The sequence below is a fragment of the Polyodon spathula genome, chromosome 2 (genome assembly GCF_017654505.1).
Source record: "Polyodon spathula isolate WHYD16114869_AA chromosome 2, ASM1765450v1, whole genome shotgun sequence".
Lineage (NCBI taxonomy): Eukaryota > Metazoa > Chordata > Actinopteri > Acipenseriformes > Polyodontidae > Polyodon > Polyodon spathula.
In genome coordinates this window covers 91,071,705-91,215,883 of record NC_054535.1, presented here as the reverse complement: position 1 = coordinate 91,215,883, position 144,179 = coordinate 91,071,705, and the positions used below count along the sequence as shown (strand labels likewise).

General features: G+C 36.9%; 2 protein-coding genes and 1 long non-coding RNA gene across 4 annotated transcripts; 2 read left to right on the top strand and 1 right to left on the bottom strand.

Moving 5' to 3' along the window:
• The first annotated feature begins 71,314 nt into the window (after window positions 1-71,314).
• LOC121303585 (transcription factor AP-1-like) lies at window positions 71,315-75,246 on the top strand. Its single transcript, XM_041234376.1, has 2 exons — window positions 71,315-71,873; window positions 72,105-75,246. The coding sequence occupies exon 2, from the start codon at window positions 72,269-72,271 to the stop codon at window positions 73,307-73,309; it is 1,041 nt and encodes a 346-aa protein (XP_041090310.1). The 5' UTR covers window positions 71,315-71,873; window positions 72,105-72,268; the 3' UTR covers window positions 73,310-75,246.
• A 9,737-nt stretch (window positions 75,247-84,983) lies between these two features.
• Window positions 84,984-129,786, bottom strand: LOC121303578. The gene is made up of 3 exons (XR_005947817.1): window positions 129,353-129,786; window positions 86,447-86,536; window positions 84,984-85,025 (listed from the first exon to the last, which is right to left on the bottom strand). It is a non-coding gene; the product is annotated as an uncharacterized LOC121303578 (long non-coding RNA).
• A 7-nt stretch (window positions 129,787-129,793) lies between these two features.
• On the top strand, window positions 129,794-140,306 carry LOC121303566 (THAP domain-containing protein 1-like). 2 transcript variants are annotated; one of them, XM_041234364.1, is made up of 3 exons: window positions 129,794-129,992; window positions 132,127-132,322; window positions 137,373-140,306. In XM_041234364.1, exons 1-3 carry the CDS (start codon window positions 129,937-129,939, stop codon window positions 137,787-137,789), a joined length of 669 nt encoding a protein of 222 aa, XP_041090298.1. In that variant the 5' UTR covers window positions 129,794-129,936; the 3' UTR covers window positions 137,790-140,306. The 2 variants fall into 2 exon arrangements, with proteins under 2 accessions (XP_041090298.1, XP_041090290.1); XM_041234356.1 differs by lacking the exon at window positions 129,794-129,992 and adding an exon at window positions 130,978-131,270 and having other exon boundaries at window positions 137,373-140,305.
• The last annotated feature ends 3,873 nt before the right edge of the window (window positions 140,307-144,179 follow it).

Sequence of the window (144,179 nt, the reverse complement as noted above, 5' to 3'; positions counted from 1 at the left end):
ATTGGTTAGCTCTCTATACCCCATTCTATCTCGGAATCCCCTTGAGTCCTTCTGGCTCTATATACTCCCACCTGGCTATCTAGTCTGACAGCCTGTGGCAGGGCAGAAGCCCTGCTGCTGGAAGTAGCGTGTGTGTGTGTGGGGGAATGTAAGCTTGGCAGGGATGGGGTTAAATCTACACCTGCCAGCAATCACAGGTGTGGCCATTCCCCAGTTAGGTAATTGATGCTAACTGGGGAGTGGCCACAATTATATAAGGAAGGAGAAATCCTTTGTTGTATATTGATATCTGTTCAGTGAAGGCGAATGCCCAGCCTGACTGCAGTTTTTGTGTATTTAGTTTCAACCTTTTGTTTTGGTCTGGTGTTTTTGATGTGTGTTATTGACTTTGGAAGGCTATACTTATCAGAATGCAGAGAGACCAGATATTATTATTTTTGTTCAATGTCCTGTCAGTGGTGACGAATCCTGTCCCGGTATGTGTCTTTATTTAAACCCAAACAAGGCTGCTTTACCATCTGGTAAGGCCTGCCTCGAGCCGAAGACTGTTTGTTTTTCTTTTGTGATTTTATGCAGCACTAGTTTTTGTTGCTACTGAATACAAAAGTTTTCCTCGTTATGAGTAATGCGGTTTGCTCAGAACTCCATGTGTGCTCTGGTAGCTTCAGGCTTTAAAACCCTAGCGGTCGCGTTCTGGGTATTTCTAATAGCCTAAATATCTAGTAGTCTATGTGTTAATGCTGTTCACAGTGTGTTCATAAAGTTTTGTTAAAATAAAGTTGCTGAAGGTTATCCAACTGGAAAAATTGTTTGATTTTTTTTTCCTCTCGTCATTCAAACCGAAAACTAGTTGCTATTGTGGTTACTGTATTCACTGACGGCAAGCATTATTCTTGACTTTTTTTGTTTTATTTGCTAAACTAAATTAAAATAAATAGATAGGACAGCGAAGAAGCAGAATTAATTTACATTGACAGACAAAATTTGTGTTAATTTGAACATAATTACCAGAGATTATAAATACACATAAAGAATGTACTGTGAATACAATGTTTAGTTGAACAAATTGAATACAAAAACTAATGCTTTAAGTTTTTTACACAATAAACACCACTGTGTTTAACAAAATCACTACAGGATATCTGATCTTCTAGGCATTCTGAGCTGTTTGTTTATTCAATCCCTTACGAGTTTGTTGTGCTGTGGTTCCACTCTGAACCGCTTGCGCAAGTATCCCCATAGAATGTGCTTCAGGTTCATAGGCAGCCCTTTTTTGCCTCTTGAACCATCGTAATTTATATTGTTTGCAACTCGTGATATCGTTCAGTTGTAATGAGCGCCCTGAACAAACAATGTAGCATATCTTTCCACTCTTCCTCTGCTCAAGACATGGATTTCCACTTCCTTTTCCAGGCTAATGCTGTTGATTACAATGTCTGACAGAACGATGGCACTGCATAGTACCTGATTTGCATGTTGTCTGGTAAAGGGGCAGGTATGGCAGCCACAATGGGATCTTGGGTGAAATGCACTGAGTCCTCTTGCAAGAAAGTACTGCCATGCCCAGGGTACGCAACCCACTCTTCTGGTATTGCTTCACACATCTGTGTACTCACCAGTGGTTCATTCTGATAGTGACTTTGCATGCATTCAAGGAGTTCTCTCACAACTTTGGTAACAGATCCGACTGCTTTGCAGATGCACAATTTACTGCTTCAGTCTGTTAATGTGTCTCCATTGTTTTTCGTTCTGCAGCACAAGCATTCTCAGAATAGAGTTCTTTGCAGGGTGAGCAGGTGCAATGTGGATTCGCTGCGGCATAGGTTAAATGCGGTCGGGCGGTTGCGGCGAAGGGAGCTGTGCGATGACATTTGCCTGTACGAAAATAAAACTTATTTTAGTATAAGCAGTAGCACAAAGGGAATTTAATGTTTGAAATTGAGTTTACTTATTTTGGAGCCCAATACAACCTGAGCACTATATTTAGCCTACATATTTTATTGTTTTTAGTATCTTTTAAAAATGTTGTACCACACAAGTATTAATGTGTTGCTTGTTAGTCTGTGTTCCAGGACCCCCTTGTAAATGAGATCTCATTCTCAACGGGTAAATTTCCTTGGAAAATAAATAAATACAAAATGTGTAGCCTATAACATCATACCTTTGGCTTATTGACAAGCTTCCTCTTTATCTGGATGGCAGCTTTCATTATTACAAAGCTTCATTTTTCTTTTCTTCTGAACATCACTTTTGATCTGCTGTATCTCTCCACTTTTGATTTAGCGAGTTTATCGACATCTGGTAAAATAAAAAGTACCAGATAGATTAATGATTTGCATCAGTACATAACAAAAAATGAGAGCTTCCTGGTATTCAACAATCAAATATAATTTGCAAGCAAAAATTGAAAAAAAGCTTACTACCAAGCTTCCTACGTTTCACGGGAAAAGTTTCCTTCTGTTTTCCCTTCTTTTGGAGAACCACGTGGCTTCAGTGTTAATAGTAACGTGATAAACATTTACAGTGCAAACTGTTTTGGACTATTTATAATAACCTTGTTAAATAGAAAGTGAATACTATGTTTCCGAAGAGATTCCAAAATATTGTTTTTTGATTCTGTAATTAAAAGTTTTAGGATTAGTTTTGTAGCCTGTCCTTAAGTACAGTGAAACTGATAAAGGGGAACTTGAGCTGAAACCTCCAGACAGATGGGATACAGTTTAAACAAAAAGGTTGAAAAACACTGTTTTAGCGCATTCTTTGTCAAAAACATTGGCTTGCCATCATGGTTTACTTTCTATGCCCTGCACTCTCAATTCCTTTGAACTTGATGCAGTCATACATTTCAGGACAATTCTTGGGTATTATCAAGTGAGCTTGCAGTGCTTACACTCAGACTCTTTGCTGGTTCTGTGATATTTAGTGTCCTTGGAGGAATTTACACAAAACAAACAATATCACCATGGTGACAGTAAAAACACATAATGGGTGATGCATCAGGATATGAAGGTCATTGAGAAGCGTCATATTATCTGGAGTCTGAGCGCTCACATTTTTTAAAGGATGTGTTTGAGATGACTCCATGTAAAAAAAAAAAAAAAAAAAAAAAAAACCTTAGAGTAAATACTGAACAGGCTCTAGGGGTTAATACACCACACATTACATTCCCTACCTTTCTGCTTTGTTGTACATATTCCTGCAATATCTTTTTTCAACATAATCACAATTGTTTTCATATCAGATTTGACTAGTTGCACATCGGTTATGCAGAGTCTTCCTATCAAAAAGTTCACAAAATCAAATGAATTCACAACATCAGTGGCTTCAATCCAACCTGTTCAAACATTTCATTGGGTCCCGACTCCTTTCTCAAAGTTCAGCATTTTGATTGGTTCATCTGTCCTATCTGCTTGCTCCGGCACGGGTTCAGAGGGAAGGAAACAGGTTCATAAATATGGATGACAAGCCATCCACTTGTCACAACATCAGCTTTGCAGACCCCTGCCTGGTTAGACTGAAGATGCAAGATGTGCACAGGGGGCGTACCTCCAATCATATGAACTTTTAATCAAAATGTGCATAAGACATTGTCACACAGAACACTTTATCACCAAGGCAGTGAAATCTGCTGTCCGTCTAAACGATGTTGTGGGATATATTCCCTGAATATGATAATACATGAACGTGTATTAAAAATGTAACTGGATTCATTAATGAAACTGTGTGTCTTGAGAAACAGGGCAAACTGCTGTGTTTTGAGAAGGGGGGGCCTCTTGCTTTCAGACATGACCTATTGATTGTGTGACCGGCGCCTGGACTGGATTAGGCTGAGTAGGCAGTTGAATTATGTACAGATAATTCACATGTGCAACAATCGTTTTGACGCAAGGAAGAAATAAACTAGTGATGTCCCAGTGGAAAAGGGCATTAAAACATCAAAGGACTGTGAGTTTAAAAAAAGGCAAGATATACAAATGATCTCATGAAAGTGACTATTTAGCAGAGTAAAAAAGACTATAAATATCTAAGCAAAACTAAACATTTTGAGCTCCACATCGAATGCTAAACAAGGTGCTGTCACTGCTAAGCAAAGCTGCAACTCCTGGCCTACCAATGGACCCAAGATGGGACTCTGCCTGAAACGGACCCAAGACAAGGAAGCAATCTGCAAGTGAGTCAACAACATAAGCAACAAGACTGATGCCCACCTGGAGGACTGCCGTAAAACTTACAGACTGTTATCAGACAAACCAGCCTGGGTCTGTTGTACACCTAAAACCACAGTATCCAAAAGAAACTGCCGTTACCTGCATAGCTAAAAGATTCAGCAAAGAGGACAGAGCAGAATGCCGGTGGTGTGGATCTTATAGCGAGGACTGAAGATTTTGTTGCAGCAGTTTGTTGATTCTATCGAGAATTGAAAGCTTTGTTGCCGAGTTTGATCAAACGTATGATTCAACAGATTGACTTTCCAAACCAGGTCTAGCTTCAAGGAACCATTGAGTATAATTCCAGTTGCATTCTCCTTTCATGGAACTAAATTAATTGTGACACATTTACATAGAATTGCATTGTTAATTATTTAGTTTGCACCCTTTGCTTGTGAAATAACTTTTAGTGAAACTTGATAAAGTAACTATTCTACCTCAAATTGTTGTATGAAGAATTTCTTTAAAAGTAAACTTACCATATCCTTAATCTATATACCATTAATAAGCTTAATGTGATATATTCTAAGATTGTCTGCATCATCTCAGCTGAGGCTGTGCTTGTATGTAGGCGTGTGTATGTGGGCAAGCTACTAGCTACGTCATAGCTTGCTTGAGCTGCTGCTTGTGTGTGAGGAGACAGGCGGTGTCATATTTCAAATGCCTGCTAGCCAGCATGAGTGCAGTGAGAGTTTTGAATTGTGTTTTGTGCTTAGAGACTTAAGAGATTTACTTTCTGACTTTTCTGATTTCTGTTTATCTTTGTGTACTTAATAAAATACTTTAAATGATCAAATATTGAATTGTTCGTTGTGTGTATGTACATATATATATATATATAATATATATATAATATTATATATATATATATATATATATATACATACAGCCACTAACACATGAAAATATTTAGTTGCAGTATGCAAGTTGTAGATGATACTACAACGTTGGTATCTTGTTTAATGTATTTACGTCTTATGTGTACGACAAATCTAAACTTAAATTTCTTATTGTATCCAACACACTGCAGGTAAACCATAAATATACCTCTACTGTTTGAATTCAAACACATGCTCCTTTGAGAGTGTGGCAGAGTGGTTGCAGTGTGCAGATGTGGTGACGTCATGAACCAGGAAGAAGTGCAACAACAATAAAAAGGTACGGGCTGAAACCGAAGCGCTGTGACTGCTCTCAGTGTTTTATTTAAATAATAAAGAAATCGTTTAAACAAAAAAAAAAAAAAAAAAAAAAACACAATGACAAAGAAAATGGCTTGCTGGTCAAACAAACAAACAAAACTGAACAAATTAACAAATATAAATCTAAATATAGCATTTGCTATTCTTTTTATGTTGGTTCTTTCAACGGCAATCAGGCAAATCAGTTCCAGTGACCCCAGGCGAAGCAATTTGAAATGCCCAATTCATAAGCCTGGACGAACATACGCATCCTCCGAAATGTGTGCCGTCAGCCATCTGCTTATTTTCACTCTGCAGGCCCACCATGCAGCTACCTCAGAGCTACAGCGTCGGAGGACCACGCAGCTCTGAGATGCTTTTAAGCAGGCCCACGGACGCCTGGTCAGTCTACAGGGGTCGCTGCTGCGCGCTGAGCCGAGGACATCCTGGCCGACCCAAGTCCTCCCAACCCCAGGCGGCGCTCGACCAATTGTGTGCTGCCCCGTGGGAACTCCTGTCCACAGCCAGCAGTGGAATAGCCTGGACCTGAACCAGCGACCTCCAAGGATATAGGGCGCATCCTGCACTCCACACGGAGTGCCTTTACTGGATGTGCCACTCGGGAGCCCCACTTCACATTCTTAAACAGGTTTTTTATTAAAAAGATAAACTTTTTTAGATGTTGTCCTTAAAATTGTGAAAGCTTGTTCCAGTTTTGAGTTACTTTTGAGTATCCCCACATTTTTATATCCTTCTTGGATTCAGCGGATATGTTTGTCTGAGCCTCCAGGCTTGATGCTATAGAAGAGCGAGTGAGGAGATATGAAATAAAGGTTTTACCCTGGGGGATGATGTGAATTGTGTAATTGAAGTGGCCCAGCAAGGATAGCAGGTCGAGTTTTCTGATAGAGGTTGCGATTTGCAATTGATTGATGAGGTAACGAATACAGTCCAGTTTAGCGAAGGGAGGCAGGCTTCGAATTTAATTGTGTCCAGGGTGATGCCTGAGAACTCCAGAGTGTGTACTGGACCAATGGTTCTCTCCTCTGAGACGGGGACAGTGAGTGCAGAAAATAGCTTTGTGATTGCTTCTGCTGGGGGGTCCGAGGAAGGGGAGATCAGGAGAAAGTCGTCAAGCAAATGAAGCAAAAATAGAACATGGCAGGAGTTGAGTAGTAACCAGCAGAGGTCTTTGAAAAGCGAGTCGGATATCTTAGGGCTGTTGCGGCAGCAGAAAGTGAGTTGAGTGGCCGAAATAGAAGTTTCCATTCCAGCAGCTTCTTCCCTGACATTTTCTGTGTGGCAATGCCGGTGGGGTTAATCCTGAAAGCAGGGAGTGGGGAGTGGGGGGGAGGGGCTTTGAATGGTCTTGCCATGAACCCTTTATGTGTCTCAGATTGAATGAGAGTGCTGATTGATTGAGGGTCTGAGGTTGCTGAGTCTAAGTTACTGCAAATATGCGATGATACTGGGATTCTTGACAGGCTGGTAGAAAAATCGTGCTGCAGACCGTTGATGAGGTAGGTTGTGAAAAGCTGGTCTGGGTGATATTTGAGGAGTTCAGTCAGAGCTGGGATGATTACTGGGGTGGAAACTGTGAGCAATTTTGAACGTCATTTCTTGAGGGCGGCTGGGCAAATTGATTGAGAGTGGGTGTCACCACAGTAGTTACATATATGGAGATTCCTGCCAAACTTGGTTGAGCAAACAGAGGAGTTGAAATTGTTACAGATTTGCTTGGAACCGGCAAATCTGATGTTAGGACAGTATTTATCTGTGTTCCTGGAAGAAGAAGAAGGTGAAGCTTATGTGTGGCCTGTGTGGGGAGCTGCAAATGGAGCAGCTATCCTATCCCTGAAACGGGGCAGAGTGGAAGGAGCCGCTCTGTGGGAGTTTGATGCCGTACGATCGCTTCCGGATGGAATATTAATATTCTTGTCATGCAGGGTTTTTAAGCGGACAATCTGTATAAAATAGCTGCTCCAGAGGTGCCGGGGCAGAAGATCTGGTTGCTCAGTAGAGGTTGGCATGAGAAGTAGAAGGTATGAAGGAGAGATTTTGAAAATAATCCAGCAGGGAGGTTTCCTGGTCTGAATTAGAGTTGTCAGGGAGTTGGTTCATGCCGAAAATCGAATTTTTTTAAATAGAGCAAAGAACACGACGTGGTGTATGCAAAAGCAAAACACTTGACAAGGGAGATAGACGTGAATACGCTTTAAATAGGGAGTAGATGGTAATTGACAGGAGCTGAAAATTAGAAGAGCCCTAGCTCCTGCCCCTGAACTTCACCTAAAGGTTAACATTTAATATGCAACCCCAAAACTAAAGCAGAATAAAAATTACAATACAATTATAATTATAATAATAAGTGGTGATAATTCTCAAATATCTTATCTTTATCATATCTGTACAAAGATGAATTGTCTGTTCTCATTAAAACAAACTCGGGTAACACGCATTTCCACATAATACAAAGTTCCTCTACTTTGGCATGTCTGTTTGGTATGTGATAATACTAATAATACAAATTCCTGATATTTTTTTCTTTTCCTTTGAAATTTGTCCCTTTCTTTGCCAAAAAAATGATCACCTGAAAAATCTTGTCTGTTTCATATTACATACTTACCTAAAAATTGTATATCAACTAAAATAAAAATAAAAAGTATTTTGTTATTAATGTCAGAAAGTTTTTAAATTGTTTTTTCAAAGCATATAGGGGGGAAATAAAGAATGGGCTGACCTTCCTTTCACAAACTTTTGAAATGCTAATGGTACTAACTAGCTGTGAACTCTATTGGAAAGTCTCTACATGTAACTCATTTTCATTTTCTAATGCTAATCGTGTACTGTTTTTAGACACTCAGAGCACTAAAATCTTGCTCTCTTCAGATTACTTTCAGGATAAGTCAGGTACAGCCTGTTCATTTTGTGACGATAGCATAAAACAGTGTAATATAAAGATAGTTTTATTATTATTATTTTTCGCAGTTACTCATGAGTTAGTGTATGAGTCATACCTACATCATTTTAAAATAGTAAATCCAGTCAAAGCAGAGATGAATTATTACTTGGCATGGCTATAGGCTTGCCACCTCCCTGGGAGTGAAGTCTTGGATGGATGGGCGTTGGAATACCCCTGGGATCTTATAACTTTTTACCCATTTACTGTAGTTCACTCCTTTTGATCTGCCAGCAGGTCTTGTTCCTCCAGGGCTTTCCATGTGCTGGGTGATGGGTGTGGTTTTGACCTGGGAACTTGGTGAACACTCTTATTTTATAAATCACAGGGCTTGATTGTTCTACTTAATAGGGATTTGATAGAACAATCTCTTTAGCCTTGTGCATTTACAATGCAACAGTGTTTAAGTCTACATGGGTTGGGTGGGTGTTAATTTCACGTATTTGACAACCTCACCCATCATCTGAGTCACTTTGCATAGAGTTTATGCAGCCACTCTTACTGGGTGAATCCAAATTCCATTAGCAGCTGAAGTCTTCTGTGTCAGGTACCAGCGGAGTGGTGGCAGTGGCAGCTGGGACGTGGTTGTATGTTACTGTCCTGTGTTTTTTTTGTTTTTTTTTATTATCATTTAAATTTAACCCATTTGTTAATTAAATAATTCACCCTTTTTGACTTAACTAAGATTCCTGAAAAGTGTAAACTGGCAAATTCAGAGTTGTTTTTCTTCACTTAACTTTCCAGAGACACTTTACTTTACAAGCATTTTGATTTAATTTCCTATATATAACATTTTTTTTTTAATTCCGAAACCTATGAGGAGGTGGAAAAACAAGAAGATTATTTTTTCAGTTAATTATATTGCAATGAGTATTCATTAAGAAGTATAACAAAACATGCACAGTTAGAAACATGGGTACAAATTCAAGAAGAGATTCCAAAACCTCTGTGAAGCTTTTAAAAACGTGAAAATGTTGTGATTTATGCAAATTTGTTTCATGTATTATAAATGTTACTGAAGTTAAACAATTCGGGTATGTAGAGATTGCACGTGTTTTATGAATAGAGCCTACATTACCGTATTAACAGTACTGCTAACCCAATTGGAACTTGAAAAAGCACTTTTTTGTTTCTATTTGTCTAGTGACCAAATAGCAACAATGGCTATTTGGTGTAGCAAAGGATATTAATATACTGCAGCTTGACATGGCATTTTTACATTCAAACTACAATGCTGAAAGAATATTTGCCTATTTCCACTATTTGCAAAACCTGTGTTGCTTTAGAAAAAGCTAAATAATTGATATTTAAAGGCAGCAAGAGCTAGGAGCTGGTGGCTCAGTGGATTGGAAATGGGATATGATGCCTTTCATCAAGTTCAGTAATATGACCTACAGTCATTTCCCGTGGACAGCTCATTGGCTGGTCAATGTGAAATTAAAATTCTTGTGGTACTGTATTTACCCAGGGGGCAGGTTTTAACACATGGGTGCCAGTGCGCCTACTATTATTGCACTTTAATAAAACCATTGAACCAGTAACTGCACGGTTGAAAGGTAAGCATCTTATAGGGTCAGCTAAACATGAGACCCAGTATAGGCTGAGGCTGAGCTATATATAAAGGTAAACAGTGAGTAAGGGCATGTCTATTGCAAAGTAGTCAGAGGCATATTGTCTTCCAAAGGCAACGATAACAAGTATTTTGTGGTTTGATATGGTCTGGAATTATTTACTAGTGAACTCAAAAAATGTTTAAAATAAATGGAGCTGCGATGTAAACACAGGGGACACGCTGAAAAGCTGGCACCTTTCTGTTGGAATGCAAGGCACTTCATTATATTGGCTTAATGCAGAGTTTCTCAAAAATGAAATGATGTAACTTTATAAACATTTTATAATTGTATAGTGTAAGTCTCAGAGTGCAGGTCTCCATAGAAACAAGTTAAACACAAGGAAACAGTTCTTGGAAAGCTAATTCAAGTCATTCTATTTTTCTTATAATACACACTTTTCTAATTAAAATTATGTTTATATGGCTAAAGGCTCAATGGTCAATGTCAAGGAAAATAAATAATAGGTGCCAAAAAATTTAAATCAAGATTTCCATTACTGTATTTATTGTAATTTTGTTAAGCAACCCCAGGAAAACAAAGTAACATCCACGAGCCCCCCCCCCCCCCCCACACACACACACACACACACACACACACACACACACACACACGCACAATTACGTGCTCCGCAGACCATGTGAAAAACTATAGGGTTAACGTAAATGGTCACCCCTTATATCAGCAGAATATTGTTACAATATCAATCAACCCATAATAAGGCAAAGCATAACTGTACATGAAAAAGTTAAATACTACATGAAAGATATTCTCTATGGTAAAAAAAGTATATTCATTCATCATCACCAGTTTTTGCAAATACTTTGTAATTAAATTCATAAAGATGCTATCACAATCTTGAAGATTTTTATCAGGATATGTGTGCAACATGCTGTTTGGTCTTTGGAAATGTTACAGTGAATATCAGATTTCTCAATTCCTAGAATAGTCCTTCACTCTAGACACATAATTCAGCATGTAAAACTAAAGATTTGAAAATAACAAGAAACGTCAACAACAGGGAATAAAGCATTCTGTATTCTATAAGAGAGCTACAGTTTTTTACAGTTCAGCTGAAAAAGAAATAAAAACAGTCTAGCATTATTTTACTTTCAATATTTCCTGAATGCTGAGGGAGACCTTGAGTCATTTAAAGTGCTGGTACCATCAAAGTCAATGTACAGTAAAAATCCTGATATTGTAGGAAAGTACCTAATTATGTTTGCATACTCTGTGTTTCCAAGTGAGTAGCCATACAGTTATTTCATACGTGCCCTGCTTATTCAGAAGAGGGGATTTCCCAAGGATCCCTCATTCATTTATGGAGATGTAGAACAGACACCTGCTGAAAACAATGATGGAAATGAACTGTTCTTACCAGAAGTGAAAAAACAGTAATCCACACTTGATTTTGGTAACCATCAAAAGAACTGATAAAACACACAACAGATATGTACTTGACCGACAGGCAAAGAGCACACTACACTGTTGTCACAAGAGATTTTTACTTAATAAAAGGCATCGGAATGCATTGAGATGTATAAAAACAAACCTGCCAAACTGTTCCATTGAACTTGAAGTCAACCTATAATGCTCACCTATGTTATATTTAGTACATTATATACTTCAATGTTGGCATGTTTTATCTTTTCAATTGGCTTGTTTGAAAAAAGTAAACACAGAGTCACGTAAATGGATCCCATGACAGGAAAAACAATAGTCTCCCAAGATTCCTTCACTGGATCTGAACACTGATCTTCTGCTACCTGTAACTGTGACTCCCCTGTCCCGTTTGTCTCTTTGGAACTTTCCAGCAGCAGTACAAAGACTACTTTTCTTCAGGATGGATTCTACTTGAGTGGGTAGAAATAGGAAACAAACATTACTTTCATTTTTTCCTCCAGTTTTTCTCGTTGGAACACTGATGGAAATTCCAGCAATGACCAACACTGGTGGTCTGCTGGTTTTAATCTGGTCGTGCTGGTTTATAAGACTTGGTGCTGATTGAAGAGTCGGTTAAGCTGGACCATGAAAAAACAGGTCTATTAAAAATCACTTTACTGTAAAGTTATAAAGAGGATTTATTGACTACACTCTGAAAACCTTATGGATTTTATATACTTCTGGGAATGTGTTCCAATTTTCAGTTGCTGAAAATGTCATTAGGGAACCAGCTTTACAGAGTTTAATATCGGATATTTTACAGTAAGAATAGAGGCAGTACACAGTAGTGCTATTATTCCTGAAAAAAAAAAAAAAAAAAAACCTTTTTATTTTGATGTGGGTTTTTACAACAAATTTCTAAGTGTGCAACCAGTGGGTGTTATTTTATGATAATTAAGAAAGGGTCTATGCCAATAATTATATTATAATGTTGTATCAATAGACTACTCATCTGCTAAATCAATTCATTTGTATTTTTTTTTTTATCTATGTACTATTATTATGTGTTTTATGGTTACCTTCTCACTCAGCAATGTACCCATCAGTATTAATAGCTTAAAAAAAATGTGTCTGGTGAAAAATTTACAATTCTAAACTCTAAAGCAACTTATTGCCGATGAAAGCCTATAACTTCTATAATTATTAAACTGTACTTTTATATTAAAATACTTTCTAACAGTGGGATTTGATGCTATGAGCTTAGAAAAGGCAAGAAAATGCTATATTGATTGAGATACATGGGGAGCTCAGCTTGCAGCTGAGGTTTGGAGGTGTCTATCTCTCGACTATAACATTTTTGTAATTTTTATTTACAAGCAAATGCAAAAACAGATTAAAATATGCTGAGATTCCTCAGGGAAGTATGTTGTAAAATGCCTGAGAGTAACCTTTTGACAGTCATGGAAATGCACTCAACAACTTAAGTAACATACTAAAAAAAAAGATTTAATTTAAGATTTTTTGTAAACGTAGCTTTTTTTTGTTTTGTTTTGTTTTACAAAAAAACAGTCATACAAAAAGACACATACATATACAATTAGACAAATGTTTAAGACTTTCATGTCATCAGAAAAAAACTATTAAAAACCTTTTTAATTTCTGGATGGCCTACTGACATACATCCATACTGCTGTATTGTTGTAAGGGGATAATGAGCTTGCTAAATAGTCTGCTTTCTTAGAACTTGATTTATAGTGCAGGTTAACTATGATTCAGGGAGGCTCAGAGACAACCCCGCCTTCAATGTCACAATGATCAAGTTCCAAGAACAGTACACATAATAAAAGTTAGGTTGTAATTTGTTATATAAGTCCAAAAAAATGTAATCAGGTGTAGTAATTATTAATGCTATGATTTGCATTAAATAACCAAGATGAGAAAAATGTGAATTAAACTAGGAAATTAAAGAGAACATTTCTGTCCAGTGGCACATACTCTGAATGTCGCAATCCAAACTTTTTTTATGGAAGTAAATTCTATTTAATAATCACAGGATAAAATACTGTCACGTTTAACAGAATTACTGCTATGTTAAAGGAGACGGTAAGTAGTATGCACATGTAAATCTGTCTTTTGTTTCATGAGACCTCTACCTCCCCTGCTGTTTAAGCTATACAAAGGCTGATGCCTCCCCATGTAGGCGGTAGATCAACTCTCCCAGGTCAAGAAAAATACCACCAAAAATACAGTATAGGAAAAGTTTTGCTGTATTTTACCATGTTATGCCGATGAAAGATTTGTGATACCTCTGTGGATTAAATAAGTTACAATGTAGAAGGATCTTCCTCTTTTGTTTTCTTGGACGCTCTAATAATCATTGGGTTAAGGAAGCAACTGACACTGTTTCTCTGAAAACAAGATGTTGCTTCTCAGTAGCTGGGAGAGGTTCCTGTATTAATGTTTTTCAAATAAATAATAAAAATAAACAAAACAGCTGACGTTAGCAATTGATTATGCCCAAGCAGTGATAAGGAGGACATCTCTATCTTGCCCCTAACCAATCAGTCCTGGGTGTTTTTTCCTTTGTGGCCTAATGTTAAATTTATTTTCTGAAGTTAGTCACACATTATACACCAGGTGCTTACTCACAGTTCAGTTGTAACCAGGCCCTAAACTTTATTATTCCTCATAATTCAGTTCTTCTAATTTTTTAGCCAATTTTATCAGATGTCTATAAAAGTTAAGATATATGCAATGGGGTTGTTAAGAAATGCTCTAGATATGTAATGCTCTATCTATGTAAAAGAAAGTGATTGCTGCTTGTCCCCTGAGATATGCTATTACAAAACTGCAGCACAAAAAGAAAGAAAAAAGTTATCCGCAATCAATAGGTTGCCATTTAAGAAACAACAACACATAATAATGCCACTTCATACTATACCAGAGCGCCTCAGTTCTTGTAAACAAGGACATATTTATTGTCTTTCCATATCAATGGTTCTAGGTGGTGCCAAGCATAGCATTCACGAGACCTCCCTGCCCTGAGGGATGTTGCCATGGCTACAACAGTGATAACAAAAAACACAGCTGCCAAAATGGTTCAGAATGTTTTTTTTTTAATGTAACACAGATCAATTCTTGTCTTTTTACTTTACTGTGGTCACTTTTAATTGCACAATTATTGTTCTAGCCTGCCACATGGGCTTTGCATTAGCTTGCTGCCATAACTTATTACTGAAAAAAAAAAAAAAATATATAATCTGTAGGTGTTGGCTAAATATTACTAACAACCTTATAAATAAACAGACATAATAACAGGCACGCTTGTCCCTGAAAGTATTGTAAACCCAACTGTGGAAAGCGGGTTCAAAAGTGACTATCACTGAACGATATCAAAAGAATATGCTGTTTTAAACTTCATGTTAAATGTTGACCATTTTCAGATGTGCTGAGGAAAAACAACTTTTGTTAAGATCAAATGGAAATTTTCCATATTTTTGAAAAAGTGACTGGAAAAGGTACTCAATTCAAATGCTTGATTTGGCATTTAGCTTAACTTGATCTTTGACCTCAACCATCTAAAAAACATTACATAATACAATATTGGTTTTCATTATTTTATTTTTTTTCAAGGGTCTCATATTGAAAGACTTGCAAGTATGGTCATTGTGACATGCCATTTTGACTAAGACATGTGTTTACCTAGCCTACTAATTGCATACTGGTATGTCATAAGGCTGGCTGAGTGGTGACGTGAGAACCAGGAAATGAAACCAAAAACAGACAGTACTGTTGATGAAGGCGCTGGTGTGCATTTATTATGAAAACAAAAAATAAAAGGTTGTAACAAAAAAAAAAGTAGCACATGGCACTTGAGGCCAAATTAAACAGACAAACAAAACAAATAGACACTAGCAAACAGGGTGGACGAACGCTGAATACAAAACCGGTACGGTGCTGGTGCTTCCAGCACTCATTATGTTTACTTACCTTGTTTGTTTGTTTATTTGTTTGTAATTCTCTCCTCTCCACACCCGTTCTCCACTCACGAACACACAACCCTGAGATAGTGAAAACGTGCACCTTTTATACATCTGTACAGAGACTCAATTGCTAATGAATCATTCAATTGGAGTCTCGGTATAAAGAAAGCTTTAAACACGTTTTTTAACAAAAGCGCCACAGCAGTCTGTTGACAGCACTGCTCGATTATGCTTTGCTTGTACTTGTTTGACTTCTGCCATAAGATCAACCAATTGAATATCTGATCTATACATATACACCCACATTAAACACACAACATGCAACATATAACACAACATACACACAGGGGCAGGGCACAGTGCACCATGGTACCATAAGACAATACTAGTGTACACTATGTAGTGAGATTATCATAGATTCAAAATTAGAGCTAAGTGTCTACAGCGCACATACAACTTGGGTAGGGGAAATTGAAGGTGATAATTTAAGAAGATTGGCATTGGGCACTGCTCCCATATATCAATTAAAAACTTGACACTGCATTCACTGCACTCCAAGAAAATGAGCCAATAAATATAACAGCCATAAGATTTACTAACTGAATGACAAGTCAGATGTACAAACCTGTGTATAATAGCTGTGAACAGCATTAGTGGAGCTATATCTAAATTGTGGAATGGTGAATCTGACACATGCTGTATGTTAAGTGATACAAACTCTACACAACACTGATTTTGTGCATTATAAATTACAGTAGTTGTGTGTAAATATTGAAGCAATAAGTGGGTTGATAAAATTATTACTGGAGGATGCTCATTAATATAATGTGTTGTATACTGAAGTATAGTGAAACAGGTCAATCTAAAATATAGCCCACTGTTTTTTGGGAGAAAATCGGGGAAAAATAATAATTAGACACACTAAAATAAATCAGTTTTGACACGTTATTTTTGTTTCACATTGGTTATGCATTGGGTCTTCCCATCAAAATGGCTTCCAACAAAGGTGGCTTCAATGCAGTCTGTTCAATCTGATATATTTTATTGGTTCCTGACTCCTTTCCCAAAGTTCATCATTTTGATATTTTCATCTACCCTACCTGCTTGCTCCGAGGTTCAAAGGGGCGGGAAAAGGTTTTGTGTATATTTCCTGTAAATAAATTTTGTGCATCTGAACGGTGTTAACATATTTTTTGGAGTTGGATGATTTCCTGGTGACTTATGAGCCTTTGCTTTCTGAGTGCCATCATCAGTCTACACTGCCTGGTGGGCATATGGCTGAGGTACATTTTTACTAGGTGTATGTTGTTTATTATTTTCTAAAAGTACTTTGTTTATTATAATAAGTACATTATTCTGCTCTTATACCAATTTCACCCTGTCTTCTGCGGATAAAACTTAAAATTTGCAGGCCATTGATGTTTATTTTGGTATTGGCCATGTTTTGTTGTGTTCATTTACTTTTTAAAAAATTAGGCTACCAAGTTTATCATCAACCTTATAATACATGGCTCTCACACCACCACCCTAATCTCACACTACAGTGTATAAGAAGACAGTCCCTCCTGGATGATACAGGCATACAAATCGCATAATTTGATGTCCTGTGCATTATTTACAAAATTGCAATGATTCATAACTTGTATCTGTATGAAGACTCTGGCACTTAAGTATTTTGTCTTCCTTTCCCTAGTGCACCACTCGTGTCCTGTTGCTGTGACTGATATGAAAGCCCGTAACAGTTATTGAAATAGATACATTTTTAGTTAGAAAAAGTGCAGACAAAATCGGTTGTAAATATCGTGCAATAAATTATAAAAAAAAGTTTTATAAAGATGGGGGGTGGGGGGTGGGGTTACCATAGTGCAACTGTGTGGTAGATCACATCAGATAATCGACAATTGACAACTATCTGAAATCAAAAACCACCGGTTTTTGTAAAAAGTCTGATAGTGATGATGGTGATGATGGCAATGATGATCAGTGGTCAGACTAGCATACTGCTGTTGTAACATGTTTGAAAATTGAAATGAGTGACAAAAGAGCATTTCTCACTGAAAAAAAAAAAAAAAAAAAAAAAACTTTTCCTTTTAGATTTGGTGTATGCAGGCTACTTGATAGCATTTTTGCCATATTTGTTGATTTTCCAAAAATAAATATCCTAGACTGGATTCCCTTTAAATGCTTTTTATTTTCTGTATAAAAAAGCTGCTACTACAATAATAAAATAGTTAGATTTAATATTGCATACATCATCAGAATTCGTCACTTTTGACACACTAAACATGTAACAAATATTGCATAATTTAGCTTTTTCTTTCGCATAACCCTGGAGGGACTGAGAAGACACTGAAGTGTATAGGAAAATTATTGTTTACTACGTGTTATAAAATAATAATAATAATAATAATAATAATAATAATAATAATAATAATAAACAAATCTCTATTTACTGTACTGTGTTACTTTTTACAATGTTGTTCAAATCGATAATTTGAATCCCATTACAGAGACAGTCAGTCTCCCTTGGTTTTGAAACCTTTTCACTTCCTGTGCTTGGCTTTCGGTTCAGCCTCATCCCACTCCATCTGAGCAGCGAATAGAACTTCCTTGCAGAGTAGAGAGTTGTTTGTAAAGTACTGTACATCATGTACATTTTAGCCCCATACTGAATGCCCTTTTCTTTTTTTACCACAAAGAGAACTGATACCATCTGTACTGACCACATAACCCCTTGTGAATGGGTCCTACAATAATATGCACGCAGGTCTTGTAGTTTCTATAAAGCTTCATGTTTTGATGAATAATTAAAAAGTTGATTTCTCTATCAGACCAGGAAAAAACAAAAAAACATGAGCAAAATACTTACCTGTCAATCACGTCATGTTCTTCTAATGTCAATCCACTTTTTCATCCAATATGTGGTACCTTCAAAGGTAAGCCAGTTAGAATGGCTGTGCTCCTTCCTTATTTCACAGAAAGTCACGAATATCTTGGGTTTCACTGACTTCTCTGTTGTTGCACTTGCACTAAAAGCTAAAACATCGCCTAAATCGAGGCCTGTTGTTTATTTTGGTGGCATTTTAAAGGCCTTATTTGTTTATGCTCAGTATCAGAATTTTGCCAAATTTGCCCCCCTGTCATATGCTCATTGGCAGTCTTGGAGTTCTCAAGTCCAGTCTTCTGTATTGACGGATGTCTGGTCTTGGATATCCTTGGTCATAGGACTTCAAGTTGCAATACCTTGTACTGATAATTACATGATCCTGGCCTTGACAGTGACCTAACCTATAAAGCTTCAGCTCGCCTGCCTTGGCCTTGAGGATCTTGACCCTAGCCTTGGCCTAAGGGCTTTTATTCTAATAGAAAACAGATATGTATTAATGGTTCCCAACGTTTTTGGGTATGCAGATCCTTTCTGAACCTCCAAAAATTTTGCAGCCCATCATGTACTACTATCATAGTGACACACAGCCACTATAAAAGGAAATTCTGTACAGTTTTTTTTTTTTCCAGTATTGTGTGGAGCAATTGATAATTGATAGTGCAGCAATTGATAATGATGTCATACTGGAAACTAATTAGCTTACCTAATGAGATGGCTGGTGCTGTTTCAGCAATGTCACAGCCTGAATGTCCGGTTGGAGTTATGACACTTTTAGCCTTAATTCTGATTCCACATCCAGCCACTGTGCTACTTTGATTTGAACCCAACAAGCTGGCTACAAACTTTTGTTCGACAACACCTCGTAACGTACAATACAAGCGGTCGCGGCTCCTTTTCACTACCAATCCAAGTAAATCCCATTTCTAAGTATGTACCGCTGTATTTCCGAATTTAGTCTGTCTCTTGCAGAGTTTCATTTGATACTCCACTGCCACTTTAATTTTCACTCGCTTTCCTCTTCAAAGACCCTATTTTTATGCTGAGGGAGCAAAAATTAGAGTTTCTAAAAATTAACCTCAGATTTAAGGAGTTTATTCAGAAGTAGACACGATGGTTAAAATGTGGTATTTCTTAACTTGTCTGTTAGATAACAATCTATGCAGAGACTGTAATAGAGAATTATGCAAAACACGTACACATGAACATCCAACAGGTAAAATGTAGATGGCATAAATTACTCCTTTTCAAACACCCACTGCTGAGCAGAGTCATATTGCAAAATTCCATACGTATATAATGAGTCACAAATTCTAATCCAAATTAGACCAATATCAGAGTTTGCTGAAGTGCTATGATTAATTTGAAACATATACAGGCCAGTTATCCATGGCTCACTGATAGTTTAAAGCTCTTCTAATAATGTTTGGGCTTAAACGGCAGTGAGTTTGGTAGGGTGAGGGATATTCTAAATGTCTCTACACAGGCACATGAATAGAAGGAATTGGAATGATAATGTGACTGACATTTTTGGTAATTGTGAATGTAACTTTCTGCCAAAATTAACCAATATGACATAATTGAATTATTTCAGATTACTAACAGCCTGATGCAAACATGCTGAGTAATGGGTAAGAGTAACTGCAGTACCTGCTCCAGACATCTTTGGCGGATTTACTTCTCCCCCAAAAGAGTGCATTAAATGAACAAAAAAAAATCATTACTTTAAGATTTTAAAAATATATAATATTAAAAGTAAAAAAACCTTTCTTTTTCTATGTTATCATACCGTCATCATACTGTAATGACCCTGGCGATGGCATCGTCCTGTTTGTCTTGTTTGTTTGTTATGTCCTGTTTGGTGTTATGTGTATTGTAAGAGAACGGGACACGCTGTTAGAGTGTGCGTGTTAGAGTAGGGTGTGTGTGCGCATGTGTATGGGGTGCGGGACCCTCCCCAAGGCTATAAGTGGAGGGGGGGGGGGGGACCTCGAGGAGATTGTGCACAGACTTGGAAGTGAGTAAAGGACAGGGAATGTAAAGGAAAGAGGATAGCAGGAGCAAGGGAGAATGAGAAAATGACTGAGAAGTGAGGGAGCAGACCCAAACCAATAATTTATTTTTAACATGAGTTGGACATTAATTTGTGTTTTGCAGGGTACAGAACACATTTGAGAAACATGGCAAAAATGGGTTTGATTTAAAAAAAATAAAGTCTGTGGGGACAGAGACCCAAAGTAACTCAACAGACTTGCCTTTTCAGGAAGCATCTACTATTGTGTGATTCTGCTGAGAAAGACCGCTGGTATGCTTGATCAAGGCCCATGACCATGACAGCTTTAGACAGCACCCATCTTAAAGCATAAAACTTTTAATAACCTTCCAAACATGGCTGATACATGACACCAGTGGACAGATATAGGTGATATACAACAGTAGTGATGCTGAACGTTCTTTCAGCAACATACTGGTGCTTCAGCCAGATTCAGTAATTATAATGACCATGGCATAGATCTGACAGAAAAGTGTTGGGTGGGGCATTGGTTTTGAAGTCAAACTTCCCACACAGTCACTGATTTAGTCATCCTGGCACTAAAAATGAAACTCGTTCTGTCCATGACCATATATCTGAACATAGTCTGCAGATGCTAGTCTGTCCGCTGAAAAGAATATATTGTAAGTAGACCATTCAATGTTTATTCTGTTGCCAATCAATGATTAAAATCAGTTTATTTTGAAGAGCATTTCCTGTCTTTATTTTTCAATTCAAGTAGAAAATGAGTAAAATCTACCTTAGAAATAGTTCCATATACAGTACCTTAAAAAAAATTATTAATTAAAAGAAAAGCGATTTATAAATGTTGAATTGAACATTTCCATTGAAAGTTCAGTTTTTACTTATTCAATTCATTACACTTCTTGTAAATCTTGGTTTGTTCATTACATTTTTAAGTAAATTACTGCCCATTTTCATCACGACACAGAGCAAATGAGCCTGCCTTTAAATCACGCAGACCATTCCTCAGAAGACCTAGCAGTAACAAGTGACATAGCTGGGGTTTTTTTGTGTTTTTTTTTTTTAATCATCCTTTGTTATTCAAGGAAGTGACAGGAGGTATCCACACCAGATTAGTGCCACCGCTTCACATTGGAGAGAAAGATATTTGCATTATGTAATACCTGGTCACTTATGAAACTGACTTTATGGTTTATGGCTGGACAACATTTGAGAACTACTGGGCCAATTTAAAATTTAAAACAATGCAGGGCACAGCATAAGAAATTATACCATCGTACCTGGATGAATTTATGTTGAGAGAAGGCTATGGCAGGTACTGTCGAGATACTTTTCTAGATATTCATTGTAGCAGGGTGATTGCCCTTCACATGGGAAAATTTGTGTTGGTGTAATTTATATGTGAACAGGTTTGTTTTATGTGTTTTTTGGAGTTGTTATGTTTTATTAAATTATTGTTTACAGACAGGCCCTCGATTGAGACTTGCTGCCTGCTAGGTTTGGTTGAGAGGAAGGGCAGTGAGTGATTGGCTGTGCTGGTCCTCAATCAGCAGGTGGGCGGGTCTTGACTGAGTGTCTGTCAATATAAAAACATCCGGTGGGGATCGTTCTGGGTAACTGCAACGCCATGCGACACAAAGGGGTGCTGCGTACACTCAGGAGGAGAGCGCCTTCTCAGCAGGAACTACAGCTACGCAACCCTTAAACTGCAACACGGTGCTTGTGAAGGCAATGCCTAGCCAAGGCCATATGAAGCAGCAGGAGTCGTATGAATACCGGCTCATCAGTAGGTTAGTTTAGGGGATAGTGATCCCATGTAATGTATAGTGAGGGTTACGTAGTGTAGCCGGTTCCTGGAGCGGGTCGCCTCGTTTATAAGACTAGCACTCGTCCTGTGTGGCACCTTTTATTTGTAGTTTTTGTACTGTGCTTTATTTTGCCTTTTGTACTGTCTTCTGTATGTGTCCTCTGTGCATTACTATCGCTGGTAATGTCACATGACCCATTTGTTTACTTTTGTGTTAATAAATCTGAGCTGTGTTTCAACTCCAACTCCCATGTCTCTCTGTCTTGCTTATCAGTGGTTACCCACACACGTGACACGAGCACCCTGTCACACCCATTCACAGATCACACAGCTGTGCAGGCAGGGCAGGAGATGCAACTGACCGAAGTACAGACATACGGTAGACCAGGGGCAGTGGCAACAAAACATCCATTTAACTACACCCAAATCTTTTTTTTTTTTTTTTTTAAAAGCTGAAAGTTTAAGAGATATATATATATATATATATATATATATATATATATATATATATATATTTTTTTTTTTTTTTTTAAATATGTTTTTGTTCAAAATGGGATAGGAAAGCATTAGTTCCTGTAGAGATTAGGAGCTAGGGGGCATAGCGATTCAAAGCTGGCGAAAGTTATGAATTGATTTAAAGTTTCAATTTCAAACTGAATTTGAGTCAGGGGACTACCGATTCAGACTCATTCAAAATCTCAACATTTACATAAATGTTTAAACACGTGTGATTAGTTATTTTTATTGCAACAAAATTGTTGACATTTTAATTTTTTTTTTTTATTCTAGTGGTGTATGGATATCTACCAGTGATTTGCCCTTTTTTGAAAAGTAGTGTTGACCCATGGTGATATGCTATATATAGCAACACCTTCGTGTGACCCGTTTTGACCAATCATGATAGAGTATTTCAAAGATCCATTTTATAAGGAATAAATAAACTAATAATATCAGAAAAAATGAAAACTATACCAGAATGTTTTTTTTTTCTCTTGTCCCATGTTTCTTCATTTTCACCTAAAAATCAGGGTATTCTGCACAATACTCATCAAGTGTCCTCCTCTTGCGCCCATTTTTATATCAAAGCAATTGCAGTGTACACATTAAGTAAAAGCTTTTATTATATGTTACCTACCTAGTAACCTTCTTATTTCACAGTAGGAGCTTTGAATGACTGGTGCCATAACTGCAAATGAAAGAGCACAGTCGGTGCATGTCCTGATGATTGACAGTCATTTAAGTGAATGAGAGAATTCTAGTGCTGGTACCGACAACGAGATCTGTCAGAAATGACTGACAGTGAAATTGCAGTACTGAGCGACCATTCAGATAACTGACAGCTGACAGCGATCACTAGCCATTCACAGCGGAACAGAGACGGAACAGACAATAAAAGTAAAAACTGTACAAACTAGATTGGCTTAATTTAATATATTCATTGACTTGCTTGTATTACTGCTCCTTATCTTGATCATATCACAATCAACATAATGTACAAAGAAAAAGACCAAAAAACTGGTATGAAGTCTTACAAAGGTAACAGTTATTCGAACACCATATTATTTTCAGGTTTCATCTAGCTACCATAGGATGCTGTTACTTTTACATTGTTAGAATGACTGAGCTTAGCTTTGATAAAGGGTGGAATCTTCTCCCAAAAAAAAAACCTTTATCTCAAGTTAGTCTTCGTAGTTATTATTTTCTGATTAATATTGTATAATATCAATGACAGAAACTTGAAGCCAGAACGCCACATCTCTTGTATATTACTTTTTTTGCAACATTAAACACTGGGTGCATTTATCGCAGATCATAACAATTCATTGCTTTATTTGTACACTCCAGAAAGTGTTGTTCGCTTCTACAACTACCACACAAAATATAAAAACAAGAAATATCCGCCAAGACAGAAAACCCTCCCACAGCCAACAGAGTTCTAGCATCTCTGGTGAGGAGGGGCCAGGGAACGTCACCTGCACCTTCAAATATACAAAAGTGAGGGGGTCCTTAAAAGCACTAATTCGAGCACTGATGCAAAGGTATGTTTTCTGCACAAAAGGCTTTGGTTAACTTGAAAAGTTTCTCCTTTAAAGCTGCTCCCTTTGCTTTCATGATATTGTTTGGGATATTGCTCTGCTATACCTGCTTAAAACTTAATTTGGACACTTTTTTGCAGTTCTGTTAAGTATTCACCTTTATTTGACATTTGCTAACCACTTAAATTTTGCACTAGCGCCAATTCAAAGACGTGCACTGCTCACTTCCTATTTTCACAGCGAGTGGAAACAAATGGCAAAATTTATCGGTTTCATAAAAGTTATGATCACCGTGATATAGTCATATCCTTAGTTGTAAGTATACTGTGAAAATAAGTAAAAGTGAAGTATACAGGAAAGTTGTTCTTGCCTGTACCTGTTACAGTTATTTGCATGTTCTGATAAGAAGTGCTGTGTGCTGTATCTTCCTATCACTCTCCAAAACAAGAACAACAGTCGTTGGTCAATCCTTTTGTTACATCTAGCCTACAGTTTTTCACAAATGTTGCTCTTTTTTCTCTCCCACTGAGACCTGCAGTATATTGATTCTGGTGACTTTTTCCATTTCTCATGGCAGTCATTCTTCTTAGTTAATGCTTCACGCACACATTTCATTAAACCATGGATTAGAGCCAATGCTGACACATAACTGCACAGATGGAAGTACAGATTAGCATACCAAAGTTATGGTCACCAATCAAATATGATGCATCTAGGAGTGGTGGTGTTCACTGTGTCAAATGAGCCTGATAAATACATTAAATTCAAAGTGTTTTTTTGTGTTGGTTTTTGGGAAAATAAATAAATAAATAAAAACAAATTAATTAATTAAAAAAAAAAAAGAAATGGAAGGCTGGAGCTGAAGAGATGGCCGCCAGAAACTGGAGGACCTCCTCGGTGGTCTTGCGAACTAAGGCTAATGCCTTGTCTGTGGGGAGTTTGGCCACCAGGTGGTGCGTTGTCTCTACCAAGAGGGAGAGGAGAAACCGGCCCAGGAGAGGAAGGTGAGGAGGAGGCAGCAGAGAGGGGGAAAGGTGAGGAGGAAGCAGAAGGAACCAAGGTGGTGCACCCTGTACATTGCCTATGGGCATGAGGACGGGGACTGCCCAGAGCAGGAGCCAGAGGATGAGGAGCCCGAATGTCCTATGCCTGAGAGGGAGGAGCCAGAGCACCCAGCACCCAGAAGGGGGGAGCACAGGTGTCTACAGCCCACAAAGGAGGAGTCGGTGCGTCCACAGCTCCAGAAGGGGAAGGCAGAGCGTCCACAGCCCAAGTCTACACCAGCAGAGGAAGAATACCTTCTGTTCCCACCACCACCAGTAGAGGGAGAATGCCTGCTGGTTTCTCCTCCACCGCAGTGGGAAGAGTACCTGCCATTGCCTCTCCAGGGTCCCATCCTGCCGTCGGCTCCCAAGTGTCCAGCGTCGGTGGGAGGAACCCTGCGAGAGGGAGAGCAGCACCAGTCCCCTGCAAGTGAGGGAGAGCCACACCAGTCCGCTGCAAGTGAGGGAGAGCTGCACCAGTCCCCTGCAAGTGAGGGAGACCCACACCAGACCCCTGCAACAGGGAGAGACTACACGCCGTTCCCACCTCCGTCGCTAGGAGACAACATGCTGCTCCCACCTCCATCGCCAGGAGACTACACACTGACTCTGCCACCTCCACCGCCAGGAGCAGAGCAGCAGGATCTGCCTCTGCCTCCGCCACCTCCAACGCCAGGAACAGAGCAGCAGGAGCTGCCTCTGCCTCCGCCACCTCCACCGGCAGGATCAGAGCAGCAGGAGCTAACTATGCCTTTGCCACCTCTACCGGCAGGAGCAGAGCACCAGGAGCTGCCTCTGCCTCCGCCACCTCCACCAGCAGAGGGTGAATGCCTGCTGGGTCCCCATCCACCAGCAGAGGGTGAATGCCTGCTGGGTCCCTGTCCACCAGTAGAGAGTGAATGCCTGTTGGGTCCCTTTCCACCAGCAGAGGGTGAATGTCTGCTGGGTCCCTTTCCACCAGCAGAGGATGAATACCTGCTGGTATCACTTCTCCCACCATCATGAGGAGAGGAGCTGGAGCTGCCTCTGCCTACAACACCACCAGGGAGAGATGAGCAGGAGCTGCCTCTCCCTTCACCAGAAGGACCAGGACTAGATGCTGGTTGATGTCAGGTATGCTTTGCACAAGGGGGGGATATATGTGGCAAAGTGTCCTGCTACTTATTTGTGTTGTATGTTACATGTAGTGTGTTAATGTTGGTGTATAGTCATTGGTACACGTGATATAAATGGGTCTGTGTACCATGAGTGGTTTAAAATGTATATTGTATTTAGGCACGAGGATTGCACAGCACTTCACGTGCAGGTAAAATGTAATAATATGCGAGCACAGGGAATTGCACTTTATTAATTCACTTGCAGTTGTACTGAGACTCCAACTAAATGATTGATTAGCAATCGAGTCTTGGTACAGCTGCATAAAAGCAGCATGTTTTCATTCACTCTGGGTTGTGTGTTTGTCCTGTTTTGGTGTGCTGTTTTTCTGTTTAAATCTTTTATTCTGTTTATTAAATGCTGAGCACAGCTCAGCTTCATCAAAAATCCACATCTCTCTGTCTGAACTGTTTTATTTTTCCGGATTTGACGTCACCACTCAATTAGCCTTGTGACAGTTATATATTTATCCAGCGTACTTCACTGTTAACATGTGTTGGATTTGTTATGTATTTATAATACTCTTCAGTGACTTCATGTCTTAAGTTGAATTTTTAAACTAAAAAATATATATGTTATTGTGGCAGAGCAGAGCTCTGCCCTGTATAGATTGGCAGGGATGGGGTTAAATTCCCCTCCTTGCCTGGGCTTATTGTGTTCAGGTGGCTGGGGTTGATTGGAGTAATTAACGATCAATCAGCACCCAGCCACCTGACATAAAAAGAGGCCTCAGCTTCCCATTAGGGAGAGGAGGGAGCTGAGCAAGCAAGCAAGCAAGCAAGCAAGCAAGCAGATAGATAGATAGATAGATAGATAGATAGATAGATAGATAGATAGATAGATAGATAGATAGATAGATAGATAGATGGATGGTTGTGCTTGCTGTTTTTGGTTTGCTGTTTTGTGATTTCTGAATTTTCTGATCCAGTGAAGGCATCGCCCAGCCTGGAAACCTTTATTTTTGTAAGTTTTGCTCTGTGTTTTGGTAGCTGTGTTTAAATACCTTTGTTTTGGCCCTTGTGCCCTTTTATTTTGTGCTTATTTATAATAAAAGTATTATTTTTTTGAACTGCAGTCTGTCTCTGGGCCTCTATCCACTCACCAGCCTGTCAGTTATATTTAGGGCTTCTGAATTTCGGCTTGAACCGATAAAAACTGATACAAAAAAATTAAGTGGTGTATAGTTAACACCAAAAAACCTCCAGCAAAACACTGGAAATGGTTACTCAATTCATGTTAATTTCACTCCTTTCCCATTTAACAAAAAAAAAAAAAAAAAAAAAAACTACTACAAAAAACAAACTACCTTTCCTAGTGCAGTTGGCCAATATCCCTCCTTCCTGACTTATCGTATCTATCATTGATTCATTCTGAATACTTTAAAGCCACCCCAAATACTGATTGCCAGCGAATTCCTACACCTCTATTGAAGGATTGTAACACGCTTGCAAGATTTAAAATGAGAATACAATTAGAAGGCTTGTTCGGTGGATTTAAAGCTATATTACAGAATTGCAAATTGTGGCAAAATTTTGAATAAATGCTGTAACGGGTGATGTGTTACATATGCGGGTCAACACTGAATAATCACCGAGTCAGACACAGAGCCTCGGTGTTGGCATGGCGCACAGGCACGCAGATTTAATAAACACACAGGCTGGCACTAGGGTACCAGCAATGGTAGCCCTAGTGTCCGATTTAATAAAGAAAACAAAACAAAGCTAAAGAAAAATAATAAATTGGCACACATGGTGTGCGCTCGCCTCATTAACAGAAGTCCCGCTCCAGAAACCTACTACACTATGATACTTAAATATTAAAGTTACTTGTTGTTGGTCCTCAAAGGATAGAATGAAAAGCTCACCATTTTTTGTCAGTTATAAAATAAATAAATAAATACTCTAAATGCTCAATCAGAAACTAGATTTTGGCTGATTCCTTTCTTATATAGTCATACCTTAGCTAATCTACTCCCATCAGCAAAATAAATAAATCAAGTTTTAGAACCTAATGATATTAAATAATGTTAAATGGATGATATAAACTCGTGGAGGCATCTCTTGTGCTAATATGAATCATCCCCCAAAGTAACCCACGTTATTTTTTTATTCATGTAAGTATTTCTTAGCAGACACCCTTATCCAGGACGACTTACAATTGTTACAAGTATCACATTCCAGATGAGAACAGTTATAAAGTACAATAAAATCAGTAAAAAATAAGATGAAATTTAAATAAGACCAAAATAAATACAGTAGATAATTATATTTAAGACTAAGCAGTTAAACGTGTAGTAAAAATATTTGCTTCTACGAGTAAATTCCTTTAAGAGCACTAATAGCAATTACAAGAAACGTGAATATGGATACCTTTAAGAGTAAAATCAAGTATAAGACACAGAGAATAGTTATTAACAGCAGTAGTTTAACAGCAGTAGTTGAATGCGGCAAGGTATGGAGCAGTTCTGTGCAGGTACAAGTTGATGCAAGTACTGGTATAATTGGGTGCCATATAGTCCAGTATAGTCAACAGTTGTGAGGTTTACAGATGCTGTTTGAATAGGTGTGTCTTTTGGAGGTACACCTACAGTATTCCTAAAGCAACACTGTGAATCAAATGCATGAAAAAGGTTTAAAGTACTTCTCTTTCTTTGTATTCAAATTCTGTTAGTGAAACAAAAAAAGGTACAAGGAGCAAAAAAAAAATGTGTTGTTTCTATTCTTCACACCCTAAGAAACTAGTTTTCTGAGGATTTTGCTTCAAGAACACTGAATAGAAACACAGTTGGCAATATAGTAAATATACATGTACATAGTGGAATTTGGTGATGTGATAATAAATATCCTTTCACTTTCTAAAAGCTCTGTCACACTTATTTGCCAGCTTTCTGTTCCCTTATTTAAAACCATGGAACCAAGCAGTGGCACTGTGGCCTGAACACAAGCTTGTTATATGCTTTGACATGAGTTAATAATTTACCCAGCACCCCCTTCAGAAACTGTTATAGTTGTATGCAGTTAAAATGGTTTATTCCTTTGCACTTGCTTTAAAAAAGGGCCCAGACTTTTTCTGATCCCTAGTTGAAAGTACAGCAATTTTTTTTTACTGCAGTAACACAGGCTAGCATATTCTATGTTTTTAGTTTTCTTTTTTTCACAAACTCAGCAACAAAGACTAAGATCACCCATAGCTATTAAAAAATATTTTTTGTTGCCGTTGTGGGGACTCAACTGTGTTTTGAAAGTATTACTTCCATTCTCAGAGGGCTTCAATAGCTTTTCTAAACATGCTTCCTCTGAGCAGCGATCGCCAAAGTGGACTAGTGGGTAAAGCTGTGATCGTTTGTTTTTTTATTTACTGACAATTTAAACCTCAAATAATATTGGTGCCTCAGGTGTGATCTCTCCTGTGTGAATTGGGTTTGAGTTATGGTCCTGTAAAAAGGTACAAAACTGTATTTAATAGCATTTTCTTTCTTTTTTTGGCAAATATCTTATTTCTTCTACTTATAAAAAGAAAACACTATTAAATACAGTTTTGTTAAGTGCGATTAGCAGTTTTTCAAAGTTTTGATTTGGTCCCAGCCCTACAGTATTTCAATTGAGACATATTTCAGAAATGTGAGCGGTAAAAGAATGTACATGTGAAACACAAATTGAATGACAACACTTTATGACATTTTAAGTATATATTTCATATAAATTATTTTATCTGAAGATAATTAGAGCTTCTGATTTTCGGTATACAGCCAATAAACACTGGAAACACTCTGGAAATGGTTACTCAATTCATGTTGACGTCACCCCTTTCCCATTTAAAAAAATAAAAACCTGCTACAAAAAAACAAAAGCAAACTACCTTTCCTGGTGCAGTTGGGCAATATCCCTCCTCCCTGACTATCATTGATTCGTTCTGATTCTGAATACTTTAAAGCTTCCAGTTACTGAGGATTTAAAATATAACTGCAAATTGTGGTGAAATGTAAAAAAAAAAAGCCTAAACACACATACCCCAGAAGAAGGATTTTGTTGTGGAAGACAGCAAAGGAAAGTAGATGAAACTTAAATGTGCAAGTACTGTCGAGTTACTGTACATATTTTGACAGAAAAAAAAAAAAAAAAACACCCAAGCATTTTGGAAAGTAACTGAAAACAATAATTTCATACAGTACATAAAACGCAAAAGCCCAGAAAAAAAAAAAAAAAAAAAAACATTTACATAAAACTCAAAAATAGTAAAAAATAAGAAACAAAAAAAATAAATAACAGAAGTGCTACACATAATAAACTGTATGTTGACATTTGATAATTGAGACCACGCGCTTTGAGAAAAAAGCTACAGAACAGTTTATTATCATGTGGATATGAACATCTTCAGATATTTGCAGTTTATTGGGGAATATAGAATTCAAAAGAACTGGTCAAATTTGATAATTCTCTAATAGTTTTCTCTTTTAATTCACAGCTTTCTGAAGTATATCTTGTTTATTCTTAAGCATTTCTGAGAGATGTAGATGGGAAGCACACTTTGTCTCTCAGCTGTGTTGAAAATGACAGTGACGTCTTGCTGGGGTGGAGTGATTGGGAAAATATGGTCTTAGTGTTCATTCATTGCTTGTCTTTTTATGACTATTTCTTAACAAATAATACAAGGATTTGATGAGGGTGCTTCCACTAGGGACTGATGGGGAAAACACCAAAACAATTTCACTTCTGAGATGAAACATATTGGAACTGAAGACCCTGAAGATGAAAGACCTGCAATCCTGTTTACAGCAGCAACCAGATCTTGGAACAATAACAGCAAGGTCAGAGTGTACACTTAGGGGTAGATTATTAAAGTGTTGAGACTGTCACAATATTCACAAACAAGTCGGAAGTTGGTTGAAATGTTCTAAGCAAGCGCAATGCTATTTGTGACGTTTTAGGGAACGCTTTGCGGCAGCATTTCTTCTTTGCGGTTCAAGCTTAATAAATATGTATTTATGGGCGTTCCTTCATTCATTTGCAAAAAGGGGGCGGGGATAGTGCAAATGAGGGTTCTCAAATGTTATAATGAGATGCACGGAAGTCGCCAGCAATTGCGACACTTACAATTGCATCAATTTGTGAAACATGTTTTAAACAGTAATTGTTGCTGGCATTTCCCAGTCTGTTTTTTCTCGTGCATTGCCAGTTGTGTTCAATGTATTTTTGAGGCGAACACCCAAGTACCTAATTTTCATGAAAGGCGGGTTTGAAAACCTTGAAAACAAATTTCTATGACATTTCAAGTTTTCCCAACGTGTTGGGAGAAATAGACTGCACACATGTGCTACTAACCCCTCCAGCTCCTTCTCCACATCTGTATCGGACCATGATCTATTTTGTGTAAATTGTCTAGGCTACTAAGTAGGCCAAGTTAAAAAAATAATAAAAATTAAAATAAATTTTAAAAAACCCGCTAAAATCATTTAGTTTCAATTAAAAATAATATTTTATTTGCATTGTACATCAACATAATGTAATGTGTAGCCTACCCAAAACACATTATGTTATTTCAGCACAATGATGTATTTCAAATACATCGAGAACTGTAATGTGTGTTCAATTTTATTGTATTGTTTTTAAACCCTATATATATATATAAAGGTAGGGGCGTGGATCAGAAAAGCAGTCAGTATCTGGTGTGACCACCATTTGCCTCATGCAGCACGACACGTCTCCTTCGCATAGAGTTGATCAGGCTGTGTACAGATCCTTGCGACATGGGGCCGTGCATTATCATGTTGAAACATGAGGTAATGGCAGAGGATGAATGGCACGACAATGGATGTCAGGATCTCGTCAAGGTATCTTTGTGCATTCAAATTTCCATCAATAAAATACAATTGTGTTCATTGTCTGTAGCTTATGCTTATACCCTGGTAAGGATGACGAGCACGCAGATGAGCTTCCCTGAGACGGTTTCTGACAGTTTGCATAAATTCTTCGGTTGTGCAAACCCACAGTTTCATCAGCTGTGCGAGTGGCTGGTCTCAGAATATCCCGCAGGTGAAGAAGCCAGATGTGGAGGTTCTGGGCTGGTGTGGCAACAGCTCAGGTGGACATTCCTGCAGTCAGCATGCCAATTGCACGCTCCCTCAAAACTTGAGACATCTGTGGCATTGTGTTGTGTGACAGAACTACACATTTTAGAGTGGCCTTTTATTGTCCCTAGCAGAAGGTGCACCTGTATAATGATCATGCTGTTTAATAAGCTTCTTGATATGCCTCACCTGTCAGGTGGATGGATTATCTTGGCAAAGGAGAAATGCTCACTAACGGATGTAAACAAATTTGTGCACAAAATTTGAGAGAATTAAGCTTTTTGTGCGTATGGAAAATTTCTGGGATCTTTTATTTCAGCTCTTGAAACATGGGACCAACACTTTACATGTTGCGTTTATATTGTTGTTCAGTGTATATAAAAAACAGTGTTAAAATGAAGAATGTATTATACAGATGACATTTATATTTAACAAAAACAATGTACTGTATAGACATTATCCTTCGGGCACTCTCTGTTGTAGCAAACCACAACTCAACTGCTGCTATTTATCTGAACAATATCGCATGACGCCATTGTATAATGCTATTGATCTCGCTAGAAAACACACCATTAACATATTTTCTCTTAATAAATACGACAAAATGTTTACTTTGCTAAGTGTCGCAATGAAAATGCAAATTGCAGAATGTTGGCGCTGTGACTGGCCCATCTTGGTATTCCCACCCCAGATTGTTAACTGATGTTTTCATCATTCAGTTAATTGTACCTGTTGAAGAGCTTACATAGCAATTTACTTTGTAATTTTGATTTGTTAAGCCACAAATTGATCCTGAACCATAGCTACATTTTATTAAAATGTCAGCAACCATAAGCAGATGTCAATAATGCTAAGCAGATTATAGTTGGATTGGTGTTACACTAGTTATAAGTTTTTGCTTGCTCAAAGCCCCAGGCAAAGGTTGTGGCAGCCCAGTTTTTTATTGAATTTTTTTTAATTGATGTGTTCAATTATTCCGAAATAATTGGCCCAGGTTACCTGTTACTGTGTTTAATTTATATTAGAAAATGATTCAGTACCGTCCGCTTCCAGTTCTAGTGGGCAGTAACAGACGGTAGATGCCTAGTGGAACGTCTCAGCACCAACTGTGAATCAATATTACCAACTGTGAATTTAAAATCAATCCGCGTAAGTACTGGCTTTCTTTTTGATTCTTTGTGTCTTTTAAGCGTAGTTCACATCTATTGGACAGTAAATACTAAACAAAGACACAATTGGTCCAAATTAATTTATTATTCACCAAAACCAGCAAATAAATACTTTCTATTGACAAAAGCAACTAATCTTGAAGGTTACCTGAAACTGCCGAGAGCCAATCACAGACTGTCAGCTCGACTGGAGTCACAGACACGGCATCTTTCAACAGCAACAAAGCGAGACGCGGACAGTTCAGTAATATTGCTCCATTCATATATATATTCAGGAGAGAAAGGCTTTGGCTGATGGTAGAAACATGATGAGTTAGGAGGCATTTTTGAGTGGTATTTAATGAGAGATTGTATTGGTAGTTCAGACTTTATTTAATGAGAAATTGTCTTTCCTTTATTTAATGAGAGATTGTCTTTTTTAACAGAAAACAATGGTAAAAAATAGTTTTCTAATAGACATAGTGCCCTCTCAGTGCAGGCTCTACCGTGTGACAATTGACCGCAACGGGAGTTATGAGTCCCGAGCCGAAGGCCAAGGGCGCTAACGAAAGTTAAGGCGGGCACTATTGCTTAAATACAATTCCAATTTCCCAAGTGTCAGGACAACTGGTTATTACATTGGTTTTTGGATAGGTTCCAGCTTTTTTTTAACAAGGTTTCCTATGGCTATAATGAGCCATTACCCCAAACCTGCTTTTCCCCTTTATTTCACTTGATTACAACCATATTTTATTTCCCCTTTGTGTTCATTACTGCAATTTGTATTTTCCATTAATTTCTACCACTTCACAGTTCAGAATGTGCACTTCACAATTTGTGAGGAGGCCCTTAAATACAGTTTGACACCTGGCTCACCAGAAGAGTCACTGTGACACACAATAGCTGGAATTTAACTGGTCATTTCATAGAAACATCAGCACCCTTTAACTTTCTTTTAGCATCAAGAGGATATTTGTGATGGAAAACCGAGGTTGATTTGGCTGTATTGTCTTCTCCAAGAGCTTCAGAGTGAGCATGATTTGTTCTTCTAGAAAGGTAATGCAACCAAAAATGAAAACCTTTTTCCTTTTTCAAGGAACGGTTTGCTACCCATAACCCCACCATAAGCCCATTGATTTTCATCAGGTGAAGTACAGAATTGTTTAGTCTAGTCATCTTGATAATTAGAGTAAATGTTAGTTATATACGCTATAGTGCATGGCCCCTTCATGTTTGCCTACAATCTGTGATAATATTGAATTGATGAAGCCTATGAAGGATTAGCTGTTCTATATTACTGTTTCTTCACTATTCAGCACATTTCTAGGGAAGCTGGTTTTAGTAATTGAATTTTTTTTTTTTTTTTTTATATAGGTCTATGCTAGGATATTATAATAAATATAATAAGAAAGCACGAAGAACATATTAGAGGGATAAAACAATAATTAAAATATATAAGATACTGTCAACTTTGCTTAGGGATGTTATTAATTCTTGGGAGGATGTTTTATAGGGGTAAATTGGGCTGGCTTTTTAATTTACTGCTGATGAATGGTGAAGTGCTTTGAGAGCTTCCCTCATATCTGGGAGTTGTTTCAAATAGAAACCAGCCCCCAGACATGTAAAGTCTTTAAAGGCTCATGAATTAGACTACTGTCCAACTTGCCCCCAGCTTCTGCTTTAAATGCATTACTGGTAGCTGCTGTATATTTTTGTTGTGAGCTTTCACCAAATGCTAGCCACAGATTATTATGGATTTGTGGACCATCTTAAGCGAGCTGGCCACATTCTGTTTTTCGTCAGTGAGACAAAATTTTTGAAACTGTGTTCTGTGGTCCTACCCTGAGCAGTCTAGAAGAGGCTTTTTTATATATAACATTAATAATTATACTGAAAGTGTTACATTTTACATGCAAAAATAAAAAGTCTCACCTTTTTTGGAACACTAGTTTGGTTGTATTTTTCCAGCCTGCCTCATTTGGCTATCAAAAAAATGTAATAAAAAAAGTTAAGGAAACAAAACAAAAATGCAGGCATATCATTACATAGATACTCATTTTATTTTAAATACTAACATTCCATAAAGCGCTTTGCACTATCCATAAATCAACAGTACGAAGGTCACTCTTGAAATCAGGATGTGTTGCAGTAAGAATACCTCTGTTAAGAGTGGGGAACAAGATTAAAAGGTTAAAATATGCACAAGAACATAGAAATTGAACTATGGAACAATGGTCAAAGGTGCTTTGGACTTTTGATGGATGAACGACACTTGTGCCTTCTGCCAGTTCTGCTGTCAATTCAACGCTTCCTGCCTTTCTATTCTTTAAGGCTATTATGTTCAAGTATTGCTCATCCTTGTTATACAGCTTTTTGGCGTCTTCCAGTCATGGGTTTGTCAATTACAGATGATGTTTCTCTGTACTTGTTGATTATGCTTCGTATACCGCACCTTGAAGATCGAGTGTTTTTCCTTCTTTATGCAAGTCAAGGCTGTTATAACAGTAGAAAACACTAGTGGATGCTTTGAGTAAATTGTTGGTGCTCATAATGCATCATCAGAAAAATACAACATGTCTAAGACTTTTGCACAGCAGTGTGTATACATCATATACACACATATTATACAGGAGGGTAGATTGAGTATTTCTGAGTATATGAATGGAGCTAAAACAGCACTTTACGTTAATATATATATATATATATATATATATATATATAAAATATATATAAGAAAATCAAGTAGTTCAAGTTTACAAATCATGTAAAAGTTTATGACCATCATTTCTCAGAGTAAAGAGTGACGTCTTCTTATAATATAATAAATAATAATAATAATAATAAATATTGTCGGGGTTGGTAGCCTGCTGCAATAATATAGGAGAATACTGGCACACATTCCAAGGTGCTACTTTAATATATTTTGGGGTGCAAAAGTGACTTTTGTGTTCTTAGTGGGTACCCATGATAGATGGTACATACGACTAGTATAACATGACTGGTATCTTATCTTACTGCTAAAAGACTGAAAAGACTGAGCTAAAGCAATCAGCTACCAGACGTGAAAACAGCAAAAGGACAGAAAAACATCTTTCGATGCTTTGCAAAGGGCTTTATTATTATTATTATTATTATTATTATTATTATTATTATTATTATTATTATTATTATTTTACTTTGTAGTGGGTTTTTTTTTGTTTTATTACTTTGTAGTAGCTTCAGTATTTTTTCAAACTTTGCTTATAAAACAACTAAACACTATTATTTTAAGAGTCACCTGCAAATGGCAGTTATTTGAAAAGTGAATAAATTACTTTAAAAAGAAACATGCTTAATTAAGATGTCTCTAAAGCCCTTGTATAATTATTATCATTATTATAATTTAAGTGCTCAAAGAATCTTGCCAGGGCTACTTTTCGGAAGATCTTGATTGCCGATAAAGAATTGCTTCGGCCTTTAGTTACAGTAGAAAGCTGTGCAAGGTAAAAAATGGGATCTTCACTGCTAAAGTCTCGTGAACATATATAGCAGTATCTTGCTTTTTTAGCGTGAGAAGGTGATTTACCTACCCTTTTTAGTCGTACCGGTACCATGTTTTGGCCATCTAATACATGCAAGCTGCGTCACATTCTCATGACAATGGAGAGAGAATTTGGAGTTTGTAAAGTGCATGTAAACCACACAGTTATCTATCCTTGCTCACACTCAGCCTCCTCTGATCAGCTTGACTTCAAGATAATCTTCTCACTCCAACATTAGATAAAGGCTCTATGATTCTAAGGCAAGGTTTTGAAATACAGTATTGGGTTTTTCACGACTCATTGTTCATGGTAAAGTAACCTGGAAGGTGCAGTTTAAAAACTGATAATTTTTCATTCTGTTTTTTTTAGTAAGTACTAAAGTGAAATACATTAGGGGTATTGGGTCAGGTGGGGTTTTGTATAAACACCATTATTCAGTTTCTTACAAACCATTTTTCTATGTATTTAGTTTTACATTTACTAATTAAACTCATATTGACTGAATGATTAACAGGAATCTTTATAACTGACTGACATAGTTTTGGGGGAAGGTACAGGAGTATGTCAATTTTATGCAAAATATGATCTGTAAGGTCCCAAATTACTGACAACTGTGGTAGTTCCCCATTAATTTAATTAGTGTATTTTTTTTATTATCAAGTTACCTATATTTATCAGATCCTATTTTCTTTGTTTCATTCATTCAAGTCAACGCCTACCTTATAAATGTTTACTGTAGAAAGACAACATCAGGTCGAAGGTTAGTGGTGGCAATCTCAAGTGGGAAAATAAGCCATTGTCCAACATCTGCCCGCATTTTCCTAGCAGCTTCCAGTTGTCCTAGGCAAGTTTTGGTTTTAATACTTTTTCTTGGTGGTTGCTCCCCTGGATGGAGGAATGTTGTTGCTGTGCTTGTCTTCCAATGCTAAGGCCAAACATCACACCACCTGGTCATGACCTGGTCACCACTTGGTGCACTTAACTCCTTGGTTAGAGCTGAGACTGGTAGCTGCAGTATACCATACAATCTCACTCTTGTGAGGTAACGTGGAACTACTAACCATTTCCTGACGTATGAACTGATTAACGCTTCCAGCTTCTCTACTGTTGCCAAGGAAACCCCATACACAGTGAGTGGCCACAGAAGTCTTGGCAGGTGATCAAATTTAAAGCACCAGAGTTTAAGTTTGCCCAGTAAAGCTCTGCTGTCTATGCTCTTCAACCCTTGCACTGCTTGTTGTCTCACTTCTCCCACATGAATTGTGTCCTTTAGGTCCCCATCATATCATCTCCCAAGACTTTTCACAAACTTCTCAAACACTGTTGGTATAGCCTCACCCTTAATGTAGAATCTATTATCCACTACTTTACCCTTAATTATAGAGATGCTCCTTGACTTTTGTGCCCATTCAATGTTACTGATTAGTTTGCCCAATAACCAATAGTGGCATTCGCATTGCATTAGCCAAGGTAAAAGCCAGTAGAGAAATGGTGCATCCTGCCATTCTTCCAATTGCTGGACATTGCCATGTAGTGGTGAATTCTGAAGTTGAAAAACAAAATTGCAAATCTCTGAAATAGGCTTTCACTGAGTATGTTATTGTCCTTGGTACAATAAAAAAATCAAATGCTGCCCAAAGAAGCTCATGTGGTACTGAACCGTATGCATTAGCTAAATCCAGGAATGTCACATGGAGCTCTGTCCTCTCCTTTTTAGCTGTTTGAATTTGCTGCCAGATCACACTGATGTGCTCTAAGCATCCTGGGAAACTTGGAATATTGGCTTTCTGTACTGAAGTGTCAATGAAGCAGTTATTCAGTTGGTAAGCTGACAATCTCTGAGCAACAATGCTGAAGAAAATTTTGCCTTCCAAATTTAACAGGGAATAGGGCGAAACTGACCAGTATTCGTAGAATCTTTTTCTTTAGGTATAAAGACCCCACCTGCTTGGAGCCATGCTCTTGGTACAACCTGTTTTTCCTATGCCACTTTCATCAATTCCCACATGATTCATAGAACACCATTAGGCCCAGGAGAGGATAACGCCCTTGCCTTTTTCACAGCTTGCTCTACTTCTTTCCACTTAGGTACGCAGTCCTCCATTTGGTATTCTGGTGGATTGATAGGTGGGATGTCTGAAGGAATCGACATAGGCTCCAGCCTACAGTATGTTACATTTAAGACTGAAATGTGTCTGGTTTTTGGATAGGCAATTTTGTTTGTGAAACTATTATTATTATTTATTTCTTAGCAGACCAGTTGTTACAAAGTATCACAATACAAAATATCACATTACAAATGATCTCCTTGCAAATCATCACCTTATTGAATATGCTATGTAACATAATTTTTGTTCCTGGGTAGTAAGTGTTATTTCCTAATTGCTTATGCCCAAAAGTATAGAAAATGGCTATTATTCCCCACAAACTTTGCTTTTGTGACCAGGACAGTGATATTTTGAAATGTACCTATTTTCCAGAACATTCCAGATAGATTCAGTGCTGAGTAAACTTGGAGTAACTTCTAGAACTTTCTAGAACTTTCCATTAACATAAATAGTAGTATAAATACAGGGGCCTTAAGCCCACCATTTCAGTTTAGTTCCAGCTGCCTAAGTGGATACATATCTGCATTTTCCTGAGATGGCATCAAGGGGCTGCAATGGTAGCATTCCTGATGGGTCTCCAAGGCAGTTTTACCAAGTTTCCCTGCTATCTTTGCCTTTGGGACAGCAGGGACACCAAGGCGCACTACCACAGGCAGGACTGGCCACAGCGGACCAAGTTCTCTGTGGGGAGGAACAACGTCAAGTGGGAGCCACTGGTGGACCTCCGGAAGGTGCTGATGCCACCACTGCACATCAAATTGGGCCTTATGAAACAATTTGTCAGAGCTCTAGATAAGGAGTTGGCAGCCTTCAAGTACCTTCAAGACTTCTTCGCTAAGCTGTCTGAGGCAAAGGTCAAAGCCGGTGTCTTTGTCGGACCACAGATAAAGAAGATCCTTGAGTGCAATGAATTCCCCAAGAAGCTCACTAGTAAGGAGAAAGCGGCTTGGAACAGCTTTGTCGCAGTGGTTCGGGGCTTCCTGGGCAAGCTGGTTGAGACTCTGGTGAAGAACTACGGCACAATGTCCCTCAAAGTCCATATCCTTGATGCTCATCTTGATAAATTCAAGGAGAACATGGGAGCTTACTCAGAGGAGCAAGGCGAGCGCTTCCACCAGGATATACTGGACTTTGAACGTCGCTACCAAGGACAGTATAACGAGAACATGATGGGAGACTACATTTGGGGGCTGATTCGTGAAAGTGATTTACAGTATAATCGTAAATCCCGAAAAACTACTCGCTTCTAAATCTTTTGTAGTCATTTTTGTATTACTTTAGTATAAATACATGTTAAATTTGGATTCGTTTGTTGTTTTTTTCTGACTTTATGTGAACGAAAAGACCGTTTTCTCATTGGAAATAGGTACATTTCAAAATATCACTGTCCTGGTCACAAAAGCAAAGTTTGTGGGGAATAATAGCCATTTTCTATACTTTTGAGGCATAAGCAATTAGGAAATAACACTTACTACCCAGGAACCAAAAAAAAATAATAATTTGTTACACGGTGATATCACATTACAGATAAGAGCAGCTGTAAAGTATAAGATCAAATTAAAATATGAGTAAAATAAATAAAAAAATAAAAACATTTAAATAATTACATTTAAGAGTGAGTTTGACTAAGAGCAGTTAACTTATAGCAAAAAGTATTTACTTATATGAGTAATGTCCAGTAAGAGCACATGGTAAGTATGATAAATGGTTGAGATAGCTGAAAATCTAGGATTAGTTGGGCTGTTTAGTTTAGACTTTTCCAAAATCAATTGATCGTATTGGTTTCATATTGTCTGGAGTTAGCAGCCTAGCATGTTGTTTGAACTGTTCTTTAGTGTTTCACACAGAACATCAAATCAAAAGACATCTGTTTTTTCTTCTTTAAAACCCTTTCTTAGCAATAAAAAACTAACAAACAACAAAAAACAAAAAATAAAAATTTTATTTCACCAGACTAACCCAATTTGATTTCACAGTCTGTTGCACCTTCTTTGCATTACATGTCACTAAAAGCAAGCTACATTAAATGATATCAATTTGTGGTTTGAATCTCTGCTTGGGTCATTAACTTTCTCACACTATGAAAGTCAAAACATGTTCACTATTGCTAGAGTCACTTCATAGAAAATTATCAACAATTACATCTGTCTGTTTGTGAAAACCTACAGAAACATGACTAAAATTGGTATTGGGGAACTTTTGGTGAAACACCCAAGTTCTCCCCCCACAGTACTGAAAAAACCTTCACTGTTTTCAACAATGGCACTCTAGCTGCTGCAGCACATAGTTCTTCTTTGGTCTCCTTCTCAAAAGTAATTGCTTCCATAATGAGGGACCAGCGCCTCTTAACTATGCTCTGCACTAACCATCAAATGCAGAAATTACCATCAACTGTACAGCAGGTGGATGGGGTTACTGGATAATTATAATGATGGTGGGTGGTGACCAGTGAAAATTTCCTGTAAAAAACCACAGACTGAGAAGAGATGTCATACACTTCTGAGTTGCCATCACCACAGACTGTAATACAAGCTGAATAGATAGATAAAGGATAAGGTAAAGTACAAATGTAGGTGGCTAGCACAGCTAAATTATTAGGCAATAAATAAGAGAAATAGTGTCATTGGGGGATTTTTTCCTCTTTTACTGTGGAAAAATGGTTGACATTTCATGTCACATGATTTATCGGTGGTGATTCGTGACACTGAGCCCTTTGTTTATATTAGTTTGTGCTTGATGCTGTTGACGTTTAATTGAATTTGAAGTTGTTAATACTGTAAATTTCAATAAAGAATCTAAGCTGTTTCTTTTTTTCTAGTTGATGACCATGAAGCCAACCTTGAAAGGAATTCAATGACATGGTTTCCATGGAAAAATAAAAATAAATCTAACCTTTTAGGCACTGTTTTGGCTGTACTTTTTTGGCAATTTGGGTTTCCATGTAGTTTTCTTTCAGGTAGAGAATTCTCCTTCAAAATGCAAATTATCTCATTAAGGGAGGGTATATTTAAATGTTTCTGTCTGTTCCAGTTTGGTCTTGCATGACGACTGATCATTAGGCCTTCTTAAACTTGGTTTATTTCTTTTTCATGTTTTTGTTCTTCCAAAACAAATCTTGCTCAATGAATCAATGAGATGTTTATGAGATCATTAGGTGGTTGCTCAAGCCTGGTGCCGTCCGTAGCCCGCATCAATAATACAGGAGACCACTGCCCACACAAATTCCCAGCTCTGCTAATTCAGTACATTTTGTGGTAGAAACTTGTTTTGTCCTTGGTATGTACCCATGATAGATCCTACTTAAGGCTAGTGTGTAATTAATTGCAGCTTATTGTCAAGACACAGACAAGTCTAAGCTTACAGCAATCAGCTATTTGCTGAAAAAATAGCTTTCTGTGCTTTGCAAAGGGTTTTGTTATTTATTTATTTGTTTATTGCAAAGGGCTGCTTTTTACAATTTGTAGTAGCTTCAGTATTTTTTATAACGTTGCTTACAAAGTAACTAAACTATAAAGCACTGTCATTTTATGAGTCAACTGGCAATAATTTGAAATGCTGAATAAATCGTGTCACATAAAAACACTGAATGAAGAGGTTACTAAACCCCTTGCACTGTAGCCTTTTTTTCCTTATTTGGTCAAAGAACCTTGCCAGTACATCTAAGTTGTTAATAAAGAATTGCTTGGTACAGCCTTTAGTTATAGTAGAAAATTGCACAAGATTACATCACAAATGGGATCTTCACATCTTTCTGATGTTTCTATAAAAAGATTTTGGTCAATTTTGTGCATTTCCTATAGTGTGAGGAATGCGAGTGATATGTGCCTGTTACGTCACATTCTCACTAAATAGAGACTCAAACTGCATGGAAACCCTGCCAATGTAACAAAAAAATGTTATTAACTTATATTTCCTATTAATTATATATATATATATATATATATATATATATATATATATATATATATATATATATATATATATACAAATGCATGTTACAGTAAAATAAATATACAAAAATAATCAAACCCCCATAGTGTTACTCTTACTTATATTTATACTTTATCTATTTGATGTCTGTCTGATTATTAAATAAATAAAACACTCAATAACCACAAGTGTTTCACTGTCCTTAAGGAGGGTTGAGTTCTCAAATAAGAAAACCCACCCCTAACATATAAGCTATCATGCATTCAAAACATTTTCATATAAACACGAAGCTACCGAACAGTTATTTTTCAAGTTTGCAAATTACAGTTTCCATTAGAAAATTAACATTTGAGGTTTGAGAATGTCAGAAGTTAGTTTTGCAACTGCATCAATTTCAGTTGGCCATGACTGAGTGCAGCATATCAGCAGTGATGCATAGTTTGTACTATAGGTACATGTAATTTGGATGAAAGAATTCACTAAATTAAGCACTAGAACCTGAAGAAGAGGGCTTTACCATCTGGTAAAATACTGTGGCAATGCTGCCCCACCCCTGTGTGTATTTCTGTGTTGTATGTTGTGTGTAGTGGTGTAACGTTGGTGCAATTTAGTTGGTACACAGGATCTAATATGGGTTATGAGCACGAGTGTTTAAAATGTATATGTGTATTTAGGCACGATGATTGCACAATCATGCCACATGCATATTAAAGTGGGTAGTTAGTGTGAAAGCATGGGCAGCACTATTAATTCACAGGCAGGTGTACCGAGATTCCAATTGAATGATTGATTAGCATTAGATTGATTAGATTGATCGAGTCTCAGTACAGCTGCATAAAAGAGGCACGTTTTCACTCACTGAGGGTTGAGTGTTCGGTGTGTGGAGGGCAGGTGAGAGAGAGGAGAAGATTTATATACTATAACAATTGTTATATTGTGCTGGAAGTGCCAGCACGGTATTTGTGTTCTGTTCGTCCACTGTGTGTCTAGTGTTAATCAGGTTTGTTTGTCCTTTTATTTGGCCTAAAGTGCTGTGTCCTGTTTTTGTACAACTGTTATTTTACGGTAATAATAAACCGCGCAGCAGTGCATTCATTCATTATTTTCCTCGCAGTGCTGTGTATTCATTTCTGGTCTGACGTCACCACTAAAGCCAGCTTGCCACAAATACATTTAAAGTTTTTCTGTTTGTTTTTTCATGATTTTATGCAGCACTAGTTTTTGTTGCTAATGAACACAAATTCTTTCCTCAATATTCCATAAAGTAATGTGGTTTGCTCAGAGTTCCATGTGTGGTCTGGTAGCCTTCATGTTTCAATATCCCAACTGTGGACTATGTCACATCCTGGGTATTTCCAATGGCATAAAAAATAACTCAATACTAAAAAAAAAAACTACTTACACAAAGCTGTTCATAGAAGCCACCCACTGCAGGTCCTTATTAGAAGGTAATGTCAAAAAGTCAGAACATAGGATATTAAAACTGACAGACTATATATATATATATATATATATCTATATATATATTATATATATATAATATATATATAATATATTATATATATACTTAATGACCCCGTGTGGGGCGTAGGTCAAGGGCCAATATTTTGGGCCACGGATTTTGCACAGTCTGTACCCGTTATAAGGAAATGTAATCCTGCCAGTCTGGGAGGCCATGTTAGAGGGCATTATTGGAAAAGGCGATTGTGTAATTGATTGAACAGCTGCCGTCACAAACAATTGTGAGCCTTTTAAAAAGGGCAGGGTCAACCTGTTGGTTGAAGAGAGTTGGAGAGTGAGTTGTGGGAAGGAAGCAAGAATCTTTTGTACAAGGTAGGATATATATATATATATATATATATATATATATATATATATATATATATATATATATATATATATATATATATATATCAAATCAATTGAACATAAAAAGAATATTCAAGGGATAAAAGGTTGATTGGTATGTTTTCAGTCCAACCCATTTACTTTCCTAGGTTCACTTATATCTACCCACGTGGTGAACCCCACTGCTCAAAACAAATAGACTGTATTTTGTGTGCTGCTCTTACAAAATAACTACCAAAAACCCCTTACAGACAAGGGGATGAACACTTGCAGGGGAGTTGACAATCAAGAGTTGGTACAAATACTGTTTTTCATACTGGGCATATCCAGCATATATTAAAAAACATACACATTATCAGGAATTACATTCTTTAGGAAGTGCAGGCAATTGCTTGACTTTATACATTTACAGTAAAGAGATTTTAAATTGACTACTGGCTATGATTTTCTGTATTTTGGACTAGGTAGTATTATCTTAAAATAGTTCAAGATAAGTGCTAACTGTGGCCTTTAAAACCAGCTGTGTTTTTATATATATTTTTTTTTTCTGATCCAGCTTTGATAATTTGATCACTGTTTTTTTTTTTTTTTTTTTTTTTAAAACATCCAAATAAGCAGTTCAATACGGCCACAACCTCAAACCTAATGCTGTTAACTGGATTAATAACAGTCAAAACAACGGAAACTTGAAGGCTTTTGGAGACTGGCTGTACATCCCGCTTAAATTAAGAGTTACATGTTGCAACTAATATATGATAAGCAAACAGGGTCAGTTAACTTAAAAAAGAAAGAAATACAAAAATGACATTTAACTATTTTAGGAACATTTTGCCATCAGCAATGCTCCCATAATAGAAGTGTATTAATACACATTTAAGCATGTGGGTTTTGTGACCCAAATAGTGACAATGCAAAGTCTAAGCAGGTGTATATTGTCAGAACCATACTATAAGAATCCATTTTAAGAAGAATTAAATGAATAAAAATAATACGAATAGAACAGGACTAGGGGCAACACAGTTTATTTAAATGAGGTTTTCAGTAAATCTGATGCAAAACTCAATTATCTTAACTCCTCTGACACACGTTTTGTTTAGACAATCAGAAGTTTCTATTGTTTCAAAGTTTTGTCAAGCTTCTTTCTCACTACACTGTCAAAAGCAATTTCCTTTTTTTTCAGAAAGGAAGCATGCACCCATTGAAGTTGCAAAAGCAGAAACAAACCCGGCTTGTTATTTATCTGAGGCTGTTCTTAGTCTTTGTAATTTGAAGGATGCTTTCTTCCATTAAGTGCTAACATTTTAAGAGGAGAATCTGTCCCTATCTTGGTATCAATAAATAGACCTTGCAAAAGATTTCAATGAGCAATTTATTAATATAAATATAATAATTTACCTCAAATGCAGAACTACTGGGTGTAAGAAAATGTCAAAGATAGCTTTCATTAGTTCCTTTCTTAGTTTGTTCATGTAAATCAAGTCATAAATGACGTCAATGCTACACCTGAGATGACATTGCACAACATGTGGGTTGTGTGGTTTATCTGGGTAACTTTGTGAAGGCCTGATTTCCCTGACTGGCAGATCTAACTTCTAAGAATAATGACTAATACTAATCACATGGCTTTCCACATGAGGCCACTTTCTACCTCTGCTAACCTCCACATTTGTTATATGTGCACATTTTTTTTACGTTACTGTAACAGGGGGAGTGTTACCTACGTGCACGGCGCAACTAGTGTTTTCCATAGGGGGTTCAAGAGGTGATTTGGGCCCCTGAAGCAACAAGGTTAGACCAAAAAAAAGCATTATGTAAATACAAAACAGCACTACTGACCGCTGACAGCAAACCGCTTTTTTTTTTAATGCAAAAAAAATGCAAAATAACTTTTTTTTACAATATATCGGATTTAAGTTTTTATCAAACTAAGTGTTTACAGTGTAATTTGGTTAATATATATTAACCACAGATGGTCTAAAAATTAAGCAATCACTTTTTTAAAATTTGTAAGTGCTATATGCTATCTCTAGAATATCTATTTTAATAGAAACACTATTGCACCTCTTGAATCCCCCTTATTTATGCCTACGTGGGTCATCACTGATAATAATGAGTCAGACACAGCATTGGTGTTGACATGCTGCACAGACACGCTGATTTAATGAACAACCAAGTGCCACTACTAGGGTACCAACAAAACAAAGTTAACAAATAAGTTTGCTCACAGATGGCGAGCACTAGTCCCACTAAAAGGAACCTCCTGCTGCAGGAATCTACTACATGGAACTAGCCCTCACTATACTGGGGAGGAGTAGCCTTCACTATACTGGGCAGGGCCTTCACCGGCACTGTATGGGAGCAGAAGGGTTTCATGTAACAGTCCTCTCCTGGAACAGATGCTCTCCCCCTCGGTGACAATACAGGACATCAGTGCATGTCACTGAAAACGACCTAAAAACTAGCCAAAAACAAGTCCAACGTTTTTTTTTTTTTGGGGGGGGGGGGGGAATCAAGCTTGTTATTACAAATTATAAAATAAAAAAAACAATTGAAAACATAATTGAGAAAAGACAGACAGTGCAACCTTGATGAAAACAGAACCCGCAGCACCAGTTCATCCACACATCATTAGCAGCCACAAATCCTTACAAAAGCACATTCTATATCCTAAACACTATCATATGGAAGCAGATCAATCTCTTAAAGGTACCCCTGACACCAATCTAGTTAGATATCATGACATCAATTAATTACACCTTTAATAAATGGCAAAAATACACCCAACAATTTACCTTTTTTTTTTTTTTTTTTTTAATAAACACCAAAAACGTTTAGCTAACTGTTAACAGTAGTTGAACCCATACATTAAATCCAACACACATATAAACTTTCATTTGTTTAACTTACCTGAAGACTCCGCAACTATGCATTCTAAATGATCAACTGTGAGAATATGGGCTGCCAGCTTTAATTCACATATTTTCCGGAGTTGTCAACTTGCACCTCACTAAATCTTGTGTAAATAATGTTTGCACATTTGAAAAGGGAGATTAATTTCTTACATGCTTCTCAGTTTTACTATGAGTTACCAGATTGCTGTGATGCGCTCGGAGTTCACACTGGCACTATCGGCACACAGCCTTTGCCTCCTCGTCAGATACACTCCTAATCCATTCTTGTAAACCTTTTTCTTTTTCCCAGTCTTTGCATTATTTCTTTCCATATTTGCCCACTTACCCAGTGGTATCGCTATGGTTTATCACGTTGATAAAAAAAGAAAAAAAAAAACTATTAACATACTGTATACTTTTCCCTCTCAACAGCTTCACACTGTTGATAAAAATAGAGCTCCGTGAGCAGTTTCAAACTGTTGCTTAAAATGGCTCTGTGACCTGTGACTCCTGTGGACATGCGTACAGCACAGTAGGATGTTCTGGGATGTCATCCCCCTGCCCTGTTAACGGTGACTAAGTCGTTAACTTTAAATACTTTTGTAACTGTGTATTCACCTTTAATAAAATACATTAAATCTAGCTCCAAAAACCGCAAGACCCGTAAAAAGTAGCCCAAAAACTAGCTACCGTGGCTCCTAAATATTTCCTGTGGGTATCTTTTCCAAGTAGCCCAATTCCACAGTAAAATCACGGACCTGGCAACTCTGACAGTCTTGCAACAGCTCCAAACAGACATAGGCTACCTGGGCACATCCCCCAGCCAATCAGGACCTCTCAATCAGCTCAGCCCCGGGCGAGCCTTTCTGTTTACTCGGCGGCAGTGCAAATAAACCAGCAACAGGTATAATTAATCATATTTCCAAAACATCTACCCTCCTACAAAAATAACCCAGTGATAAGGTGAATACATTCTTTTTTGCTTATTCAATACACACTACAAAAAAATCATCAAAACTTTTGACACATCTTGTTTATACCAACTAAGATATCAATAAGAATATCCCTCTCAATTGAAGGTACTGTACGATACTCGGCCCTTCCAACAGGTGAGCTAGATGAAGACATGTATATAAAGACATTAATTACATTGAATTTGTATTGATAAGTATTCATTCTTAAGTGTTTTTAAAGGGTTTTCGATGATATGGCGATAACATGCAACAGTGTCTGTAATGGTGTTCAGAGAGCCTTGTAGCATGCAGTATTTTGTTTTTCATTGCTAAAGCTTCTTCAAAATTGTTAAACAAAGAGTTAACAAATATAGAATGGGTTGCCCTATTGCTAAAGTTTCTTCAATAGTAAAATACCAATTCAAAGTAATCACAATCACAATTATCCAGTAATGTCAACAGTAAGATTATCTGACATTCCGAATCCATGACTATTTTCTGGTGCTTGAGCTCCCTAATTGGGAAAATGTGTGACCCCACAACCTTTATGGGGTTCATATTTTGGTACATGATATACAAGGTTTTTATTTTTTTCTTCTAATAATTACCCCTTCTGATGTTTACATTTGCTAATTTGATTCTCAGTAATATGATTAAATACTGTAACATGATGGTATGATTGTCTTCCAACCGTCGTAAAATGATACCAAGCTGCAAGTCTGCATGGACATGCTAATTAAAAGAACTAACTTTACAAATCAGTGGGTACTTGTAGCCGTGTTTCTATCGGTCACTGGGCTCACGTTGAACTATTACTTGTTTCCACTGGCAGCAATATCAATGCAGCTTGAACTGGGACTTTGACGGTGTCATTTTGGAATTGGTATATTCATTTATAAATGGCAATAATTCAAAAACCCAATAAATATTAACCTTTCTGTAATGTCTCTTAGTCCACCTTTTCAGAATAGCTGTAGGTGCTTTTCACAGGTTAAAATTCTCACAGCTAATTACTCTAAATCGTCTTTAGTGCACATCAATAGAATTTCCAAACCAGAAATAAATAACTCAAGACTTTTAATTTAGGGGTTTATAAGTCATCTTAATTTGTGTCTTTTTCATTTTAATATTGTAATAGTGTTCTTTGCTTTCATAAAAAAAGACTCTTTAGAGTAAATAGCTTTGAGAATCTAGTCCATATTGTCTATATTTCAAGGTGTTTAAGAATAGCAATAAAAATAATTTGTACAAGCTTCTACACGGTTCCACTTCAAAAATTAGGTTTGCTTTGTGTTTTCCTAGGAAATGCTATCGGTTTGAGATCTCTAACTCTTTTCTTTTTGATTTTCCTGATTCTGCTTTAAAAATGTTTCCATGGCAACAAAATACTTCTTTGAATGATCAGTGCAATGGGTTCTAGTACCTTGAGAAAGTAACAATTGTTTTATTATTGCCAGAGGAATCTGCAATGCTTAGTCAGTGACTAAGTGCATTTTATTGTGATATCTAGGTAGCTTGACATGTTCTTATATCCTACATTCTGATGATAACAACTGTAAGTGTTGAAAATAATGTTCATTTACAATACATAATCACTTGAGAATTTAGTATTGAAAAGATAGGAAGGGTATCGGTACTTTGGGCAACACTGTACCGTGCATGCTTTGTACTCGTATTTCTTGCACGTTGAATGTGATTAACCAGATATGCCTCTTGGAAAAAGTATATATGATACTCTTTCATAATAATTCTGAAACTGTCTACAGTCATTCTGCAATTTCAGTACATCCATGTATAGTACTGTCATGTAAAAATAAGGATGTATCTCTTGCAAACACGTCCACAAAATACAGCAGTTGAGGTTTTGGCTAACGTGGCTTGTGTTTTTGATGCAAGTTTGATCTGCTTTTATTGTGCCTGAAAAACACAAGCAAAGTTAGTAGAAACAATTGGGGCAGCCTTGACCCCCAACACTTTCACAGTTGTGCCTACTTGCTTGGTGCTGGCCAAGGTTGCCTCAATTGTTTCTTCTACCTTAGCTTGTGTTTTTGATACAAGTTAGAAGAAACAATTGGGGCAACCTTGGCCCCCATCAGTTTTACAGCTGTGCCTATTTGCTTTGTGCACAAGGTTGCCCCAATAGTTTCTTGAAATTTGGCTTGTGTTTTTGATATCTCCACTTTAAATTACTGGGCACTTTTGATAACTTTTGCCGTTTTTGTTCAAAATTGTTCAACGTATATTGAGGCAATGTATTGCAACCGTTTTAACGCCTATTTGTTTGATCAATTGTTAAAATCTAAAACGTATCATAATGCCGTTTGTTTGTAGGAGTTTTAAAATATGTTAGTTAAACGTTTATCATATCGTCATTCCCCACGATGTCAAAATTCCAAATCCGCAAAATTTAAACGTTTACAAAAATTGTGCAAAAATAGTATAGCAGTAAAGCTACAGTTTTTAACAAGTAATGAGATTAACAAGATTTTGTAAATAATGATTATGTATTATGCCGATTGTATTGAAAGCTTTCATCTGATTTTACACTAAGTAGGTCACATGGGTCCTCTGCCAGGACTTAAGAGTTTTACAAACAAAAATAAAATTGATGTGTACTCTTAAGGACAGTCCACGGCCAACTTAAAAGTTAAGAGAATTCTGGTGCGCCGCAATTCACCCCGCACCAAATAATAACCTTTAATCTTAGCACTTTCACAACATATTCTCTCCGCACCCATAGTTTTCCATTCAAGTTTAGTGCTGGACTGTCTCCAGCCCCCTTACATAACCTCCCGTTGTTTCCCACCGCTGTCACATCCATGCTCTGTAACCCCCGAAAACAGCAACACACATTTTCCCCACTCATTCACTCACTCCATTTCCCATGCTAAGTAGCGGCATGATCCATTCCCCTTACAATACATGTAACAGAAAAGACAGACGAGACAAACTAAACAGACAAGTCCTGCAACAAAGCAATTGTCCGGGTCATTACCATATATTATTTTAATTTGAAAGTAAAAATATATAAAAGCATGACAACCTTTATATACAAAAATCTTCACTAATATACAATTAAACAAGAACTGTTAAGTATTTATTTTTGTTTCATAGAGTATTAAATGGCAGTGTTTATATCTGATAGTGAAAAAGAAACCAATATCAAGAAAGATAAAGAAATAAATAAACATCTAAGTATTGTTTATTGATTTATGTATTCATTTATTTCAATATTTATTAATGTATTTATTTATTTATGTTTTACTTATACCAAATATATAGGCTATCCTTAAGCATAACTAATTCACAGAAATTAACCTTCCTTTTGGTCCAGTGGGGAACACAAATAGCATTACTCCCATCAACCAGTATCGAGAGGAAACCATACTTCCTTGTGCCAATAGGGACCAAAATGAGTGTTGCACTGACAGGAAACCAACATTTTTCAGAGATCAAGATCATAATCTCAGAACGATGAGATGATTAAAAAATAAAAAAAAAATCTCCCAAAGAAATCTCCAAAATGTAAAAAAAAAAAAAAAAAAAAAAAAAGTCCTGCAAATTCTCAACTTGCTGACTTAATCTTTCAAAATATGTCTTGTTTTCTTAACTAATTGTGTAGCACTGACACAACACGCTTGCAAACTGAAGGTTACAGTTTCAAATCCCATGCATGCCAGACCTTATATATATATATATATTATATATATATATATATATATATATTATATATATATTGTATCTATATAGACACACACAGATCACATATATAGTATATATATATATATATATATATATATATATATATGTGTGTGTGTATATATATATATATATATATATATATATATATATTCATATATATATATATATATATATTTTTTTTTTTTTTTTTTCAGGCAAATGTTCCATTTAAAAACAGAAATAAATCTTTCTTTTTTTTGCGTGTGACTAGTTCATTTTAAAATATCAATAACACGTCAAAATAGATTAATTGCCTACTATATTTCCAAGTTGACAAAACAAGTTAATCGTCCTTAAACTTGGATGTCCTGTAATATACATATGCGTGGATGAAAGTGCCTGGGGTCTTCAAAAATCTGCTAAAAAACAGGAGAAAAAGGAGGAAATTTTTCACTTACTTTGGCGACTTATTTCTCTAAATGTTAACTTTAAAGTGGGGTACAGGGACGGGAACTAGAGCTCAGGCCACTAATAGTTAAAAACAAGCACTCCTGCCCCGCAGGCCATCATCATTCCCTCACGGCTAAGCCTGTAACACTAACCTATGTTCTTCATGCAGCCCAAGCTCCTGCCTGTGAATGGTGTGACAGGTATTGACTTTTTTTCTACATTTCACCTAAGAGTGTTGGGAAATACAAATTAATGTGAAACGGTGCTTTTGGCTGATTTATTTTTGCAACGCCAATACCCTGAAAACACGTAAACTATCCTTGCTGTATAGAGAGTCTCTGGCAGTTCTCACTGATAACTTGGCATTCCTCTCAATATAAGACTTTTAAGCAACTTGATATTTGTTATTAATAGTGTTCATCATTTTTGCTCCTACTTATTATACCCCATATTGAGAACTTTTGATTGACACCACCAGTAACACCTTGTTGAACGTCAGACTGCTCTGAAAACCAACACACAAAGCTAACTCTTTGATGATTTGATACTATAATTGGTTAAAGACAGAAAACAGGTTTTGTTGTAGATATGTGGAAGAAGGGTATATAGAAGGGCATGCTTATTTGTTTTCCCATACTTTTAACTACCCTCTATCAAGTACTCAGACTTTATTTGAACAATACAATACTAACTAGATGGTACGCACGTACTCAGATACTCCCATGAGGGATTTTCCAGTTGGACATTGTGAATTACTTTACATCAATGTCCACTCATATTTCATTTAAGCAATGTGAGAACAATGTTTCTAAGCAAGATTGTACTGATGCAGATGGAATGTGCCCAAAGAAGCACATTCTACATTTCTCTACCTGGTCCTACTACCCAATATAGCACCAATTACTGTGCTTAACTGGGCCTATTCCAAACCCTATCAATAGTAAATGTGGTTATCCTCTTAGTGCTCTGAATTATTTATAAGCTTTAGCACATAGCTAGGATATTTAATAGGGATACATTTTAAAAAGTAAGTTCATCACAATCAAAACACTACGACATACATTTTGGCAGCAACCACTGGAAATAATGACTGTATAAAACACCTGTGGAACGAAATTCAGTAATATATTGAGGAGATTGACCATAACATTGCAAACAGCAGAAACAAAAATATTCTGAACACAGGAATATTCTAACATGTGTGGCAAAATGGTTGATTGTGTACAGGTTCTGGAGTGATGCAGTGCGCAATGAACAGACAGATTTGTATTCCAGTTGGAAAAGGTTTTTTTTATCCATTATAATCCTAGTCTGGTGACCAAATAATAATTCCAGGCAATACACAACATGTAATGCACTGGAAACAAACAAACGGGTTGCAGTCCCAAATAATAAACACCTGTATCTTTCCACAATGTACAAACACGGTCAACAGTCCTGGATGCATGCTGTAGTGCTAGTGGTGGGTGATACAAGTTTGTTTGTGACAAAAGTGAAGTGCTGTTCTGGGTTTTGGGCTGGCCCTTGGTGACAGCTCCAGAATGTGTTAGCCATCTAATAATTACAAATAAACAATTATAGAAATATAAAACAAAAAAGTCACAGTACTTTTTATTATTGGTCCTTCATGGGTCCTTACAGGTTTAAAAGCTCAAACCAAAAAAAAGGAACAGATTTTGATTCTCCTTCCCCTTTTATGCTGTCACACATGATCCACTGGTAAACAAGTGCAACCGCCTCTCCAATCTACGGCTGCCACGTCGTTTTTCTTCTGGGTAAATGATTATTGCAATGGAGTCTCGCCCCCTTCCAGGCTGACCAACTTCCCTTGAACCCTGGGAAAGAACTGCCAGACCAGCCTGTCCACGGAACTCTGTTCTCGCTGCTTAGTGCCCTCACAGGTCGGGAAGGAGATTTACAAGCAAGAATCATTGCATTTCTGTCACACACATCTTATGCTCATCTCATAAAATCTCACACAACATACTATATAATAAATTATTTCTATTCTGATTGTCAGTCAATAGTGTCACTACAGTTATTGTTATGTACTACAGGTTAAATCTAAATTCAACCCATAGGGATTATGCACCAGAATGGCAATGCTTCAGACACAGCGAATATAGTGTATATTTGTAAGGTCAATAAAGTAAGTGGCATCTACCCTGGTTTTTTGTTTATTTATTTTATGACACACTGCATTGGGGCCAATTGTGTGATATTATTATTGCTCAATAACAGTAATTTCTACACTAGTGCTCACCAGCGCACTGTACCCAGTCACTACATGTCTTTGTGTATTCAAAGCTGAACAATAAAAGGTCAGCTTTAAACTTACCACTCTCTACTTTCATAATTGCTGACAGCAAAAGCAACTAATCTGGGATGCCTGTGAGAAGCTCTCACTTTCACAAACTATTTTATTTATACAATTGAAAGTATCAGAATAAAATTACTAAGCTCTTCCTAGGTGATAAATCTACTGATAAAAGTACTGTGTGTGGTTCCCTTGAGTCACCCCTCACAAACCCCCCCCCCCAAAAAAGATGTTCATAAATTATTAATATCTTCACCAACTCTCAAGGGAACCTATCGTTTTCCAAAAACAACAAAAATGCAGACCTGTGATTTTATACATATCAACTACAAAGTAAGAACGGATATGCCGGTACTTTTTAAAATGAGACAAATCCAAGGCAGAAATGTTTCTTCATATCAGTGTACACGCTACTGGAGTTGGGGAATATTACCATTAAATGCTTTACTATCTTCAGCCCAGCGTCAGTGCTAACATTGAATAAAAAAAACTGTTAATGCATATAAAGATTATTGAAATGTTATTGAATAGCTGTGTTGCTAGCTGCAAAAGCTGAATAGAACACTAACCTTCAGTTAGATTCAATTAAATCAAACCATTCACTGTAGACAATAACAAGAAATTACATATTTGTGGAGTTGAGAGTCAGTGGAGCACTGAATTCTTGTGCACACAAGCAAAACTAAAGCATGGACGGTAGAAGTGGTATTGGCTGAAGTCTATGGGAGTTTAGAGCAAAAAAAAAACCAAACAAAAAAAAAAAGTGCATTTATGGGTTAATTTGCTTGATGTCCACCTATAATTCTTTCTTACTTAATCAACTGCAAAACTAGGCACAATTGCAGCAGTAACCCACCTTTATTGAGCCATTCAGTTGGACTATCCTGGGTAAATAATTAAAAGTGACTGTTGGATTATGTTAAACTGTGAGCTGCACCTTGTGCCTCGAGTACCTGGGGTGGATGATAAGTAATATTGCACACCCTGTTATAGGTTATTGCTTACATAATTTATAGTGAGTAGCATATGGTCAAATATACTGTGGGTGTGTGTGTGTGGGTGTGTGTGTGTGTGTGTATGTGTATGTGTGTGTGTGTGTGTGTGTATATATATATATATATATATATATATATATATATATATATATATATATATATATATATATATATATATCTTTTAACCTAGAACATCATCTGTTTAATAATCACTACTATTTACAGAGGACATCCAGACAGCCAAAATGACAAAGGAGAATTAAGCATTCTGGATAGTGTGTATTGTTTTTATCATGTTCATATTCACAGAAAATACTGGCAGGTAAACACAAATTAGAAGATAAAAGATAAAAGAACCTGCTGCCCCTTTTGGATACACTATCACACTCTCCATTTAAAATAATTGAAGTTTGGTGGTAAATGCAGTAAATAAGAATGAACAGACCCTGATTAGCATTAATCTTGGTCTGCCTTACGCAAGGTAACATTTGTGCGGTATGTGAAACCAACAGGCATTATATAAGATGTAAATAATAAATAGAATTGGGCAACAATCTAAATTAAATAAATGAAATATTACCTTAAAAAACACATTGCACAGTTCTAAAGCTAAACTATACAACATCAGCCGAATGCACAGTAACACAGTTCAAGAAAGTCAAACCATTGAGAATCGACAAATGTAGATTTATACAATTTTAAAATACATTTGCTTAGTCTCTGAACAAATATTGGGCCATGTTTTAAAAGTGTTTACTCCACTTTATCTATTTTTTTAGAGGTAAAACACATGTTCGTTTTATTCATATTTCAAGTCCTCTTAAGCACTCTCAATGTGTTTTTTTTTTTTATTTTGTTTTTTTTTCCACTTTGTAAAATTAACATGTAAATACGGTCTATTATATTAAAGAAGCCATGTCAGTTTGCAACTCTTAGAACCCCTTATGCTTTCTATGCTGGATAAGTTCCTGTTCATTTACCACATGCTCTGTTCGATTATAAGGTTAAAGAGTTAAATACGTACTAGAGGAGACATGAGCAATTTACTAATGAAATCAGAGGAAATGTCAAAGTTGAACTAAACAGTTAAAGGAAGCTCTATTAAGATCTGCCAAAGCTTAGATGAATACAAATACACACCATCAAGTGATCAGGCAGCAGGAAGCAGAAGAAACTTTTCATCAATAGTGCTATCTTAAAAATATCTGTATATTCAAAATCAATGTATAAATGTATAAAATACAAAAAGTAACCAAAGATCTTCAATAAAGGAAAAGGGGCAATGATAACAGTGCAATATTAGCAATAGTATTGAGTGAAAATTGATTTTATACCAGGCTAATAGATTGTCCAAACATAATTAACTTTATTGAGCATCACCCTCAAAAACACTGTTGAAAGCACCTTTCTGCTGATATTACTACACATTGAATTGTAAGAGTTATGCTGAAAAGAAACGTAGGTTTTTGTTTTATTGGGCTAAATTTGTAAAGTATTTCCTTGCAGCTAGAAGGGACAATATTCAATAAACCATGTGTTCCAGCAAAATCTTTGCAGTTTAAAATCCAATTAATTCTATAATAACAAAGGGAACAGAAATTAAGACTGTCTTCTCCACAGTCTGAGGCACAGTTCTCACTACTTCTAAAACATAAAAAAGTTATTTCATCTTTTCATCTTAAAATATATATATATATATATATATATATATATATATATATATATATATATATAAAATGACTAGGGGGAAAAAACGGTTTTACTTAGCAGAGACAAGCAGCCCACACAGCCATTCAGGGTGGGTTTCCAAATGATGTCATCACTGAGATATGAGCTTAGAGTTGGAGCTTTAAAGTCAGGCAGTCAGCTAACATTTTCTGAGAATTTGTGGAATGTTTTGGTGGTGGAAATGGCAAGATCAGCTACAGTGTTAGAAGGGGAGAATGTATATTTATTTACAGAGATAATGTTGCTGTATGCTTGCAAATAGTATGCATGTGGTTTATTGTTGCTGTTTTATTTTTTGCTTGTTTTTTATTTGTTACAAAAATATAAAAAAAAAAAAAAAGGCTTAACACTTGTTATTTCAAGTGCAGTAATGCAGCCACAAACAAGCAGTGCCTTGTCCCTTCTCCTCCCTTCAGCTCTGGCTCTTGTTCAAGCATTTCCCAAAGTGCTATACAAATAAATATTTATTTTGTGGTCTCAGACACTACCTCATTTCTGTTTGTACAAATTTCTTGTCATCTCTATAAATATTGTAATTTAGGTACCTGCTTCTGGAAAACAAACAGAAAAATCATACAAATATTATACCATTAAGAGTACTAAATAAAAATACACTTACTTGGGAGCCATATTAAAAGGGTTTGTTAACTTTATTACAGTTAATTGATGATAAGCACAATTTTCAGATACAACGCTAGAGATAAACTGCTGTATACTGCAGGTAGACCATTGAAGTGATTGGTCTCTGTGAAACATCTGCATGAGTATAAAATACAAGCAAATAACCCAACTATCTTGAACAGGAGAAAAGGGGGAGCCACAGATGATATTGCTAATAAGCGGAAGAAAATATTTTACAAATAAATGACAAAGTAAAATTACAGTCACTCTTCATATAAATACATGCACTGGGTCAGAATAATAAAAGCAGAATGACTGTTAGCTTTTTATCTATCTGGGCTGTCTCCTTTTCAAATTCATGCAAGATGTGAATGAACAATGTGTGCTGTGATATTAGTACGTTGAAGCTTACACTATTATTAAAACATTGAAACCCACCAAGATTCATATCTAAATGAATTGCTCACTCTTGAAGACTAATATAACATGTGTATTCAAGGACAGAGACTGTGGCACTTTGATAATGTTTTAAAGGGAAACAAGAACCAAGTGATTTAAGAACAGTCACACTCAAGTTCATTATTTCTCATTTCATTATTGCTCACTGATTTAAAAACAGCCAAACATAACACTGTAGCACTTCTTTGAAAACAGGCCCCTAACAGTTCTGTAAAACAAAAGTAAAGGCCCCTGGCAGCATTTCTGCTGTCAGGATTGCCAGCCATGGGCCCCTTAAGGCCTCTGTTCTTGGCCAAGGACTTTGAGTGGGACTGCTGGGTTTTTAAGGGGGGAGGTGGCCATTAATGCCATGTGTGCACACAAGTATGAGTTGTACTTTGTTTTGTTGTATTATTATGTATTGCTTGGCAGGAGGAGTGAGGTGCTGTCCGCCATTATCTGTTATTGTTTAGAATTACTTCGTGAGAATGCGTGACTGATTAGCTACTAAGTATATAATTAGCTGACAGTCGCACATCTTATTAAACCCGTGCAAAATGTGATAATAAGATCATTGTTAGCTAGTTAATCCTCCAGTCACCACTATAAAGACCTGCAGCTTTGGCTGCAATGGGTGGAGTGTCTAACAGTAGAGAGCGGGAGTAAGAAGAGGTAACAAAATAATAATATAAAAATTGCTATGTGTGGTGGGTCAAAACCAGCATTATACTTGTTTCTTCCCTGAAAAAGCCTGTGTGTTGTGGTTTCATTTCCTAGCCTGACGTCACCGCACCAGCCATTCTTTCACAGGCTGCTTTCACATCTGGTTTGCCAGTGAACTGCACACATTAATTGGTTTTAAAATTGTAAATCGTGTTTTCTTCATTAATACAAAAAAAAATGCTGATGCCAATTTGGAGTAAACAGCTTTGAGAATCACATTGTATTTAATTACAGACCAGTACAGTACCCTCTACTTCTTTCTCAGTTCTGTCTTCTACTTCTGTGCAGACCTTCTAGATGGTACTACTTGAGACTACATTTGGGTTTCCAATTGCAGACTGCAGACACCTGTCAAGAGGCTCTGTAGGACTGTACATGTGAATTGTCTTACACTGTACCCGGTGCTCCAAATAAGGTTTTGGGTCATTGAATAATTTACTCTTCAATTTAAACATTGTGTGCGTAAAATGTATTTTGGGTGAGTAAAATGCAATACTACCCTGAGTACTTCCAATAAATAGAGTATATGTTTCAATGTTAACTTATGGGGCATGCAATAACTACAGCCTTACATTTTACTGTTACGTTGAACTACTGAACAAAAACTTAGTCTTACAATAAAAATGTCCTTTTCTATGTTCCACCGGAAAAAAATCCAACAATGTATTTTTTACAGCTGTTTAGTCCTGCCTTAATAATATTATTGCCTGAGAAGTTATTACTTTCGATGTAGTTAGCTACTGCCTTCAATGAGTCTCTTCCCACTAATACTAGGCTGTTACAGTTTTTTTGTTCTTTCTCAGTCTCTTGTGCTCTCCCTTTTTCAAGTAGACAGACATGCTACCTAAAAATAACAAATAAATAAATAATATCCAACATATTTCAAAACTGTACCGATACGACTCTAACGCAAATGAAGAAACTATAATATAATTTTTTTTTTCTATATAGAAACTATACAAATGTAGTCTATGGCAACATAACAGTTGAAGAAAAATAGATTAAATGACAAGTTTTTACAAAGGAGGATACGGACAACATATAGGAGAAACTTAAATTAAGAAGGAATCTGTGAAGTTTATCTATGTGGGGAAGCTACAAGCTGTTGAATTTAAATCAAGGGAAGTAATGTTAAAACTTTACAATGCAATAGAAAGACCTCATCTAGAATATTGTGTTCAGTTCTGGTCACCTTGCTACAAAAAGGATATTGCTGCTGTAGAAAGAGTGCAAAGGTATTAACAATGTAAACCCAGGGGACTTCTTCGACCTGAAAAAAGAAACAAGGACCAGGAGTCACAAATGGAGATTAGATAAAAGGGCATTCAGAACAGAAAATAGGAGGCACTTTTTTACACAGAGAATTGTTATTGAAGCTGACACCCTGGGATTCTTCAAGCTGTTTGATGAGATTCTGGGATCAATACTCTGCTAACAACCAAACAAGCAAAATGGGCCAAATAGCCTCCTCTCTTTTGTAACCTTTCTTATGTTCTTATGTTCTAATGTTACATTTCTTATTCATCATTTGCACTTTAAAACATCCCGGCTCTCTTCAAACACAGAATATTCTATTAGATAGATTTACCTTCCAAAAATGTGCTTGACAGGTAGGTAAATTGATAGAATAGGTTGTGGGGAACGGCTCTGACAAATCCTGAAGATCAAGAAGCCAGTCGCTTATTTACCAGTATCAAACACACACATTGCATATATATATATATATATATATATATATATATATATATATATATATATATATATATATATATATATATATATATACTCACTACTCACACACAAAACCCAGACATATTGGTTATGTGTTATTGGCAATTCCCAGGCAGGCTAAAATTAGCTGTCCCAGTATTTGTAAGTACAAGAAGCTTGATAACATGCATACTCAAGCTGTGCAGCTAAATTGCTATGCATATTATTTACGCTAAATGTAAATATCATATGTAATTCATATTTTTTTCAGTGCATAAAACACACAGTAGGCAGCTTATCTCAAACACTGACTGTACCGACTCTTTCTTCTGTTAGTAGTTTGTAAGTAACACTGTGTAACACATTTTTATTTTTTTTGTTCCTGGGTAGTAAGTGTTATTTCCTAATTGCTTATGTCTCAAAAGTATAGAAAATGGCTATTATTCCCCACAAACTTTGCTTTTGTGACCAGGACAGTGATATTTCAAAATGTCACTATTTCCAATGGGAAAATGGGCAAATGTGTGTCTTTTCGTTCACATAAAGTCAGAAAAAAACAACATATGAATCCAAATTAACATGTATTTATACTAAAGTAATACAAAAATGACTACAAAAGATTTAGAAGTGAGTAGTTTTTCGATATTTACGATTATACTGTATAGTAGTAGTTTTTCGAGATTTACGATTATACTGTATTTACAGTATAATCGTAAATCTTGAAAAACTACTCACTTCTCAAGATTTAGAAGTGAGTAGTTTTTTGAGGTTTACGATTATATTGTATTTACAGTATAATCGTGAATCTCGAAAAACTACTCACTTCTAAATCTTTTGTAGTTATTTTTGTATTACTTTAGTATAAATACATGTTAATTTGGATTCATATGTTGTTTTTTTCTGACTTTATGTGAACGAAAAGACACACATTTGCCCGTTTTCCCATTGGAAATAGTGATACTTTGAAATATCACTGTCCTGGTCACAAAAGCAAAGTTTGTGGCGAATCATAGCCATTTTTTATACTTTTGAGGCATAAGCAATTAGGAAATAACACTTACTACCCAGGGACAAAAAATTGTGTTACATAGTGTAATTTAAGCCCCTTTTCACACTGGCATGCTCTACTTAGTGTTTTCCCACTGCTTTTTGAAGAAGCAGGGTCGACCTGGGTGAAAGAAGCAAGTACACAGTGAGTGAGTGATGACCCAAAAGCAGCAACGTTTACATGACCACCCTTTCATCTGTTCAGGATTTCAAGACAGTGTGCTTGTTATGGGCGCTTCCATATTCGGCCCAAATGTTGATTAGAGCAAATGTTTCTTCATTGCTCCACACTATCCATGCAGCAATCTGGCTCATGGTCTGTCTCAATCATCAAAATGATCATTACACAGAAATGGCTCACAAGTCCCTTGTGGAAGTGAAACCTTCACACAGACGTGGCTGTTTACTTCCTCCACTTACAAGCTCCCATCATGCACTTTGTCTTGCTCGACACAGGTCAAAGCGTGTCGACCCACATCCTGAGGTGGGTCACAATCCCATGTTGCGGGCAGCAAGTGTGAAAAAGGGCTTTAGATAGGGTTGGATCAAAGCATATCTGTATCTAAAAACATTTAACACTAAGTTAACACTGTTTATTTAAAACAAACTTCAAATAAAAAATCTTAAGGTTAATTTAAGTGTTTGTTATTTCTGTAATATTTGCAGATATTGTTATATTTCTCTTTATAAAATATGCAATATGCTTTGTGAATATGGCCTTTTTAATAGTGTATTTAGCACTTTTGTATAAATGGACTGTCTCTCACGAGACCATGGTCCCATAACATACTACTCGATAAAATACTTAAATAAACCCATCAGGTTGAATCTGTGCCATCCTGGCAGCCCAAGGTGGCCCTACACCCTATTGATATAATGTGATTCTATTTCTCTGTGAAATGCTGCTATTTGAGGTTTTGTAAAATAAATAAATAAAAAGACCCAGTAAAGTAACTAAGGCATTTAAAGACCACCATTTTTAATTGAATACCTTTAATTTAGTTCCACTGTGCAAAAAAAATAAGCCTTAATTATTAACTATTACAATTATAAAATTAAAATTACTTTTACATTTAAGTTAATGACCTAGTGACTGTTCTCCAGATATTTCTTCCCTTTGATTACTCAATACCTGGCACCTGTTTGTCTTGGTTTTTAAGAGCTGCCTCATTAAAGGGTGGAACCTTTGCAGTGCTGCAGCAAGTAACAAGCATTTACTCTAGTCCTTAATCTTCTTTTTTCTGACAGAAGAATATTCTATTGTAATGTTATGAAACTGATAAAAACAATCTTGGAATGTGAATTACATTGTGTTTCTTATCTGTTGACCATCTCGTATTACCGTTTCAGCATTCATGGATATTCGTCAAGTTTAATGAAGTCACCATCACATGGTGTTTTAATGAGCAGGCCTAAGGAAGGTGGAATTTCTGCACCAGAGCATGTTGGATATAATCAGACAATCAACTCCAAAAATCTAGCCTTCAGCAGTTCATTTAAAGTAACTTAAGTAGGTCACCATAATATGCCATCAGCAGTTCTCTATATAAAATAGCTGATAACAGAAGCATATGCATAGTTTTACTTAAAGTGGTACGAGATCTTCTATTCCATATCTCATCAATTAGATGGATTAGATTTTTTTTTTTTATTCTAATATATCAGATTCTACCGAATTGCCATATGAGATGTTTATCTTGCTAATTACAAGAAATTGACATACTCCTGTTTTAATCACTATCCCTATACATAGATGACTTCAATCCCATTTCAGTTTTGCTTTAAACTGACCAAGCTTTACTTGTTGTTTTGATCATTTACTAGGTACTGTAATGTTTAATGAAACCGATATCATGGGTCTATGCTTTTACTAGGTTCTGCAATACATGATCTACATTTTTCACCGTTTGTACTGGTTGTGCTGTACAAAGTAAGATTATGACATATCTATGTGTCTGTCAAGACTGAAACAGTTTCTAGCCTGCAAACGTTTAGTCTTGTTCTTAATTAAAGTTTGGCAGTTCCTATTTTTTTATTTTTTTTTGTATGTATATTCTCCAGAAACATGTTTTCACTGTAACCAGTCCTGTCTGTGTTTTTTTTTTTTTTTTTTTTTTTTTTTTTTTATATATTGTGCCATTTCTTTGTTAATTGAAAACAAACACAATATTGAATCAATTATAATGCTCAAATTTCCTTTTGGCAATGGCCTTATACTCACTGTGTATAGCAAACATGTAAGTAGATATGTATTTTGGAACTTAGAAACATAGGATCCTATTAACAAAGCTTTTAAATCCTATATTGACAGATTTTATAAAGATTTGAAGCATATAAGTTTGTTTTGGCTTACACTGCTTTAGAACTATTACCCATGCCTTTTACATTCCTTTACCATACTCCTCTATGATTTACCATGCTTGCCTGCATATGCCTTATAATGCTTTGTAATGCTTTTCCCACGATACACCACATTCAACTTTTAAAAGGGTTAAAGAGCAAATTGGTAGTGGTACAAAAATACCGCACTATTTTAACTCACATCTTGTTCCTGTTCTTTGATGTTGTGTAATTTTTTCCCCAGTGTTTACACCCTGGCAGCATCTTACATACTCATGTTTTAGTCTTTGATTAAGGTATTGAGAACTGTGACAGACAGCGTCACTGGCAAGGCTGTTGTTTACCAGGAAGGGAGACTCAGACACAAAAGTTGCAGTTTCAGCGCTAATGCGCACGTGTAATGAACAAATAAAAATAACAAAACCTTAAACAGAATAAAACACATTAACAAAATAAACTGCATGAGGGCCAAAACAAAAGGTCTACAAAAACAATCACGGAGATGTAAACAAACAAATGAGAATTAACAGCATGGAACACGAAAAACATCTTCACCTTCACCTACATCAGTTGTAATCATTACTAACTAACACCTATGATCCCCTATTTAGACACCTGTGGCTTTTATCCAATTCACTGCTCCAGTCACATTCCAACGTGTTTTGACAGGGAGAAATGTAACCCCCTCCCTGCCAACCCAGTATTCCCCACACCAACACACACACACAGGTGCACTGGTAGGACTTTCACCCTGCCACACTGCCACAGGAACATACCTGTGTTCTGTACTGTATTAAAGTGGTGTGCCTTCTCTAACTTCTTTGTATGTAGCATGAAGCCTTGCAACAGCAGTCCCTGTTTTTTTCTAAAACGTACATTTTAAACAATTTAGACTTTAGCCAATTCCACTATAAGAAACTTAAAGCTTTGAAATGCAGCTTAACAAGTCTCTTCTTTCCTGATTCAAGCCATTATTTTACTCTGTTAGAAATATCTCTAAATCCCTGTCTGAAACCTTAAACTATGCATTTAATTAGATGGCTTTTCAAATTGTTAAATAAAAAAAAAAAAAAAAAACACTTAAATTGGTATGTTGCCTGTATATTTGTTCTCATTGTTGGCTCTGGCATTTTGTACCACTCATTCTGTCAAAAATAGGGCTGTCACATTTAAACATGCACTTGCTTCAGTTTTGTTTACTACGACAAACATTTAGTCACTGACTAGCATTTAAACTAAACTCTTTGTCGTTAGTCACTAAATTGTGCATTATGTCCTTCATTTGATTTGTTGTTACCTCATGTGTTTGTTTAGTATATTCTGTATTACTAGTATTAGTAAGTGAGCAATATGTTAGCATAATTTCTACAAAATGTGTTTCTATTGAACTGCATATATGAGACCACATAGTATATGGACGTGCTCAACAGGAATTACTTTCTAAGCTACAACCACTTTAAAAAGGCGGGTAGAGTTATTTCGACCAAATAACGATCACATTTTATGTTTATGCTTCTGTACCATGTGGGAAAATAATATAACATACAGGTACAATATTATACTTTATTTGGGTTTTCTTTGAGTTTTTGAGAATAAAAATGTGTGAAAAATGTGTGAAAAGCGATAAAAATGTTTGAACTATATAAAAATACTTCAAACGGGATTCGAGGTTCTAAATATCGTTCACTGCCACTTTGTGTAAGTTTAGCTTTTAAAAAGGTTCATACTATAATGAAATACAGGCATGACCTTGAATACGTCATTATGTTTTGATTTTACATACGGTCTATGCAAAAGTTGAATACTAGCCTACAGCAAATCACCTTTAAATATTTCATCCAACGCAGACTGCTCATGGGAGTCCCTGTAGCGGTTGTGCAGAATAGCTATTAAGTTAGTTGATTTTGACGTTACAGCTAACCTGTTCAGTGAATATAAAAACCATTCCAATTAAAGAAAGCAGCATCACTCCCATAAGACTAAGTGGGCTAAATCAGTATATTTGTGAAACCACAACTTCCATATGACTCTTTTTTTGGCAAAAAAAAAAGTTAATGTTTTTGTTCAGGTTAGTAGGCTGGATTTAGTAGAGTGCCAAATTTCAATAGCACAGTACTTTACTCAAGGTGTCTGTAGCCTGGGACTTTTAGCCAGATTATACTGAATTACAATATCAGTAACCTTTTACTCCCTGAAGTAATTATGTATTTACTTATCGATTAATTAATGCACAATCACTCCTCGTTGCCATTGTATGAGTACAAATACAGGAAACCAAGCAGCACCTCAGCCGGGGACTAACAGGGAAAGCTGGGGTTAGGGTGGATAATCTAGTGACCACTGCAGGTTCAACTGTGAAAACAAGGATGGGCTTCACGGTAGGTATGGAGGTTGTCAATTGATCTTTAGTCCTCCCTCTGTGAGGGTTTCTGTGGTGTGATGTCATTCAAGCATTTCAAATGTGGATAAAACAGGTACAATTGATGAAAATGGCTAGAATCAAGGATACTACCCCTAAGAAAAATGAGGAAATTAAATGCATTGATTGGTCCTTTAAAGTCATCCACTGAGGTTTTACATACATTACACAAATACAGTGAATTTGGGTATGTTTTATTTCTACTACTAAAGATAAAAGTATGTCCAACTTGATTTGCACATGTTTGGGCCAGACTCTAGTTTGCCTGCCTATCTCATTTGTCCATCGTCCCTGATACCTGAGAAGCCATGGGCAGTATAATGCACCTTTCAACTCGGTCACCTGATTTTTGTCTATTCCTTTTTTTCTACAACTCCTTGAACAAAAACTGTAATATCGTCATTCAAACATGAGCCATTTCCTAAAATAACGCCTGCAAAAGGAGGAGGAGGGGTTTGTCCATATTTTCCTTAAAAATGGCACCAATTACATAATTTAGCAATCAAAGACCAAATGTGTTTTTTGTATTATCACATGACATCATGTAACTAAGGGCCATGTTTTAAACAAAGGCAAATTAAATTATAAGAGGAAAATAATTTTAACAGTATTAAATTAGAAAGTAACTTTCAAATAATTGTTTCAAATCCTTCAAAAAAATAAGGATGTTCTTGTAGTGTTAACATTGTTTTAGTCTCTCAGAAATTATTTCCTTTGCACTTCATTGCTTAAGTGTTACAATGATAAATGTAACAATTCTATGTGCAAATAAGTCTAATTTTGTTCAAATGAAAAGTGATTTATCTTCCCAGAAAATATGAAAAAAAGCTTTATGTGGTAGAGCAGTTTTGTTAATATGCATTTTCAACAATGCAATAGCTTTCTCGGAAAAGCGGTTGGCGTTCCTCTTAAATGTCAGTTTTCTAGAATACAAGCTTGCCGCAGCAGTAAAAAAGTTTTTCAACTTGTTAATTAGTACCACATGTTAACAGCTATGAACTAATGTAACAGTATTGGCTGACAAAGCATAGAAATAATTACCATAACCCAAACCTCACATTTTGTTGTGTCAGTGCCTCGGTTTCATGCATTTAAATGAAGATTTTTTCCACTTATCTACACACCATACACCACACTGTTAAGGGGAAAAAAGGTTTTATTGAGAAAAAAAAATTACATATTAAAAATACAAAACTGAAAGGTCATAATTGGATAAGTCTCCACCCCTGAGTTAGTACTTGGTGGAAGCACCTTTGGCAGCAATTACAGCTGTGAGTCTGTTGCGATAGGTCTCTACCAACTTTACACACAGAGATTTGGCAATATTGTACCATTCTTCTTTAAAAATCTGTTCAACTCTGTCAAGTCATGCCACAAATTTGATTGGATTTAGGTTGGGGCTCTGACTGGGCCACTCAAGGACATTTACCTTTTTGTTCCTTATCCACTCCAGTGTAGCTTTGGCTGTGTGCTTTGGGTCGTTGTCATGCTGAAAGGTGAACTTCCGTTCCAGTTTCAGCTTTCTTGCAGAGGGCAGCAGGTTTTCCTCAAGGACTTCTCTGTACTTTGTTCCATTCATTTTCCCTTCTATCCTGACAAGTGCCCCAGTCCCTGCCGATGAGAAACATCCCCATAACATGATGCTGCCACCACCATGCTTCACAGTAGGGATGGTGTTCTTTGGGTGACACGCTGTGTTGGGTTTGCACCAAATATAACGCTTTGCATTTAAGCCAAAAAGTTCCATTTTAGTTTCATCAGACCACAAAACTTTTTGCCACATGGCTACAGAATCTCCTGAGTGTTTTTTTGCCTACTTCAAACGGGATTCGAGGTGGGCTTTCTTGAGTAATGTCTTCCTTCTTGCCACCCTACCATACAGGCCAGATTTGTTGAATGCTTGGGATATGTTGTCACATGCACACTTTCAAAAACTTTGTCCCGGATTTCTTTTGAAAGCGCCTTGGTGCCCATGGTTGAGTCTTTGCTTTGAAATGCACTACTCAGCAGAGGAAACCTACAGGAACTGCTGAATTTATCCTGAAATCACGTGAATCACTACAATTTAACACAGGTGGAGGCCTCTTAACTTGGTGTGTGATTTTGAAGGCGATTGGTTACACCTGAGCTAATTTAGGATTGCTATTACAAGGGGGGTGGACACTTATCAAACCAAGCTATTTCAGTTTTTATTTTTAATTAATTTTCTACAAATTTCTAGAATGTTCTTTTCACTTGGAAGTTGTGGATGAAAAAAAAAAAATTACTTCCAGGCTATAAGGCAACAAAAGGTGAAAATTTTGAAAGGGGGTGTGGACTTTCTATAGGCACTGTATTTTGACCGTTCTTTCTTGCCAGGATTGCATGTTTCTTTAAAATATCTTCAAGAGAACAATTCAGGTTGAAAATATATATTTTTTCTGTTGATATTCACCAATCTCTAGTGTTACTTTTTCATCAATCTTGTACAAATGCAAAAGCACATTTTGTGGAGAGGACGGGAATAATAAATGTAGCAAAAAAAGAAAAACTGAGAGACCTTTCAGGAAGGAGCAGTTACATGATTAATGGTTTTCCAGTCATTTCTTGCTAGTTTTAAACTATTAATACTTTTCTGAAATCTCGTGTTGGACTTTGTACTTGCTTTAAAGGCCCTAAGTGTCTGAAAGTGCCTGAGTCAATAAAAATGCTCTGCTGTGGTGAGTAGCCAATCAGTGAGTAAGAGGGGTTTTGAGGGAAAATCTCAGTAATTGAAATAGCTTTCCACAAAAACAATATAATAAAATCAAATCATTTTCAAAAAAAGTAGAGATGTTGAAATGTCTGCTACATAATGGACTTTCAATGCATTATTTTTCTGCTCTTCCTAGGTAAATGTTATGTATGCTTTAGCATTTTCAGTTGCATCTTTTGCAATGCATATTTTGAATATCTGTTTTAAATATTTGTAGATGTTTGCTATGCAAATTTTAGAAACAGCTGAGCAAAATGTGCAGGCTGTACAGCTTGTTACTAAATCCTCTGCAATGTCTGCAGCAAATCTACTGATTTGAAACAATTATGCTGAATAACTAACACAGCTAGAGTAAACCACCAGATATGATGTAGACAAAGTGAGCATATCTTAGCAGACAGACATTTTGGGAATGAAACATGTGACTCTTAGATCTGTGGAGTTTTGTGAGAATTTTATCAAGACTCCATAAAACAACAACATGGATTAGTTCAATATATATCTGCCAATTTCAAGCCCATTTTTTTTTTTTTTTTTTTTTTTTTGTTTTTTTACCTGGATTACACAAATTATTGAATGATCAGATGTGACTATAGTCAATAATCACTTGCGGAAAACAGCGATTTAACAGCAACTAGGAGTCTGTTCTTCTGGTAGATTCAGTAAGTAAACTGTGTTACACTTACAGTACCCATAGAAAGGACGCTGGAACTAGGGGTTCTGGCCCCTGGCTTTGCATGGCTTCCATCATATACGGGGGTTACAGTTTTGTTCAATGGCTTTCAGCACCCCGACTTTAAGAATAGTTCCAGTGACATTGACCCATAGTCTACTGTATTCAGAGCTCCCTTTGCAGTAGCATGTCTTACTATTAATTAATCCTAATGCAGTTTACAGTTTATTGCACCAGTAAAGTACAACATACATATTTCTATAAAGGTTCTATTATTTCCAGCTTTTCGTGTTCAACCATAACAGGACATAACACGAAATTGTACAGGGCTGGTTTAAGCGTACCTCGTAGAAATGCAAGGTGATGTGTTCTGTAAATGTCCCATTGAATGCAGTAGGGTCCTTCCAATGGTGGTAGCTGCCGTATTCTCTTGCTCTTTTTAATCTTCTGAAAACAAATTGCATACACAATTTTACTTTCACTTGATCGTAACCATTCAAACAGTCGGGGGTTCCCACAGTTGCAAGTCGTAAACCTAAGCAATGTTTACCATCGCGTGGGGGCAGTGCATACCCACAAAAGTTTCGCTTGCGCTGTGTATGATTCTGTACGGTAAACAGACAATTTACAATAATACATTAGGCAAACATATGACTAAGAAGGAAATGTATGCATATCTCACCATACACTATGGAGGAGGAGGAGGTAGTAAATGTGACATCAATATACTTTCAGGAACTGGAGAGAAAGAGGGCGTGTCATTAGTAATCAGACAGGCAGAAAGTCCCAGACTCGAACTGTCATCAGTCGGAGCCAGACGGGCATAGCAGACGTTAGACTTTGTGCTTTATACCCCAAAAGACTATCTTAAAAATAAATTATAGCACAGCAAGACATATTGAAATACATCTGGAATATTTGAACGTACTATTTTTTTCTTTTTTTTTTCTTTTAAAGGAGATTTTTTTTCAGCGCTGCGGCGATTATATTCTTCTATAAAATAGCCGATTTGGACCCACACCGGGCTTGTACAAGAATAAATAAATGCCCTAAATGGATATTATTTCATATCATCATTTACCAGTCTGATTAATATCAAGAAAGGTCTAGGTGAATTGGGTATTCTCTGGAAACTTTAATAAAAAACAAACAAACAAACAAAAAAAAAAAAAACATAACCTGTAACCTGAATCAATTGCTGAGACGCATATTACCACGCCACACTAGTCACTGATTCCCTGCATGTTGAACCTGTATTTCATGTACCGGTAAGTCGCATTTTACATAAAATATTGATATTATGTTAATGTATATTTTACTATATAATATAGTATATGTTTGAGTTATAAAGTCGGATTTGCAGTACGGTATCATCTGCAGTATTCATTTATGAGCTTGTTGCATTTGGAACCTGCTTTTGAACGTAGTCTTAACGCTAAGTGTCCGTGTTTGATTTATTTATTTATTTATTTAATAAAAGATATATTTTCTTCTAACAGGTATAATCTTTAATTTACCATTGAGCGCCAGCCAGCTGGACACTTACAATTAAAATACACCACACCATGCTCAGTGCATGATGCCTTTCTGGGAATTTTCAACCTTGTGGTAAATGCAAATCAGATTATGAAGTTATTATTACACTGTGTCAGAGACGGGTAAAATGGAAAGCCCTTTCTATCACGATGATGCCGTGAGTCTCCAAAATGCTGGACAAATCTCAGACTACAACACAAGGTATTCGAGCCAGAAAATAATGAACAAGAAAAACATGGCTGCGCAGAATTTCTCAGGTCCTGTGGGCTACAACTCGGGTTTGAAGCTTTTACCTGGACAGAGTGACTGCAATGGCAATTTAAATTCTAATAACCCTGGTGTTGACAATAACACAGCTGGCTCTTTAATGTCTTCTACAGATGTGAACCTCTTAAAGCTGTCCTCTCCTGATTTGGAACACCTTATCATCCAGTCTAACCAGGGGCTTGTTACCACCAGTCCTGCCCCAAACTCCACCGGTAACACTTTTATGTACAGAAACCAGGTCACTAATGAGCAGGAGGGCTTTGCTGATGGATTTGTGAAAGCCCTGGCAGATCTCCATAAACAAAATCAGCTCATCGGGTCGCCCATCTCTCCATCCTCCACAATGCAGGTACCTTTCCAAAGAAATGTCCTTCCCAGTGGAGAGATGCCTATTTACACCAACTTGACACCGAGCTACAACCATGGCCAGATTGCTGTTTCTGCTTCTTATCCAGGAGGTCAGAACCCCTACACTATCACTGGTCATGGATCAATGCACCCTGGTCTTGGGCAAGGTCATCACCCCATTGGGAGGGGGATAGATGAGCCCCAGACAGTACCAGAAGTGCCCCACCTCCCAGGGGATCCCTCCAGCTCTCCGATCACCCTCTCCCCCATCGACCTGGAGACCCAGGAGAGGATCAAAGCAGAGCGCAAGAGGCTGAGGAATCGCATCGCCGCTTCTAAGTGCCGGAAGAGGAAGCTAGAGAGAATTTCCCGCCTGGAGGAAAAAGTGAAGGTACTGAAGACGCAAAACTCAGACCTGGCCTCCACAGCTAATGTCCTGAGAGAGCAGGTGTCACAGCTCAAACATAAAGTCATGAATCATGTCACCAACGGGTGCCAGATAGCAGTGAGCACAGCTACCCTGGCAAAGAGCGGGGAAAGTGCCAGCTGCTGAACCGCCTGTGTGTTTGAGTCACTGTGAAGAAATGACGCAGTAAAGAAATATTTCTCAAGCACCTCTGCAAAGTAAAGAATCTGTAAGGGTACCCATACTGTGCCCGTACTGAATTTCAGAACTGTGATTTAAAGAACAAAAATGGGAGGAAAAGCTTTGGGTTTGAACACAATAATAACTTTGAGCTCGGTTTTGATAACACGTAATAGCCCTTGACTGGTGCCATTTATTGAATCTCAGACTTTGCACATCTACACAATTTATATCAAAAAGGGAAAATATACCTCACAACCTTTACATTGTGGGTTACATTCCGTAAGACTCCAGCAAGCTGTGAGCACCCGAAACATAGAAATGCAAACTACGGGCAGACTATTCAGACACATTTGTTTTAAGGAACTGTCGTTCTACAATTGGAAACATATCATTTGATGCAGGAAGGCGGTTCTTGGGTTTTTTCAACAGCTTCCAAAGGGACAATACTTCTTGAACACCCTCATTAAAAAACATGACTCAATACAAACGTAAGCTTTCAGATAGTACTGCTTTTTCACGTCACTTCTTAAAGGAAACAGCGTCACTTACTACAAACCTATTTTTGAATTTGAAAATGAACATATGATAAAGTGTATCATAATGTGAACTTTATTTTTATGTAAACTGTTTTACAGAATAATAGGTGTGCAAGGTACCATTTAAGGTCTACATACTGTACTGTATTTAAGTTGTGACTATAGCCATGTTAGAATGTTTGTTTAAAATTAATTGTGTAATTCTCCAATCAAGATGCTTTTTAACCTTATAGTGGAAATATCACTATATTACATAAGATTACATGAAAAAGTATTTAGTGTATTGTATGTTTAAGCTTAAAATGGGCAGTTTATGTCCACAGAATTCCAAAAACTCACAGCTCATATTTAACTAACTTTATGAATTACCATTAAAGTGTGAAACATTTATAAAAGTGGAACACCATTGAACATTTCTTTACTTATGCTTTTGGCATACTGTGTATAAATAAATAAATAAATAAATAATACTAATTTACACACATTGAATTAGCAGAGGGCTTAGGTTTGTATAGCCTTTGAACACATATGTGTTTCTATTCTTTTAAAGATGCTGAAAGTGGTATGTAAGAATTTATTTATGCAAAAAATGCATCTTTACTGTTTATGTTGTTTAAACAAAAATATGAGTGTCTGGCAGACACTTGTATTATTTTGGGAACTAAACATTGCACTTGAAACAAAATAATTAAGTAATGTTTAATATTTATGCTATATTATTGTTATATATTTAGGGAAATTATATACAGTGTCAAAAAAGTAATTTGTTGGAGTGACATTTCTTGAGTAGACATGTGTAAGTATTTTTTGATGAAAGCTATTTCCTAAAATATAGGGCATCTTACTTAAAAATTGCAAAGTTTACCACACCCAAAATTAAACTTTTGCTATTTGTGTAACTACTCAAGATTGTTCCCTTGCTATGTAGCAGTTTACTGATTTATTTGAAGTACACGTTCTATCTCTGACTTTGCAATGAATGCATAAAGAACTGTTCAGCCATGGTATCAAGCAGTTGCTTACAGTTTGTGTTTGAACATTGATAGTAACACATTTGTTTTCGAGTGCACTGAATAATTGCTAAATGCCTTCCATATATTGAGAGTGAACTTTAAAGTGAAATGTAAAGCTGTTACCGAACATCAAGTGTTGTTAAGAATATATTTATTTTTTGAAACTTGAATAAGGTTTTTGATGTTGACTACAGTTATATTTTTATAAAAAAAAAGTTCTCGATAAAAAGAGGACAGTGTGAAAGAGTAAAGAGGTACTACCTTAACTGTTTATTAAACTTTGACCATTCCAGCAAGCGTTAATTTATTAAGGTGTATTCAAAGGCCAGTCCTAGAAAAAAAAATAAAATAAAAAAAATATATATATATATATATATATAATATATATATATATATATATATATATATATATATATATATATATATATATATATAATATATGTGTTGGTGGTTGTACACGGTCCACAAAAATCAGTATAATTTAATGCATCAGGTGGAATTGACAATAATTATGCCTTATTTGTGAACCAGGCACATTTTTCAGTGTGTTTGTTCAGACCAAATGTAACAAATAATTTCTTAAATATATTCTACACTATCTGATTGTATACTTCATATTCTCCACTTACTTCATACTATAGTCTGGTCAGGTAGAATAAGTGATTATGTCTGTACCACAATAAGCCTTGAAATGAGTTTTAATTGGTTAAGCTGATTAGTAATACACTACGACTGCACTTTGAAGTTTGCATCTGTCTATTTCCCAGTGGGTGCTTGCAACCAGATTTCATTTCCCCAAAATGGACTGGGTTGGGAAATCTTCTTTACTAATACCAGAAAAATGTGTGCTGAGTGGCGTAAGTAACAAGACATTCAGCTATTTCTTTTGGTTTGAGTAGGCTTTCATAAGGATAGGGAGTGAGCCTGGCCAGAAACAGCCATTAGGCTACTGGAGATCTTTAAAACAAGAACTGAAATACTGCTTGTGGTTAATGTGGAAATGAATCCTCCCTTCACTCAGCTTGTAGTAGGTTTGTTCTCAAGAACACTGTTCAAAAAGAGCAGGAGTAAGTCTGAGTCATATTCAAAGGCAAGACCAATCTGCATGATCTGTTGATGTTAGTCTGAGTAACACCAAATTAATAATAATAATAATAATAATAATAATAATAATAATAATAATAATAATAATAATAATAATTAAATAAATAGTGCAAGTTTGTGTCAGGATAGAAAAGTTAATTCAGAGACAACCTACCCTGCAAATCACATCTTTCAGTAGGGCTGATACATGAGATTTTAATTAACTAGGCCTTCAATAGCCCAATACAGCGCTCAAATTTAGCACAGGCTTCTAGAATGACTTCACACTTACTGAAAGGGTGATTAAAAACAGGAATAGCCTAAACTCAGAATACAACAGACATTTATCAGTAAGTATAGTACATCTTTCCAACGTCGATTTGGTCACCATGTAAATGTGAAGCTGTTGAAACCCTAACCGTAAGCACTGGTGTACTGCATGTTTGAATTGTATGGAAATCAATGTAAGACTACAGCTTGATGTGTAAATGTGGTATATTGTTGTTTTTATGTTTATAAAGGGTGGCTAGGCTGCTAGGGTTGCCATTTGTAGATTGTTCTGCTTCTTTTGTTTAAGTTAAAGCAGTGTAAATTAGATGCCTCATCCATCACTGAAAAACTTAAATGACACTTTTGTGCAAACAACTATAATACCATTAGTTTTTTTTTTTCCTCTAAAGGGCCCTTGAATTGTTATTTATGTGAGTGTGAAAAAACCAAAACACATTTCTGTAGATTTTTCTCCACAATTCCACAACTAGGGCCATCCCGGTATTTTAATATATATATATATATATATAATATAATATATATATATATATTTTTTTTTTTTTTTTTTTAAGAGGACTGTTGCCTGAATACAAGACTATTTTCTATGACTAAAAGGCGTCTTGCCTTGCTTTTCTTTAACACATGTTCTCTTGTTTAATATTCTTGAGAAGTGTTCACAGTTTTGTTGGAAAATACAATATAATAAATTGGTTTAATTATCAAGCGCCCATGAATAATTGAGTTATTGTTTGGATTATGAAAGGTCAAAGGTCTCTTGGTGGCAAATTATTGAGAATATTTATATTGGTTTTCCAACTACAGCTTATTTCAAGAAAGGCATGAGCAAATGGGTAAAATCTCACTAATTCCCATCTGTGTGGCTTGTTTTAAGGTGAAAGTTCATCAAGGTGATTGTGTGTAGGTTTTTATGGAAATTGCAACGTGCAGATCTAAGCAATTATTTATGAGAGTGGATACGTACAGGAATGCAAGGGTATTTTTTTATTATTAATGTAATTAAGCCAATAAATATGCTTTTCAAATCATTACCTCTTTTTTGTTATTTCAAATCAAGCTGCTGTGTTGTGCTTTTTCTTCCAGTGCAGGACTCGACAGGAAGTGTTATGAGGCTATTATTGTTGCTATGGGGGAAACAATGGTGATTCTGTATAAAAATAACTGGTGACAAAAAAGAAGGAAAAAGGAATCCTGTTCTAGTGTCAAATTTGCTTTTCAAGGTTTTTTTCTTATTTAGTAACTTGGTATGTGTTCTAAAAACTGTAAATTACAATTCATGTGAAACAAGCTTCTAAATGGCATTAGTACTTATCTGAAAGAAACACGACAGAATTTACTCAAAAAAGTACAATTTAAGAATACTACATTTTCTCAAAATATTAACTTGATTTGGAAAGTTGCAATATAAATCAATATAAAACCATTTACCAACTTTGGCCCAAGTATAAAAGTGTGGTATTAAAGTGTTCACGGTTGAGCTAACCACAAACATTTCTAACCCTGCAAACAAGTGAGCAGATACATACAGGGGTACATTTCCTGTATGTTTAAGTGACAATGTATTCAAATACATACCTATTCATCAATATATGTATCCTCTGCTTTCTAATTGAACTAACCCCCACTTAAAAAACATTTCCATAGAGGCCTAGGCGTCACATCTTTTGAAATTAACATAAATACTCCGAATCTTACTTGGAAACCAATACATGCACATTAAAATGCATCTCTGGGCCTGTGTTTTAATGTTTATTTAACAATGCTTTTTATTGCTTTCAAGTCCTAATGTGTTTTGCTAATTCTTGTTGTGTGATAATGTATGTATTATCAAATGATATGGGATGTGTATGCTGGGGTAGTGATTAATGTACACAGTGAAGTAGAGACCATCTAGTTCAAATTGCAAATCTGGAAGATGTATTTATTTTGTATTCATTTACAAATTTTGAGGGCGTGGAAAGCCTTGGAATGACACAAGGGTTCAGTAGCTTCAATAAAATGGTGCACGGACGTTTATTTACACAAAACAACAAAAGACACCATTATTTACAAATACTTACACAAATCCTGAGGGGGGGGGGGGGGGGGGGGGGGGCGTGCGAACACAGATAGCAATAGTATCGCTGTTTATTTGCAGGACGAGCTGTCCCTGCTGCACCATAGGTATTGCTCTTTGATCTTCTGAAGCACTTGTTACCTTGTTACTCTGCAGGAGATAAAACAGGAGCGTTTAACATTGTATGCAATACATGTGTTGCTCTCACTTCCTCGATCCCAGGAACACTATCCTGACAGTCTCTTTTATACACTCTGCCCCTTACCCGATTACCTGGGCTTGCAACCAGGTGTACTTTGTACCCCTACACCAGCCTCCATGCAGGCCGACTCCTATGGAACATTAACCTCGTAGTTGCTGGTTTTCATCTACCCTGTCACTGGGATTATTGTGAAGGGGGGGTGAAGTAACTTAAAAAATAGATGGTGAGTAAGTAGATTCAGGAAAATGCACAGAGTCCTTTTCTTCAATCAGTTGCCAGGTTTATTGAAATATGCAGGGAGTCTGGTCCCAGGTACAGGACAAACAACACTCAACATTACAATGTTTGCGTGACATTAAATACCCTTCTGTATAGATGGTCCACCTCCCCTTTCTCTTACACTTAACCAATGGTCAAGGTACAACACTTTATTCTGTTAATTTAGTGTGTGTGTGTGTGTGTGTGTGTAGTCTAATGTGACAACCTCTGAACTCAGTGCATTCTTCACCCTCCTGGAGACAAAAGGTCCATGCATCTGCCTTTTGTTATCTCCTTGCGACCCCATTTGATGCCAGTGGGATTATCTCTTTTGATCTCTTTGAAGTCTAGAGCCTGTTCCCTTCTAGTCCACAGCATTGTTATCTCATTAGCTTGCAGTCATTGTTGGGCAGTTTGTAGACGCATCGTCTCTATCAGTGGTTAGCAGTACATGCAATTTGAACCAAACAGTCTGCTATCTGCAATATTAGTCTCTTTTCAGAAAAGAACACCAGTATAGCTCTGCTAGTCCACATGCGTAGCAAACCCCTAATCAATTCTCAATCCATGTTTTCCAACATACCCTACTTTTAGAATATAAGATGGAGGGGGGTGACCCGCTACAACCATGTTGCTCACGTGATCCCGAGCCCTCAGATGTCCTCTTCTCTGGTTCTGAGTAGTCACATCAAGTAACGTGTTTGTATAATATATTATAGTGAAGCATGTTCCTTTATTCTAAGTCTCTCCATTATGTGTAGGTATCTACCTTGCCTTCGCCTCTTTGTAATCTTTTATTGTACTACCTATTTCTCTTTGTGAAGCCAATTCTGGATATTGGTATGTTGCTCTGACCTTACACATTTAGGTGAATCATTGTTATTTTTAACTTGCATATGTAAAATTCCATCATTCTAGAATCCAATATTCTAGCTCGACCATATCAATCTTAAAATGCACGTAAGATTGATTACAAACTAAAACTATGACTTAAAAATGATCACTATACATTGAACAAGTACTAAAATAGCGTGTGAATGCTTAACTATCTATATGTAACACATTAGTAGGTAAGTGTTTCTTTTCTCATAGTTATAAAAAACCTTAATTATATCTCGTGATATTCTCTATACAATACCCCCACAAATATAATCATTTTGCACAACACTTCTACTGCTAACCTATTACAAATAATGTTAACATGAATTTCCCTTCATTCATTTTAGACATATACAACACTGAATCATTCAAATGTCACGTTCTTTTGAAAATGAATGTCCAGTATAGCTGACAATATTCTTCAGTAGCACAGGAGTTTTCAATGGTCTCATCCCATTCACAGCCCCTGCTGTACGATCAGTTGTTTCACCGTTGTCTCCACCTGTGTCCCAATACTTGAATCTCCATCAGAATTATTTATTTTCCAAACCTAGAAGAAAAATCAAGTGCAATATTAATTCTTTTGATAACATCTGATTTCATTTAAACCTTCAATGGGGTTATTCTCTCCTTGAATTTTCTTTATTTCATCTGGGAATGTATAGGCTATTAAAGCAGTTTGTAACAGAGAAATATAATACTCGCTTCTTAAATCCAGTGATCTGTTTAAGCCTTTGTAAGCTTATTTATTTACAAGATCTCTACTGGTGTTTAAGTGCAAAGTCTTTTTATTTTTGTCTTATCACAAAACAGCTATTTCTGAGCACATCACCCAGAATAAAAAAAAAAACTTCAAGTTAATATCTTTTATACAATCTTTATTGATTTGCACAAGTTTGTCCATAGTTTCATATGGAACTTTCCCAATTGGCACCCTAGCCATCCCCCATTTTTTTTTTTTTTTTTTTTATTTGTTCCCCAATTTGAAATTGTAACCCTTTAGGTAGGGGCTTAGTCCTATGCTAATTGTGCACTACTTTGATTTGTGCTTATAACTGACAAAAAAAAAAAAAACCCTGTAGGGTGATAGTATACTAACACAGACAGCCTAATGTCAACCAAAGATTTTACACTTAGTTGCTGGTCCATTTAGTATACATTATCCCTCAGTGATATCTTGTATTTGTAATAAAAAAAAAAAAAAAATTATTGGTATTGGCTTATTCAATTTTCAATTTAATAACCCACCCTCTTGCAGCTGATAAAACAGTAGCCTATTAGGTAAGTTATTTAGTCTCTCTGTGTTAGTTTATCTGCCTGTAGCAAACAGATTCCTTTCTCTGTTTTTATTGTTTTTTAAATCAAGTTATAAAACCCTTTTCAAAAACGTGTTAGTTTGATTAATATCACGCCATGCATTTTCAAGAATTTACAAATAAATCTGTTAATTCTTGAAAAATAAGTTTCTAAATAAATCTGTTAATTCTTGAAAAATAAGTTTCTAAAAACTTTCCATAATCAGTGCTGCTGATTATCCAGTACCACCATCCACTAAGCCTACAGTCCTATACTGCACTGTAAAATCCCTTGCGCCAACATTCCTATTTCATTCTCATGTGATCTGTGGTTTCAAATATGTATTCATAGGTGATTCATAAAATTCACCCGTGTCTTAAACATAAAATTCACAAACAAACAAACAAACAAACACTTAACTTGCTTCATGAAAATATTTTTAATAAAATATTTCAAGGTTGATTTACTTAGTTTCAGATTTATTGATCTCCAAAAACATTTGTTTTCTTCCTAAGTGTTTTTTCAAGCAGTCAATGTAGCAGCAATCTCTACATTATCTCTCTCTCTCTCCCTCTCTGCACTTTCTTTTCTAGTTAACCCTTAGAAAAACAAAAAGCTCTTTGTATATCAATATAATCCAACACAAACTTTTTCATTGTTCCTTTGTATATTTGTGTTACTGTTTCAGTCCAAAGGTTGGCCATTCTTTTTCAGTCAAACAATTCATCAATTAACCTGGGTCTCTTTCCCTTATCAAACCCTCTTATGATCGGGGCAACACAATAAGTATTCGTGCTGGTTCTTAGTACGTAGTTTTACTAAGAAGTTACTTTATCTCCACGCTTAAGCAAAATCAGAATTACTCAAACAATCATTAATAAACAACTTCTTAGTACGTAGTTTTACTAAGAAGTTACTTTATCTCCACGCTTGAGCAAAATCAGAATTACTCAAACAATCATTAATAAACAACTTCTTAATTACATTTTAATGTGACCTTTTAATTTTATTTTTACAACATGTATTCCTCAAAGTTGATATAGAATCTTTAGCATTACAGTTTTTTTTTTTTGTTCTGTTTTTTGTGGGCTACCAGTCTTGAATTGCCTTTGTCTTTTTCTTCTTACGAGACACACACTCCTGATCTGTTACATGAACATGTACATTACTGTTCTGTACATATCTTCCCTTTTTGCCATGTTTTAAAACATAGCCTATGTTCCATATTCTCCAGTCATCCATTTGATGACCGTCAATATTATATTTTAACATATTTGGAGTTGATCAGACAGACTCCCAACAAAACAAAACTAACAAAAAAAACAACACCACTTTTTAGTTTTGTCTTGTTGTTACCAATGTTCTTAACTGGAACTTACTGTCTGATAGTTCCTTATTTGTACCACCTAATGTGGACAGTTAAATAAGAGGCTTATCCTATTGCCCCCTTATCGTGACATATAAACCAAACAGTACAAACAAAGACAAAACAAGTGTAACAAATCTTCTCAAAAACAAACATAAAACATAAATCCGAGTATGCCCATACCTGTTGAGCAATACAAGTCCGTGTAACTAGTCCAATAAACTCTACTGGCACGTCATAACACTACACGATTTACTCATGACTTTTTTTAGGATTCCAGAGGTCCTCTTTCATACCTAAAGTCCTAATAGTCAATACACTTTTAATTAAGCAGTCTTAACTAATTGTGTCCTCAATGTACATGAATTATCAAGTAGTCAAAAGTCCTCTTTCATACTTTACCCTTGATTCTCACTACATTCTAAAAACTGCATATAAAACAAAAAACCAGTAACTACTCACCAATGTACGTGGTTATATGTTCGATCTGAAGTCCTGATTCAAAGATTCTCCACACCGTCTGAGCTGAAAGTAGAAACAGTCTCCTTCTGTCTGCTTTGTCCTGGTCCTCTTCATGGGATACAGGCTTGCAAAAAAGGTTTCTCCGTAATCAAGTATCAACCCCCCGGTATTTGGAAAAAAAAAAGTATCAAGAAACAGTCCGCAGGTGGCTCGCCAATGAAGTAACTTAAAAAAATAGATGGTGAGTAAGTAGATTCAAGAAAATGCACAGAGTCCTTTTCTTCAATCAGTTGCCAGGTTTATTGAAATATGCAGGGAGTCTGGTCCCAGGTACAGGACAAACAACACTCAACATTACAATGTTTGCGTGACATTAAATACCCTTCTGTATAGATGGTCCACCTCCCCTTTCTCTTACACTTAACCAATGGTCAAGGTACAACACTTTATTCTGTTAATTTAGTGTGTGTGTGTGTGTGTGTGTGTGTGTGTCTATGTGTAGTCTAATGTGACAACCTCTGAACTCAGTGCATTCTTCACCCTCCTGGAGACAAAAGGTCCATGCATCTGCCTTTTGTTATCTCCTTGCGACCCCCTTTGATGCCAGTGGGATTATCTCTTTTGATCTCTCTGAAGTCTAGAGCCTGTTCCCTTCTAGTCCACAGCATTGTTATCTCATTAGCTTGCAGTCATTGTTGGGCAGTTTGTAGACGCATCGTCTCTATCAGTGGTTAGCAGTACATGCAATTTGAACCAAACAGTCTGCTATCTGCAATATTAGTCTCTTTTCAGAAAAGAACACCAGTATATCTCTGCTAGTCCACATGCGTAGCAAACCCCTAATCAATTCTCAATCCATGTTTTCCAACAGGGGGTGTCCTTATGTACAGTACATAGTAAAGTAGGATAGGATTAGCTAAGTATGATGAGATCCATCAGAGAAGACAACAAATCTGCAATACGGACTAATATTTGAGTGTTATTTGGGGATTTCAGGTTTTAATGGTGATGGAGAGGTGCTTGTGTACAAAAAAAGGAAAGATCATGTTTCAATATTAAGTGAATGGCTGCTTATTGAATCTGCAAGAATGTGCCCGTGACCCTATGGGGATGTTATACCATAGGATAACATCCCCATAGGGATACATAAAAACTCTAAAATAGCTAAAAATAAGCACCAAAAAATATAATTCATAAAAAATGAAAAATATAAGCCCTAATTATATTATTTTACAAATGTTTTTAGGAAATCATTTTTTCAACGTGAAAGTAATATATATCTGAAAAGAGTTTGATTCTGTGCCAAACGTTCCATCTTTCTGACCTCCTCTCACACCGATCCACAAAAAGGGAGACAAAACCGAACCAGGTAACTACAGACCAATAAGCCTGACTTCTATTATTGTAAACTTATGGAAACAATACGATCCAAAGTGGAAAATTACCTTAACAGTATCCTGGGAGACAGTCAGCGTGGTTTTAGGAAAGGGAAATCGTGTCTAACTAACCTGCTTGATTTTTTTGAGGATGCAACATCGAAAACGGATAATTGCAAAGCATATGACATGGTTTATTTAGATTTCCAGAATGCTTTTGACAAAGTCCCACATAAAAGATTACTTCTCAAACTGAACACAGTAGGGATTCAAGGAAACACATGTACAGGGATTAAGGAGTGGTTAACATGTGGAAAACAGAAAGTACTGATTAGAGGAGAAACCTCAGAATGGAGTGAGGTAATCAGTGGAGTACCACAGGGATCAGTATTAAGTCCTCTGCTATTCCTAATCTACATTAATGACTTAGATTCTGGTATAGTAAGCAAACTTGTTAAATTTGCAAACGACTAAAATAGGAGGAGTGGCAAACACTGTTGCAGCAGCAAAGGTCATTCAAAATGATCCACACAGCATTCAGAACTGGGCAGACACATTGCAAATTACATTTAATATAGAAAAGTGTAAGGTACTGCACGCAGGCAATAAAAATGTCCACTGTAAATACTGAGAGATACTGAAATTGACCTCATCTAGAATATTGTGTTCAGTTCTGCTGCTCTAGAAAGAGTGCAAAGAAGAGCAACCAGAATTTTTCCTGGGTTTAAAAGGCATGTCATATGCAGACAGGCTAAAATAATTGATTCTACTTAGTCTTGAACAAAGAAGACTATGCAACGATCTGATTCAAGCATTCAAAATTCTAAAAGGTATTGACAATGTGGACCCAGGGGACTTCTTCGACCTGAAAAAAGAAACAAGGACCAGGGATCAGAAATGGAAATTAGATAAAGAGGCATTCAGAACAGAAAATAGGAGGCACGTTTTTACACAGAGAATTGTGGGCATCTGTAACCAACTCCCCAGTAATGTTGTTGAAGCTGACACGTTGGGATCCTTCAAGAAGCTGCTTGATGAGATTCTGGGCTCAATAAGCTACTAACAACCAAATGAGCAAGATGGGTTGACTGGCATCCTCTCGTTTGTAAACTTTATGTTCTTAATAACACTTAGCTCCACTCTGCAAGAGACTGTCCTACTTGCCCCTCCTCCTTTCCCTCTGGATTGGCTCTCTATCTTTAGACTTGAGATTGATAGTTGCCAATGCCCTATTGGAACCATGAGCTGATTCAAAGCATTTAACATATATTCTTTTTCTCTAAATAACAAGTGATAGCAGAATGACTCGTGTATTACTCATACTTGAAAAAAATGGCCATACTTTTTAAAAATACTCGATTATGCTTGTGCTCGGGTACACCCCCACCAACAATATCACCGGCTCTTAGTTGAAGTTTGCATGTTTTGTATTTGAATGAAATGTTTGAATGAAACTTGTATAGTGCTTACAGTAGTGAGAGATTCCAATAAAAACACACACACATTATGTCCCTGTAGAAATGTGCCTTATACAGTAAGCACTTCTAGAATGATCTTTTTTTTTTTTTTTTTTTTTTTTTTACTTTTCTGCTAATGCAGAAGTGTGTCCAAGGGTGTTTACTAATGTCTGGAATTGAGTTGCACCATAAAAAGAGGAAAATAATGTGGGTCAAGAAGCAACACAGTATTTTTTTTTTTTATTGAATCTACCGCTTAAAATATTAAGTTATACATCCTTGAGCTTTCACCAATCCCTGATGAAAGCCTGTGCTGCCCTTGCTCTTGGCTACACTGCTGTGCAAAAGTCTTAGACACATTCAGGAGTTGCAATATATATCGATGTTATGAGCATCAACAATTTACACAAAGCCTCCACTAGTATTTTTCACTATTATAACAACTTTAATTGTTATTAATAGAGCTTAGTTTGGGTGAGAAGAAACCAAGCTTGTCATTTCACAATCTTTAACTCACATTCATCAGAATCTTCAAAGACTTCTGCTCACAACAACTCAAAGTAAACGATACATGAGCAGCTAATATGAAGTGATGCAGTAGCGAATCCATCACATTTACCCCATGATTTTTTAAATTTAATATGTATACGTCAAGTTCTGTAGATGGTGCAGGTTGATTTCATGGTAGTATTAAAGCAGATTGATTCTGTGGTAGTATAACCCCCCCCCAAAAAAAAAAGTGCAAAATGTCTTAGACTTTTGCACAGCAGTGTATGGATTCAAAAGACACTTCTCTCTATTTAGTTTGATATCTTGAATCCTTTCATACCTGCCCTTGGCATAGGTTTCCCCTTGAATCCACTTGACACACACAGTCTGCATCTTTTACACTGCCCAGCTTGGTAATTCCTGGAGTCTGCTATAAGGAAAATGTCTCATTAATGAATACTTTCTTATCCTCATTCCTGGCAACAGTTCAATGGGTCTTTTAGCTGGTTCAGCCTCTTTGTGTGTCAGCTTGAGAGATTGTGTGATGATACACTGTTACATGTACAATTCCTTGGCTGCCCAAACATAGGCCTAGTATGCTGTACCTTTTTGTAACCTCAGTATCTTTCTTCTTATGTTCTTCTTGCTGGATATTTCCTGTAGTTGTGGCTAGCACTTGCTTATCAGAAAGCTGCTCTGGCAAATTCTTTGTTTCTTCAGGCAACCTGCTTGTCATGATGAACGGAAGATATCAGTAATACAGTATATCACAATATACTGTATTATTGATATCAATGTATTACCAACTTTAGTGATGAATCCATGTGCTGGATATTTTCTTCAGCTCAGACAGATTGGATACACAATAGTTGGCTACAGCTTTTTTCAGATCAGCCCAAAGAATTTTATATTGGATTGAGATCTGGTGATTGTGAAGGCCATTGCAGAACTTTTATCTTTCTTTTATTCAAGAATTGACCTAGCCGTATGCTTTGGGTCATTGCTGTGTTGGAAAATAAACTGTCTACGAACAATCAGCCTACGAACAAATGGTATCATTGTACTTTGCAGAATGTTTTGATACATGGCTGCATTAATTTGATCTTCAATTACATTAAATGCATCCAGTCCCTGAACTGCTAAAACACCTCATATTATGATCAAATCACCTCAATTTTTAACTATAGGTACTGTTTTATTCATTTAAGACATTCTGTGGTCCATACAGAGAATTTTGTTGAAGAATGCTTCAGATTCCTGTTCTATATTTCTTAGCACATTTTAGACTGTTTTATGAATTTTCTTTCAAAGTTGTTTGCAGCGAGGTCTATGTGTACAACTCTGTTCTGTGTTCAGGTACCTTTCAAAAGTTCTTTCATGCACGATTATGCCTGATGATTCTAAATATTGAAAGTCCCTGGCTGTTAATCTTGGATTTCCTTTCGATTCTCCTACCTACTTTACCCATCATTTTCTTTTGACGTCCACTTTAATGCGTTTCAGTTGAATTTGTTCTGTGGTAGTTTTTGATTATTGCTCTGACTGTAGATTTTGGTATTCCATATTTCTGTGATACTGTTCTGCAGCCATTTCCTTTGTTGCAGTTTGCTACGCGTGCTTTTCTCAAAACTGAATCCGACTCTTTTGTCTCGACCATCATCTGCTGTCTTGCCAAAATGTTCTACTTCAACAGATACTTGAAAATATTTACCTATTTTTGGCTATTGACTTTATAATGCAGCTTAATTACTGTGTAATTGTTTTCAATCAATGAATATATTTATTAGTCCTATTCAGTTTTTACAGAATTTTAATGTAAAGGTGCCAATACTTTTGTTATGAACAAATATTTGAAATTAAGTGCTTTTTTAAAGATAAATATTGTATATTATAAAACGGGTTGTTAGAATGCTGCATGCTGATTGGTCCATCAGGGTTCCAAGCAGTTACCATATCCAGCACAATGCGACGATTAGGAACTACTTATGAATTTACTTACAAACCATGCCCTCTCGTGCCTTACTGCTTAATTAAACTATCAGAAATTGTGATTTTTGGTCTTTGTCATACACAGTTGTAGCGAATGTTCACTAAGCTTGTATTTAACATGTTTTCTCACATTAAGTGTAGGGTGTCAATACTTTTGTCGTGATCCCGATATGGTAGCACACTGACAGCACAGTAACGATATTGTACCAAGGTTTGTTGGTTCATATCATATGTTAAAAAACTTAAATGTTTTTAAACTATGGATCATACTCCTTTACCTTCCCTTGTTCTATGTTCTCTTTGTATAGCACCACTGCACTCATTGCGGATTATTTAGTCAGGGTAACATGCTACACAGATGGGGAAAGTGAGTTAGTTCAATAATCAGTTCATAACAACAACACTGGAGAGGGGTGGTTAAAAGACAACCACATTCCATAGGAATCCAGTCCACTCATGACCTATAGCTCACTTTCTGACTGATCTAGTTTCTCAGTATCCTTATACGAGAGAGTTAACACATGGGATGTTTAATATACATACAGTGTGAAATTATTTTTTAAAAACACCCCTGTAATTCCCCTGTTTTACACAGGCATTTAACAAAACTTCCCACAGGCTCTGCAGATGTGTGTTTTAGATGAAGGGGTTTTAGCATTTCAACACAAGTTTTTCATTGGATTTGCAAAATGCATGGTATGTTTCAGCAGTATCCTCCTTTGACTGGAAAAAAACACAGATCATGAAGCTATATTTTTTGATAGACTCTACCTCCTACTTAGTAGCAAGTCCTTTTACAGGGCTATGGCTCAGAGACACCAAAATAATTTGGTTCAGTTCCCAATTTTTCTCTTGAGGTCTCCCGGCCAAGTACTGACCCAAACTTCCTAAGTTTCTCAGATCAGACAAGATTAAACTGTGGCATGGCTTCAGGTAAAAATATACAAGCTCCAAAACAATTTAATGGGCACCAGGTTAACCACTAGTAGGGAAGTACTCATGAGTAGCAGTCATAACTTGAATAGGGTTTTGGTTTTAAAACAACATACCCTTAATCATGCCATAGAACTTAACCACAAAAAATAAGCCTTTTCTTAGTTTTGATTTCAGTTACAATTACAGCTCACCTTAATTGTCTTTTGAAAACTGTTTTATCAAAAATGTAGCTTTTCAACAGACACATGACAGGCATTTGCCCACCCAAATTTCAAACACGTGGTTACTAGAAAATGTTCTTGATATGCTGCAGTGCCATGGTTAAAAAGCTTCACCGCTAAATTTTCTTGGAAAAATACTGTTATTATGCAACTTCATTGCTGTTTCATGGCCAAGCTGCCCATCCCTTCCAATGTTTTGTTTTAGAATAACAACTGAACCTTGATTACACTGTAAAATCAGCACGGATCCACCCACAGACTGCAAGACCTTTCCTGTAAAGAAGTAGTTTATTAAAGAGGACGGGACTTCCAGTAAAGCACATGGAATGGAGGGTCATTATGAAACTGAAAGTGATAAGTCAGCCTGGGGAATTTCGCACTCAGGGAATTTCACTGTATAACCTGGAAGTGTAACATTTGTTTATTATAACTTGCTTGAAACTATCTTCACATTTACTGTATGAATGAATGTTGAAGGTTCAGTCCTAACACCCCAAAACAACTTTGTTTTCTTATTTCAACATTTATAGCCAATACTTGAGCTAGCATTAAGGTCACTGGAACCAACCATAGTAGCTGAATGAAGCACCGACCCGCAAATTAGTAGGGGTGATCATTGCCTGTAACATCTTTTAAGGCGTGTCTTTTTACAAATCATCAATTACAGCACTTTAATGTGCAGGTAGTGGATAGGGCCATTTTCACAAAGCTTTAACTTAGGAGTTGTGTAAATATATATATATATATATTATATTTTAATATATATAATATATATATATATATATATATATATATATATTATATATTATATTATTCAAAACAGACTTTAAAAAAAGCCTGAACAAAATTGATAATTCATACAATCTAAATTTACAAAATATTACATTTATTATGTATTTATTGTCCTATTATGTGGGTTTTGTATACTGTTTGTTGTTGTTTCTGCTCAGATGATTGTTTACGAGGTTTCTAACTAACTTCCCCTCATGAATTCTAAAAGCTGGATTTCCATAGTAAGGTGGTTTCAGAAAAGACTGCTTGGGGTTACAGTTACAGAAGGGACAGGAATATTATTAAATTGTAACATGGTGACATGAAGTATCCCTTTAAATAATCAGAAGCCATGACTGGTTGTCCTGTACATTCTGTTTGTCAGTGAAGCACATGGAATAGAGAAAGTCAAATCAAAACTGAAAGTGATGTGTCAATATAGCAGACTGGGGGAATTACACACACACACAGGGAATTTCTCAGCATAAACAAGGATTGCAGGAGGCATGCTTGCACCTGTTACTGTCGCCAGTAACTAGATATGGTAGGTAACTTCATTAAATAAAACATATTTCTGTTTAATTCTCATAAGTGCACCTATTACACAAGGGAGTTGTGTTGTTCCATTATAAAAAGTGAAAAGCTACAATTATTCAGGCAGTTTGTGTTGGATTATTCAGACAATACAAACATTATAATGTAACCACATTGGTAACTTATGTAAGGGTAACTTTATTAGTGACAGAAGTGATGCTTACCTGCTCAACCAAGTTTAAAAAACTGAGATAAACTAGGCAATAAGAAACATCAGAAGGCCTTGTTGAATTAACTGAAACAAACTTTATGAAAATTATTTTTAAATAACTCATGTTAAAGATGTGTAAATGTCGAGAACAGTCTACTCCACTGCACAGAGAATAACCACTCAAAATGTAGAGTTGAATTATCTGTGCACTTGTTAAATACCTTGCTCTGCAATTTATTGGTTAGTTTCCCACAGTTATAAAAGCAGAAGAATGCTACTTAAAACATGGCAGCCTATAGAAACTCCACTGACGTGTTATATATGGGCAAAGAGGGACTATAACAAATACTGTGTCAGCAGACATTTAAATTTTTTATGAGTGCAAAAATAAATAACATGCTGCAGAACAACTTTTCAAAGAGAACAGTGCTATTCACAATTTACAAGGCAAATGTTAATACATCAATGCATTCACATTTTTTTCCATCTTACTTAAAGAATAAGGGGCCCCCAGCAGTTATGATGGATTTTTACCAGTGGGATCACCCATTTATTTCTAGCAGGATCTATGGGAATGAATAATAATCATCTTTATTTTTATATTGCACCTTTCATAGTGGACCACCATCACAAAGCGCTTTGCAAGATATGAGACTAGCGTGTGCGAACTATGCATCAGCTGCAGAGTCACTTACAAGAACGTCTCACCCAAAAGACAGTACACAAGGAGGTTAAGTGAGTTGCTCAAGGACACACAATGAGTCAACGCCTGAGCTGGGATTTGAACTGGGGACCTGCTGGTTACAAGCCTGTTTCTTTAAACCACCTGACAACACAGCTTCCTAGTGGTAAGCTCTGCTCATTTATGGGTATTTTCCTCTAACCTTCCAGACAGGCACTGCATGCTTTCCCAATATTACTAATGTACTCGGTTCTTAAACCACAGTAAGTTTATGGTGAGTCAATTTGCAACCTGTGTTCAATAAAACCTGACCACCAAACACACACACTTACAAACTAACCACTGGGCCACTAGGTTGGTGAATAATTTAAGAATCTTGATATGAGATTATATTGGTTTAAATCTTTTGATCATGAAATTGTACTTCTACAAGGGGAATTTAATTTCAAATATGCAAGGTCACCAAGGTGTCTGTTGAAAATTTTCAAACCAAGAGTGGTAACATCCTTCTAACAAAGAAAAAGATACATTAAACACTGTTAATGACAGGAGGGTTCATGTATTATAGCGCACTCAATCAACTTAAAAGGCTTTGTGTCTCAGTGAACACTGTATGCATATCATTTTTAAATTTGTATACACACTTATTTTCAGAAACATCGTGTAGCGTTAGGTTATGGATGTAATCCTGGTTCCCTGAAAGAGAAGACAACCATCAACAATACTTTTGGGAAATGCCTGCCACAGGTAGGTATTCACTGAGCATTTATATCAGAGTTGCTGATAGGCCCCTCCGGGGAGTGATATCCTCAGTCCTGCCTTCCAGGGGAACAAATAGTCACTCTGCAGAGCTCACTTCCTCTTTTGCATCAAACACACTAAGGCAACTGATGCGACCTTGCAGGTTAGTGGTTGTCTTCTCTTTCAGGGAGCCAGGTCTACACCCGTAATCTAACGTTTCCTTTCAAGTTGAAGACGCCATCAACAATATTTTTGGGAAAGTATACCAAAGCCACCGGGAAGGCGACTGAGTGGAGGCAGCAGATGAGGGACATCTCAGAACCGCGTACTAGGATTAGCGGTGCGAGCGTGCAAACTCGAGGACCTTTGTGATTAATGAAGGCATAGAAGGATCTACCACATTGAGTAGGTAGAACCTAGTGAAAGCCCAGCTAGCCGCAGTGCAGCACAGATAGTGAGGCTCCTCTAAAGAAGGCCCACAATGTAGCCACTCTTCTTGTAGTGGCTTGACCCAGGATCCTTGCACCATAGCAGATGAAGAGCTGGTCAGACTGATGCAAAACTCTCGTTCTATCAACATAGCATATCAATGCCCAAACTAGCAGAGGGAGTTTAGCCTCCGATCCTCCTCTGAAGAAAATGGAAGGAGATGGAAAACCTCTAGCTCCACTGATTGATTTAAGTGGAAAGCCGTAACCACATTAGGGAGGAATGGGGGGTTTGTGGGCAATAATACAGTTTCCTTCGTCCCAGACGAGCATACAGGTGCTGTGCACAGACACAGCCTGCAGCTTACTGACCTGCTTTGCGGAGGTGATGGCCAATAGAAAGGCTGTTTTCATAGAGAGGTGTTTCAGCTCTATGGAGTGAATGGGTTCCAGCATATGGTCTAAACTCCATTCAGTGAGGACGTCCCTCCTAGGTGAATGTAACCGCCGAGCGCCCTTTAAAAAAATGCAGGAAATGGGCACCTGGAGAAACAGAGTCATATGACAAGCACATATAGCTGTCAGGTACACTAAGCGTAGAAAGGGATTTTCCCAATTCCAGCAGTTTTTGCAGGAATTGGAAGATGACTGCTATAGGGCATGAGATGGGGTCATGACCCCGTCTCAGACACCAGTCTTGAAAATACCTCCACTTGTAGGTGTACAACGACCTTGTGGAGGAGGCCCTAGCATTCTATAGTGTACTTATAACCACGTCTGAAAGCAGATAGATGGTCCCATTCGGGGGCCAGACCCATAATTGGGGTCTGCCCGGATCTGGGTGCCAGAGAGTGCCTCTCGCCTGACTGAGGAGATCCAGGCACAACAGAATCTCCCAGGACTGACTTTGCAGTAGCTGGCAGAGAGACAACAAACAGATTCTTCTGAGGCATCTGGGGGCCATCAGAAGAACTGTCACTTTCTCTATAGGGACCATCTCTAGGAAGGCCGGGAGCAATGGTATTGGTGGGAATGCGTACAAGAGCGTCCTGGGTCAGCGGTGGAGGGAGAGAACCATAGGGGCATTCAGTCATCTCCATCGTGGTCAACTTAGGCTTTGCCAAACTGCTCCCAAATGCGCTCCACTACTTGAGGGTGGAGCCGCCATTCTGACGGGTGAGGGCTGAGAGAGAGAGAGAGGAGGTCCACTGCCCTGGGAAGAGGAAGAGCCTGGAGGGATAGCAGGTTTTGTTTCAACCACATTAACAGCCGAAGGCTATGCGATTTAACCCCTGGGACTGAAGACCTCCCTAACGGTTGACATAAGCCACTACCAACATGTTTACCGTCCGGACTAGGACATGTCTCCCTTGTTGCTCCCATGTTGCTCCCCAACCTGGACGCATCTGTTGTCACTACCTGATGGATGTGAATCGCGCCTATCCTTGCACCTTCACACAGGTGACAGGTCTTCCTCGACCAGCGCATGGCTTTCCAACATGTGAGGGACATGGTCAGCCAATGGTGTTTGTTGCTCTTGGGGTGTAGCCGGAAGGTATCGAGTCGCGCTTGAAGTGGGCACATATAGAGAAATCCCAGCTGAAGGCTGATGCAGCTGTGGCCATCAGACCCAGCAACCTTTGGCAAAACACCAAATGTACTGTCGATCCCTGTTAAAACAAGGAGAGACAGTTCTGTATAGCAGCTACTCTGTCATCTGACAGGTAGGCTTACATCGTAAGGGAGTCCAGCCCGAGTCCCAAGTAAACCGTATTTTGCACTGGTACAAATTGGTTCTTGGCATCATTGAAGGTGAGACCCAACCTCGACAGATGCTCCTAAGGGAAGGGGCTACCATCCCAGGAGGCCGCGATTGAAATCGCATCCTGATCTTCATTGACAAATAACAGGTCTGGTTCAGAGGCATCCGGGGCGACCACCATTAAGGGCGGGTCAGTGCTGGGATAGTTGTTAGCGACGGAGCTGGGGCAGGGGGTTGGGAATACTGTCTGGCCAAAAGCTCCAGGACCTGAGCCATCTGGTCTTCCAGGTCGGAGATGTCCTGCGCTTGTTTTGATTACCTTGTCCACTTAGTACTCAGCACAGGAGATCTAGAGCAGCTGCAAGCCTGAGGCACCGGAGTCTGAGTGCAAGGAATACTCTGCGAGGGGCACTGGAACAATTGCAAGATGGTAGAGGCTGGGGCTCCCAGTGCCGCGGTTGGTTCCATGGAGCTAGCTAGGGAAGCTGTGCCGGTAAACTGCTGGGAGTCTGCTGCATAGCACCCAAGGCTGAAACGCTGCACTGATCTCACAGAAGGAGGCATCTCCCAATGCAGAGGTGGCATGCTGCATGCCAAGGCACCTGACACATAGAAGGCACCTGTCCTCTGGCGGAAGCTTCCTGCCATGCAGGCATGGAATTTTTGCATGCTTGTCATCATGTTCGCTCTATGTGCACGCGGTGTCAAGACCAAGGCACAGAGGAGTAAAAGTGTGATGCTGAGGCATTAAGGCACTGAGAGTCTAAGGTCCCGAGGGTGTTGAAGCACCAAGGGGAGGGGCACCAAGGGCATCTGATTGTAGAGCACTGCTACAAGGCACCGGGAGTGTCTGTGAGCACCAAGGCTCTGAAGCCCCAAGGGTGTCGAAGCACCGAAGGGTGCCGAGCACCGAGGGTGTTTAAACTGTGGAGCGCGGAGGCACAGAAGGCGCCGAAGCACTGAGGGCACCATGTACCGAAACTCTGAATCCCCAAGTGGCAAGCATCGAGGGCACACAACACCAGGGGCATCGAAGCACCAAGGGCACAGAGGGTCCAAAACACACCAGTGGAACCTAAACACCTGAGCATTAGAGTGCCTGGGCGCCTAAGCTCCGAGGCACAGAGCGTCTAAGCACCAAGGGCATAAGCACTGCGGCACCAAGGACATTGTGCACCGAGGTTACTCAGATGGGCGTCTAGCCTAACTGCGTGCAGTCACACAACCCGAGGTAGCGTGTAGTATACACCGGGGTGGACACACAGGCTCGTAGGCTGCAGTAGCCAAGAGAGTAATGTAAACGCACAAGGGAACAGCACAGCAAGTCTGGCCTCAGGCACGTGAAGTCACACAACTGGGGCAGTGCATGTGGGAGTGCAGCACAGGCTTAAGAGCTGCGGTTGGCAAAGGTGCTTTTTTTTTTTTTATGGTCCACCACACTGAGGTGGGCAGGCCGAGACAGCCAGCGAACTCTGCTCAGCAGTGGGGCAAGATAGAACCAAGGTAGAAACATTGTTTGTATTGTTTTTTTTGTTTTGTTTCTAACTGCAGATGCAGTGAGAGACACACACTCACACACAACAGCCGAGCTGTGGAGAAAAGCAGTCACCATGCCAGGCGGGTAAGACTGAAGAGTTTTTATTTATTATTATTTTTATCTATTTATTTATTTATTTATTTTAAACCAGCTCACCGAGTGGGCGGGCCGAGACAGCCAGTCGAATCAACAGTGGGAACGTGGCAGAGCAGAGTCTCGGTGGAGGAATCTGCATCTTTTTTTTTTTTTTTTTTTAGCTGCAATAGCAGAAGAAATGCACAAAAACAGCAGATGCTGTGAGTTAGAAAGCAGCCTACAATCACAAGCGAGGTAGGCTGGTGATTTATTTTTTATTTTTTATGAAGCATAGTTGTGCAATGAAAACTAGCTCAGTTTGGAATCAGAAACTCAGCTTCTGGGGAAGTAGCAAGCAGACTTCCAGCACTATTTTAAAAATAATGCAAGGGAAATCAAGAAAAACTTGAGAGCTCTTTAGACTCAATAGCAACTGGTTTGGTTAGTTACATTACCTTACAACAGTGAGAAGCAAAAGAGGAAGCAAGCTATCGGCAGCTCTGATATAAAATGCTCAGCGAATACCTATCTGTGGCAGGCATATCCCAAAAGTATTGCTGGTGGTTGTTTTCGAATTGAAAAGGAATCCACATTTTATAAATGCAATGTGTCGGACACCACATATTTTACGTGGCAAATGTTGAAAAACTACAGAGTATATTCATGTCCAATGAAAGAATCCCTGGACACATTGCTAATCAGATAATTAATATAAGAGAAGCAATTCTGTAAATTCAACTGTTTAATTTAGGTCTGGCCAAAAACTATGGTGTAGTGGATCTTAAAAACCTAACTATATGGATATATATATATATATTATATATAATCTATATCTATATAGATATATATTATATAAGTCTATATTATATATATATATAGAAAAAAAACAGTATGAACATAATTTAGATATTTTATTTAACATCACGTAATCAAAGAAACTACAAAATGATATTGCAAAAGTCTAGATTTTGAAAGTGGTAATTTAATATGTTAACATACATTATTAAGCAGGTTTTAATCGACAAAGCAAAATGTGTTCATTCTACAAGGTGATGCGAAACCTTTGGCTGTAGCTGTACTTTGTGGAATAAAAACAGTACTCCATGAACATTCGTGAATTATACATATAATAGTTAACAAAAAATTGTTTTAGTTGTTGGGCAATGTCAAAGCAAAATCAGAGTAATAAAACAATTATATGAGCACAAAACTATCAAGGAACTATTTAGTTACAAGAAGTTTCTTTCTAGTTTCACACCATTCAAACAATTTATTCCTCTGAAAATAAATACAGAATCTTCTTTTATTAAGCAAGAACACACTTGCAAGCTGCAGGGTGCAAAAAAAAAAAAAAATAGCTCTGCTCTGATTGCAAAGCAGATGGGGTGATATTATTGAAGTCCGTCAACAACTGGAGAGAGTTCATTACAATATGTTTTGGATGGGTTGGAAACATTAGGATTCTTGGTCCCTAGCACAGTCGCTTCTCCAATGAAGTTTAGCTGGATTGAGCTAAAGAGCTTGGTGAATACTAAGACATCCTTCAGGTACTAAGCAGTTGAAAGATCTGTCAAGAATAGTGGCAAATGACACCCCTCAGACTAGTGCATAAAGCTTGTGCTTTCTGATGTATCAAAGCCAAAGAAGTTATTAACACAGATGCAATGAGCTGGTGTCATATTATATATATATATATATATATATATATATATATATATATATATATATATATATATATATATATATATATATATATTTGTGCTAATTTAAAAAAATACAGTTTGTCATAAAACCTGGTGTCTGGAGAGGGAAGCAAGTTACAGCAGGATGTTTACCAATTTCTGTCTTAGTCGTTACATTCTTTTTCACAGCCTGCAGACATTGTTCTTTGCACAGGCATTTCACTGTCAGTAATCCACCCACTAGCCCTAGGCAGTGAAATAATAGGGGCAGTGCTACAGTGAGTGAACCAGAAAAGGCACAGTTTGCTTCTGTCACGTAGTTCATGCCAGAAAGGGGTTGATTTTTTACGAAAGGAGGAACTTTAGATGACAAATCAGGGCAATCAAGACTTTTTTTCAGCTACTGACATTCTCCATTCTGATTTAAAAAAAAAAAAGTACAAATTGGAGCAGTTTTAATAAATCAATCATTTATAAAATGTGGGCTTGCCTTTACTCATTATAGCTGTCTTCATATGCTGACAGCTGTGCTGCAGGTACTTGGCATTTTGTACCATTAAGCGCATACACTGCACACAAAATGATGTTGCTTTATGACAGAAACCCATGTCTTCATTAAAAAGTCAACAGCAAGAATCTTAAACTTTAACCAAACCCACTCTTGTTGTCAGATAGTGCTCTCTTCTCATGAATTAAGCTCCAGGGGCTCTGAAACCAAGGTGGCTGGTTGACGTTCCCGATTTGGGGTTCTGATTTTATTGCGCATCAATTGAGAAATAAACTCTCATATTACAATGCCATTTTCCATTAGGATTCTGGGAAGAAGCAGCGAGCATGGACTGCTTAGGGCCTATACATAAAGTACATTTACACAAACTCAAGGGGAGTATCAAGGTAGAAAGGAATGCATAGTGTAACACAGCTGCCAATCACGGTCATTCGTTACCGTTTAAAAATGACCCAGCACTCCAGAAATGGAGTTTTAAACATGCTGAAGTGTTATTTTTTAACAAACAAAATAAATCAAAACAAAACCTTCGTTTTGGAACCTAACTAATAAACAGGACAACTAAGCTGTTTACCTGTTAAAATAAACACACAGTTTTGACAAAACAACAAAAAGGCTTTCACACTGTATCTTTTTGCATTACGATTGAGCACACTTTCAATCGGGCTCCTTCACACAGCAACAGCCCTGAAGGGACTGGCTGCTTTCTTTAAATACCCTGCACCTGGCTCTAATTTACAATAATATCCAGGTGTAGGTGATAATTAACAATAATAAAACAATTTCACGTTTTTAGGATACTAACCCCCTCCCTGCTGTGTTATAATAGTTAACCAATGGAGCATAATTCAGGTAGGACAATACAATCTATATGACTCTTTCCTTTTATGCAGTTAACCAGACATGGCAGGGATATTTTTCATCATAGTACAGCTTGGAAAAATACCAACTTCTGATTGGTTAAACATGATTAAATGACTGTGCTGACCGTATATGCATGACTTGCATAGTAATGAGCCGCTTCAGACTGTATAAATCAATACACAGTATAACGTTGAGAGCTGACAGCCATCCTTCCATTACCAATCTGGATTTGAAAAACCCGCGTGAATCTGAAAAACCTTCACTGGGCACCGTGGTCGGATTGGTACCAAAGATCTGCTTTGAGCTTCTTTGGAAAGCTCATTGAGATCCTTTGGGACTATATAACACTAGTGACATATACTCAATAAAAGTTTCGTGTTTTTTAATTTAAAAAGTGTTTTAATTATTTTTCTTCCCCCAAATGACAATTAACGGTGTAAACCACTTGGGGCCTTGAGGTTCCTATGACCGCAGTCAGATTGCCTGAAAGGTCCTATTGATGTTCTTTAAATGTATTCACCTAAATATATGTTAATTCAGGTTAATATGCGGTGATAGCTGAGGGCAGTACGGTAACTGTTATTAATATTTATTTTGTTGATTTAGGGGTTCCTCAGTGTACTTATATTTGATGCAATGTTTTTTTTTTTTTTCCAGAAAAAGTTCCAGAAAAATAGAATACCAGTTTCATACACTTAATCCTTGCATGTGTATGTTTTACAGTAAAACTGTAGAAGTTATACTAATTTACTGCCCTAATTATAATTAGTTAGCAACCACTGTGCTAAATCATCATTCTCTTCCTGTGTTATTTTTTTATGTAGTTTGTGAGAAGCCAAATAATATGAGGAATAATGTACACCAAATTGTACATAAAAAGACCGTGACTCCTTTGAGGGCTTCTGGTGACAGAAATCATGAGAGCACTAGTATAGAGGTAATGTTTTACTGGTTTAGTTCCTTAATTTGATGTCAGACAACTGGACATTTGCAGTCATATTAACTACAGTGGGCACATGCAGTCTTATTATCGAGTAGTAGTGATGTACCTACTGGATGATAATACTGTAAGACTGTTAAACTTAGAAGTTTACAGAAAGATTATTGTTTACCTCGTATTATAATAATAAAGTTAAATAATAATGTTTCATACATAATATTCCCATTACTTAGTCATTTGCACCTTCTTATTTTGTACATTTAGCTGTCCTTAATTTCTCCATATTCGACACTTTCTTGAAAATTTTGAAGGAACAATGGCCTGCCTGTAAGCTACCCAGAGCTGCGTGGTCCTCCGATGCTGTATCTCTGAGGTGGTTGCATGGCGGGCCCGCAGAGTGAAAAGAAGAGGACGGCTGACAGCACACGTTTCAGAGGACGTGTGTGTCTGTCTTCGTCCCTCCCAAGTCAAGCGGGGGTGGCAACAGTGAGCCGGGTTGAAATTAAAATAATTGGACATTTCAAATTGGACATTTTCAAATAATTGGCGATGAATAAAAAAACAAAGAAAGCATGTAAGTTGAGGTTGTTATGAGTGCAGATGAACTGGTGCTGAACAAGTGAACTGGTTCAAGATTATTGCTAATCAGCATTAAAACCAACCAATTGCCTTTCAAACTCCTTTCACAAATACTTTCTTTTGTCCTGTGACAGGCAACACTCCTAGCCTCCATCTGTTTTTCTCAGATGCTTCTTCAGTTATGTAGGCTTGTTTTCTTATAAAACAAAGCTGCCAAACCCCTCTCTCCAGCCATACTCGAGAGAGAGGCCAGGAATCTTAAAAACAAAAAAACTTCATTATCTTATAACTCCCTTTTAAAATTATTTATGCACCTTGTTTTTATTTTAAACATACTCCTTATAACAGTTTTGGAATAATCCAGCTTTGAATTTGAAGAAAGGTATTTGCTGTTCATCACTGAGACAAATGTAACAGGTTTGCAATGCCTCTGGGTATACTGCAGTGGTTGACATTAGTCCAGATTCCACACACGGCTCATATATTTTAAAGATAAGTGTTTTAACACAGAAGATGGGTGGCTTATTGGCAAGTGTTTGTTTTGTATTTTAAACATTAAAACTGTTCGGATCCTAATTGCAATACATTTTCTTGTTTAATTAAATATATTTTGGTATTCATTAAACTTGTATGTGTCTGAGTTTTGTGAGATTTTTATTATTTGTTTCAACACACTCTCTAACATACAATACAGTTTTTAAGCACTCAAAGTTGTCATCAAAGCTGGACCGTCTTCAATGACTTAATTTGTTCTGTTAAAATAGCTCAGTTGACACAGATTCTTCATGTTGATTCACTGTTAGACCATGTGTTAAACTTTGCTGTATGAGGGCACTTCACTAATTGACTGCTTCAATTTCTCAAAATAACAAGGGGCTGCTGTAATTCAAGATCTCTTAACCACTCTCAATTTGTTTTTAAAATATTCCCCAATACAATATATCTTTATGTTTATCAGTTTACTATATAATAGCAGCAAATTAGAACCATAAAGGAAAATGTCTGACAATGAGAAATCTATTTTACATTGTGTAGCCAAGTAATCATTGTAAGAAGATAAATTTTGTCAGGGAGGAAATCTTTGTCATTTAAAGTAGTTTGCTTTCGTATTACAAAATAAAAATCAAATTTATCTTTACCAAACGTGTAAAAATATAGATATATATTTATAGATAGTGTATGGTAATGTAATTCACTTCAAAAATGCCTATATTAGTTAACCATATTGTCTTAAAGAAATATTTAATCACACAGAATATATCTTATGGCTCCACCACCTTATTAAAATTCAACTAAATATTGCACATTCTTTCACAAGAATCCATGAATTAAAGAACGTTTGGTAAGTTGAAAATTCATCTGCATTGACTATTCTGGTTAGGAGCTACAGAAGCATAACTCTCAAACTGTTGTTAAGAGGAAACTGATAGTTTTTATAATTTGGGATGAAAGGGAACATCCCATTTCTTTCTGTGAAATTGTTTTCTCTTCTTTTTGGAAATTCCATTCCTGTTTGTGTAATTTACCACACTTGTGTAGCCATGTGAATTAAGCTCACATGCTGATACTTCACATGTTTACCAAAAAAATCTACTTGAAACCTTGAATCTGGAAAATTTTAAGCAGGTGTCAAAACATGGTCCATGAATTTGGGAGCTGAGTACTTCCACATTTCAACCTCATCCAACTGTTGTCTGTATTAAATAAAATGAAATATTCATGTGTTCTTGATGTATTGTTAACCCTCATAAGGTCATGAAAATGGACTTTCCTGGTAACCGCACCCCAGCAATAAAACAACATATTATTAACAACTGGAGTAAATCAATGAAAATGTGCATATGAGCACCTTATTTTGCTTTTCCTTTAAGTCTAGTCATCATTTGGTATAATGTGTTGTTTATGCTTTCAAAAACTGATATGTCGCCCAATGTGCACAGCTGTCCCATGGCAAGTGAAGGCACTACTGTATTCTGGACACTGTAGTTTATTCTAGGAACATGTCACAGGCACGTGAGATATCATTGGAAAGCCACAAGCCTCCTCTTTTTGGTAAATTGACTGTGTTCCGTTTTCAAGTTACAGGCACTTGAACACACCTACCAATTTGCTGCTCGTCACAGCAATGGAGCACTGAATGAGGGGGTGGTAGCGCAATGGAAAGCGTAAAGCCTGTGCTTTTAAATGACGGGTGTCTGATAACTACCTAAAAGGAAACAGAAATCCAGTCACTAGATCCACATAATAACTGATACTAAAGCATCGTGGGTTCCGAATGGACCCCAAGCTACCTTATGCTGGTTAAAAAACTAAAATAGTCTAGAACAGTTTCTGCCATACAAATCCTTTTTTTTAATCCAGCGAATCAGACTGAAATGATCTGAAATTCTATAGATAACTCATGAGTTAAATATTTAGGAATAGGGCTCTGAAGATAATTGCAATTGTCTCTTCCCAATTCAGATGTATGGTCCTAGAGGTGTAGCCAAGACCAGACCTATTAATATACAAATAACCAAATGGTTTTGAAAGTCTATGACAATGCATATGTTTTTCTCATTACTATGAGAAGAGACAAACATAATACTGCTTTGTAAATCACAATATGCCAACACAGATATAAATGTTTATATAAACTACTGTACATCATAAACAGTAAAAAGCATGTTTTACATGATTAGGTACCATGGCAGCTGATTTTCTTAAAGGATGTAACCCACTAAACATATATAGAACAGGGTACATGTGTTTCATAATATCATATGGTGCAGCACATTTCATTTCATGACACAGTTGTTCATTTTTTTTTTGTCACGCATGGGTCTGTCTTGAAATCCACAAGCCTTTATTCTTAATTCCTTGACCAATTCCACTTTTATTAAACAAAAAGGAAGCAATATGGATTCCAGAGATGCTAATAATAATGGTAAAGAGGAAGGCTGTCTTTAACACAGACTACACATTTGAGTCATTACTTCATGAACATCCTTCCTGTCGAACACTCGTATTCATGTACAGACACATCTCGAAGGAAGATGGTGTCTGTAAAAGGTTTCCCCAAAGCTATTAAAATGATTTTGTGCAAACTGGAATGCACCTGGGAGTCATTTGTAGTGCAACTGCAGAGGGCCCTTGACCTCTGTTCTGGATTATATGTTGCTTCTCTTCGTTACTGGTACACAAACCACTGGCTTCTACTGGTTGGTAATCTGAGAACATTTGAGCAGGTTCTTATATTTAGTGCTTAAATTGTTGGTTTTAACCAATAATAATTGATAAAATGGTGACCTATTAAGAAATTGGTCTTTCTCTGATATACAGTAGGTACTTAAGAAGTCTACAATGTCACATACTGTGGCGGAGTGTCCAGCCCCTTTGTTTATTATTTATTTATATTATGATTTATATGCATATATGATGACAAAAGCCAATATTACTTGTTATTGTTTTATGTTTATATTTTAGAAACCTTGTGAGGATGCGTGACTGATTTATTTAATTAGCTGGCAGTCACGCATCCTTATTAAACTCATGCAGACTGTGGTAATAAGATAATTACTAGCTAGTTAGCCCCTCGGCCAGAATATAAAAGACCTGCAGCTTTGGCTGCACAGTGAAGTGTGTTCAAGAGGCGGAACGAGTCTGGTGGTAAAGGAAAGTAAACCTTCAAGAGATGTAAACAATTGCTACATGTGCTGGTCTCGCAACCAGCATACCACTTGTGTTTGTTTGTTTGGCCATTCTGCCTTTTTGTTTTGTTTTGTTCAAATCTTTTGGTTTATTATTTAAAATAAACATGCTGACCGCCTTGGTGCTTCAGTTTTGCCCCGCCATTCCTTGTTTTGAATCTGTGTTTCTGGTCTGTCACCCCTGCAAAGCCTTCCTGTCACACATACACACACAGTCTAAAAATTGCATCTGGCAAATGGAAATAGCTTTAAATCAATTTTAGAAAATTAATATAAGATCAATTTAAATATAATTAAATCAACAAACTGCTATATTTTCAATCTTGACAGAATGTTTACCCTTTATAAAATTCTTCTATATATGGCTTTCATCCTGTCACTATGCGATGATTACGCCATTAGGAGATCCCTCTGTGCTGGCACCAGTTTTTTATTTTTTAGAGACATGCAGCCAGTCTTTGCTGATTCTGCATTGCTCTATTACTAACTGCTTTGTAACCCTACGCACCTGGGGAGGAGCTCAGGTAACTTGTTTAACTGCCAAATGAAAACACCACTGGGGTTGAGCCTGGAAAATATCAACCTCAGTCTACAGTTAAAAAAAAAAAGATAAGAGATCTTGAAAACAAAGAAAGAAAACAACAGAAATGCTACGACTACAAAGTACAGTCACAAACTGAAGCAGGGAGCATAATGTTCCAGCACATGCACAACCAGTCTCACAACAGTTCACCTGCAGAAAGCTTGCAAAACACAAACAGGACTATAATGAACTTGTAAGACCCCCATGATATAGAAGAACACTGAAAATAAACATTCCCATTACCCTGTCCCGACATAACTTTCAAACCTAATGCAGGGTTGTTTAGATCCTCTTTTAGATTTTTTTTATTAGGTTTATTTGGATTTAGTCCAAAGGAGATGAACCATATGTTGGATTGCTGAAGGACAAGAGCAGCTAAGCTACTGAAGTTTAAAAGTGGCATGATATTAGGTGCTTTACTTGTCAAAATATCTGTACAGTAAAGCACAACTGCAATTGGGAAAAGAAGGGGCACTAAGTAACATTTCTTTAAGCAACAGCAACATTACAAAAGGAAAACATTCAATAATCATTCCACATGTGGTCATCATTTTGAGTGAGCTGTCTGTAACATCTGGAAGGCATCCATTCATAGGCAGGACAGCACTAACAATAACTGCAGTAGTGTTAGTTGGATGGGAAAATGTTTATTTGCATGTAAATCATTGTATTATGTGAAGATTGGAATTAAGTTTTAGGATACCAATAATCAGTATAATAATTAGATTTAATAGTAGAACATGCTGAACTGAGAAATGCTGCCAATTTCACTGTTGGGCAGATTTTCTATGGAATGTTTCCAGCCTAGAATAAAGAAAATAAGACTCACACTCTTTAAACTAGGAGGGCAATCCTTGCCTGTTTTTGAGAAATATTATTTGGCTGCAAGGCCATATTCGGTGCCAGGCTATATTCGATTTTCAAAAAGTTATGTACCCACATGAAACCATTTGGAAAAATGTTAGAAGATTATTCACTTCTCCTAACTGGTCCCCCAAAAAATTGTTTAAACATTTAAAATAAAAAACAGCTATTTTACATACACTTAATGTCTGGTATAATGTTTAGGATTAGACAATGAAAAACGTGGTATCAACACACTGCAGGACAAAATGTTAAGGAGGCTTGATGGCAAATCGAGAGATCTTGCTAACGCAGGATCGATGAGGGAGGCAGTGTCTGTTGTATGCTGTTTTTCATCAAATCTGTCAGCTTGTGTTTAGTTTGTCAGTTTTACAAGGAAAAAAAAAAACAAGGCCAGCTATTATACTCATTTTGACTTAGATTATTTTAGAAATGTCTTAACTGAATCAACACATGTTATGTGATAACATTCTTTAAAACACTAAAATGCAATCACCCTCTAAAAACCAGTTGTCACATCAAATTTCGGTTCCTGATGCAGGCTTGTAATTTCAGTACAAGACTCGAGTTGCTGTTTAGCCAGAGAGCTGACGTGACGCAATAAAAGGAAAAGTTGCATCAAGAACATTAAATGATAAAGTACTGGGGAGAAATAAAATGAGCTACTATTTAAGATAAATAACAATGGCAATGGAATGTAAAAAAAGGCATTTCACCAAAAATGGTGGGTGGACAAAAAAAGTAAATGGACTTCATCGACCCACATCCACCCCAGTTTAACTCTGGTTCACACTTTATTTTAGGGGGTCTTTTTATTAACTGCTAAAAACTAGCTAAATGAAATGTAATATATATATACAGAGAGAGAGAGAGAGAGAGAGAGAGAGAGAGAGAGAGAGAGAGAGAGAGAGAGAGAGAGGCAAATGGAGATACTAGATACTAATGTTATGTTGTCTTATAACAAATGTCTAGAGATGTCTTGTAATCCTGTCAACAAATAGTAAGTAATCTTTTTTTTAGTGTTTATGTATGTGAGTGAGCAGGGTTAGGAAGGAAGTAATAAATCAAACATCATTTAACAATCTGTGGGCTTTAAGTTATTTAAATAAGGATTAAATAAAGATTGCTATTCATTCTAAACTGTTGCTGGTTTATTTCTATACATGAATATATATACATTAAACATGGAGGGGCTTCCGACTGGCACATCTGGTAAAGGCACTCCATGTAGAGTGCAGGATATGCCCTATAGCCTGGACGTCACTGGTTCAAGTCCAGGCTATTCCAATGCTGACCGTGATGGGAGCTCCCAGGGATCAGCGCACAATTGGCCGAGCGCCATCTGGGGGTGAGGGCTTAGGTTGGCTAGGGTGTCCTCAGCTCACCACGCACCAGCAACCCCTGTGGTCTGGCCAGGGGCCTGTGGGCTTGCCAGCCCAGAGCTGCATTGTTCTCCAACGCTGCACCTCTGAGGTGGTGAGCCTGCAGTGTAGCAGTGAGCTGAGACTAAAAATAATTGGACATTCTAAATTTGGAAAAAATTATAAAAATAATTGGTGACTACTAAATTTTAAAAAATAAACATGGATCAATGCATTGGCACATATCTGAACCGTTCTCTAAACAGGGAAGTGAGAATTACTTTTTGATATCCATGTATTCATCTACTGACATATTCAGAACACCCTTGTACTGACTAATGGTTAACTGCTTGCACGTTTTAACACTTCAGTTTATGACACAGTAAAATTAATCATGTTTAATATTGGTGTTGTCACACTTCAGTTCATGACAGTCTATATCTTTAATTTATATAACCAGAATGACTGATTCATGAGCCTCAGATCCTGGTGGTAAAGCAATACTGTGCTCAGCTAGAAAGACAAGTCAAAAACTACAAACAGACACTAAACTGAAAAAGTAAGGAAGGAAATTGCAATTTGTATCAATAAAACTTAAACAAATGCATGTGCAATCATCCTCATCATGCCCCTTCCTGTACACCTACAGTGTATCCGTTTCCTCAGCAAGATCTGTTACAGCATTTAACATTTTGAAAAATAATTAGACAGCATCTGTCAATTATCCAATCATATAAGCACAGTAAAATGTATACATTTGTATATTACTTAAACTGTAAAAAGTCTATGTTGCCTATTTAATTTTTTTTTTAATTGTATAGTGCACAGGTTGCCAAACCGTGGCTTGTGAGCCACATGTTGCTCTTGGGCAGTTCAAGTGTGGCTCCCGGTGAAACGTTGGGTGATGCACACTTTGCAGCTCGAATTAACTTGAGAAAGAATGATTAACAAAAATGAAAAGAGAGAAAAAGTATCATTGGTGTGTAATTGTGATTACAGCCTTGGTGCGATGTGGCGTAAACTCCAAAAGCTGGACGGTGTCTCAAGGAATGTTAATCTATTCAGCCATTAATATGTCACACAATTAGTGCAGAGAGGTAGGCAGGGGGCTCTGATGATAACCACGTCTCTCTACTGCATGGGAATACCTGAAGACAGATGAGACGGAAAACAACGTGGGGTGTTCTGTAGATTTTAAACTACAAATATGTTTCTATTACCGGTAGATAAAAGCAATTTGGTTTCACTTTTCTACTGCACATACAGCATATCTAACCCTGCAGTTAAAGAAATGATCATAAATACAGTAGGAGATAACTCCTTATTTTCAGCTATCAGCTCCAATGCATCTTTGGTTCCAGCACTGTGTGCTGAGTTTTATGAGTAGGCTGCTGGTGCATCCTAACTACAATGCGATAACATCATGTTACTCACGTTGTCTCCATGGTGACCTCATCTTATAAAGCAGGATTAAGCTACTCTGTTGTCGCTTTTCTGTTTGGAGTTGAACCCATAACAACACCCATCCAGCACTGTTATTAGCCAATAAAAAAACAATCTTGAAAAACATTTCTGCTATTACTTTACTATTTTTTTGCCAAACAATTGCTGGAAACAGGCACAAAAATGCATATGTATATATAGATATATATATTATATATTATATATATATAAATATATAATATTATAAAAAGTATATATATATATATATATATATATATATATATATTTATAAACTATATTTATAGTACTATGTTTTTCAAAAACCAAAACAGTTCAAAACTAAAACAGTATGTCTTGCATGTCAGGTGGACCTCTAAACAACTCTAGAGAAAATATTCTCATGGAGTAACAATGAAATCTTGGACAGTACTGAAGAATAATATAAAAAAGGGTTAACTTCAGTCAGATGTCAAACCACTAACACTTACAATGTTAATACCAAAACCATCTAGGCTTCATTTAGGGAAGTCGGTTTTCTTATTGTGTGATTTAACTTTCTATTTTTTTAACTAGGTTTTGTATTTAGCATTTTTTCCAGAGACAATTAATACATTTTTGCTCTCGACATTTTTTAAAAGGGGTATTCTTATTTTCACGTTTTATCTGACTGCGTTGTTTAGAAGATGACATGTACATCCTTACATCATCTTGAGGTTATTTGGCAGGGTGGCAGCTCGCTTGCCGATGTTTGCGTTGGTGTAATGGAATGAGTTCTCGTTTTGTTGGCATCAGCTAGAGAAAACACATCTGAAAACTGTTATCAATTATGATTACATCAGTCAGTCTGGCTGAGGACCCATGAGCTCAGTTGCTGTCGTATGTGGGGTTATCATTGCTAATGATTTAGCCCACACTGAGTGCAACCAGTCACTTGAGAATACAAGGTTTACATAGTGTTTCTTTATTATTTATAGGGGTGTAGCTGTGTTCTTGGTTTTCATAAGTTAATGGCAACTGTAAGGAAAATATGTAGCTATTCTTTCAGGTCTCCCTGTTTTGCTTAAAAAAAAGAAAAGAAAAAGTCTTGACATACCAGTCTTGTAATAAACCTTCTTTAACTATGTTCCTTTCCTTGTATGACCCTAGAGTGCATTGGAATATGGAACATAGAGTAGATTTGGGAATTAGCTGCATAGTAATTAAAATATGGAAAATGTACATGTGTTAGCCAAGAAAGGGTTGTAAGCAAATGCAAAGGCAAAGGTACATTTTTTGAGAGGAATGAACCACTTGATATTGGAGCCTCTGGTGAAATAAGCTCAGATAAGTCCAGCCATCTTGGGAAGGGCACTCCAGGTACACTTTTCTCAGCTATCTCCCAGTGTTGGCCATGTTTTTAGTGGCAGGTTCTAAGGGGATTGTTGGAGGCAGTGCGTGGGTAAATATAACGGTTGAGTCTGGAGGCTTTTTTTAAAGCTGTAGACAACACTGTCCTTCAGAAGATATACTTCCCATTAACATTTAAAGAATCCAACCATCAGGAGCTACACTTGCAGGAAGTTCATTCTCTAAGTCCGTGTAGTTTGTAAATGTTGTGAAATTAAATATAGTCAAACTTGAATTGATGGACCACTTGCTTTATGAATCCTAGTATTTACATATATTATTATGTTCTAAATAAATTTTGTTTAGTATTCATTTTGTATTTATTAAAAAATTAAAAAATACAAAGTTGTTAGTCTTCAAAACCATTCAATACCAAAGGTATTTGTGAAATCTACTCCACAGAATACTGTAATGTACAGTATTTTGAAATACTGATTACAACTGTAAGACCAATTTCAAGTACAAAAACATGCTTTGGGGCATTTTAGCTAACCAAACTGCCTATACCAGTACAAGAATTTGCCTATAGCACTGCTGGCAAATTAAGCTTAAGAAAGCTAGAAATACATAAACATTGATGTTACAGCACTTGTGTTTATGAGATGCAAATGCCTGGAAAATGGCTAGGAGCACTTCCCTGGGGGCAGGGTGGAGGGCAGAGAAAGGAAATCTATAGAATTGGGTGTGCTCTAGCTACGATTAATGTTAATTTCCATAAAAGCTATTGTGCCGTCCACAAATGTTAGGAAATTAACCCTTTCTATGCTGAATGCAGCAGACCACTGCAGTATCAAATCTTAATTGCATTTTTACATTTCCCTTAATATTTTATGGTGTCTACAATTATTATGGGAGTGGTTCTCCAATATTAAGTGTTTATAATCTTTCTCTAAATCTGTCTTTACCTGGCTTTGAGCTTAATTTGAGTATGACTGGAGTATCCTACATGCTAGGACTGAACAGCAATCCACATTCCTGAAAATGTGAGATATATATACACACACACACACACACACACACACACACACACACACACACACACACACACACACACACACACACATGGATAAAGGCTATATTTGCTTCCTGAGCCATTAGAAAAATAATGCATTATACCACAGTAGTAATGTCAAAAAGTGATAATTCCTTTAGAGGAAAATATACTTGAACTTTGACCCATTCCACTCCGAGACCATCACTCAATTCAAACACAAAATGTCTCCTTTTCAATCACTCGACAACACCCACAGTAATGTTAATTAATGATCAACAAAATGAGAATATGTTAAAAAAAGTTATTAAATAATTTATGTAAAGCTGGCACATTCATATCTCAGAGAAACTGGAGAGGAACAGGAAATTAAAACAAGGTAAAGGCTATCATCCAAATACAAGTGAAGAATTAACAGATAACGACATAGAACATCTGTACAGCACTGAAAAACTATGTTTAAAAAAATGCAACTGCACTGCTGAATCTCGTCTTCTTTAATATTAGCATCACAAGGGTATCCATGTATTATAAAAAATAATAGATGGGCCCATTCAGTGAGTTACAGGAAAAAAATTCCATCTCGGGTTTCTGTGACAGTTTATAAACTCGACCTTCGGTCTCGTAATTCATGACGTCACATAAACACTAGATGGAATTATTTTACTGTAACTCACTGAAGCCCATCTATTATATATATATATATATATATATATATATATATATATATATATATATATATATATATATATATAGTGGCAAAGTACCCGCCCCTGTGTGTATTTTGTGTTGTATGCTGTGTGTTAATCTTGGTGTGTAGTTATTGGTACACAGGATATAAATGGGTCTGTGTAACACAAGTGTTTGAAATGTATATTTGTATTTAGGCATGAGGATTGCACAGCACTTCACATGCAAGTAAAACGTAATAATATGTGAAACACAGGGAATTCACGTGCAGTTGTACCGCGAATCCAACTGAATGATTGATTAGTACAGCTGCATAAAAGCAGCATGTCTTCACTCACTCTTGGGGTTATGTGTTCCGTGAGTGGAGAATGGGATTGGAAACGGAGGTAATTGTAATAATAATAATAGTAATAGTTCAAAATAGAAGCTCACCGTGTTTTGTCTGTATAGTCAGTTTTGTTTGATCATTTTGTTTTGGCTACCAGTGCCGTGTCCTGTGTTTTGTTTGTCTTGCAACCTTTTATTTTCTGTCTGTCTGTTAAATATTAAATGCTGAGCGAGTCCATTCGATCAGCTCGACCAGACTCCACCTCTCTCTTTATTTATTTCCTGGTTCCTGTTTCTGGTCTGATGTTCCCCACTTCAGCCGTCTTTGTGACAATATATATATATATATATATATATATATATATATATATATATATATATATATATATATATATATAAAAAAACATGTTCTTTGCAAAAACAAACTTTGTTATTGCATCAGTTAGGGTTGATATTAAAAAGTCAAAAGTAGAGCAATGCAATGTTAAGGTTTTTAACCCTAACTCTGCATTCCCTCCCACCCCCTTACAAGCAGTGGAAGGGGCAAGGCAACACAGCAACCACAGACAGCCATCATCAGTGACCTCTAAGTGCTCCCTAGAGACCTACTGGGAGGCTGCCGAGTTTGTCGGGGAATGCGCACTGCATACGGATGGATTTTTACAGAACACATGTGTGTGCTATCTGCCAACATAGTCCTAAAACACTGGAGAATACAGAACATACTGGTATTACAGCATAACATATACAGCCCAACTATGACAGTGAGGCCATCCCTCCCATTAAACTGTATTCTGTTGTTCATCCAGTATGACACTGAAAAACTCTCAAACTGACATGACACAGCACATTCCACTCGCCCATGTAAACACAGTTTCATAACAGTATACCTCACACACTTCCATTTTTGCAGATTACAATATCATTGTGTCATACATCTGTCACATGGGTGCCCTGTTCTTAAAGTGCTCCCATTCCCTCTATCCATGTTACTATGAATGCTAATGCCGGCCCATCACCCCAACCTCCCTTGCAAAAGACTGTATTATGCTATTGACCATCTGCAATTCCATACAATAGAAAGTTATGCTAGGACATAGATTCATATTACAGCACTATTAGTAATCCTTCTGTCATGAACCTGTGTCTCACGATTGACCATACATATACACTTCCCCTCATGTTGCCCTGCATGCAGTTCAACATACCCCACACAACAAACTGATGCACATCAAGCATGTAGATGCCACACTATACATTGATCATGGCAGTGGAATTGATAGATACAGTGTGATGTTGGTGCTACTATTATGCATTTGTGTCCTACTAGACCTGCATAATAAGTGCCCAGATATACATAACATCCCCCCCTCCCTTTCGTGAATATATCTATAGCTAGAAATCGTGTATATTCTATTACAGAGCACAAAAGGTAAAACTGGCTATATTTGTAAACTTGATGAAACACTGACACAGGTTTATACATAATACACATAGTTAGTTTTTCTTCACCTATTCAGACAGTGTTTAGCAATCTTAGCCCCACCCAGTGCCGTCACTACGATTTACTGGGCCCTGGTGCAAGACTGTGAAGCTTGTGGAATATTGCATTAGTAATATTGAATTACATTCCGCTTTGTAGTTTTCCATACTTAACGAAAAACTGTGACATTTAAAAATGTGACATTTCAAAATCCAACATGCCTTTAATACTACTGTACATTATGGCTTCCGGTAGACCTTTGCGATATCATTCTGTAGTTTCTTTGATTACACGATGTTAAATACAACATCTAAATTATGTTACTCTAGGATTTTTTTTAATGGTCTCAATCTAAAATAAAATGTAGGTGATGCAAAAGTTGTGGCCATAGCTTTACCCTCTCTCTCAGCAAAAATATGTAAAAACGTAATAGCTGACAGTTTTCAAGCGAGGATGTTAAATTTTACTATAACCATTAGAATGTTTGATATATAAAATTTAATACACTGCTAGTATTTTGAATGAACAAAAATTACAATACAAAATTGTAAATGTATACAAAATACATTATGTTAGTATAAAAGTATAATGAATGTAAAAATAAAAGGTTTTCACCAGTTTTCAGTCTGCTAACCTCTACACTACAGGCTCCAGCTTCATGCCCACCCCATATTATTAGCCAAGGACCCGGCAACGGTTTGGTTGGTTTTTCACTGGAAAAACAGTTCCATATTCTAGTAGAGGGAGAGCAGAGGAACAAAATGAGGGATTTTTGTTTCTAACTCAAACAGAGGATGAGATATCAGCAATTCAAATGTAAGGGAGGTACATCACACTGTTGCCCCGGGAAGTCCTGTGTGTCTCAGGCAAACCTCTCCTGGGACTCAACGGTGGCTGTCAACATTACTTTTTCACCAGAGTACATGTATTATCGTGAGAACGAAAGAACCTCATGAAAGAAGCTCCCCCTCACAACAAAATAAATGAAATTCTATTTTCGCCAGAACAGCTGCATTTTTCATGAGAATTCCTTTTTCATTTGTCAAAAAAAAGATTTTAAAAGAAAAAGTAAACACATTTCCCACTCACAAAATGAAAAGACAATGTTACAGTCAATCTCATGGACTCCCAATTATATACATAAAATGTCAGACGAAAAAATATTAGACCCTTGCTAAAAAAGATATTTTGTCATCAAGCCAATTCCTTTTTTGAGATCAAACATCTAACTACAGGAGCTGCACTGAGCATGCTCAGAACCAAAATTTCAAATACCTATAACTCAGGATCAGATTCATATTTTTTCACCAAACCAGAAAAAGGCACTATTCTGGGCCAGTCCCCTTGTACTCCAAAATTGTCAAAGATTCCAAACCGCTTTGGAGTTGAAGACTGACAAAAAAATAAAACAAACAGCAAAAAACACTTTTTTTTTTTTTCACTATCTGTATCTCAGAATCCGTATATCCGAGCAGAACAAAATGGCCCACATTAAGAGATCTAACCAAAGAGACCACACATCCAAATTTTCAAGCAAATCCATTGAGCGGGGTCAAAGTTATTAAAGTACAGAAATTGGGGTTTAATATTAAACTGTCTACTCAACCCTAACTATACCATGCCTGGGGTGGTGGTAAGGCCTGAGTTGTAAGCCAAGGGCCTTTAACCACCGCAGAAATGGTATATGTCATTGGGACTGCATGGCCAGAAGTGCTTTATACAACTTTTAACACGGCTACCTGTCATTTGGGAGAATTAAAAAAATTAAAACACATTTTAAATTAAGACAACATCAGAACCTTTTAATGTTTATACATCTGCAGTGTAATATAGTCCTTGTCACATCCTTGTGCGGTGACATCAGTATGTGAATGTAACCGCTGCTACACGTTTAATAATAAATAAACAAGTACAAAGTTTGAGCAAAACACAAAACTCTGGTACAAAGCAAAATGGCACAGTGGCCAAAATAAACAGAAAAGACAGACACGGAACAAACAAACAAGCATTGTAAGTAAGTAAACAAGTTTATACCCAGCATGCATAGCAGTTATTTAATTTAGGTTTCACTTTAGGTGTCTCTCCAACTCATGACTCCCCTTCCACCTCTGAACACACCAACCTCCATCAGCCAAAGCTACGAGCTTATATACATGTGACCATCTCCAAATTAGTAATAAATCAAACAATCTGGAGACAGTCACGTTCTGCATGAGTTTAGCTGTAAAATAATGAACAATAAAACACTGTGGAAATACTGACAGCTGAAATGCTGTCAGTGGAAATGCTGACAGTGAGGCGAGGTCCTCCTCCAGTGGCCTTGGACAGGCCACCTGCGAGACCCAGCTTTTACAGAATATCCCCTTGCCATCTAATCTAAAATGTCAACTCCATACTTTGTTGAATTGTAGAACTCAGCAGTCTCTGGTTATTTTTTTAATCTGTCCCGATCACAACTGATGGATAAAGGGAGCTAAGAATAATCACATTCTTTCTCAGCTTGCATATATAAACAGTGTGCAGACAGAGTGTTTGAGGATTTTAGTGGAGTCCTTTTGTGTTTGCAGGTTTGTTTTGCAGATGCTGGTAGTTCTCGCCTTTTGCTTATTCATTGTTCCAATCAGGCTTGTTTTTTACTTCTGCAACTCTTTTGCCAATTGCAATAAAGTAAAAAAAAACTGTCAGTGGAAACATTCCTCCCTTTCCCTAAACAGGGTCTAAGTAGCCAAAGTACCAAGTTTTCACTCAGTCTTTGTCAAGCTTGGCGAGTCTCATCCTTTCCCAAGTATTGCTTTAATCCATAAAGAGTTTTAGTAAGTTAAGTAAGTAAATAGCTATTATAACTATGACCTGATATTGCAGTACCTCCAGGAAGAGTGACAAAAAAAAGGTCATGCTAATCCTAATTCTTTTACTTTTTTTAATGATTTTTTTGTATTACTGTTTTTTCTGGTTGTTTTAACAGTTGTTGTCCTGTTTGAATGATTTCTCTCTTTTTGCCATGTATTTTTAAAATGCTATTTCCTGCTGCCTTCTCTTGCCAGGACCCCCTTGAAGTGAGATGTATATCTCAAGGGTTAAATAAATAAACAAATAAGATGTCTTTGATGAAGGCATTTCAGAAAGCATTCATCAAGTTAACTCATGGTAATAAGACACATGCATACAAATTACTGATGTAAATCTAGCTGAGGCATTCAACAATAAACACAATCCTTATACCTAGCTGTGCATGTTACAGCTGTGTTATGTTACAATATCAAATTTAAAAAAGCTTTTAAGTACCACTCAGGTGCGCAATCAGAATTCAATCATGTGTGGGTGTTCCAAAGTTTATTTACTTTTCATATTTCAGTGGTTAGCTAGCAGCGACATCACAATAACATTTTCAAGATTTGAAAGCAGAGCTCCCCACAGCAACGTCAATGTTTAATCCATAAAACTGAAATAAATGAATTTAATCTATCATCATAAGTAAAAGGTAAATTATGTTTGATATAAACAGACAACGTGATGGTTCTTTGTGGGTAACTCAAAAAAAATCAATTTGTGTACTGTAAACAACTAGTGTGTCTTCCCCCACTCAATGTTTTGTTTTAGTTACTCATTTAGGACCATTCCTCTCTTTGTTACTAAAAAAGAACAAATAAAGCAGGCTGTGCATTGCATTTAGAACATGGTAAGGTAGAAAACTATCAGAATGCCACAGTCTGCAACGCAGCCTGCCTCGGTATCAATACCTTCTGTTTCAAGTTAAAGTCTATGTTAATTGATCAGTGTGACATATATCTAGATACTAATGAAGTGTTTGTGGTGTATGTCTGTGTGTGACAGATATTACAATATCAGGAGTGTACACAGGTTTTTGCATATTTCACATCAACGGTACCTTCTACACCCACCTTTTTCAAAATTCCTATTGAGCAATGAGCCAAGCCTTAGCTTACATTCCTGTTTGCCAAGATTCACACCCAGGAAACACAGTTTTAATGTGGGTGTTTAAAACAGGCTTTTTTTTTTTATAAGACAAGCCGGTTGTGTTGTTAAACTACCACACATATCCTGTTTCCTGCCATTCTTTAGAAATACAGATATGAGCTTTTTAAATTCGCGTCTGTTGGAAAAATGTGCATTTTATTCTGACTCAGTTGCTTTTAAGATTATCATTCCCCTGTCAGGTAATATGGCGGTAGGAAACCATAACACTTTAAATATATATTAATAAAGAAAACATTTTTCACACAAAGAGCTATATCCCTGCAGCTCAACATGACAGTACTTTATGGGTTGTGTAGTGTGGCAGTGCTCAGGCCCTGCACATTTAAATATAATTACTTTTTATTGAAAAATAAGTTTGTGCTGAATATGGTAGGGCAGGGGTTAGAGTTGGCTATAACAAGACAGGTGTGTAAGGTGGCCTGGCATTAATTGATTAATTGATTGTCAACCTACTCTCGCCACCTGCTATAAAACAAGAGCTGAGACACAAGTTCTTTGTTCTCAGCAAGGTGGAGGTAAATTGGCTGTGAATCCTCACTGCGTGTAGCAACTAGTGTGAGCAACCAAACCCTAGAGATCCACCCAGTGTTTTTTAGTGTGTGTACAGAGGATAGGCTTCTAGGGAGGGGCCTCCCTGTATAGTGAGAGATGTACACGGCCAAACTACTGTCGGCCACCTTTTGTTTGTTAGCTGTGTTTTTGTACAATGTTTTTGTTTTGCTTTTTTTGTATTATTTCCTTTGTTTACACCTGTGTGTCGGTTCTTCCGCACAAGAAATACCCTACTGGTGGCCACCCACAACTGCAACTGCCTTACTTGTAAACTGCATTGTTAATAAATCTGCGTGCCTGCGTGAAGCGGCAAAGACAACCTCCAGCCTCCCTCTCCTGTCTGTCAGCGGATACCCACAACCCCTTTCTACAGGGTGACTCATAAAAAAAAGTAAAATTGCAATGTAAGGAGACAATTTTCTTTAAAAAAAAAAAAAAAAAAGTTGTCTGAGGCTATCAATTGATATCCAAAGGCAGCTCATACTTATGTAATAAATTCAATACACTAATTGATTTTGTAAATTCATAAAGTTTGAGCTTAATTACCACCCCATGCCAACTTCTCAGTTATAAACATTCCTCCGTATATGAGTTCCAACTCAGGCTGAAACTAAAACCATAATTTGATTACATTTATTTTATTTTCCAAACTTAAATTGTTGTGTGACCTTAAATTAAATGGTTGGTAGTTGTAGGAAAATTGTATAATCGTCACCAAATATCCAAGAGATGGAAAAATGTATTCACGTGGGTGGAACCTCCTGTTTCTATGACAATATCCCATGACACTGGGCGTTGAAGGGTTCTTCAGTCATAGCTTTGATACAGAGCTAAGTCCTAATCACAAGTAAAAACCAGAAACAAACCACAAGTATTTTATTGAATTGTTAATCCTAAGAATCCTTAAATCTACAAGTTATTGGTGTAAGGTCGGTGCTCCTCTAGTATAGTTCTCATACTGTATTTTTGTTCCAAACTATTCTTGTTGTTGATTTTAATTTTGCCAGTGGTAAGGCTTATTTAGATTTGGTATTTATACATTACAATTAACCTAATGTAATTGTAGTGTAAACCAAATGCACAGTTGGCATTGGTGGTTATTGTTTATAACCCATGAATAAAAATAGAAAGAGGCTTGTGGCTGGTAGGTGTTAAGAGTAACACATGCTTTATGTTTGCTTTTCTGTGCCTCATATAATGCACACTGGACCTTGTTTTCAACAAGAAAACTCTATTTCAACCAGTATGTTGGTCCTACTAGAGGGTGGTCCTAATTGTGAGCTGTTCTTCATATGGAGCGAGTCAGAAGGACAGAGTTCACTGTACGTGGTTAATGCAACAGTCAAGGCTGCAATATAATAATAATAATAATAATAATAAATAATAATAATAATAATAATAATAATAATAATAACATTAAATATAGCACCATTCACACCGGTGTCCCAAGGTGCTGCACAATCAAAATGTCCAAGATACAAATTCATTTATAAACTTTGTAAACTTAAATAGAAACAAGACAAAAGCAGAATTTTCCAAATATATTGATAAACACTGTAAGCATAAAAACAAGATTAAAACAATCAGTTCATATTTCAAAACCTAGGAAGCCTAAAAAGAGAAGACAGCCGAAAAGAGTTTTGAGAGATGTTTTAAACCGAGAAACTAAAGTAGAATTTCTAATGCAACTGGGCATGCAGTTCCATAAGGAAGGGGCAATGCAACTAAAGCTATGCCCACCACGAGCAATATGCTTAGGTGAAATGCAATTAAGAAGTCCAGAATTGGAAGACCTAAGCTGTCTCCCAGGGGTGTATGGGCTAAGAAGATCCATCATGTAAGAAGGACCCTGACCATGTAGGGCAGGGGTGTCAAACTCAGTTCCTGGAGGGCCGCAGTGACTTCTGGTTTTCGTTCCACCTGAGCTCTCAGTTACTTAATTGGTCTAATGATTTGATTAATTGGACACATTTAACACTTCTCTTCAGGTCTCAAAATGTTTCATAGGTGGTGTACCCTGAATCAAGTGCATGCTTTAAATCATCAACTGTAAAAGACCTTGAAAAATATGAATATGTCCAACTGAACAAATAATTAGATCAATTATGTTAATTGAGAGCTTAATATGGAATGAAAACCAGAAGACCCTGCACCCCTCGAGGACTGGAGTTTGCCACCCCTGATGTACGGCCGTGTATGTCAACAACAGAATCTTGAAAGAAACAGACTGGTAGCCAATGCAAACGTTTAAGAACAGGAGTCATGTCTTCAACCCGTCTAGTGCCTGTCAAGATACTAACTGCTGCATTTTGTACCAACGGTAAACGATTAATAAGCAAGCAGGACGACCAGCAAAAAGAGCACTGCAATAATCGAAGCAAGAAGTGACAAAGGCATAAACAAGAATATCAGCATCCCTGGGAGACAGGAAAGAACAAATTCTGTAAGTGTCCTTTAGGTGGAAAAACCCTGCCTTCACTATTGTAGAGATGTGTGTGTGTGTGAAATATAATATTGACAGGGATTATATTAGTGTTCAATCATATATATATAAGAACATAAGAACATAAGAAAGTTTACAAACGAGAGGAGGCCATTCGGCCCATCTTGCTCGTTTGGTTGTTAGTAGCTTATTGATCCCAAAATCTCATCAAGCAGCTTCTTGAAGGATCCCAGGGTGTCAGCTTCAACAACATTACTGGGGAGTTGATTCCAGACCCATGACCCCTCAAGAAGTATGGGGAGATGACCCCTAAACTATATATATATAGATATATATATATATATATATATATATATATATATTATATATATATATATATATTTAAGTTTTCAGTGCGATTCACATTTTAAATCGAAGCGTTCTTTCTTTAACTGAGAGCACCATCTGGTGGCTTAATAAAATCCGATACATTTTACTGATCAAAGCAGCCCTGGATAAATATGTATTCGTTCCATACTGTAGTTCGCATCATATGTTGAGACAACTCTGGTTCACATACCTGTGATCTTCTCAACTTGTAAATCAAATTCCAAATCCTGTGCATGTCAGATATTCTTGAACAACTTTAAATAGGACAGCATTGCTGAAATTAGCAAATGCTATATACTGGGCTACAGAAAAAAGGAAATAACTGGCACAATCTTTAATGACTTCTCAAAGGCCTTTGATTTAGTTAATCATAGAATACTTTTTAATAAGTTAATACATTTTGGAGTTACGGATACTACACTGTTGTGGCTTAAATCGTATTTATCAGAACATTCCCAAGCTGTTGTCTTTGACAGAAAGAAACCTGACTTTATACCTGTATCTTCTGGTGTTCCTTGGGGATCAATTTTTGGACCTCTTTTATGTTCTGTTTTAATTAATGAAATACCTACTATCTATAGGAAAAGTTCTGTACATATGTATGCAGATCATAGTGTGCTTTTTTACAGCTCTGACAATGTCCGTGAATTAACTATGACACTGCAGAATTACTTTTTTTAACAAGATTGGTTTGATAAAAATGGTTTGATTTTAAATGAATATCTATGTCATGTTATCTGGCTCAGAGAAAATGATACAAAACAATAATTGCAGTTGTATTATTGTTACCTGTAATCATACACCATTGGAGAGAGTTGTTACTTTTAAATATTTATGTGTCAACCCTTACATTTGAAAAACACATAAAAGAAATATGTAGTAAAATTGGGACTCTGATTGCTGTATGGCCAGCGTCATTGCTTAAATTTTACATCAAGGTTTAAATTAGCTAAGCAGCTCCTGTTTCCTATTATGGACTATAGTGATGTGATTTATATGAGTCGCTGAAGAAGACTGATACTGTGTTCAACAGGCTTTGTAGATTTGTTCTTCAGAGTACTCCTTTAGAACATCACTGTACCCAGATTAAACTTGTTATCACCTGATAATAGGAGGAACTTTCACTGGAATCAGGTTCTTTTTAAAGGGGTGTTTAACAAACTGCTTGATTATTTGAGTAATCTATTCCAGGAGTTTCTGTGATTACAGCTTACGAAATGTCTGTGGAACCAAATATTTTAAAATATCAATGGTAAAAAGTGTTAACGGAAGGAAATCTTTTGCTTTTTCTGCAGTTTCAGATTGGAATTAATTATACCTCATATGGCCTTTTTCCAATAAAAAAATGATAAAAAACAAAGTCAAGCCTAGAACATGCATTCCATCCCACATAAAAAAGATGCAGCTTTACCAAAGCCATTACCACACACTTATTTTCCTTTTCTTCCCATACATTTTAAATTTGCAAAAAATCTTAATATTGTCATATAACAGTACTTGTTTTATATATGTTTGTCACTTCTTGAAAACAAGTATAATTATTTATAATTAAAAGTATTATTTGTATTTTTTTTTTTTTGTATTTGATTTTGTATTTTGTATCAACCCCATCTTGGAGAATGAATGTTACCAAATGTTTGTGGTTACTGTAATTCTGCACGTGTTAATGTAATTCTGCATGTGTTACAGTTTTTAACTATTGCTTTTTTTCAATACAGTGACCCAATGTGCATAATTCTTAACACATAATGATAAACTGAGTGGTAAAATGCAACCATTTAGAAACATTTTTCCATGCTAACATACAACATGCATAACTGTAAATCACCTCTTCCAATCATAAAGTTGCCCTGTCAACCATTAGGACTTATGTCAAATTCTAACACTTATCTGGTAGAGATCTTAACTATTTGATCACCTGGTAACAACGGGGGGTCATAATTGCAAATCACTTTCTCTATGTGAGAATGCAAGACAGCTTCATTGATAATTAGTTCAATTTTTTATTTTTTTTTCCAACAGCAGTATTCGTGATTGTTATGTAAGACTTGTGTATGTTATTGTGTTTCAAAGATTAAAAAGAAAATGTTCAAACAAAGTTTTTGGTGTTTTGGACGCATTATTTGTTTTTGGCGTCTTTACTGCTGCATTCATTTTGCAATGTATACAGGAATTTTGGTCATCTTTGGACTGCTACATAATATTTGATATAATTGTGTAGAATATCACTGAAGGCTTACTGTACATTATTTAGAATATGTTTTATTTTGTAGGTTTCTATAATTTTGCTCATTGTAATGTTGATCATTTGAATATGAGCAAATGAAAATTTTAGACTTTGTTTTGATTTTAATTATTTTGTGTTTGACAGCATTATTTGCTAATGGGTGTTTTATTTAGCAATGCTTCAATGATTAAACTTCAGTGATCAAAGCACCTGATGTTTTGGTGCTATGGTTTGCTTTTGCATGATGTATTTATCTTATTTGACACAGTAGTATTTATTTTACACTCTGCATGGGATTTTGACCCCAAAATGAGCAGTTCAGCATCTTGTGTTAAGAGTTATGCACATTGGAACGCTGTATTGAAACATGAGTCAAAGCAATTGTAAAAAACTGACACATTACCCAGGGCAGGCTAGATCGCTTACATGGTACAAAGGCTGTCCAGTGGGTGGCTCTTGAGCCGTATGTAGGTCATTCATCTCCAAAATATGGTTCTCTTGATTCACAGGTTAAGTAGCTCATTGGAGGCTGGCAATGGGTTTGAAAAGACAGTTGCCTTTAGTACAATCAAAACTAACAGTTAAAACTAATAAAACTGGTTCAATCTGGGAAAATGTTATATTTTTCAACTTCTGCTTCGGCTATCCTTTAATCAGCTTTGTAGTTACAGTAAACGCAACCTATTGTAGGTTACAGTCTGAAGTATTTACATTTTATTCAGTTTGTCATGGAGGCTCTTTTAGCTCTGACTTACTGTAACACTTGTATCAATATACAGTGCCTTGCAAAAGTATTCAGACCCCTGACCAATTCTCTCATATTACTGAATTACAAATGGCACATTGAAATTTCGTTCTGTTTGATATTTTATTTTAAAACACTTAAACTCAAAATCAATCATTGTAAGGTGACATTGGTTTTATGTTGGGAAATATTTTTAAGAAAAAAAACTGAAATATCTTGCTTGCATAAGTATTCAACCCCCACACATTAATATTTGGTCAAGCCACCTTTCGCTGCAATAACAGCTTTAAGTCTTTTGAGGTAAGTATGTACCAGCTTTGTACACAGTGTCAGAGTGATTTTGGCCCATTCTTCTTGGCAGATTTGCTCCAGGTTGTTCAGGTTGGTTGGATGACACTTGTGGACCGCAATTTTCAAATAGTGCCACAGATTCTCAATGGGATTGAGATCAGGACTTTGACTGGGCCACTGTAGGACATTCACCTTTTTGTTCTTTAGCCACTCCAATGTTGCTTTGGCCTTGTGCTTGGGATCATTGTCCTGCTGAAAGGTGAACTTCCTCCCAAGCTTCAGTTTTTTAGCGGACTGAAACAGATTCTCTTGCAGTATTTTCCTGTATTTTGCTCCATCCATTCTTCCTTCAATTGTAACAAGATGCCCAGTCCCTGCTGATGAGAAGCATCCCCACACCATGATGCTGCCACCACCATACTTCACTGTAGGGATGGTGTGTCTTGAGGCATGGGCAGTGTTAGGTTTGGACCACACATAGCGCTTTGAGTTTTGGCCAAAAAGCTCTATCTTGGTCTCATCTGACCACAAAACCTTTTCCCACATCGCAGCTGCGTCGCTCTCATGCTTTCTGGCAAACTCCAGACGTGCTTTCAGATGGTACTTTTTGAGTAACGGCTTCTTTCTTGCCACCCTCCCATACAGGCCAGTGTTATGCAGAGCTCTTGATATGGTTGACTGGTGCACCGTTACTCCACTCCAGGCCACTGAACTCTGTAGCTCCTTCAAAGTGATTGTTGGCCTCTCTGTGGCTTCTCTCACAAGTCTCCTTCTTGTTTGAGTGCTGAGTTTTGAGGGATGGCCTTTTCTGGGCAGTGCCTGGGTGGTGTGATGCAGCTTCCACTTCCTGATTATTGATCCAACTGTGCTCACTGGGATATCCAAACACTTGGATATTATTTTGTAGCCTTTCCCTAATCTATGCATTTGTATTACTTTATCTCTAACTTCTGTAGAATGCTCTTTGGTCTTCATTTTCCTTCAGATTCACAGCCTTACCAATTATCCTTCAACAGTGGGGTTTTTATCCAGAAAATGTGACAGGAACTTTAATGGTTCACAGGTGGATGCCAGTGGTAAGGTAATTGTGTCCTCGTTAGGGCAATTTCTTTCATCGGTGCAAACTGGGAGCTTCCACAGCACAGGGGTTGAATACTTATGCAAGCAAGATATTTCAGTTTTTTATTTTTCTTAAAAATATTTCCCAACATAAAACCAATGTCATCTTACAATAATTGATTCTGAGTTTCAATGTTTTAAAATAAAATTGAACGAAATTTCAATGTACCGTTTGTAATTCAGTAATATGAGAGAATTGGTCAGGGGTCTGAATACTTTTGCAAGGCACTGTATCTGACACAGATGTATCCTAATAGCTTTGGCCCATCTGGCAAAGCAATGCAGATAAATAGAAGAACAACAGAATGTGCAAGTAGCTATGGCACTCAGACTGTTGATCAACTACATTTCCAACCACTACATAAGCCCAAAGGTAGAGCCCAAACTCTTCTCTGCTTCATATGGCCTTGCAATACATGAACTAGGTAAACAAAAAGGTCAAGTACCAGCAGATTGCAACAGTAGTTAGTGGTGTTAATAATAGACTTTCTTGGTTATCCTGAGCCCCTTTCACACTGGCGTTCCTACCTGGGTCCCGAACCAGGTTCTGGCTACCCGGGTCAGAATCCCATGTAGTATGAAACCACTTTCCCGGGTAGAGCATGCTAGTGTGAAATAGAGTTTTTGCAGGAAAACTCTCCAACAAATTGCCAAGATGAGCATAAAACACTGAATCCTCCTCTCTATGTCAATATTTATTTGATTAGTAGAGGAGACACACAAACATTTATACCTGGAAGCTTCATTTAAACTATAATTGAGAAACTGCTGTTTGAATAATATATAATAAACAACATTTAAATATGTGTTATTATATAAATCCCAAGGAAACTATTCAGCCAATTAACAAATAAAAAACATATCCAATACCATTAAAGCAACACATGACCATCTAGGGCAAATGTGCATGACTCCAGAATCAGGGGCCTGTTGTAAATTAGCCTGGACAGCTGTCTGGAATAATAGTGTATTTAAGTTGTGCACTGACTGTCGTGCATAAATAAACACACAAAACAAAAATACCATAGTTTACATAATTAGCATACAATGATACCTGCTTGCATACACAGACAAGAACACCCACATGTTATTTACTACAAACCACAGAAAATAAACCACATTAAATCACTGAACAAAAAAACTGTAAAGCACTCAATAGTGTTATATGTAGTAATACTAAAAGAAACTTAATTGGCAAATCTTTTGACTAACTTTTTCAATGCATCAACATTATAGTGGAAACAATAGTCATTGTGTATTATATGTTTATTTTAGTATTACTAAAAAATAAACTATCATCATAAAAACGCTTAATTAGACTGGCAGAAATTTAACATTGAGTATTGAAAAATAGAATAAATAGCTTGTTTAATTACCGTATATAATATAACATCTGCTAATGCTTGGTCTATGTGGGTAGATGCTATTCCAATACCTTGTTTTAATCATTTAAAAGCAAATACAATAACAATAATGTGTGTGGTAGAAATAATCTGGGGTGGTTTTCTGTGTTCTAAATGACAACTTACAAGAAAGATGTTTTATAAGTAAATTGACCTGAACATCAACCTCAACTTGTTTGAACTAGTACTAGTGTTTTCATAACCTTTAGCCTAGTGCCATCTCAAACTGATGTACTGTACATGATATTTCATGTAACTATTCATTGTCACCCCACTTATTAATGAGTACTGATGAATGGAATTAGGGGACTATAACACAGGACAACTATAAGTGACATATATATATATATATATATATACACACACACACACACACACACACACACACACACACACACACATACAGTGCCGTGAAAAAGCATTTGCCCCGTCTGATTTTCTGCATTTTTGCACATTTTTCACTTTGAATTTGTTCAGATCTTTTTGTGGGTTGTACTAGTACATAGAGGGAGTCTAAGAGAAAAAATGACACCAAAGTTTGGTGCTTCTTTCATTTGTTTGGTGTGGAAGGTAATCAAACATGCAATCTTCAGGTGTGAAAAAGTTATTGCCCCCCTAGTTAACTCAACCCAAGTAAAGGTAGAGTTAAAGGGTCTGCTGTTTGAATACTTTGGTTAACAATCAGGTTTGATTTGGACCAGCTGCCCAACATAAATCTGACTAACTTTGGCCCTTAAGAGTGAAGTTGTGCCATGATCAAAAGAAATTCCTGAAGACCTCCGGAATAAAGTTGTTGATGCCTATCAGCCTGGAAAGGGTTACAAAGTCATTTCTAAGGCTCTGGGGCTCCACCAAACCACAGTCAAAGCCATATTGTCCAAATGGAGAAAGTTTGGGACTGTACTGAATCTTCCCAGGAGTGCCCATCCTGCCTAAATCTCTCCAAGAGCAAGACATAAAATCGTCCAGGAAGTCACTAGGAACCCTAGAACAACATCCAGGCCTCTCTCGCCTCGGCTAAGGTCAGTGTTCATGACTCCACCATCAGAAAGACATTGGGCAAAAATGGGATTCATGGCAGAGTAGCAAGGCAGAAACCACTGCTCACTAAGAAGAACATGAATGTTCGTCTCAAGTTTGCCAAAAAGCACCTAGATGATCCTCAAGAGTTCTGGAACAATGTTCTATGGACAGATGAGTCAAAAGTAGAACTTTTTGGCCACCATGGGCCCTGTTATGTCTGGCGAAAATCAAACGCTGCATTCCACAGTAAGATCCTCATACCAACTGTCAATCATGGTGGTGCTAGTGTCATGATTTGGGGATGCTTTGCTGCATCAGGACCTGGACTACTTGCCATCATTGAATGAACCATGAATTCCGTTCTGTATCAAATAATTCTACAGGAGAATTTCAGGCCATCTGTCCTTGAGCTGAAGCTGAAGCGCATCTGGGTCATGCAGCAAGACAATGATCCGAAACACACAAGCAAGTCTACATCAGAATGGTTGAAGAATAAGAAATTTTAAGTTTTGGAATGGCATAGTCAAAGTCCAGACCTAAACCCTATTGAGATGTTGCGGCAGGACCTGAAACAAGCAGTTTATGCCCGAAAACCGACAAGTATCACTGATTAGAAGCAGTTCTGCATGAAGGAGTGGGCCAAAATTCCTCCACGGCGCTATAAGAGACTGATCAATAACTACAGGAAGCATTTGGTTGCAGTTATTGCTGCTAAAGGTGGCGTAACCAGTTATTGAGTCTAAGGGGACGATTACTTTTTCACAAAGGAGCATTGGGTGTTGCATAACTTTCTTTAATAAATAAATTAAATAAGTATCAAAATGTTGTGTTATTTGTTCACTCAGGTTCTCTTTTATCTAATATTAGATTTTGGTTGAAGATCTGATAACATTCAGTGTCAAAAATATGCAAAAATGCAGAAAATCAGACCTGTGTGTGTGTGTGTGTGTGTGTGTGTATATATATATATACGCAAATCAAGCATGTACGGTACTGTATTAATTTCCTTCACATGAGCATAATAATCTGAAAATGTAAAAAAACAAAAAAAACAAAGTTGGCTTGTGTTCCTAGGTTGAGGTATTAATTTAATGCATCACAATGTTGCAATATTATCAATCCCATTTTAAATATATTCAGACAGTAAGCTAGAATGACTGGATCAGGAAAGGTTTAAGAAAAAACACAAGATAAACCAACAAACCTTTTGGAGTTCACATATTTTGAACCAAAGACCATATTAACTGCCTTAACTTTTATCTGACAAACCCTCTTTTTTACTTCTCATTTTCTATGTAACTAGCTAGTTAGCTTTTTTTTTTTTTTAACCTATTAATATATACATTATTAACATAGTGTCAATTGATGGGATCTTTGCCATGACTCTAGGAGGAAGATTACATCCCTTTTCACTCATCCAAACCTTGGATACCCTCCGATCCCATCATCCCATTAGGTGAGATTCTGGCACATAATGTTGTAACAAATATCGATACCTAATTAATATCATCACTTAATCAATCATTATCTTTAGCTAAGATGTTGCCTTGTTTGTTGAATAGGTACATTTACATTAGGTTTGTGTGTAGTTGGAAAACAGAAGTGAAAGAGAAACATTAACGCAGACAGAAAAAAGATAAATATATGGGTAGATATACTGTATAAGTATTATTTTAGTATTTTATTTAAACAAACATATATTGCTTGTAATGAGTAGAGACGAAATTAATGTTACTACTTTTCTTCTATGCAAGTATAAAGGTAGGATATTCTACTGTTTGAATGTATAAATATTTACCTTCTCACCCTCCAAGATGAACAGTCACTCAGATGTGTGTCAAGTGGCATATGAGTCTCAAACAATCAAATGATCCTTTCCAAATGAAAAAATAGAATATGATTCAGAACTGTAACCTGTGCCCTTTAGACCAATGAGATCATGCTGCTGTCAGTATCCGCAATAGACAAAACACTGCTCCAGTCTAGATGGTTAGTACTCACTTGGCTTGTTGTTTATGTTCATGATATACTGAGTGATATTTCTTCATTGTGTTTCCTGTTTAAAGCAGCTACCGTATTTCCTGTTCATACCACAAAAGAGAGCAATTTAGGTAAACAAAAGGTTGCACGTTTAGAAACTCACTATTTTTTAAAGAAAACACAGATATTTAATTCTAGGTTTTTGCATCAAAACATAATTAACACCTACAGGCCCCAGTGTTTAGAAATTCAACTTTGTTTGTGATAAAAGCCAAGCTGAAAAACATACACTTTTTGTTAAAAAATCTATATAATATAAAGTCAGCTGGCTACCTTTAAACTGCTTCGGAAAACGCATTCTTCAGTGACTTGAAGTAGCTTTTATGCTGCCTCCCTGCGAAGATGAAATTGTATCTTGGCAATGGAAACCTTCTCCAAGATGATGGCTCCAATATTAGGTACTTAAAGGAAGAGTTTTGAAAAATGCGTATGTTACAGCAGATATGTTTTTTTTTTTTTTTCTTTACCATACTAGGCTTAGTTTCTCTGCCTTGCTCTCAAGATCTGTTACAGTTTCATTTCCTAGACCTAGGGCCAATTTGGAGAAAAGCTGAAAAGTATGTCAGCCATTATAGGAAGCAGCTTTTTGGGGAATTACAGTTGTTGATGGGGGTTGGGCAATTTTACTGTCCAGGTTAAAAGAACTAGAATGTGAAAGCTTACCTGAAAGTATGACATGCAAAAAGAGATGTCTGATACTGGTATCAGATGTATTTTGTATTTATTTATTTTTTTAAACATGTTTCAGTCTTGTACGTGTGAGATCTACATATATTATGGAAGTGTATATTAGACTAATAGAATTAGGTTATTTTATTAGCTATAACTGTTTAATTTCTTTTTTTTTTTAAATAGTATTAGTAAAGAACAGGCAATCACAGTCAGCTGTGAAAATTGTATCATTAAGGTAATAAATAGTGGGGTTTAATTCTAAAGTACAATATCCACTACTTTCATAATTAATAATTACCTATTTTGGGTCATTAAATATTCCAAGTGTTACTAACACCCAGCTCTCCTGAGTCTATTTACCTTGCCAGCATAGCACATACAAAAAATCAAATAAATTAAACTAAGGCACCATCGTTAAATATACCGATACAAATCTACAGAACACCTTTCCTGTTGCGGACATTTCTATGAATATAATAGTTAAATGTACTGTAATTTCTAAGTTTGAATACTTAAAATGTATCTATTTAAACAAGACTTGCCAAATGTCTAATATTTTCTATTATAATAATCAAAGTAAATAAAAATACTGTCATTTTAAACACTCCCCTCGCAAATGGGTTTTTCATTTGCTTTTTTTTTTTTTTTTTTTTTTTTTTTTTTTTTTTTTGCGTTTTGCGTTTCCACGTTTTTGTCAATCCAGATGCGTCACAATGTAAGAAACCATTCGGTTCTGAAAAGAAAACTCTCGGGACTAGATAGACCAATCAGAAACAAATCTGAGTATCACGTGACAACGAGTGAAGCCATCGCAGCCATTTTGGAGGCTGGAGAGGGAGCTCCTCTCACGAATATTATAAATAAATAAATAAATAACCAGCTTAGTTATATTTCAAATTGTTAATTTGTTGATATTTTTATTCTCGTGCAACGATGGTCCAGTCGTGCTCTGCATACGGATGTAAAAACAGATATCACAAAGACAAAAACATTTCTTTTCACAAGTAAGTCAAATGCTGTCCCACACGCTCACTGTGTATGCATCTGCTCCGGGTGATACACTGAGTCTTTAAATAAACAAAAAAACATAGATAGGATTGTCCGTGACATGCAATACATTCACTGGCGGAGTGCAATTGCTAAAATAAATAAATAAAAAAAAAAAAAAAAAAAAAAACAGTAAAGGAAGTTTCACTTACGGAGCAAAATACTGCAAACAGCCACAAATGATCGGCCGGCAGAGTAAATTGCACAATTTGATTTGATGATTGTTATTGTTTCTGTATGTTGCTCCGACTGGCACTTTGTGCATTTTTTTTTTCTTCCAATTAATCTTTTTTTTTTTTTTTTTTTTTTTTTTTTTTATACAATGTTGCATGTATTGATCACGCATTACATTGTTTAAAAAAATTTAAATGGGCTGGACAGTTGATGTGGAACGAGGATAAACAAGAATTTTTGGGACTAGTACGAAAGTTAAACCACCAAAAACCATACACACCGATGCTTGCTTGTTTTTCAGAGCGGCACTCAGGGGTCGGGGTGGTAGTGTTTGCAGGCAAAAGAAGCCACAGCAGCTTCTTGCCAGACTGGCATCTTAATTTTGTTACGAATGGGATGTACAGAGTGATAGATGTTATGTTTCTGCACATACAACATAAGTTGTAACCTTATGTTAAAAATATAGTACTGGTACACGACTTTAATATTTACTTATGAATTACGTGTGTTCAGTTTGAAATTATTTCACCTTGCTTGAATGTAACTGTTAAAACATCGCGTTTGTACAGTTGGTACCAGGAATGCTACCTGTCCAGACTTTGTCTATTTACTTTTTTTTTTTTTTTTTAAATCCTCCAGGTTTCCTCTTGCACGGCCCGACGTTTGTGAAAAATGGGTTTCAGCGATGAGAAGAAATAACTTCAAGCCCACGAAGTACAGCAATATCTGTTCACAGCATTTCACAAAAGACTGCTTCAAACGAGAATGCAACAACAGAGTCCTGAAAGAAAATGCAGTGCCCTCGGTCTTCTGCTTTAGCACAGCAAGTGGGAAGGTAAGGCCATTTTACCGGGTGAAGGTCGGTACTTATTCCCGGTTGGAGGGGCTGAAGTTAGTTACATATTCGCACACTTACCTACTGAATATTAGCTCATATTCTATGGAGGAAATCACATTGATAGTCTAGATGTGCCAGCTCAAGTAGGGTATCATTTTCAAGCTTGAGCATTTCTCTTCAAAGTAAAGTAGATTTCAGAGTGGCACAAGTAGGCATTCACTCACTCACACACACACACACACACACCAATAAATAGTTGCCACTTTACTGACTACTGTATCACATTCTATGGGTTAAATCATATCAATATCCTGACTGTGCCACCTCAAGTAGGGCATCATTTTAAAGCTTCAACATTTATCTTGAAAATAAAGTAGATTGCAGAGTGGCACAAACACCAATTTTATCAAGCAGATCCCTGGTTCACTTACAGCACCAAATCTCTATTTCAGTGAACCAGGGTTATAATTGTAACCTAACGCTCCCTTTCAAGTACAAAATGTAACCGTTACCAAATGGAATATATCTCTTATAACCCAAATTACCTGAGCACTTATATCAAAGGTGATTCTTTTAGAGACCCGTATGTTTTATACGTCATCTCCACCCCCAGGAGATATCAACGACTGTTGCACAGGGATCAGCCCCATTTTTCTTTGAGCCTTCCTGAGAAAGGGGTGAGCTCTGACTTTTCACTCAGAACTACTGAGATACGTTTATTCACTTTTTCTCAAATAATTTCGCTTGAATATTAGTGTATATCTTAGCCTAGGTTCTGATTGAGAAGCAGGCTGCTCTCCCCGCCCCTTACCCCAGGACTCAGTCCTTTTCTGTGGCTAAGTTCCACACACTCTCACTTGCTGCTCGGCTCCTCGAGAGTCGATATTATTTCTTGCTAGTGCAGTTCTTGTGGTACTAGAGCCAGGGTCAGTGACTTGGTTCGGTATCAGAGTCATTACCAACCACCTAGCTCAACACCAGACCAGTACCAGCGATTCTGTTTTTTATTGGGATCGGTCCTAGTGACCCGCTCGGTACCGAGGTAGGTACCAGGGCCGGTACCTGTGACCTTGTTCAGTACCAAGGTCAGTACCAATCATCTGGTTGGTACCAGGTCCGGTATCAACAGCTCGGTTCGGCACCAAGACCATTATTAGTGCTCCATTCTTGTGCACAACAGTTCTCAGCACTCCAGTCAGCGTTGCTGACTGTTTTACTTATGTGCATATATTGCACAGCTGCTTGCAAAGGAACATTCCGGCAAAAGGTAAGTGTGACACGTGTACCCACAGCCTGGGAAGGCAGCATGTAGAGGGAGCAATTAAAGATTGCAGCTGTTGTGTGTCTTGTGCTCATTTCTCTAAGATGATGTTGGAAAGCAGGGTGGCCCGCTGTTCTAGGGACCACTCTGCCTCTCTGACACCGGCGCAGCATCTAGATTCACCCCAATCTTCTCCTGCACTGCGGTCAACATAGTCCCCCCATCCTATTACACCGGAAGCTAGGAAGTGACACTGTATGGATAGGAGCAGGACTAAGAGCCCACAATCCTCTGGATCCTCCTCTCTGTCCTCTGGCTCGGAGAGTTCTCCCGCTCTTTCGTCCAGGAAGTAGGACAGAAGCTGCTATAGCAGGCATTCTGACAGTACTGACCAGATGGCAAATCTAGCCTTGCTGCAAAGGGACGTCTGATGTCCCAATAAACAATGCCGCGTCACGGAAGGCCTATGCGGCTTCAGTGTTTTGCACGCGCCTTGGTAGGCTAATGTGCCAAACCTTTTTCAGGACGCACAATGCAAAGCCACCGCAAATACCAGCGCCTTGCTCCCAAGCAGCAGCCAAAGCCTCTGCGAACAAGCAGCGCAAGGATTTTGCTGCCTCAGGGCCCATTCTGTCAGGTCCATCTGGATTATTGGCGATCATGCACCTCAGACAGCTACAACCTAGGCTGGGGCGCTGTCTGGAATGGCCTGGGGTGCCAGGCGTGTGGGAACACCCAAGGAGGGTCTACACATAAATGTTTTGGAGCTGTGGGCAGGTCATCTGGCCTTGCAGCACTTTTCCTGGGAGATTCAAGGGAGACATGTTGATCCGCACGGATAACACCACAGTAGTGGCTTACGTCAACTACCAAAGCAGTCTCTGTCTCAATTTTTACTATGGACTCATGACGCAACCTGCTGAGTCAAGCATGGGGGACTCTGTGGCATCTATACCCAACAGGCTTGCAGCTTTGGATCTGGCCCTTGAGCGGAGACATTTGAGTCACCTCGGGTTATCTGACAGGGTCTGTGTCACCCTTCAGAATACCAGGGCAGTGTCAATACAGCTACAAATGGGGTGTCTTCCAGACATGGTGTTAGTCGCGTGCACTGGACCTCACAACTTGGCCCATGGCAGATAAACTGCAATTTTTGCAGGACCTTTTTTATGAAGGGAAGTCTCATCTACTTGAGGTGTCAGAACCAGGCTATCAATGTGATTTGACCCCTAGAATGTGAGCTAATAGTCAGTAAAGATGCAACTACTGATAAGGGGGAATGTATATTATTTTTATTTTTTTTAAAGTGTGAGCTATATAATCCTTACAATCAAGAATAATGTTTTTTTTTTTTTTTTTTAACAGAGTGAGGAATTCTATGAATCTTAGTGGATTTATGACTTACCGCATGAAGAGTTAATGGGCAGATGCAATTTTAACTTTTAAAAACATTCCGAAGACCCAATAGTATACTTGGAAAATATCTACTACAATTACAAATACCATAGGGTTTACATTTAATACTCAAAACTTCCTACTAGTCTAACTAATATGAGCAAGAAAAGAGCAGTAAGCTTATGTCATGTAAAAATAAATAAATAAGGAAGTACGTTTTCAACGTTGAAATATGACTGAGGTTGAGTATTCAGGTGACAGTGCTTGATCATGGAGCGACCCATGTAAGATATGTTGTTATACTGTATCAAAAACAAAAAAAATATATATATTTTTTTAAAATGCACTTCCATCTTGAATTGAGAAAATACGTAATTTTAAAATGAGATTGTGCAAGTTTATTTTAAGCTGTAATGCATTTTGGCCTGTTTACACAGTTTTATGTTTTGATATAGGAAAGACACATTGCCATCCATCGACATCTAATTTGAAGGACTTTATAGGCAGGAGAAAATTATTAAATTAAAAAGTTCATAACAATAAAGGAACACTCAAGAATGTACAGGAAATTAAATGTTACATATGGTTTGGGGAACAGGCAAAACAAATTGCTTTTCATATTAAGATACAAACTCTAAAAAAATTCTGCCTTTTTTGCTTTCCCAAGAAATCATATTTCCAGATGCTTTTGTTACTCCCCTACATACTCTCTTCCAATAACCAGTGACCAAAAAAATGTTAGGAAGAATAGTCAATTTAAAAAATAAAATCCCAGCAATCTAGATAATCACTTTTAGTATCAATGCTGAGAAATATTACTTTTCATTAGCTGAATGGCTTTTAAAACAGAAGTAGCACACAGCCTTTCTTGAGGGCTGGCAACATTGGGTTTATTATACCTGTGGAGGATGCATATCCCTGATGGCAAATACATAGTGGAGGTGCCTGTACATATATACTTTATTTAACACTTGCATTTATACATTGTTTGTTGACAGAACAGCTCATCCACTTGTGATCACATGTTATTAAGAGTAAGTCAATTTGAGGATATAAAGGGGGCTCTTGTATACGTCAGTATTTCTGTCACACTTCTATTTTTGCCAGTTGGTCATGTTGATATACTTTTCCAAAATACTAATAATTTTGTACAAGTACAGGGAGAAACATGGGTTTTCATATTCAAAGTTTAAATGAATATTCAAATAACATTTAATTTTGAATTGGAAAACAAAAGTATAATTCGCAAAATAAAGGAGGTAAACAGTGTTCTGTGCAGAATAATGTTTTATGGGTTTCAGACATCATTTATCCATTGCTTTCCTTTCCATAATATCTTAGATGCAGTCATTTATAAATTCTATTTTATGAACCAATATGAACATTGTCATTTTTGCCACCAAATACATTTCAAGCAGTTTTTGTTTGTATATTCAGATACCGTATTACTTTGATAAACTGCTGCCCTTGAAAAAGCGCCACACGTAGATATCAGATTTGTAATTGACACCACTCTTGAATAAACGCTGCTCTCAGTGATGCTCAAATAAACACAGCAGCACTTACAAAACACACTATGGAAAAACATTACAAATACAAACAAAATTAATTGAATAAACTTAAATAAAATCTATTTAAAATAATACAATTATACACTGGAGCATACCGGTATTGTACTGTAAAGTTTATGGAACCCAAACAATAAAAGAATACCGTAGGTTCACACCACTGTGTACTGATCCTGGTGTAGGAGTAAATACAGCAGCACTAAAGTAAATATATATTTAGGAATTAGCATGAAAAGTAATACATTTTAGTTGTAATGCAGGAGCTGTATGATTATTATTTAAGCTTCTTAAATGCATTTGTTTTTGTTGTATGCACTGTACTTTTGGCTAATAAGAGATGCTGTAGAATCCTGGTCCAGACAGGAAGTTCAGAGAGCGGGGGGTGTGGTGTCAATGCAGAGTAGAAGCTAGTTTAGCTCTTGCTGTGGCATTGCTGTTTAAACTTTAGGGGATAGCACCTGGATCAACTCATCTTCCTCCACTGAAGCTCTGGTTGGACCAGGAGACCGTGAGTGTTTAGTTGCCTTGCTGGATGAAGAGAAAAACACACCATATATTAAAGAGTTCAGCCCTGTGACCCTTACAGACTCTTCTAAAAAAAAGAAAGGGAAAGTAAACCTCCTCAATGTTGAATTGACATTTCTGTCTCGTTATTATTTCCCTCACCATAGTACATCTAATTACCACTGCCCTTGAATAAGCACTGCAGCTGAATTTAAAATAAACGCTACGGCATTAATTCAAATAATCCGGTATTTGTCTTAGGATAAATTTACAGCTGTGGTAAGGGATCCTACCAGTGACACATTTTTTTCTTTTCTAGGAAAAAGAACAAGAACCTCAGGAACCACCCTCACCAGAACCACCCTCTGTCCCGGAGCAGCAGCAGCAGCAGCAGGTGCAGCCCCAGCCCCAGCCCCAGCCCCAGCATATGGTTCAGATGGTGATGCACCCACTGCTTTCCAGCCAGTCTGTCTCCTGCGACCACAACTACACTGTGGAGGACACCGTGCAGCAGAAGAAGAGGATCCAGCAGCTAGAGGAGCAGGTAGATAAGCTGCGCAAAAAGCTCAAGACCGTGCAGCAGAAATGCAGGCGCCAGGAGAGGCAGCTGGAGAAAATTAAGGCCATCCGTGACTTTCAAAAGGACAAAGATGCAGTGTCTGGAGAGAGCTACGTGATCCTCCCAACTGAGTTGTATGAAGTCCTCAAAGGCATAGAATCCACGGAAAGCTTGTAAAAATGTTCCGTAATAGACAGCCAAGAGGTGTAGATCATCTGCAGCGTCTTTCATTCATCCAAGGTTTAAAATGGATTGACAACCAACTAAGTGCACCTTGCTTCACATGTAGTAAAAAGCCTGCCATCGTTTGTTTAACCCTGGCTGTTTACACTTATTGCCAGACTAAAACTTGAGTGTTTTAGATTTATACAAAAAAGAGGGAATGCAGTTGGATGGTTTTAGCTTTTCCTTCAGCACTGCATGATCTAAACAGTTAGAGAATATGTAATTTTTTTGGTGGTCATGATTGTTTTGATAATTTTTCTGATTTCTAATGTGACACTGCTCCCAACATAATAGTTATCCACAGTGATTCTGTAGCTTTTGTGTTCTGAATGACACATGTCCTTGTGTTTGGAAAAACTTGTATTCATATAATAGTGGTGGTTGCCAGGTGGCATTTACTGAAACCATGTACATGTAGAATTGGATATTCATGACAGAACAAGTTCCCTCCCCAACCTCGTACAATACCTCCCAAAACTGTTTAAGCCTATACTTGGAATAAAAATGCATAGTTACACAGATGACACATAATATTGATGCTGAACATACACAAACATGTTGTGATCCATTATAAAGCTCTAAAACGTGAATGACATCTTATCTTAATGAACCTACTTTTTAGTGTTCAAATAGGATTACTTATGATCCTGTGATAAAATATGCAAGTGTATACAGAGCACAGCTAAAGTTACAGCTGATATATATGTGTGTGTGTGTGTGTGTGTGTGTGTCCTTGATGATATGCTAGTTAAATTTGAAACAATACTTATCATATTTTTCTGTGATACTGTATTTTAGTTTTTGTTACAAACAGTAAACTCCTAAATATTATTTACAGTTTTATTACTTTGATATGATAGTGAGGTTTTTTGTTTTTTTTTTTTTTTTTTTTATCTCCAAAAAACAGCATTTTCATTATTTTCAGTAGAAGCAGATGTGTTCATTAAAGCATTACTGTTAAACTAAAGACAAAAAATCATGTGATTTTAAAGGAAGGGACATGCTTGTTGTAAATGTAAATGCATAATATTGAAAACAAATCGGGAGAAAAGGCCAGCATGATGAAGCCTCAGTTTTTTGCACTATTTTGTTTGTGCTTACACCAAAAAGCATCTTTATTAAAACATTTAAATAAGACAGGATAACATTGTTATGTATTTAATGAATGTATCTGAAGCTTAATATTAAATGCATGTTGGTGGCCTCCTTTTGACGTTTAAATGTTTTTCAATTGCCAGTGTGTGTTGTAATCCACATCTGAACTTTTTGGTGCCAGGTGATTGGGAGTTCAGTGATGATGGATTGTCATGGACAAGACAGGCATCACTGTTTGTTAAAATTGAGGTAGCAAGAAAGCTGAGTTACGATTGGAAATGGTTGTATTCAGAGAATATTCAGCAACTCATGAGTCCCTCGTTTAGGTAGAATGTTTGTGATGACCCTATCCTAACTCCATGGTGACAGACAACAAACAATGATCTTGCTGTGCCTTTTTACTGTCAGTGAAATGAAATCATGACAATGCAGTGACATCATTACTTTTAGTTTTATTCTCCCAGTGTTTATTTTATTAAAGGGAATTAATATCTGAGGTAATTTCTCACATTAAAATAAAATACAAATTTCAAAATGTTATTCCTGCATCCAAGCAAAAGGAAAACAATGGTGGTAGCAAATTGTGGGTACAAATTGCAAAAAACAAACAAAACAAAACTCTTTTATTAGATGTGATTAGAATAATAAAATTTTTAGAAGACTTTTTTGGAACGGTGACTTAACCTGCCACCATAATATAAATGTGCAACAAGTATTAGAACCTCTTCTGAAAATTTAGACTTGCTTTGCTACTGTGTTGTAAAGAATGCATTGGCTTAATCTAAATCAAACTAAAATTAAAGTCTGGAAAACTAACAAGTGGTCATTTATTTTGCAAACTAATTTAATACAGCCAAGTTTTCTCCACAATACCACAGTATTTGATTACTGTAATACTGTACGACTAGTTTATATAATTAAGACAAAAAGAAAACTATATCCTACCCTTATCTGTAAACAAGTAATATAGATATTTGTAAAACTTCTTGATTGATTATAATTTTACAGACAATCTTGCTATGGGGGGGTGATATATTAAGTGTGGTATCTAATCACTTCTAGATACACTTACTATTGCTCGTCAAATATATACATCATACAAACTGAATATACGCATGGTTTCACTGACACCAGGCGAATGACATATACCAGTGATTGTGACATTGAAGTGTGCATGTACTGTAAGCAGTGTAGGCCCAGAAGCTCAGCAGAAAAACTTCCACTAAAAGCTCAGACGATGATGAGCTTGTTTTCATTTCTCTTGTCAAGGTAAGTTTGATCTACTGACAGACTGGATTATAGTTATTGTTATGTAACATTGTTACCTATTTGGAAGGCTAAGGCAGTCATAATTCTTTAACATTTGAACAATGTCATATTTCCAGAGTACAACAAAACAGATATGTAATAATTAAAATATATATATATATATATTAAATATATATATATATATATATATATATATATATATATATATATATATATATATATATATATATATTTTTTATATATATATATATATATATATATATATATATATATATATATATATACTATTGTATTGTTATTTTTTAATATCAACATTATTCTTATTATATTGATTATATGGTTTTACATGCGCCTTTGTGTGTATTTACCATTATATAATAATAAAGTACTGTTAAGCCTGTTTCATAATAATACAATGTCAGACTTCCTCCATGTAAATATTAACTTGTTTGTTAACTCCAATGTCCACACATTCCTGGAGGATTTAGACTGTAACAGTTCAGTAAATGAACAGACCGTAATAATTTTAAAAAAGGTCAGAAATAAAAAGAAACGTCAGTACAATAAAACACCTCAGTACTGCGGAAATTAAAATACAATTGGAGCCTATAAATAAGAGTTCAATATTAAAAGTAACCGTTGTGTCAGTTTTTAATGATTGGTCAGCGCAAACTAAAAATAATATGAACTGGAAAACTGCATATAAGACTGAAATAAACACCGTTTTAAGAAGTTTCTACAGTATTCAGATAGCAGCTACACAAGCTTGCGAGCTGGCCTGAATCGTTTCTTTTTTTTAATTCTTGCCAAGTGGGACGATCTGTAAACCTCATTTCAGATACCCACTTTAAAACAGCAAACCTAGTCTTACTTTCTGTCCTGAAAACTTTCACGTGACAACAAAAAGAAAACATCACCCTGCTGTATCCCAAACAGACTTATTTAAATCACCGGTACTCAGGACGTAGATATCTCCCAACCCATTTTATAAGGTAGTTTAAGAAGCTATTGGGCACCAACTGAGAAAGACAGGAAGTCCTGGAGTTACATCCTCTCTACAGTACAGTCTTCAACTCGTAAACAAAAGGCAGAAACAAACTCCCCTACTCACGAAACAGTGCCACCTACTGGACAATCTATCCATCTCTAACCAGCCATTTAATTTAGAAAACTACATTCCCTGGTAGTCAACTTCATTAGACAAATAAACAGTCTGATAATTTATTTGAATTTCTTAAATTTATTATTAAACAATAATGTGTTTATCTATTAAGTTCTTTGGAACTATTACATGTATTGGAACTATTTTTCCTAACTTAGTAATATATTTAGGAAAAAATAAACCTATATTCATTTTTAAATAAAAATGTGTCTACATCCTTATTTCTAAAAACTAGTAACCCATTTTATAAGGGCAATGGCTTCGTGCCTTACTATGCCCCTGGGTGTGCGGTTATTCTAGCACAACCAACACCCTGTCATGTCTTATTGCTAATTTATTCTCTCAATGAAGTTCAATAACAGGAGGTGTAAGTAATATAACATTAGTATATAGTAATGTAATATAAGTTAATCATATCAGTGCTAGAGATCTTATATGAAATTGCCATTACATTAGGACCCCTGGGTGCTTTGTTTCTGTTCACATAAAAAACTCCCAATTTATACAGTAGTATAATGTGTTTACAATTGTTCTGTTTTTTTTCTAGAAATGTGCCTTTCTCTTACACTAATTTTTTTTTTTTAATTGTTTCATTTTCTGACATTTCAAAATTAGTTTTAAATTAATGTAAAGTATTTGGATATACATTTTATTTTAATGATGCAATATAGCCTGCCTCTGTGCTGTTACATCCAGATTTCTCAAAATTAAATTTTTATAATGTTGTTGGTTTTTTGTTTGTTTTGTTTTATTTAGTTTTTTCTAACAGAAATCTGTATCAGAAACCATCCTTTTGCTCTGAAGAGCAATAGCTCATTATGGCAAGCATTAGAAGAGGTCAGTACAGGAATAGCAGGCCTCGTCTGAGCACAGTGCAAGAGGAAGAACCCAGTTTGAGACTGGGTCAAAATCAGATATTAAGTAGACAAAATGATGCTGCCATCGTCATTCAGTCCCATTACAGGGGTTACAAAGTTAGGAAGTTAGGTATGGGACTAGATTTTGAAGACCTGGAAAGTGAAAATGGTGAAAGTGAGCATCTCGATGATGAAAGGGGGTATCCCTGTGATGAAAGCGAGTATCCTTATGATGAAGATCACGAGGAAGCAGCCACCGTAATACAGGCGCACTACAGGGGCTTTAGGGCCCGCAGAGAACTAATGGACAGTGGCTTACAAGACTCACTCTCCACTCCTTATGAAGATTTCTATACTGATGATCCCTACAACCATGCAGCTAGTACAATTCAAAGTCACAATCGTGGCTATAAAGTGAGGAGTAATGGAAAAACTACAGAATCACAGAAGGAAGGTATCAAATCTCCCCAATATTCTACTATGAGTTTGCAAGCATACAGAGATGAAGCTGCCACAGTCATCCAGTCAAATTATAAAGGTTACAGAGTCAGGAAACAGTATCAGGAGCAACGGGATGCCGCTGTGACCATACAGTCTCACTTTCGAGGCTACCGTGTAAAGAACCAACTCAGGAATAGTACTAACACTGAGTCTCTTAGTGGAAGACACCAATGCAGAATCAAAAGGGAGTCTAACAGTAACGTCATAGAATATGCCCACGTTCACGGCAGATACTTGACTCCACCAAGCCAACCTGGCATATGTGTGACAAGAAAGAGCTCAAAAGATGCAAGGCTCCACCACAGTGCCGATGTTACCAGTTTCTGCCAAGATAAACGACCAAAAGAAAAGAAGTTCCCATGTAACAACCCATCTTCAGGAAAGATATCTTCCAAAGAAGAGGCTGACGAAGAAAAATATGTTTGTCCAGCCGAACACTATGAAATGCAGTTTGAGAGAAGGAAAACCCGAAAACGAATCAACGAAGAGAAAAATGCAGCCACCCAAATTCAAGCATCCTGGAGGGGCCATAAAGTACGGGGGCAGATGAATGCGATGAAACAAGCTGCTGCGAAGATCCAGTCAATTTATAGGGGGTTCAGAATGAGACAGATGTTGCTCAATGGCAAATATGAGCTTGATAATATACCAAACACTGTTTCACTTCTGAATTTTGAAACAGAATTAGGTGATCCCATTTCTGAAGATAAGGAAGAGACCTGGTCAAGGCATACATCAAAGATCTCTAAAGATCCATCAAAGATGTCTATAGATCCATGCCTAAAGATGTCTAAACGTCCATCAATGATGTCTAAAGCAAATCAGACTTTGGCAGGGAAACCAGATAACAGGTTGGGTAGTGGTGCTTTAGACTGTCAGGTCAATAAGGAAATATCTAATTTCAGACAAATTAGAAGAGTTAAATTCAAACCGAATGATGATTATCAGGTTTCTGCAACCGCAGTTCCTTTTGATGACAGCCTCCAATACAGGCAACTGTCTGTTCTGGATGATCCAACTACTCACAAGACTATTAAAGGCAGGAAGCAGTATGAGGAGAGAAATACTGCTGCATCCCACATCCAGGTATCTTCTAAAGACAATCAGAGGAGCAAGCAACTTAGCAAAGAATCAGTTGCGGCAACTAGCATTCAGTCCATGTATCGAGGCTACAAGACCAGACAGGAGCTTCAGGGTATACAGAGCACTGGATACTATGCAGGGAGCAAAGAGATCATCGAGGAGGAAGTGGGGGAAGTGAAAAAAAAAAAGCGAAACCCTACACCCCCTGCTGCAACACCTATTGGCAACATCCAGACTGATACAGTGGGGAAAGGCATCCCAAATTCTCGTAATGCTCCAGTATCCATTCAAGTGACAAGGCCCAGTTCTCAATATGAAGAATATAAGGAAATCCCCAATAGGAGCAGATACTCAAAACAAACTTCACTTTCTGGT

Coding starts and splice junctions, on each gene's coding strand:
- LOC121303585 (XM_041234376.1), top strand. CDS start 72,269: ATGGAAAGCCCTTTCTATCACGATGATGCCGTGAGTCTCCAAAATGCT.
- LOC121303566 (XM_041234356.1), top strand. CDS start 131,200: ATGGTCCAGTCGTGCTCTGCATACGGATGTAAAAACAGATATCACAAA. Junction 131,271..132,126: donor AAAAACATTTCTTTTCACAA/GTAAGTCAAATG, acceptor TAAATCCTCCAG/GTTTCCTCTTGCACGGCCCG. Junction 132,323..137,372: donor TTAGCACAGCAAGTGGGAAG/GTAAGGCCATTT, acceptor TTTCTTTTCTAG/GAAAAAGAACAAGAACCTCA.